We start from the raw sequence: 107749 nt of genomic DNA on the forward strand, positions 1-107749 counted from the left end.
TGAAAAGACAAAACAGAGCTAATTTGAATATTGCAGGACAGGTAGGATGCTGGCCATACTGCTAGACTTTCATGTTAGAAGCTTCCCACAGGCTTTATCACACAGCTCTGTGGGATGAATGCCAAGTGCTGAGGTGTAAAACCTGCTCAGCTGAGGAGAGGGAGGCAGCTTTAACAACAGTTGCTTATGTAAACATGTAAAAGAGACAGACAGATGGACTTACATCCAGCAGCAGACGCACCACCTCTGTCTTCCCACAGAGGGCTGCCTGATGTAGCGCTGTGCCAGACTCAGACTGTCTGTTGATATCTATTCCAGCCTGGATCAGCAACCTGCAGCACAGAATAATAGTAATGTTAACCGTTATTTGTAAAGCATCTTTTATAACATCATTCCATCCAAGTGCTTATGAAGTGGCTAGTCTTAGGCCTTTACTCCTCTAAGCCATCTGAGGTTACTCATTTCCAAAAAGCACACACAGAGATGCTTAGCATGATCGAAAAAAATGACTTATTGAACAATGAAATTCAGTTGACTTTCTGAAAATAATATCCAAAATCCGAATAAAACGTGCCCTGATATTGTGAACTTGTGTGAAAGATAATGTTTACTGAAAATTGTTGCTCCTCCACCATCAAACCAGCAAACACAGGTTGTCTTGCAATTCTGTCATTCAAAAAAACGATCAGTTCTTGATTATATGAAAAATGGTTTATAGATAATACATTAACATGTCTAAAATAATATATTAAATTAATCATACTTTTAACCAAAACTCAAAATACATCTGTTAGATATTCTCTTTATAAAACCAAAAGCTCAAAATGGCTCCAACAGCGTATGGCAAATAACAGCAGTAAAGTAAAATCAATATCTATACAAAAAACACTTCAAGGTCAAAGAAACCTTAAAACAACTTTCATTATGTGGAACTATACAGAATGTGCTTTAGACTGTAACACAATCCTGACCCTGAAGTTAGGGTCATGTTAGATGAGTGAGTGAAGCGGGCAGACTAACTGACAGGCAGAGTATTATGAAGACAGACACACACTGATATTAAAGGGACAGGTTTTCAGACCGTATGACATCGATGTGTCCGTTCTTGGCAGCCAGATGAAGAGGTGACACTCCGTTTGGGTCGGTGGGCTTTGGTTCCAGCATGGCTGCACACATGTTACTGCTGAGCAAGAGCTGGACCACCTTAAAACAGATAAACACATAATATGAACATTATATATACATATAATATAAAGTCATTTCGTACAGTCTGCAGTGAATTACATAAACAAGATTGTATATAATAATAATATATTTTATTTCTATAGCGCTTTTCTTGAACCCAAAGACGCTTTACATTTGGGAGGGAGGGTAGACAAATAAAACAAAAACAAAGACAAAGCCAAAAAGAAACAAAACAAAACAGAAAAGCAGTCAGGAGGAAGTTGATTGAGAGGGGGGGGGCTTATGGATACAGAGTTGAAGAGGTGGGTTTTGAGGCGGGACTGGAACAGGGTGAGGGACTCAGACTCACGGAGGTATTGGGGGAGGGAATATATGTATATGTATACTGATCACACCTTCTGAAAATGTGTGAAAAAATCTGATCAAAACTTTGATTTCTCTATTTCTATTAATAATAATATACTATTGTTGTCAGGCATTTGTGTTTGATTTGAAAGCTACAGTTAATGTGTCTTTGAGTCTGTAAGTCATAGGTTGAGTTTGTGTCTCTAATTTATGTTGCTTTTGTATTTGGTTGCGTCATGCACTATTCTATATATTGTTTTGTCAAATTGATGAAGATCTCTTCTAAACGTACAACACAGTTGTAAGAGAGGCTTTCCTGGTCAAATAAAGGTTTAATAAAATGTAAAAAGTAATTTAATGTCTCTTTCTTTTTTCCTACTCACTGTGACACGTCCAAATTCACAGGCGAGGTCCAGTGGTGTTTTTGCAGCTGAGTCCGAGATACACGGGTTGGACTGGTGTTGCAGCAACATCTCCGACTGTAACACACACACACACACACACACACACACACACACACACACACACACACACACACACACACACACACACACACACACACACACACACACACACACACACACACACACACACACACACACACACACACACACACACACACACACACACACACACACACACACACACACACACACACACAGAGAAACACACAGAGAAACACACACACAAATCTCAGTGGCGGTTCTCAAATGCCTTGCTTGTAACAACCACAAATCATGCAATCATCATCAGACACACATAACACACAACCCCTTACAAAACACACACACATGGCCACTATACACACATCACACAAACACGGTTACCCCATCGTAGTGTCCGTGCTGGGATGACAGGTGGAGAGGGATCTGTCCTTCATCTGACTGTCCGTTGACTGACGATCCTGACTTCAGCAGCATTTTCATTGGTTCAGTCTTCCCCTGCCATGCAGCGTAATGCAGAGGACGCATCCCTACACAAAAACACACACACACACACACACACACACACACACACACACACACACACACACACACACACACACACACACACACACACACACACACACACACACACACACACACACACACACACACACACACACACACACACACACACACACACACACACACACACACACACAGGACATCACACAAAAAAACAGACATACAAGACCACACAAGGACATGCACACAGATATACACAAGAAAATTAGAATATAAGGAGACATGAATGCATGCAAATACACACACACTGTTATAGTTATTAGACCAGTTTGTCAGTGAGCAGTTTATAAAAACCTAATACAGTAGTATTACTAGACTCAAATAAACACCATTGTAGCAACTGATATTGAAAATATAATAATAATAATAAATGGAATTTATAAAGCGCCTTTCACCGGACCCAAGGTCACTGTACATGGTGGACAGACAAAACAAAACAGACAATGAGGAGCGAACAAAACAAGAAAATAAATAAAAATAAATAAAGGAAGCCAGGGGACCAGGAAAGGACTAGGGTCCGAAGGCCATGGTGAACAGGTGCCTTTTTAGTGAGGATTTGAATATGTCCAGTGAGGCAGCGTTCCGGATCTCGGGAGGAAGTGCATTCCAGAGGGTGGGGGCCGCAACACTGAACGCCCTGTCATCCATAGTACGAAGGCGAGAGCGGGGGATGGAGAGCAGTCTGAGGACCGCAGATTATATTATATAGATTGTATAAATGTATAAATAATGTTTTGCATTGAAGATGAAACAATAAGTCAGAAATGGTTCAGCTATAATGATATTAGATGAGTTGTTTTGGTATTCTTTCAGCCTTAATTCACTGGTCCAGCTTTATTTATTTCTATGATAGTTTACTAAATATGTGGGACTTCTGTGTAGCAATGCAGTGGGAGTCACCGACTCAGGAAGGAGACACAGGGAGAGCTGGAGATGTCAAACACTGATGGTTTATTTAGGAGTCCAAGAGCCAGAGGTTCTGACTTCACGGTAGAGTTGCCACGTCAATTCTGAAGAACTCTACCCCAGACCCATGTATTTCGCTAGTTCAGAGAGAATAATCAACCTTTGTGCATAACAAGATAGAATGATAACACCTCTATCAGCTGACGCCAACAGGCAGGAACGGGGAGACAAAACACTGAGAGCACAGCAGCCAAGGTTAACTTACAGGTGCGTGTGCTCAGTCAGGACACTATGAACTGATAAACTGGGTCAAAGTTATGGGCCTTGGAAAATATTTCCCCAACAAAATATCTGATGGAAACTTTTGCATTTTTAATGAAATGGATGGGATAATCCAGATAGCTGAATTAACAATGACAGGAATCATTAGTTTCAGTCCTAATGTGAATGCAGTTTTCCAGACATACTGTACTCTCAGTTCAACAGGCGCAGACTGGCAGTGCCCCTCCTCTGCCATCTTATTGTGGCTGACATGCCATTGACCTTTTGTGACCGTACGAAAACTGTTTGTGCAAGCATCATACTCATGGGACGTTGCAGACAAACTGCTTTCAGAAAAAAGAGCAAGTCAAGAAATCCCCTATAAGTGGCTGAAGAGACCCTAGAGGAGCTTGCAGGAAACTGGACATTGCAGCCCATGCAGGAAATGCAAGGTAATGCAAAGACCAGCTGAGCACTGCACAAAACGGCACAACAGAGTCATTACTCGTGCCTCTCACCAGAAGACATTAAGCCGCACTTTGTAGCAGTGACTGCAAGAAGCAGAGAGCAGGTTTCTCATGGTAGCAATCCAAGACCCCCAGTCTTAATGCCCGCAATAAGCCACATCATCGGGCTGAAAAAAGAGGCCCTCCAGGCCTGGCTGGCATGAAGGAGTCCTGACTCAGAAGAGTAGTGCTGGCAGAATGAACAGAAACAGCAGCTGTACGAGCTAGTAGCTAAACCCTGATTATATGAAGAGATGTGGAGGGAAATGACTCTCAGGCAGCCTTAAACAGCTTTTAGATAGCGAGCAAAGAGGTAGCTTCACTCAGACAAAGAAAGAGGGACAGTAAACTTGACTGGTTTGAAGTTGAGAGGACTCAGGAACTCATTTAGTCAGCAAACTCACTGGTATACTGCCCCCCCATCCACCTACATGTGTCACCTCATCCTTGACCTGCAAAGCACTCACAATTACACATGACCCATATCATCCACTCTGCCAGCACTTCACTCCTCTTACTTCAGGTTCAGACTGCCCACGTCAAGAGAGGCCCGTTAAAGCAAGAGCTGTGCCCCCACAGACATACAAGCTTTAAATAAGTAACCTCCTCTAAACAGGGGTCCTACTACTTAAGGCAAGTTAGATTTAAGACTTCTTAAGACTTTTCTAAAGCCACTTGGAATGACATTTGAGACCAACATTATCCGGATTTGTGTGATGTTAATGCGGGAGGCATTTATTTCTAGCAAATAGATGTTACCAACTATTTGGGGATTTTACAATTCAATTCAAAAGATTGATTAAGGACAATCTAATGCCAGATGAGGCACTAGATATTTCTAGATAACACATTCATTGCTTATGGAGGAACCCTGCATTAAGCTACAAGCAATCCAGTCTGTGGTGAGTAATGTAGTACGTCTGTGTCTTTTGTATAGTGTACGTCTCAAAGCCTCTACACAGGACGAATGAAGGACACAATCATGTGAAATACTTGCATCGAAATTGGATCATCACAACCAAATCAGTTTTTCTGATGTTGGAAATACCCTAAGCTGTATTCCCAGGAGTATCCTGGAAGAGTTCCTGAATACATAGTTGTTTGACTTCTTTTTTGTTTATGATTTCTTTTTGGACAGGATATCAAGCCCAGAGGGCCGGGATTGCAGGATGTCCGTGTCAGTGACCCTAAGCTGGCATCTCAACACGAACATTTAGGAGATGATTTCCATGCCAGTTTCCATTACAAGATTTATTTGGGGCAGCGGCAACAAGCCAAGATACAACGTTGAAATATACAAGTTCAACTGGAGTCGTATTTCTGACTTCATGATCCATTCACTTTCCTTTCAGCTCTCTTTTGGTCTCCACCAATTTCTGAGGGAAATCACGGCACGATTTCCAGTGCTTTCCATTATGGATGCCACCGAGAATGATGATTTTGAATTATTAAACTTGTGACGAGAGCGGTGTAACCACTCACATCAAACATTTTATAAGAAAATATTGTCGAGCACCTTAAATACGAAATTAACAGCAAAAAGGTTCTTTGCTTTTCGCTTTCACACCAAATCCTCCACCAGTTTTCACTTGTCACAAGACAAGTGAAAACTGATTCCTGCTCCTCTGTGCTGTGACTTTACTTTTATTTATTTGATAAGAAGTAGCAAAACCAAGGTGGGGGTAGTGTGCAAGGAATGTAGTTGGTGCATAATCTGTCTATACGTGAACACTGTGTAACACTGGTACAACCAACTTCCTCTGCAAACTGTGATTTAATAATGATTTATTGTTTCTCTAGCAACTCCACCGAGATGGTTGAGGACCACCTGGTTAGGATGCCTACCAGCTGTAAACATGTATTTAGAGACACACTGGAGAAGACTGAGAGGACTGTAAATGAGGAGACAGTAGTCCTACAGCCTGCAGGGATTACATCTCCCATCTGCGCTGAGATTTCTTCTTCTTCTCCCTTCTCCTGGAATCTGCCAGTTTGAGATGGAGATATTTGCTTCCCTGCTCCCTCTTGGCTCTCAGCCCTGCAGCCATGAAGCTCCTCCATTGTTTATTGTTTGCTTTGCACACAAATCTGTCACCTCTCATAAATACCGCATCCTACACAGACAGCATTTTTATTACATTTCAAACAAGCTCACCTTTTATCACACAAGAGGGTATTATTACCAGCCACGTAGTCAGAGCCAGAAGACATGTGTTTATTTTCCTGTTTTTTAATGATTGTTTCATGGTCAAATGTCAGGACATTCTGTGAAGATCTGTGTGTTTTTACCTTTATTGTCTTTAATATCCACTGCTGCCTGGGCCTCCAACAGCAGAGAGATGAGCTCCTTGTTACCACTCAGAGCGGCATGGTGCAGCGGTGCCAACCTTCACACACACAGAAATAACGTTTAAAAATACACATATTCAAATTTTTAGTGTGAAACCAGAGCATAACTTGCTGAAATCATCTTAAGCGTAGAGCAGCTCCGCCCCCCAGCTCTGTGTGAGCGACAGGAGGGGGCAAATGACCTACTTCCATTAATAAGCAATCTCTCTACCCCAGAGCAAAAGCGTGCACATAGCGTGTCTGTGTGTGAGTGTCTAATGGATCCCTGGTGCATTCAAGGGCCCCAGAGTCAAATCAGCAAATCATCAGTCATTACTAGCAGTTGAGTCCAATTATCTGATTCCAATCATTATAATACAAATATCTTTGTTATCTGATGGAGCCAAATTAAACACAATCACAAACCAAGCATGTGCACACAAAAAGCTTAACCGCTTATGAGTCTAAATATAGCGAACATTCATACATTCAGAGTTGATAAGGAACCATGTCTGAACAAATTAAGAGCTGAGAAATGTTGACTTATCTTCAAGGTTATTAAAGTCTTCAGCCGGCTGCATGTTTTAGTGATAGATTTAAACTGGAGTAATGTGTAAAATGATATGGATGATAGTATATTGATCCCAGAAGAAGATTATGTAATGTGTGCCTGCACCAGTCAGTACAGCTCCGGTCAGTCAGCTGCAGATGTATGTGGGTGTTAGGTGTTTTGTAATAATAATAATAATAATAATAATAACAATAATACATTACATTTATAAAACGCTTTTCCTGGTGCTCAAAGCGCTTACAAGCAAGTGAAAGAAAATAACAACAAAAGTAGAAAGTGCTAAGCTAGGAGGAATAAGGGCAAGGGGTTAGTTGATTAGGAGTTGAAGGCAAGAGTGAAAAGGTGAGTTTTGAGGGATTGTTTGAATGATGTGAGAGTGTTGGCGGATCTGACGTGGCTGGGGAGAGAGTTCCAGAGTGTGGGGGAGGCTGCTGCGAAGGCCCTGTCACCCCAGGTCCGGAGCTTTGTCCTGATTGTAGTACACCTGTACGCAACTTTATCAATGTAAAAAGTTAAACAAAATGTTCAGGGGCTGGTTAACATCTCTCCATGTTGGGGAAGCTGCTTTATTATCTACCAATAGCTTCACACTGAAATACGTTACACTATAGCAAAGATACCCAATATCTAGTTTGGTTAACTAAAGCTTCTTTAGAACTAACAAGCACTAATAGATTAGACAATTTATGTGCATACATCTACATCATTATACACTCACGCAACCTGCATGCCAAATTGCAGCCTCCCATTGCAAAGGCTGTGGCTGCCTACATGAGGAGAAATCAGTGTGGCACGACCAACCAACAACGCAAGCTATAGAGCTGCTGGTTGCAGCTAAAAGCTAAAACAAATATTCAATATATTTGCCCCTTCTTGGACCGTCTTACTGCTTTGAGCAGTGGTCCTAATAATAGGCCTGTTGTCTTACTCATCAGAGCAGAACAGAAGAGGTTCAATTGCATTAGAAGAAAAATGGCTAAATAAAATAAAATAAATCACTCTGTTTAGCTCTGTCTGTTCTGGTTTGTCTGTTTGGTGTTGAGCAGGAAGTGTACAGAAGGGTCTTAAGAGCTTTTGTTTCTTTTAAACAGCTGCCTGCTGCGGCTGAAAATGTTGCTATTTTTGCAGTGAGAGTCAATTAAAACAGTTAAGTTGTGGATCCTACAGATACAAAATGAGCTGAACTCACTATAAAGCTACTTAAAGCTGAGGAACGCTGCATATCTGGGTGGTATTCTCTGTCGGTTCACCAATACGGGTGACCCCTTTTCACGTTGTCATTTAGTACACATTGTATCAAAAATATTGATTATAGGCACATTTTGTTGTCCCTCGGGGGTCTGACCTTCAAGTTAGGGACCACTGCCCTCAATATTATGTTGTTTTTGCAGCGGGTCGTAGGTCATAACATATTTATATTATGTACTGTTGAATATATCAATATCCAATGTGATTCAATTCAGGTTTTCAACTCTGTAGCTACGATGCAATGTAAGGAGGTTAAATCTGATGACAAGAAGACTTAAAGAAAGCAAAGAAAGAACAGATAATGAAGTAAAGAGGGGAATAAACTATTGAGATAGAATGATTTCAATGAGGAAAAACGAGCTGTATGGCCTCACCCATCAGCATCCTGGATGTTGACGTTCACTCGCTTTGCAGCTCCGAGGAGCTCTGAAACAAACAGAGAGAAGAGACAAGATGAGACAGCAAAATAGTAGAATAACAAATTCATTACAAAAACCGTGAAATTCAATTATATTCGGAAATCAGTGATTAACGTATTCTCTCCCCTTGCACATATTCTAATTATTCATTCCCTGCAGGTAGAGTTGACAGCTACACGCTTATACCTGCGCCTCTAAAACAACAGATTCCTCACTTCAACAGCAGCGGCCAAGGTCGAGGAGAAGTGACAAGGTAATGAAGACAAAGAGTCTCTGGGAAACTCATCCACAAAAGAATTAAAGTAATATTCACAAAATGTGTCTGTCATATGAGTTGCATAAAACAAATTGAAAGAATTCGATAAGAATTGTATTATTCCATTGTGTTCACAGTAGCTTTTTATTAAAACTTCACTATATCCAGTGATATCGCTGTGAGGCAGTTTCTCATCAGTAGTGCATGGCTAATGTGAACAAACCGGTTCCATCTAGTAACATGAATAACTCTGATTTCATTGTTTAGTGTTTATCCTTTTATCAAAAGAAATTGAAGATTGTATTCAAATGTTCCAGTTTACTTTCCAGGTCTATTTGAATTGTTGTGTAATCAAATACATTCTCTCACCAGATGCTGTTATCTTTGACAAATAAAGCATTTAGTAGAGCATGGTTTATTTTGCCCTTCAGATAAAATCAACCTGAGGGAATAGTTCAACCTTTTGGGAAAGAAAAATCCTTTTTATGTCTTGGATGAAAGATTGATACCACTCCTGTCTGTATGATAAGTATGTCTGGGTTCTTTTGTATATGTATGCGCTTGTTATAATGTGAATATGCAAACATGTATGTGATACCATGATCTCTGACTGGAGCATTAGAAAGATGGAGACACTAGCAGACAGCAGGTAGTAGCACGCAGACAAAAACCAACACACTCTGACAAGGACACAGAAAAAGCGGCTTGTTTGTCTCTCTGCCTCTACTTTTTTTTGACCAACCCACATAATCCACGGCAGTAATCTGGAGCTGTTCTGTAATCTGGGGGAAAAGCTTCTCCTTCTCTCTGCAGCTATATCTGCAATTCATCCCTTCATCCTGCTCTCACACTCTAATTTCCCCTGTAATTTGCTAAAGAGCGCGTGCTGATTGGTAGTTCTGCTGTTACTGTTTACACTCTGCAGCTGACATCAGTCTCCTATATGTGTGTGTATGTGTGTGTGTGTGTAGGCTTCCTCCTTGGATTACAAATACGAATCCTCCCTCCCTCCCCCCAGCGGATGAATCAATGAGTGCAGATATCTGTGTCACATCAAACCCCCCCCCCCCCTCAGACTATGAACGAAAGGCAGCACCACAACATGCATCACCCACAATTATTCTCAAAACAGATTTCATCTAGGAACTCACACTTATTTTATTCATAACCTCCTGCCTAATTATTTCAGCTACTTAAATTCATGAGCCTTAAATGTAATATTTATTTATTTCCCACTCTTGTAACAATTATGTATTTTCCTCCTTTGAAACAAACTGTTTAAATCATTACCATAATATCTCACTGATGGTGTCCTTGGACCGGGTCTAATTTACTTCTTTTTTTATGATAATTTCAGGCAAAACACTGCAACTGAGCCCCGGTTACCATAGTAACAACTCAATGTGCAATTCTCACTGACTGTCAATCGCTTGGCAGGGATTACTATCATATTATTTCAGTCAGACAACTCACTAGTTTCTTTAACATGTTTATTAGAAGCAGCATATAGTTGAGTTTGGCGTCTAGGCTCGGGCCTCATCACTCCACAGATATACATAGCACGGTGAGTGATGATTAAATAACTAACCCCCAGAACCTACAGGTGGAAGCTGGGGTGGTGGTGGGGCAGGCAAGCAGCGACGTAGAAGTAGCTGCAGCAATAGCAGCAGCAAGCAAAGCATGGAGAGAGATCTGGCAGGTTAAATAGAGCGGCGTATTAAGGAGACTCTGTTTGGTTGGTTGTAGAGTGGCAAGGGGCGTTATGTATGAATGCAGCATAAGTGCTCGAGTTGACAGCCTGAACTAGCTCGCAGGATTCACCCCATTTTTGCCACATCTCGCTCAAATTGTAGCTATTCAAGAGTTTATTACATTACATTACATGTTTATGTGATGTGATGTGATTTTATTGGAAACACTTCAATCTTAATAAAGAGTGCCAATGAGCTTCTGGCAGAGCGACATGCAGAGTAACAGTGGTGTGTTTTCCAGAACCTCAGGAGGGTTTTCTCAGGGGTTCTCATTACCAGAAATGTTCTGAAGTCCAGTTTTCATCCCCTTCTGCCTGTCATCATGTATCTAGAGTTTCAGCCTCACATGTGGCCTAAAACAAACGCTGACACATCTGTTCTCGCTCTGCTTCCAGGCGATCGCACACACATATGTTAGTGACCGGACTCAGGGCGTAGCATGCTAATACTCGTGCAGAAGCTATATCACATTTATATCAAAGATATAAAATGTTATGTGAGTGATGCAGGGGCCATTATCAGAAAATCAATATGCAGATATATGTTACAGACTTTTTTAAATCCTAAATAGTGGTTTGTATTATTATGTGTTTAGAAAAGTGAAATGTCACAAATGTCGAAGATGTTTTAGTTTTTTTAGATGCTCCTTTACTGATGGGGTCATGACCAGCAGCTCTCAGTTTATTCCTCAAAAGGGCAAGAAGATTTCTGACCGAGTCAACACATTTTTCACACTTTCAAGTTTTAATTTAACCTGTTAAGCCCCGAGCCTGTTTTTCAGGTGTCAGGCAAATGACCATATCTTCCCTTCTAAAAGGGTTACATTAATAATCTTTTTTCTCAAAGCAAGGTTACACCTGTGAGTTGAATGTAGAAGTGTCAGAATCAATATAGATGTTTTTATTTTAAAGTAAATTCAGATTGAACACAGTGAAAAAATGTAAATGATTGTGTCCATCCAAAAAAAAAAAATTACTTATAGTGAAAACCACCCTTGAATGATGGGATGGTAGATTAAAAGCATGTGGGAGTTAACCCTAACTCCCACATACTCCTTATTTGGTATTGTGTGTGTGTGTGAGACTGACGCATAGCCAAAACCGGAAGCTGCGATAACTCTGGTGGCTACCATTAGCAGCTAACTTTTACTCTCCGATTTTTACATAAAAATGGAATTATGGATTATAAGTAATTTTTTCAAATCTACAGAAACATTATCAACCTATGGATTAACCGATTCAGCCGCGTTTTTTCTCGTTTTAATGCCATTGAACACGTCTTTTGATCAGATTGACAGCTACGGTGAGACGATCTCCCGTAAAAGCTCCATAAAGGTACGTGTTGTGATGTCTGTGTTTGCTTCCCCTGCCGCGAGTTCGGATCACTCAGTGATGATACTATACCTAAATAATCTGTGGAACCTCAGCTTTAATTGGATATCTTATATGTGCAGCTACGATAAGTAATAAGGGTATCTTTTATCTTGAGTTCTGTGCCAAAGTGCGTTAGCATTTTTCGCTCAGGGGTCATTTAGATGTTTCTTATGAGACTTGTGTTTTGTTTTGGTAAAGATGGTTTGTATCGTCAGTTAGCTGAGATTATTCCCGTTAATCTGGTATAACACATTAATAGGTTATTAAATATTAAGATGCCCTGAGACACAGTGTCATGAAAAAAAAGAAAATCCCCCGCCGAGGGGGGCTTTGGGGCTTAACAGGTACATTTAGAAATGTAGGTTAACAGTTAGCACAAAAGATACATAATTATTATGCGCATTGCTTTTTAACACTGACTTTAACTTTAACTGTAGTGGAATTCATGTTCCAAATATTCTGCTTTGTTCTGTTAAAACCCCCAAGAACTGTACTCTTCACTGTGGAGTATACTGTGCTTTTCTTTGCACCTTACACCGAATAGTAGACAACAGTCAGAGACATCTATAGTTCAGGTGAGTATCATGTGTTGTTCTCAAGCCAAAAGCATAAATAAAAAGAGATAATCTTTTCCATTAAGATTTATTCTGGTCTATCTACTGCTGAGTTTAGATCAGGGATTTTGATACAGACCTTTAGCTGCATCAAAGACTAGTGGCTGTGCAAAAAAAAGGTCATCGTTGTTGCACTTTCTTTATCGTGGATAGAGGCAGATACAATATACAAATTACTTTGTGCCCATTTCAGTTTCTTGATATAACATAAGAGAGATACAATTATGATAAGGATGTTCTCATATCTCTAAGATTAAGAGCTTTATTGCAACTGAGCCAAAGATAAGGAAAGCATTACCAAATGGTTTACAAATGAGCTTTATGTCTACATCTATTTTAAAGTGTACAGGAACTCGCTATGTTTCTGTCTGAATGGATTCATTATAACTTTTAAAAAGTTAATGATCCAATACACTGACAAATAATGTCATTAAACAGTGAGTATAATGATTGCAGCAAGACTTTTAACTTAAACTCTGGGGGACATTTTATTTTCCTGTCAACAAATCCTATTATAAAAACAAAACGATTGATCTATAGGACAGGAACCTCGGTATTAAGGCTGAGTCCTTACTCTGGCCATTTACAGTCTATCTTAAACTCCAATAAAAACCCTTCTTCTAGCTCCATGTTGGTTCAAATATTTTAGGACCAAATACATTTTCAAGTAATGAAATATTGATGGATATGGACATTATCTTGAGGCGTTTCTTGCATATTTTGAAAGGCATTTTTTTGGTTAGTTATACTGTATGCACTGACAATATTTTTGCAAGATATTTCCTGTATTTTTTACAGTCTTATTTTCATTTTTCTTTCTTCAAAAGACAGATGGTTTGTTACACAGAACCATCTGAGAAGAACTAGTTTTGAAACTGTTTGGAAAAGGCAATGTAAAAAAGAGTTGGCAGGTGATTGGATGAACCATCTGTCATACAAACTCTTTCCAAAGCTTTCAATGTTGAAACACCTTCAGTGCCGCTGTTTGATTCTCTTTGGAATGAAGATATATACGAGCCAGGCCTGATGTAGCAGATGCCAAACAATGCTCATAGCTGAGTAGCTCCTCTCCGCTGGAGTTGATTGGTCCGACCATTGGTGTTTCTGACAAACACATTACTTGAAGCCTGACAAAATATATTTTCACTTGATCTTGTGATATCCTAAGGATCAGTATGCCGTGTAGAAAATAGTGGGGGAAATTTAGGAAGTAATCCTGGAAATAAAGCCCCTAAAAATGTGTTTGAAGCTTTATGCTGTGTAGTTGTTGTTAGTAGTTTTGGCTAACCCGCTGCTAGCTAGCTACTTGTTGACCATTCATTCAGACATGAGAATAGTATCGATGCCCTTATCTAATCTGAATGAATAATTTCAAACTATGTATTTAATCGGTTAGAGAAGAAGTGTTTCTGTCTGGCAGTGACCAAGAAGGGCTGTGAAATGAAATGGCCTCATACAGTCCTTCACCACTTGAACTGATAAATCCATCTTTCATCAAACTGTGACATTTTGACAAAGCAAACAACTCCCTCTCACCTGCTGCACTGAACTTCATTAGCATACAGTTAATAATGAAAACGCTGTCAGGCACATGACTAACACCTGACGTGTCGAGTGTGTACATCTGCACACCAATTCCCTGTAACTGTGTGTGTGTGTGTTAGGTGTTAGCGGTGTTTGTGTGTGTGATTCTCCCGCAGAGAAACCCTGCTTCCTGTTTAATTATTCAAACATAAACCTGGATTCACACAGTGTCTCACACACACACACACACACACACACACACACACACACACACACACACACACACACACACACACACACACACACACACACACACACACACACACACACACACACACACACACACACACACACACACACACACACACACACACACACACACACACACACACACACACACACCTCCCATAACTCACCCTTTAACCTCTCTCCGTCACTTCCTGTCTCTTTGCATCCCTGCATTCATGAATTGTCATTTCCCTCTTTCTGTTTTGCAGTCTCACTCTTTTTCTCTCCCATTCTAGCCTTCCTCCTCTCCCCTCATCTCCATCACCCTCCACCCACCTCCCCCTTTCTCTTTGTCAGTGTGCAACGGACTGAGCACTCAGAGCTGATCTGTTCTGGCATTTGAGGAGAAGCATTTTTCTTTTCCATGGCACTGCCTGAATGTCCACAGACAAACACACGAGAGGAGAGAAGAGAGGAAGAAAGGAGGGGAGAAGGGAGGTGACAAGGATAGAGGACAGAAGAGGAGAGGAGATGGGAGGTTACAGGGAGAGAGGAGAGAGATGAGACAAGAAGAGAGGACAAGACATGAGAGGAGAAGTAAGCTGACAAAGATGGAAGGGAAGGGTTGGATAGAGGAGAGGATAGGATACAGGGATAGAGTAGAGGACAAGAGACAATGATAAAGGAGAGGATAGGATACAAGAATAGAGTAAGGGATAAGAGACAAGGATAGAGAAGAGGAGAAAAGTATAGAGGAGAAGAGAGGGGAGGAGATAAGGATAGAGGAGATAAACCAAGAGATGGGTAAACAAGGATAGAGGACAAGAGAGGAGATAAGAGATGAGGCAATGATAGAGAACACAAGGATGAGAGGAAAGAGGAAACAAGAGGAGAAAGAAAGGAACTGAACAGGGAGTAAAACCAGAGAGAGGAAAGGAGACAACATGGGAAAGGAAGGAGGAAATTAGAGTAGTGAGGAGGAGACAAACTTAGAGTTGAGAGGAGCTTGGTGATAAAATGGGAGAGGAGGAGAGCAGTTTCAAGGCTGTAATTGAAATCTAATTATCACCTCAAGTCTCAGCTGACAAACACCCATGAGCGCCACATTCACTATGTGCACATGTCTGCACGTGAACACATTATTACCACTAACATCTGGCATCTTCACACACCAATAATCCCTGTCCCGAGAGGAGTGTAGGACCTCCATGTCTTCAGCCTCACACGCACATACACACACACTCACACGCGCACACAGAAAAACGATCAATGGAGGAAAATGGGGTGACAAGCATCTTCCTGATTTCTAATTTAATTCTGACACATGTGCAACGTCATCACTATCACACACTCAACGTCATAGCAAAGGCACACACACACACGCACGCACGCACGCACGCACGCACGCACGCACGCACACACACACACACACACACACACACACACACACACACACACACACACACACACACACACACACACACACACACACACACACACACACACACAGTGCACCATTTAGGCTAAATGTCATCCCATTAGATTTAGCCTACAACGTTATGACAAGGTATGACTGGTTGTGTGTGTGTGCGTGTGTGTGCGTGTGTGCGTGTGTGTGTGTGTGTGTGTGTGTGTGTGTGTGTGTGTGTGTGTGTGTGTGTGTGTGTGTGTGTGTGTGTGTGTGTGTGTGTGTGTGTGTGTGTGTGTGGCAGGAAGATTAAGGAATACTGACTGGCTTTCCCCGGCCGAGGTCTCTGTAGAAGCCGCTGAGCTGTCAGCAGGTCCTCGGTCTTCACGGCCTGGAGCAGCTCCTGATCCTTCCCCATGTCCCCTCCGTCCCGCCGCCTTGGTCCTCTCGGTCCCGCTCTCTTCCTCTGAGCGCCCTCTCTCCTCCGTTAATCCGCCGCTACATCCTGACGCTGCTCCGGGCCTCCCGCTTGAGCTGAGGCGCGGAGGGATGTATGCTGCCGGTAGTGGGATGCTCCGAATCGGCCAGGAGTCCACCGCACACCCTGCTCTGCCGCCCCTCTCTGCGCGGTGCTGCAGACGCACACCGACCACCGATCGACCCACTGGACCTGGCTCTCCACCGGTATGCCACGCAGGAACCCACTCGCGACAGATTCCACTGATTCAATCCGCGTGACGATTTCACCGGGTTTACGTGCGTGCCGTGCGTGAAAACCGTGGAGCTCGAGCGCCCTCCTATATGCTGGGTCAAATCCGCACCCCTGAAATCTCACGAGCCCTCAGACCGCAGAAGCACGCACGGGTCGTTGATGTTTAAACGTGTGACCGCTGTCGCCGTCGCGGTGACCAGCTCGCGCCAGCTCCAGCGCGCATACGCACACACATTCACAGTCACATATGGCATTACATAAACACGAGCGACTTGTGTGCGCGCCACTCCAGTTGTTGTAATCCGAGTCCGCGTGTCTGCGCGCGTGCGAGTGGACAAGTCAGGAGAGGTCGTTTGACATCGTATAATGTGTACTCAGTCGCGTGCAGAGCGAGCGCGGGACAGTGGGAGGCAAAGTCCGGGAGTGCGCGGAGACGCTCAGCACTGTCGCTCAAAGAGAGAGAGATGGATACATCTGATTTTACAACACACTGTCTTTCATCTACTAAATCTGACATTAGTCATTCATGTATTGCACTATGGCCTTATTTTTTCTCTGAATATATTTTGCATATTTCTATTTATCGTTAGGTTACCTCTCAACAAATCTGCAAAGCCCTAAAATATGCTGCAGTTTGTCCCAATGTATATTGTCCTATATTCATTGTACGTTATTTTAAATATAGGCCTATATATATATATTCTATTTTATAATCAATAGATTTTGACCTTTTCTTACAACTTATTGTTTATGTTGTTTATGTTTGCACAAAAACAAAGCAAATTATTTGTATTTTTAAACGTTCCTGGCAATAAACTCAATTTTGATACTTATTCTCCCTTTTATTTTGTTTTTATTCAAGTTATATTTATCATTTCAATTGTTTCTTACATTTACATTTCATACTTGATACGCTGAACAAATAAACTGGGCCTCTATATATGTGTCACATGGTGATGGTTTCCCGTCAACATTGCAAAAGGTTAATGAGCAGGGCCGGCCCTAGACTTTTGGGGGCCCCCCAAAGTCCCCCTCACTCTAGCACGTTCTCACTCCACACAACACGGAACCAACTTTTGTCTTATGATGTTAGCATAAGCACACATATTGTATAAATAAGCATGTAGACACCGTGGACCTAACCTCCTAGGGGGGTCCTCACCTCCTCTAGGGGGGTCCGGGGGCATGCTCCTGCAGGAAGATTTTTTTTTTTTTAAATATTGAAGTTAAAAGCATCAATCTGGTGCACTTTGAGAGCAAAATTAAGAGATCTATGGATACATCTCTCAACACCCATATGAAACAGAACTGTAAACAGATTTTTATTTATGGATATTTTACAAATAACTTAAACTGTATTCTTGTTTTGTCATATAGTATTTCATAACTGTTTTTCATTTATTCTCTCTGGCTGTCCATCTCTAATATTCACATATAAACTAGCTGTCAATAGAAATATCATTCAGAAGAACCAAAGCCAAACAGCCACATTTACTGCTGCAAATACGTTCAAACATGCTGTAGACACGTAAAGCAGTGGCAACTATGCCACCATTTCAGCTGACTTTTTCTCAGAAATACTTTCACATAACATCCATATATTTCAGTGCTAGGTTGATGCTTAGCTAAGCTAACTATGAAACACTTTAACTGACAGGACTCAGGATCAACTGTGTACTGTAAGGTAGCTTCTAGTTTCATGTCGAACAGTAAGTCAACATTTCCCAGAGAGCTTTCTTTGAAATCACCAGATAACGCTAAAAAACATTACATTTCGATTGTATAAGTGTTTATTTAATATATCTGGCTAGCTATAGCTACTTGCTAACGGTTTAGCTTACCTCCGCGATTCAAAGTAACGTCAACGTAGCTGTAATTTATGCTTTGCTTACATGTTCGCATAACTTGGAAGTTTACTGACATTTACATACCTTGTTTACCTGGCTCAGGTGGTGGCTCTGGGGTTGTTGTGTGAGCCACTGCTTGAGAATTGTCGTTTAAAAAAAAAAAAAAGTTCTGATGTCCATCTTCATTTCACTTCAAACCTTTATTTATCCAGGTGTATCCCATTGAGATAATTGATCTCTTTTTCAAGGGAGACCTGCTCAAGTAGGTTCCATTTGAAACATAAAAATATAAACAGAACAATAAAAAGGACATCATACAGCATCATTACAGGGTTTACAATTGACATAACTATCCACATGTGCAGGTACCAACAGCTTCCGATTGAGTAGCATCCAACCGAGCTTTAAAGACATTTAGTGGCACCAGATTGCTCAGTTTCCATTTCATTTGCAGACTATTCCATGACAGTGGAGCTGTGCATCTAAATGCTATCTTCCCTAAGACAGTCCTAGCAGTTGGCACATTTAATAAAACTACAGCATGCGATCTCAGGCAGTAGCCACTTACAATTCGCCGTGAGATCAGGGAGCAGATGTAGGATGGAAGTTTCCCTAACATGGCACAAAAACTCTGAGTCCGACTGACAGTTTATTTTAAACATTGTCACAGCTCACAGGATAGGTACCTGTCAGCCAATAAGACAGATGTTTATTTCTATTCAACTCTCTGGTTGGTCTGGTGTCTTGCCTCTGTTGCATTCACTGAACACGGGAAATTACATTCCTACCGTCCTCTCTGTCATGATGAGGTTCAGATAAAGCACGGTTAATGTATTATATTATTGACTCAATAATATAATACATAACTTTGAGAGTAAGCAATCTAGGCATATTAACAAAATTAGTTAAATATACTTATCACGGCGACGGTGTACTGAGATTTTTGTTTTGTTTTCATTTTTTGTTGTTGCTAGGGGGCCCCTTAGTGGCTGCGGGGCCCTAAGCGGCCGCTTATGTTGCTTAATGGGTCGGGCCGGCTCTGTTAATGAGGCAGGGATAATTTGAGGACAGGAAAAGTGTGTATGTGTGTGTGTGTGTGTGTGAGAGAGAGTGTGTGCAGTGCACGTGTCCCTGGTGCAGGGCTAATTTCGACTAAAGGGGCCACTGCCAGTCAGATTTAGGACAGGATGTGGAACACATGACAGAAGACTGCTATTCAATCAAAACTGTGTGCATGCTGTGGATACTATTGACACAAAGTGTATCTGATTGCAGTGACAGATTTCAGTTTAGAGGCATTTTCTTACATGGCAGGGTAACTAACCCCACTATGTGGTGACTCAGCACTCAAGTGAGCTGCTGTTAAACAGGAATGTGTGAGTCTAATGAAAAAGTGTTGTTACCCTATGCCATTCTCCAAACCAATTTTGTGTTGTTGTTTTTTAGTGTATGATTTGTGTTTACACTGTATAAATGATAAAGTAAGGAAAAGCTTTTGATTTATAGTGTGCTGCAATCAAGTGTCAACCTCCTTGGCTGAGCAGTGGAGCAATGTACGAAGTGTCAAACATTTGCAGTTCATTGATTGACCACTGGAGGCAGGCTGCACACGCGAGTCCAACAACAAAATTCCAAGATCTTGCACAAAAGAACAGACACTTTTGTTGAAGTTTAATAGGCATGCAGCGGCCTTTATTGACTTAAAATCATGGCCCTCGGTTTCCTGTTAATTTAAAACAATTACATATGTTTATTTCTTGTGCACAAACTACAAAAACATTTTACAAAGCGTCACACACCATTTTTGTTGTTCCACTGAAAATACTAAGTAGGGATGTCAAATTATTTCAAGAGCGTTTGAATAGACGGTTAGAGTTGAGACTTTGAAAGTGCATTAATCAATACCGTGACCTACGTTTTACCTAAATGAAATGGCTGCTATAATGTGAAAGGAGTTACTCTTATTCACAAAAGCACAGATTATATTCACCAACCCTGCACAGTTGAACCTTCCAGCCTCTTATAGAAGATTGTTTCTGTTTTACTTACTTTCTTATTGAGTCTCTGGTGCTCTCATTAACACCAACTTAGAAGCCAGTAACTCACTAGCTAGTAAAAAGTTAGCAAAAACACCGATACTATTTAGGAGTTGCTGGATACTAAATGGGATCAAAAAGTTGCCTGTAATAACATGTACAATGATATTCAGAAGACGTAACCCAGCTGATATTGTTTACTGTCTACTATATTAAACGTGAAAATTAGCCCGCTTAGAAGATATGTAGGCTACATTATATACTTTAATTTTGTGATTCATCCATAACTTCCAAAAAAACTCTATTGCTTCCTGATAAAAGTTAAGTATGTGTCCAATTATCGAGAGAAACCTACTTGTTATTTTCCTAAGATAATGAGATAATTAACACATTATGAAAAGAAAAATACTCCTTTGTCCTGACATAACGAGATAATTGACTCACAACTGCGAGATAACAGGATTAAAAAGGATAATTGCAATCATGGCAGCTCATGGCTTCTGTTCAAATCAAGTTGAAAAAGAGAAGTTGTTAACATCTTAGTCCTCAGGAGGCTGTTAGCAAATAACGGTTTGCTAATTGTTCAGTCATAACATATTACGATGGTAACATGTTGGCTTCTATTGATGTTTTTTGCCCCCAAGTGACCAAACATCAATTAATGTAGCTTTAAACAGAAGCACTTGTACATTTTTATGGATGTTAGAAACTGGTGTATCATTGAAGCAGTTTAGGCCAGCCACAACAACAACCACAACTACAACTATAAAACAACGATGCGAGCATCTGCACTGATCAACGATAACATTCTCATAACAGTAGCGCAAAGCACTCCACTTCGAGCGATAGAACTATTAACAAAGCACTTATATACTAATAGAGGACTGGCTTATCTAAAGCCAGTTGAGTAGCACTTGAAATGTTTTTGCTCTATGAAGCCTGATGTACTTATATGATTCTGTTTTCTTCAAGCTTGTATTTTGTTGGTCGAACGCACAATAAGTAAGTCTCTTTGGATAAAAGTGTCAGCTAAATGCAATGTAATGTAAAAAGCACACACGCTTCTTCTTTGGGGTAAAAAAGCATGCCATACAAGATATATGAGGCCTACTTATTCACAAATAACCTGCATACATAATGAGCTATTTATGTAAAAATCCCAAGGAGGCTACATAATCATAAAATCTTCAGTTTCATTTTCCTGTTCAGAAATGACAGATTCAAGTACTTGAATTTCCTTCTGGCCCTTGTTAAATACAAAATAAATAATACATTTTAAGTTATGTTTGAGACACACATGCGTTGATAAGTGAATTGGTCTTTGAACCTGGGTCCTCCACAGGGGGCCAACTCTACAAACTAAGCTATGCGGCGGCACAGTGTTTGATTTTTAATACAGGATATAAATAGTTATTGTAATAGATATTGTTCTTTGCACAGGATTTGTGGAATGTAAATGAGGAAAAACTTGAAAATATATGAACTACTAGTACCTTCTAAAATCCATGAATGAAAATGTGTGCAAATAACCATTTAACAATTTGCAGATAAAATGCTTAGGCTGTATTTGTCTTATTTATCAAATTGAAAATAACACAAATACAGAATATTTGTTTACCTTACAACATAAACATCATCTATATACAACAGGGGTACGACAGAACATAGTTTTTAAGTTGTGGACTGAGTCCCGGTAAGGTGCTTAAATGTTCAGCTCCATATAAGCCTATCACAGCCCTCCTGCACATCTGCGTCAGGTGCTCCGGACGCTGCTTACGATAAGGAGAGGTCAGTTTACAGGATGAGCCGGTGTAAAAAGTGAGCAGAGCAAAGAGTGAATCAAAAGTCCTGGTGCTGCCGTAGAGACTGAACAGCAGGTTGTTCAGCTGGACACGGACACTCGTCGGGCCGTCGTCACTTTGGTAGCTGAGAGTAAAGAAAACATCCGTCTGGCCGCTGTCTCTGCAACACAGCAGCATACATACAGTCACTTTGTGGGCACTTAATGCCGTTTACCCTTACCGTGTTGTTATGTGACATGAAGTACAGGAAATCACAGGATGACAGTATATCAAAATGCATGTCTAATTTTGTTCTTCTAAGAATTTTGAACTTCTATATCGAAACAGAGATATGTCAAGTGAACACAATTGTTAATGTTAAAATAAGACTGAACTGGATATATCAAAAGTTATGATAAATGCAGCTGCAATCAAAATATAATATATACATTTAACATAATATACAGGCTAAATTTGCTTTAAATTAATCCTTATTTAAACTAACTAAATCCCATTTAGATGTAAATCCACTTGTTAAACTAACACCTGAGCAACACAACGGCATACAAAGTTGCAGAAAAACAATGTACGCTGAACTGATGAAACTGTCAGATGTAAGAGGTAGGCTACCTGATGAGGAAGGTACCGGGTGGGGCCCGTGTGAGTATTGCGTGTGCCTCCTCCATGGGCATTGATCCCCAGTAGTAGCCGCTGTGTTGGAGCTGCTGGTAGGTGTGTTTGACTAATCTGTACTCTGCTGCGCTGCTGAATGGACGGAGGTGTGTGGGCAAGCTCTCGGCATCCACTCCAGGGAATGGCTACAGAAGTAGACATGTTTGAAGTCAATGCCAAAATTGTTTTTAGTCACAGACGAAAGACAATAAAGCAGAAAACTCTTTGCGGTGTTTCAGAAAGAAACTAAAATGGATTTGAAGTAGTTTGTGTATTAACAGTACAATCAGTGATAGGTTAACTAGGTTTATCAGTTTGTGCCATCCTATCAAAGTTTACTAATGGACATACTTTAATATTTATTTTTGAAAGATGCTATATTTTAAGAATAATCATACTTGTGTTATAATAATATATATACTAAAAACAATAAATTACAGTGCAGTATTTTAGACGGATGGTAACTGAAAACATGTAGATTAGAGGTCCTGTTTTTAGACAGCGCTGTAAAGCGACAAAAAAGAGGCTGAAAAGTTTCCATATCAACATTCAAAGTCCAAAGACGAACTCCGGTTGAAAATAATTCCAGACGATGACGTAGCAAAAACATCAGAGAGTTTGTGTGTTTGTTTTCTAACTCCTGATTATCAAATGCCAATTCAATGCAACAGCTCCATGTGTGTGAAACAAAGTAGAAACATCAGGTTTTGATTTTCCAGCAGTATACTGTATCGTTTTTACCATTGTTTCATAGTCTTTGACTGGAACTAATCTTAGCTTGCATACCGCCATAATATCAGCTGTATTCACTTTCAGTTCAGTTGATAAATAGTTCATATAAGAAATGAGATTTATCATAAAAAAATAATAACATTTAGCCACCAGGAGTTAAAACCTGCTTCTTCTTTACCAGCTGAACAATTATAGTGATGAATGTATTATATACATTCATCACTGTATTATACTGTTCATGCTCACTGCTTGTAGCACTTCGGGATTTGAAGTAAAATATAAAGTGCTTTACAAATTAAACCCATTATTATTATTATTATTAATTCATCACAATAAAAAAAACTAAATTATAATATATATAATTCTGAAGTCATTTTGCTAAATTAGTCATTTGACTTATTTCTTTATACTTGTGCTTTTGCCCTAATACTACAGACAAATCTGTATTCTTTCCCCTCTTTGATGTTACCTTTAATAATGAAATCCTGCTATTTGATTTTGGACTTTATCTCTCTCCAGCCATCTGTGCACTGTTTAAAAATCATTATCCCAGAGCGGTAAAGCCACAGTGAGCAAACGTTGAGTACTAACCTGGCACAAGCTTCCTGGTTCTCCATTTGAGTTGAGTTTTTGCCAGAGCAGTAAATCGAGCTGCCTCTCGGTCGGCTCTTGGCTCTCGGGTTGAACTCTCTCGGGGCTCCGGGCTCGTTCTGGGGCTGCAGATTCCTCGGGGGGTTGGCTTTGGTTCTGCGTGTCTGCTGCGTGGTTCTGTTTTCTGCTCTGTACTACTTTCCTATCAAGATTGTCTCTGACCATCCTACAAAGGAGAATCCTCCTTTTGACCACCTGTTGCACGAGTTTCTCTTTTCGTAACTGGCAGATCCTCCATCCCTGACTCCTTTCTGGTCGGTCATCTGCCTCTCCGTTCTCTCTCAGACTCCCTGTTGCTTTAATCCAGATTTAAAAACATTGTCTCAAAGTTTTACAGGGGAGCAGAGGCACAGCCATCTGTCATCGAATAACTTGATTAGCTGAAACACAAAAAGGTGAACAATCACAGACTAAATGTTTCATTTTATTGCACTTTCACCTCCTCTTAAACCTAAAATTAAAGGACACCAGTTGTGAACACAACATTGACACATCATCACAGTTTAAAGCTGGAGTGTGGGACTTTCACATATAAATGAATGTCTGTTACATGCAAGCCCTTGCCAGATAAGTTCACACAATGAGGATTATTTAATATATATATTTCTTTGCAGTTTAATCTTCCCATGCAACTTTTTAAAGTCTTTAATCCTTGTCTGAATGCTTATTTTTTCTAAGCATCTACTCCAGATAGCTGCTGTTCCTTCACTTTGCTCCTTCCCATTTTAACAACTCCCACTGCCACACTGGGGTGACACAAGCTTTAAAAAGATATGATAAACTTATCAGGAAACAGCTGCATATTTACACGTCCAGCAGTAACAGAGCCAAACGATCGTTTATTTGGAGTCTTGCTTGTTACAGCCTAAATAATATGAATCATAAACTACGTTTCAGTGCGTTGTGGTGCAAGCAGTGTAGAGTAAGTTTAAGAGATATAAAATAGCTGTCTGTTGCAATCGGAAATGATATTACAAAAGTGGTGAGAGTGAAGTTGTGGTCCTGAGGTGAAACTCACTACAAACTAAGCTGAGTAAAGCTGGAGAGTCTGGTTAAAATGTTCTCTAGGATCATGACTCAGAGCAACCCCTTTAACGTTAGATACAGTGTTACTATAACATTATCATTAACTGCATACTATTGCAAAACTTGCATTCCACTATGTCTGTGTGCAGAATCAGTGTTATGTGATAGACCATAAACCTGATTATCATCAATCACTGGGACAGAGAATATACTTTCACTTTCAAGCAAATGAAAAAAAAAAGTGTATTTCCCCATATCACTAAACAAGTTAATACAATATGTATACAAAATAATTTAACATAGTGGTTTGTTATTAAAAGTAAATACATGTAAAATACAAATTTGTGTCGTCTCTTTTTCAGTTTTCTGAAAAAATGCTCTTGTAATATATTGCTTTTATGTTTTAAAGCACTTCACTTTTATTTAGGGGAACAGCAGTTAAATACATTTTAATATTCCTATAACTTAGATTATAGGGCTTTAAAATACATTAAACAACGTACACAAACTCCCAGCCAGGCTGCGGGTGTGTGTGTGCTCGGGCTGGTTTCGGGCTGGGTTTCGCTGTCTCGCAGGCGGCCACTGGGCTCACACAACCAATATGAGTTTGGAAAATTGCACAATATAAATCTATTTTAGTATAACAATACTACTCAACAATGGAATTATGATCCGTATAAATGGCCATGACATGGGACCTTTAACTCCCCGAAGTTAAAGCTGTCTGTCAGCACTCCAGCTTCAGTGAGCTGTACCAAAGGCACAATGTGAAATAGTGTGTCCAAAATCAATACTGATGCAAGAGCTTCAAGAGTTCAGAACAAATAGAGGACACAAGAAAGTGCAAAAAAGAAACTAAAAAATAATGTTGTGTTTCCACCTTATGACATTTTAATGAGGTGACATGAGATGTAAATTACAATGGTAGAGGATGTCTAGCTTTCCATAACTAACGGAAATGTAAACTGGTTAATTTGCCTCTTTATATCAACCACTAAAATCTCAGTTATAGTTGTATACAGTAGCCTACAGAAAGAGCCTCCAATTCAGATGAATGAGTCTGTTTCGGGATTATTGTTTTGATGAGTTTAGATGAATGAAGGACTATCATTTGTCATTAATGGCACACAGGACATTTTAAAATTAAACATGCATGAATGGAGCACAAAGCTTACCTTCCTGCAGTGACTGAGCGTCAGAGCCGTGTGGAGTCCGGGCAGCAGTGAGCTTCAATCGGCATCTCCCTGCCGAGAGGTCGCTGCTCTTTGAGGAGAAACAGTTTTACTTTCGGTTTGAAATGTGGGGGCGGGGCTGCTCTCTAAAACCGCAGGATGGTCATCCTTTAGACTGTAACACACTTAACTACTTGTTGTTACATGCTCCACAATGATAGTTTCATTGACAGGCGCCCGCACAAAAGCCGAACACATGGATACGCACGTTCACGGGCACACGCACGCACTCAGGTGCTGGTGCTTTTGGATTTCTTTTAAATCACGTGATTGTCAGTACTGTGTGTGCGTTTTTGGCCCAATCCCAAACCACTCCCTCGACCATACCCCTCCGTGATGGAGTGAACTCCGTCTGTAGCCACACTCGCAGCTCAACGAGGCTCCCTCCTGTCAGATGGAGGGAGTAAATACAGCAGCAAGCTTTGGGACGGCCTCACCTCTCTCCGGCAGAAACAGGAAATGCCGTAACTGTATGTAACAACGGTTTCAAATCAGCATCTCTTAGACAAAAAGTGTAAATGAATAACTCAAATAAAACTCCAAATATCTTTCATTGTGTTTCAAAGCTCTTTTAGTTTTAAACCTGATGTTTATAAGCTTCTTAGTTTTTGCAACGGTCTGTAAATATACACAACTTTATAATAAAATGCACACATTTACCTTTTTCTAGACTAAACACAGGTATGATCCTAAGTTAAAAACATATGAGGTTATCATGAAGTTGTTAACATCGCAGTTTATCAGTGGATGTTTGCTGGAACTACTTGTAAACAGCGTGTTTCCTGACGGACACACACAGCGGTCTCAAGCGGGTCTCAAGTCAGCATCGCTGCAGACTCGCTGTTTGAGGGATTGATAGCCCACTCCCCCTCCACACTCGTTGCTTTGGAACAGCCCTCAATATGGCGGACCCTCCGCGTGAACGCACAAATGGAGGGGTAGGGTGTAGGGGGCGGTTTGGGAATGGGCCTATGCAGGGCCGGACTGGGACAATAAGTCAGGCCGGGAATTATACACCCAGCCAGGCCACTACCAGTTTTTTGTGCCATTTTGCTGGATTTATTTGTCAATATTTACAGCATTGCTGCCCGTAGTGATAGCCCTCTAAATCTACTTCCAAAAAATAAACATGCAGATGGGTTACTATTTAAACAAATGTGCAAATCTATTTAGGAACCTATTCATGTGAACATATTTTAAGTGGGAGTGGACCTCAAATCCTATAGGGGGGTCCGGGGGCATTCTCCCCCGGTAAGATTTTTTTTTTTAAATGTTGGACTTAAAGTTGGGGTAGGTCATTTTGGAGAAACCAGCTGGAGTGCACTAGAATTTGAAAATATACAACCGGAACAAATCTGCCACTTCCTCACAGAGCCCCTCCTCCAACACACACGAACGCTCACATGACCAATGAGGGCACGAGATAAGTGTGCACAGATGGAAGGCTGACAGGCAGGTAGGCCATCCAGTTACTTTAGCCGGGCCGGCTCAGATGATTTGTCGTGCTTTTTACAGCGCCACGGCTTCCACAGATGATATTTTTTAATGGATTTGTTGTCAAAGCACTTCAGATATTCATTGCTATCGAGATGTTAAGAGCATTCCATGGAATATAACAACAAGTGTATCTTGAGCCGGTTTCTCAAACTTACCTACCCCACCTTTAAATGCATCAATCTGGTTCACTTTGAGGGGGAAATAAAGAGAGAAACTACACCCACATGAAACAGAACTGTATACATTTAAATAATCATAAAATCATAATAACATGGCCATAACCAATAACATACCATATCCAATATAGTTGTGAGTGTGTCTGGGCTCCTGAACCAGCCTCACCTGTCTCCCCCCTTCTCCTCTTTGAGGCAGCAGCGAAGGCTAGTTTTAGCTCTCAACAAGTTTTTAAAGTTTATCTTACATTTGTTCACCTAGTTAACGTTTTTTTTATTATTATTCATGCATATTTTACTAATCACTCTCCCTTCAAATGGAAATATGTGTTTACATGAATGGTGACCAAACCGTGAGACCCACTGAGAACTAAGTTAACTATCGAAACACTCAGCAGAGTCCTTTACCTCACCTGAGCTGTAGTTATCAGCCTCTCAGTCTGACAGGAGAGGACTCTCCTCCACCTTGTTGTTGAAACAGCTCCTTATATCCGTTAGCGCAGCTAGCTAGCACCAGATGCTAACAACAACAATAGCCTACACGTAACCGATGCGCGCGCTTTCTCTCTCTTGCTCACTTGCGCCACACGTACACACCTTTATATATACAGTCTATGGTACACACACACCCTCCCGAGCTTGAATGACACACAGAGACCAATCGAGGGCATTAGTGTATGGTCTGTATGAAAGTGGCCATGTGGGCAGGCCACATCATGTAGACAGCCAGTCACCCTCTGTGAGGCAGAGTCAGACCCACATTTACGCAGCGTTGCGTTCACAATACATACATAGCAAAAATCCTCAGGCCAGCAGGCCACTTAGCAGGCCAGGCCATCGGGAAACCTCCCGGTGCTCCCGATGGCCAGTCCGGGCCTGGGCCTATGTGTGTGTTTCTGTGTTAAAATGTAATTGATAACACGTGCAATATTAGCCTATACATTCGATGTCTGATAAATTCACAAAAATGTACAGGGTTGGGTTGTAACGGAATACATGTAACGGCGTTACGTAATCAGAATACAAAAATCAAGTAACTGTATTCAGCTCGCGTTACATTTGAAAAACGAGTAATCTGATTACAGTTACTTTGGTAAACCTGAAGTGAATACATTTTGGATTACTTATTGGAATTATTGGTGGAAAGATTTCCTCACAACATTTAATATTCATTACTAGAGGTACAGCGGAATCATCACAGCGCACAAAACCTATTACCGCCGCAGATGGGCCAAAAAAGCGTTTGAAAAAAAATCGCGGGTCCGTTCGCTCAGTGAAACAATAACAACGAAACATGGAGGAACACAAGTCTGCGTTTAAATCGCGTGTGTGTGTGTGTGTGTGTGTGTGTGTGTGTGTGTGTGTGTGTGTGTGTGTGTGTGTGTGTGTGTGTGTGTGTGTGTGGTTAAAACACATCAGCCTGCGGTCGCTCTTTAGCCTTACTAATGATTATTTCTGAAGGTAAACACAGTGAAGGCGGTGCGTGAAAGGCACTGCGAGCTCCTCTTCTCAGAGGCTGAGTTAACTCTCCCGCTGCCTCCTGGTGCAGTGAAGGAGGTGTTCCTTCTATAAAACAGCTGTGGGCAGCAGATACTGTGAGAGTCACGGATATGAATACATAGATCAAGGCAGACTGGTGCACACACTCTCCTGTTTTGCCGATCCGGTGCTTAAACAAATATAGCTCTACACCTCTGGCCGAAATGTCCTTAAAATGAAGTCCGAGTTCGACATTTTAATTAATGTCCTGCCAACACTGGCAGGACAGAAGGCGACACGCCCGTTCTAAGCCGTGTCCCTCACTCCTCACATCCCAAGCTGCATCCCCAAAACGTGTATTATGTTGTTGCATCGTTTCAGAGGTTATGTTTCAGTTGTGCTCTTGATAAGCCATTAAAACAGTAAAAACACGTTCAGTTTCCTTTTGCTTTTTGTGTCTCCTGTTCACCAAAACATACCATCTGTGATGGAAAAAGAAAGTAATCCAAAAGTAATCTAAAAGTAATCTGATTACGTTACCTTTTAAAGACACGTAACTGTAACTGTATTCGGATTACTTTCAGAGCCATGTAATCAGTAATCAGTAACTGATTACATTTACAAAGTAACCCTCCCAACCCTGAAAATGTATAATGAAATGAATAAGAAATTGACGGAATTTACAATCTGAACACTCAAAGTGAATGTGAAAGATTAAAACGATGTTTGGCATATTTCTAATTACTCGCATTCTAATCTACTTTTCTAGAAAGGAGGTCAAAAGGAAAGCGTTGAGCCCCACCCAAACAAACCTACATTACATGCAGTTTATAAGCCATTTATTTATCTAAACACTTGGTTTGAATATTTAAATGCATTAATTGAGTGTAAAGGTTTTTCCAGCACATAACTTTCGAATGATAATATTTTATCTAGTAATTAATTATGTTTGTTACCAAAAAGACCAATAAAAGTAGGTATTATTTAGTCTCCAAAATGAATGATTTCGGAGTCATCGGAGTAATTCTTAGTTTAAACTGGGTGAATAAAACATTATATATAAATAAATAAATGTTGGTTTAGCTTCTTCAGCAGCACACACACACACACACACACACACACACACACACACACACACACACACACACACACACACACACACACACACACACACACACACACACACACACACACACACACACACACACACACACACACACACACACACACACACACACACACACACACACACACACACACACACACACACACACACACACACACACACAACACACACACACACACACACACACACACACACACACACACACACACACACACACACACACACACACACACACACACACACACACACACACACACACACACACACACACACACACACACACACACACACACACACACACACACACACACACTGTTAGAGCAAAGACCCCATAAGTAGCCAAGACATACTGCAAGAGAGAGGAGAAGGACACATTTCTGACTGAGGGACTTGATATGCAAAAACTTAAAAAAGTTCATATTGAATGCAGCCTGTGCATTTGTGTGTATTACGTACATTTCTGCAACCCTGCAGAGTGTAGCTATTAAAGTATTTCCTCAAACCAGTCAGTTCCGAAGAAGCAGGGGCTTCAATACCAAACAGCTGCTTCTGAAACGCACACACAAAAGAAAAAAGACAATAAGAGAAAGCCCTGCAGCCAGAATACTTGATGTGTTTACACATTTGTCAGGATAATGATACAAATGTCATTTTGAAAAGATTAAAGACATAGTGAAGTAGTTTGCAAACAACATTTCATTGCAAGTTGGCTCAATGTACATTGAAATACATAAATAATATAGTAAAGAGTAACCCACAAGTCAAAATGAAGGAAAAAGCAGTTAAACCCACAAAACCAAACATCAATAAACCCTGGGTTGCATGTGGCTCAGGAGAAATAACAGGTCGTCCATTAAACACGTAGTTTGTAGTTTTATGATCACAAGACTGAACCCCAAGTCACCATCAATGTGCAAATGTTTTTGTTGCCGGGTGACAATGCAAACTATTGTTCAATAAGGAAGAAAAGTGCTTAATGAATGCGGTTTGTTTATAACGCCATGCCAGCCCATCAGATAGTGTGAGAGCTGTGCAGAGTCAAAACGAATGTGAAACAATTCTCTATTAAGTGTCAGTGACATTTGAGACGCTGACACAAATACTTTTGCATGTTGAAACAAGCGGTTTTTTGAGTGGCATGGTGAAAAAGGACTGAAAAACTGGTTTATGTTCTTTCAAGTCACATTCAACAAACACATAAACTGAATTATTCATCAACCGGAGCTCCAGCTAATCTTTTGGACTTGCTGGCAGCACAGAGCTCCTTCTCCAGACCCACCACAGCCATTTCCTTTGGTTGAAGATTTTTGTAGTTTTTTTCTTTGATTGCAAATGCTGAGTTGATATATTTATTTATTAATTCAATATCTCAATTCTCAAATAGATGCAACAAAAACACAATAAAGCTTGACTTTTTTGACGAACACATGTTCATCTTAAGCATGGCAATCATGTGAACATTAAAGGTGACCTATCGTGAAAAATCCACTTTTTCATGTCTTTTATACATCAACATGTGTCCCCTCTGTGTAAAGAGATTCTGAAAGTTTCAGGAGAAAAGATTTGCTTACTTTTTGTCCTGATCCATTTATATAAAACCTGTCTGAAAATGAGCTGATCATTTTATCACCCAAATCTCCTCCTATGCGGCTTTCACACCAGCGCTTTTCATATTCTAGCTCCGAGCGGGAGCTTTTCTGGTTCAGCTCCGGTTTCCCTTTTCAGCTCCCGCTCTGTTCACACCGCCCACTGGCGCCCCAGAGCTGCGTCATGACGTCACCGTTTACATCGCTGATTTGCTCCCCAACGGCACACATTACGGCGCTCACAACAACAACAACAACAACTGCGTCGGGTCGATGATCGTGTTGCTTTTAATCACACGAAGCCAGAATAAATTAAATAACGACTTCTCCAACCTTATGCTTTTCTCCAGAGTGCCGTGGTTCATTGTTTATTAATGTGTTTCTGCAGCATTTACCGACCGCTGCAGTGCTGCTCTTCCACATGAGTTTATTCTCCCGTTAGCTCCCGGTTAGCTCACACTGCAGCGGCCGCTCTAAAGTATTCACTGTCCGACTCACACAAGCAGCTGATGCATATCCCCAGTTCCCCTTAGCCTAAGTGAATGTGTGTCAGTCTGAATTGACACTGTTTGGTATCACAACGCTGTTATGAAAGTTTCTCTGGTATAAAACGGGTGATGTTGGCATAGCAACCGAAGCTAAACTGACTACTTGCATCCGATAGCTGCAATAATACAAAACAACACGTCTGCCTCTCTCCACAATGATCAATAACAGCGAACGGATGGTCAAAGTAAGGCACAAATAAACAGAATCACACGAAGCCTGGTTAGTGTTGCCTGACTTTATAAAGTGTGTTTATAGGCACTACTGCTTGTAGGCAGGCATAACAGTCGACCCATGTTCAGGGGAGGTGGGTTTAGTTTCCTGCACGCCTCGACGTAGCGGCCCGTCTACACTACAGCGTCGACAGCGTCGAAAGCTCCAAGCTGCTCCAAGCTGCCCATTCACTTTCATTGGGGTGACGTCACGTAGCCGCGCTTTTTCGCCGAACTGAATTGTGGGTAGCAGAGCGAGGCGTCTCAGGCGTCCCAGGCGACCAGAAGTTGAACATTGTTCAACTTCTGGTCGCCTGGACGCCGGAGTAGCCAGCGCCAGCCAATCAAATCCCGTTTCCCAAAATCTGACAGCTGAAGCGCTAGCCAATCAAACCGCGTCTAAGCTGGGAGAGATATCCCGCCGTTCATTTCTATATTTCAAAAAAAGTCGGAGGAGAAACTAACTATCGCCGTAGCGAATCACCCGGTTTTGTATGACCAGACCCTCTTCACCTACCGGGATACAAACCGGAGGAACCAGGCATGGAGGGAGGTGGCAGAGACAGTGGGGGAAACTGGTAGGTTTTCGCTTGTTTGGGGAGTTTATATATATATATTGCTCGCATAAAATCCCCGGGGTTTTTTGCTTTGTATGTCGGGGGCGGGAGATTCATGTGATTGGTTGTTGGCCGTGTTGCTTGAATAAAATCCCCAAGCTCCAGACACGCCCAGCTCCAAGCTATTTTTGGAGCTGTAGTGTGGACGCTCCGTAAGAGAGACGTAAGCGACGTCGCCTCTTAGCTCCAAAGCTCTTGCCTCTGGACTGACAATTTTTTGGAGCTGGAAATGAAGCGGATTCCGGAGCTAAGAGCCGGCGCAGCTCCGGTGTGAACAGGAAAACCCGGCGCTTTTCAGGCTCTAGCTCCGAGCCGGAGCTGAAAAGGCGCTGGTGTGAAAGGGGCACTAGAGCACCATTGTGGTTTTTTAAACAAATATCTCCCAGAGGGGTGTGGGGAGGGGCTCCTTATTTTTCATCTAAAGTAACAGACAGAGAATCAGCACTTTTGAAACAGGGCTGAAACAGAGGGGATTATGGGATGCTACAATGATCCGTTTGGTGTTTGGAGCCAAACAATTCAGAGACATGTTTTGTATATGTCTGAGACCTATAATATATTGATGTAAAACAGTATAATAGGGGACCTTTAATGTGTTTAAAGTGTATTCCTCTTTCAAGCTAGCATTTAAAATGGACTTGGTACTCATGGATGTTGGCCTGACATTTGCAGGAAAATGCCTATTATCTTGCAAAATGGATTACTTTCTCATGTCCTTACAGTAAATATTAAGCTGCAACAGGAGACCTTTAGCTTAGCATAAGCCAAACCAGCAGCACCCCTAAAGCTGACTCTTTAGCATGTCAAGTAACTTTGTTGAATACATATATAAAAAAGGTGTGTTTTATACAGAGGATTACCCTGCTTTAGAGGATATCTATGTTTGCTACACCACAATAAACAATATTAAATAAAAACTAAAAAAATAGCCTCTGTAAAAATGTAGTTTATGCTTGTCATCTTGTAACATTGTCTTACACTTCACTGAATCAATGCAGTGAAGTGTTCATCTGGAACAAGTGAATCACAGCACACGAGGGGGAGAATGCAGGCTATAAGGACTCATGTGAAAAGAGGAATCATTTCCATTATGAACATTACACTTGCATGAAGTGTGCCAGGGGCGCCAGCAGAGTGCTGATGAGGCGGCTCTGCTCAGTAACGCTGAATTATTCTGCAGTGGGTATTATCAGAACAGAGAGGAAAAAGATTCAACTATTTAAAACTACGTTGTTGACTGGAGCATGCTGAGTTGGAAGATGGCTGTTCAAATCATTTAGAAAACAGCAGCTGTACTCTTTTTTTATTGTGAATTTAAATTGAAATCAATTTACAACTATAGCAGACAAATGCAGAAGACACACATTGAGTGAAAGTTAGAGTCTTGATCAAGGCAATTTCTTACAGAAGAACTAGATGTTTAAACATAATCACATCATTGTTTGCTGGTTTAGGATGTAAATACAGAATATGTTTGCAATAATATACAAAATTAGATAAGCTTAGCATTATGTAGGTTGGAGGTGATAAGAGTGCTGCATTACCGGTTCTGTCCAAATGTTAAGAAGTGTTCCACCTACCAGAGCCTCTCACACGTATCTGCTGGGAGCGTTAGTGAGCCTGACACACGTTTGCAGAAGGACAACGTGATACTTAAAAAAATCTGTTGATATGATGCTAAAAATACACATATGATAATATCATGTAATAAGTGCCTCTTAAATCACTTTTGTTTCTTTCCTTTCTTTCCCTCCCTCAGCAATCCCTCTGCACAAAAATGAGTGAAATTATGTTCCAAAAAAAGACACCAAACATACAATAAAAAAGGGTAAGAGGAATCTGACATATATCATTTTTTTTTAGCAAATCTTCTAGAGACATCACGCTAATATACAGTATTAACAATTACTTTTGTCACAGTAATCATGTAGACAGAAATTAGTTTTTTATGACTTCCTTGCATTCCTGAAATAAATACAATCTTCCCAGGCAGGGCGAACAGACTGATGCTGGTCTCAACTAGAACTTCAATGTGTAAGTCTACTAAATCCAAGTTTTAATTAATTTTTTAATACAATATTTATAGGCTACTACCTGTATTAAAGTGTGCATATAACACTTTATAATGCCATGTCCTTCTTTTAAACGTTTTTAAAGTCCACACTCTCGAACAACCATTTGTTTTATTATAGCCTACTTTATATATGTCTACCTTTAGACTGTTTCAATGTCGTTTCTGGAGATCAAAAGGCCTTTATCTTATCTAAAATGTTATGATCAAGCTAAATATAATCTAAAAGGATAATTCTCTTTCAGGTAGTGAAAGTGGCTTCACCTGTGTTTTAAAAATCAGAGGAAAATAAAAAATACAATGCAAGAGCAAATGGCAACACACAGGTATTTACGATAAGAGGGGAATGCAAATAACTCAATGTTTGCCAAGTCAATCGAGTTGTCAATCTTAACAGAAGCATTTTCGTTCCATTACTTCACAGCCCGTGTTTGATTTCATCCCAACACTGCAGGCTGAACATGCAAAAGTCAAACCCTCTGCTTACCTTCACCTCTGTTATGAGATGACCCAAACTGGTGAGGGGGATGCGCGTTTTAACAGGAGACACCGGCATATCTGGAGACAGTTTGAATGCAAATGTTACGTATCATTGAAATTCCTTCCTCAAGCACTCACTCAACAGTCTCAGACTTCTTTTAAATAAACATTTAGAGGTACTTACTGAACTATTTAGATGAAGACAGGACACTTACACAATGTTTTCATTAGTTCCGGGAACTGTGACGAACAGCCCATGCTGTCCAATCAGGTATGTATATGGAGAAGTATTGACCAATAGAACACGGCCAGGTGGGCGGGGCTTGCAGCTGGTTATACAAAACTGCAGTACCTGACATTCATCTGTTCCGCCACAAGAGGGCGCAATGTTAAAGTTCATATAAGATACCTTTACTTGTATCATTTATTTTGTCCAGACTGCTGATAGATGTGTATATAACTGACTGTTTGCACTCTGGTTGGACCCTCTTAATTTCGTTACACTCTGCTTGCATTATGTAATGACAATAAAGTAATCTTATCTAATTACATTTTAAGGAGAAGGTATGGCCCCCAGTCAATTAGAAGCAGAACTACATTATTAACATCGACGCTATGTTTTATGATTCAAAAAGGTTTCTTATAATTTCTTTAAAATTGTTCTTAATATTTATGTTAGAGGAAAGTAACTTTTTCATTTGGCAAACCTCCTAAAGGACATATGCAATTTGTAGCATTGAGATCCTTTACATAACTGTAATGCAGCACTAAAGACATTTCTTGACTTAGAAATGTTTTAACTTGATGATCATTTTGGGTTGTGTTGATGCATGTGACATATATTTTGGCAAGGTCATAAATTATGCAATGTATTACATTAGTTTTTCAATCTTGAGCCCTTGCTTCAAAACTGTAGTTTTATCTATTTTCCACTAGATTGAGCTATTTTCTCAAGTTTGCCATGATGGGGCAAAAATGTAAAAAATGCATCAACATCAATAATGTTTCTAATGAATTACATATCTGGTGAACACAAAATATGTTCTCCCATAGTATTTATTAGTTAGAACATATGTTCATTTTTTGTCAGCAGTCCATACTTTACTTTATAATATGATTTTGGTCTGAGAGTAATTCACAAAACATAGTGCATAAGTCTGAGAGAAGTTTATTGTAGTTTGCATAACATTTCTAAAAGCACATTTTAAAAGGCAGTAAAGTTGCATTTACTGGCACACTACAGTACAGTCACATGGCAACAAATCCACTTGAGGAAGTTCATTCATGAAAACATGATCTTAACCCCTCCTCTTCTCTTAGTTTAGGAGAAGTTTCTCACAGCTTTTAAAACACATCTTAGTAAGGATCTCTTAGTCCTGACAGTGGTACAATAAGATGATAAGATTTTTGAATAAAAATATTTTTGAATAAAAAGGTTCAATGACCAACTTTGGCTAACTTAGTTCAACTCAGCCTTGTTTTTAAACTTGAGAAGTCAATTAAATATAAATAGCTCAACATCGGTAATGATCCATTTGATGGTTTGGTCAGCAAAGAGCATTCAGAGTCTTTCTTTCTGTTCATTATCTTCAGTAACTCTGTCATTTGTTAAGTTTATATTGCGTTTTATTTCAAACTGTTCAAAAATGTTTATACTTTTCAATAAATCAGTTATCAGTCAAATATCCCAAAGAAAAATTAGTAAAATATCAGATCAGAAAACTGTCAAACTATATAAAAAAAAATACATTTGCAAGAATATCCCAGAAATATTTGTAAAATGTTTGTGAAGATTAAGATAGAAACGTAATACAGTAGCCTATATTTTAATATATTTTAGTATAGTATATTTAACACAAATCTGTTGTAAATGTTGTATAATGATCACCTGACCTCAGAACAAATGTTTTCAAATGATTTGAAACATACAAACAGATTTATGAATACAAAAATTGGTCAGAAATTCAGTTTATATAAAATAAGGTTTATAGTAGTCTGATAGTCAGTGATAAATGTTTTTATAGTCACATCATTGATTGAAGGAGTACAAGTGGGTCTGATATACCAATTAAAACGTTTGCATATGATTTTTATATGCATATAATGTTACCATTATATGTGTAATGTCAATTAATTTCACTAAAATGCACATGTGCAGTTAAACACTATGAATGCTGAATGCTTGGTGTTGTGGGCAGGTGAGAGATGAACACCTTTTTCGTACATTAAACCTGCAACATATCAGGTTCAGATCATTCACACACAACCCCATACGTACACATACAGCACCTGGATCGGCAGAGCTTTTAATAAAACAAAGCGATAGTCTAGAAGTGGGATTGAGGCACAGATCTAGTGTATTACCAACAGCAGATGGCAGTTGTCATTCATGCCCACTGTTTGGAGAAACAGACCAGAGTTATGGCATGGCAAAGCTACTGCTTTGGTGGGCACCAAATTATATTTAAACCACTTAAAAGAAACATTATCGGTATACATGTACACTTTACTGACATCCTTATATACTTTCTTCAAAGCCACCAAAAACAGGTCCACAAAAAGATAATAATTAAGAACATGTATCCTTAAACAATTTGCAATTAGTTAAATTACCAATTGAACCTGGGGATTTGGTGGATCCTGAGTCTGGGGCCCCAAATCAGAGCCATTTCAGGTTAGTGATCCAGCCCTGTGGGTGTGTGCACGTCCCCTAAAGTCATACTCCACTGAAAGTATGCAGCACTTGTGGTTTGACTTGGTTAACAACGATTGCTTTAATAGTTTGTAAGAAAAAACATCTGCTCACTCATGTGACAATTCTAACAAAATATTCCCCCTGAGTTTGACCATGACAAACATCCACAACATTCCAATCTGTTAGGAGAGCCCACAGAGAGCTGCAGTCTGGCAATATGTTCTTACCTGCCACAATCTCTGGGCCAGAGGACATTACTTCACATTGACTGAGGTTGATTTCCTGGAGATTCACACTTTCTTTGATTTTTAATGACATGTTATTGTTGGTAAGTGTTTAATGTTTTGCTGTTGTGCCACATGTATCGTGTTCTTATTTTTCTATTCATTTTGTTGTGTAACACCTTGTGGAACATTATTTGGCAAAACAAGGTTTCTGATATGGCCATGCCAATATTAAAGGCAAGGCAAGTTTATTTATATAGCACTTTTCAACACAAGACAATTAAAGCTCCTTTGAATTTCAGAAAGAGAGAGAGAGGGATGAGAGAGGGGAAGAGAGAGAGAGAGAGAGAGAGAGAGAGAGAGAGAGAGAGAGAGAGAGAGAGAGAGAGAGAGAGAGAGTTGGTTGTGAGCAGAAACACACTGGTGAGAACCATATACTGGTTGGAACAGGGAAGCAGGCGCGCGGCACGGGGACCCGCCGGAAGAAGCAGCAGCAGCAGCTATAGCGCGCACTGGACGCACACCGACCATCCACCGGCAGCACGAGCGACACGGAGGCGCACAGCGGGGCGGAGAGGAGGAGGAGGAGGCACCTGCACGGCGACTCGTTGGTCTCTCCCTCTCTCTCGCCGCTCCCCTCACCTCTCGTTCCTCTCGGACCGTCGCCGCTTCCTCGTTAAGATGGCTGACCCCGGCAGCGACGGAGAGGTACCGGAGAGCGCGCGCGGCTTCGCCCGGCAGGGAGCCCTCCGCCAGAAGAATGTGCACGAGGTGAAGAACCACAAGTTCATCGCGCGCTTCTTCAAGCAGCCCACCTTCTGCAGCCACTGCACGGACTTCATCTGGTGAGTGTGAGAGAGGTGGGAGAGGACACAGGTGATTCACTTGCTGCTGCTGCGGCTCTGCTCGGCCTCCTTCCACACTGACAGTGTTCAGACAACGCAGTGTTTCATTCATTGTCATTGTCACAAACACTGCGATGCGCCATTCCCCCATTTTCCACAATGCGACAGCACCACGGGCTTTCAGGGGGGATGTGTTTTCGGCAGCCGCAGAGCAGTCACTGCTGCTCGGCGGCGTTTACCGCATCGACCCATCTCTGAAACTGGAGGTCTGGTGGAGGAATGCAGCTGGAGACACAGAGACACAGGGCCCCACTGTTGCGGCTGCAGCTGTGTGTGTGTTAATGTGTCTGTGTTGATGTGTGTGTCCATGTGTGATTCGATATCTGCATGTGTGTGTGCATACGTCATTGTCTGTGCATCTCTTGTGCATTCCCTGAATTTCACATCCCTGTCTTCTGTCCACAGGGGCTTTGGGAAGCAGGGATTCCAGTGCCAAGGTAAGAGCAGTGGCTCATTCACAAATCCCTCTGCTGCATATGGCTGTGGGTGTGTGGACGGATGTTCCCTGTCTGAAGGAGTGTTGCTATATGTGTGTGTGTGTGTCTTTTGTTGTGTTCAGGGCTTCAGGTCTGCACACTGTTTAGAATGACCTGTTGTGCTTTTTCGTTGACGGCATGCTGTGTTGGCAGGCAGGTGTCAAACTCAAAGCAGGTGCTTGCCAACAGTGAGACAGGCAGTGTGAGATGTAAGAGTAGAAGAGTCGGCGGAGTACTGAAAGCTGAGATGTCTGGTGTTGGCCGAGGAGAAATGGGAGGAAGACAGACCAGGAAGTTAGTTTTCTCAAGCTTTTTACATCGAGCCTGACATCTGATTGGAATTGTAAGATGGTGGGTTTGTGTGTGTGTGGGTGGGATGTGATGTGTTTGAGTGTGTGTGGGTGGGCGGCTGGTTGTTGTAACGGGTGGGAGTATAGACACGGACCTCTACACAAAATGGTTTCATAAACAGCCCCCTTGCAGCAACATAGTGACCCCCCCTCAACCACATGCATGTTGCAATAATGCAGTAAATGTTGGTATCACTTCCCCCTCTTCACTCATCCATCTCAGACACCGACCCCAACTCATCTGGCTGCAGTCATGTGACCCAGCATGTGAGGTCAGGAACAGAATTACCACAGTTTCCACATTGTGCTCTTTGTTAAAGAAATACTCCACCAACTAAATGATCGATTATATATAATTTCTTTACCCGTGTAAGTTGAATTCTTTAAGAATACTGTTTTAGTTGCATGCCTCCATGGTAAATGGAGAGTCAGAAAATCAGAGAAACGCCTTTTAGGAAATAGGTGCTGCAATTACAACAACAAAGCTATATCCAACTATCTTTATACAAACAGTCTCACAACAACTGCAGTGCTATCCAAGTCTCATTTATGTATTGCTTCTCTCCAAACACATGCTTTTTGCTAAAAAGGTACTATTTATAACACTCCTTTGAGAAATCTCATGTTTGCGCAGGTGTTGGATCTCATGCATGGACAAGACTTGGATTATTCTGCAGGAGTTGTTTGAGAGTTTGTACATGGATGTTAAGATCTAGTTTTACCATTAAACTGTTACTGTTTTTAGTCCTCATACAGCAATGCAAAGTCATTGATATTATAATGGTCATTTTGTTTGCGAAGTATTCCTTTAAGAAGAAAACGACCACAAGTTTCAACATGTTGCTCTTCAGACAGCATTGACTGGGAAGAGTTGTGTAATTTAAAAGCGATACAAAGTCCCCTATTCTCACGGGGCTAAAGGCTTGTCAGTAACTCTGGTGGTTTCACAGGAAATGCATTGGGAGTAGAAAAGATGACCATCTTATGTGCTTGAGTGAGTGCACACACAGCCTCTGAGTCTGTAGTGAACTAGTGTGTGGTAAATGAACCTGAGCAGATAACACAGAACAATCTGAGCCCTGCACAGGTAGAGCTGCTGTCGGCTCGGGTTTCATAGTGAGTTTCCAACAGTTAAGTGATAACTCTTAAATTCATAGACAACATCTTAAGCAACAACGGTTGTTTGTGAGTCAGTGATCATTGATCACATTGCAAATATAGAAAGGAGCTTATCAGGGATTGAATGATTCAATCAATCAAAAAGGTCAACTCAGAAACCACTGACTTTTCAGAACTTTCAAACACTTCTATAGAATTTGATTTCTGTCATTAGGATGAATTGGAGAATAATTCATAAAAGTTTGGTTACATTTTTTTAGACCTTGGTCATACTGCAGGATGGAAGCAGTCTTGTATTCGGATAGCAGCAAAACAAAAATCAGGTTTTACATATACTCCAAACATGCCCGCTAGAAAACATAATGTTGGCAACTTTCTGACGGCAAGAAAAAGAGCTCCGTTGTTCGTTGTATTTGACTAAATATCATCAGTAAGTAAAAAAACCGGTGTGTGTGTGCAAAGGCTTAACAGTAATAGGACCATTGATGACGAGTACACAATGCCTCCAGTTTACTTCCAGTGCATGAACAGTTCACGTAAATGGACCATGCAGCAACCTCTGAAAAAAATGGAGGCCCAACTATTTCATTATAATGTGTTAATTATAACACTGATAAAACTATTTGTTTTATTAGCAGATTAATCGAAAACACAACGTTGCAATTTGGCTAACTTAGTTCAATCAAAATGGTTGAATTGTGAGTTTGTTTACACATTTCATTTGAATGGCTACTGCAGTGTCTATCTCAAAGTGTTGTTTGAGCTTTTTTTTCTCACAATTATATAATTTATTGGACCTTTCCTAAGAAAATAGTTGGAAATAAGTCAATGGGAGAATGGTGAGAAAAAAGGTTGTTTGTTGTAAATTAGTCATCACTGGTTTCATTGAAGCTACAAGAAGTAAAAAGATAATGTACCAGATTTGAGGATTTTGTGAATGGGTCTTGTTATGTTCAGTGTTATTATTAAAGACAACTCTAAATCTGAATGATAGATAAAGCTATAGTTAAAAATAATCATTAGTTGCAGCCCTACTTTACATATTAACCCTTAAATGCTGTTGAGGCAGCATTTAAATAAAAGACTTTGACCCCACTGGGGCGACGAATAGAAAACAGTGTTATTGGGTTTTCTTTTCTTTAATTTTTCCTAATTGATTCAGGTAAAGACACAAGTGAACTATAAATAATAATGATTATGTTGGTAAAACAGTGTTACTTCAAGGTCCATTAGAAGCTGATCTGGAGCTTTAAATGATCACAACTGCTGTTTGTCCTGAATGCTTTACACTTTTATACTCAATGGCGAGGTTTGTTTGAACATGTTTGCAGAAAGACTTGGTTTGTTAACTTTCAGGTCAGAACACGATTAAACTGGGTAGATGTTGTCTGCATAGGCGTTGTTTAAACGGCATTTGATAACTGTATTTCAGCTTGTTAAGACTTACTTCACAGTTCAATCGGTTAAGAGTTGTTTTTAACTTAACAAATCTCCACTTTTTAACACACATGAATATGTCTCGATGCAGTTTGTTGATTTTCTTGTCCTTATTTTACCTAGGGAGGGAGAAAAGTTTGATAGTTGTGTGAACAGCGGTGTCTAAAAGAGAGCTAGAGTAACAGGAAGGGTGTCAATGCACTTCGGCATGAATGGAGGTGCAATACTCTCAAACTCTCAAGTACAAATCATCAGCTCACACATCTCGGTCAGGAGGAATTTCAGACATGTGGTTTAGACTTGTTCTGATGTGGAAGGAAGATGGTGTGTTGTAGATTTGTATGTGTCTCTATGTGACAAAGGTATCTTCTGTTGAATTGTGGGTGTGTTTTTGAATACCTGTTCTGCAGGTAAAGATATTTTTTCTTCTCCTGCTTTCAGCTCTTCTTTTTATTGGTGTTCATTTCTGTGTAATGTGTTCACACCTGTGTGCGCTGACAGCAAAAAGAGGAAGTTGATCTTGTGTAATTGATCCAGATGTGGGATCATCATGGGCGGCTGTGGCTAAGTGGATAGAGTGCTGGACTTCGAATCAGGGGGTAGCAAGTTCGAGTCCCACTGCAGTCAGCATGTCGTTGTGTCCCTGGGCAAGACACTTCACCCCATCCGATCACGTGATCGGATCGGGACATCACGAGTTATCAGGTTCATTTTGTCATAGTTGTCATAACAGATGAGTTGAAAATCTGTGCTGAACAAAATTATATAATCAAGGAATCAGATTTTAGTGGTGTGTTGTTTGTCTACATTTCTACAAAGGACAATGTTTCACAACACACATTTAACCAGCATTGTTGGAAAACCGCACACGTCACAGGGCTGAGGATGTCACTAGCTTTTTATTAGCAACCTCCCACTTTAAATGTTTTTTTAGTCTTTATTATTTACTTAACTTTATATTGTTTTATTTCTTTTATAGGTCTTAATCTTTCTATTTCTGTTTTACCTATATGTTCACTGTTTTATGGGGTTTTATATAATTTATATTGTTGCACCGACTCAGTTGTCTTGTGTCTAATCTGTCAGAGAAAAACCATTAATTATTTTAATTATCATACATTTTCTATTAACCTGATCAAATGTTATATTTTGCTGCATGTACCTTTTTAAAGGTCTTAACAAATAATCTGACGGGAATTCTTTGTTTGTTTTTAACTTGTGATGTGTCCTTTTGTAAAGCACTTTGAGCAGCACGTGTTGTATGAAAAGTGCTATATAAATAAAGCTTTATTATTATTACTATACCACTAATTAGGTATTAAACAATTATAGTGTAGTTCAATGAAATAACTATCTATTCTTAATATGATAATAAATGATCTTGCTGACTGGAACCACAATGAAGATGATGCTGAGAAGAAAAAAAATCGGAGGATCACCAAACTCAGAAGTATTAATCCTATGGAGACTATGACTTTCTTAACCACATGTCATGGTTTTCCATCCTATAATTGTTGAGATATTTCAGAACTGACCAAAGACATTTCAGAAAACAGATCGACAGGACAGTCAAGAGATTTGTAAAATAGGGTCAGGGGAATAACGGAAAACCATTGTGTTTTATCACCCAGTATGTTCTGTTGTGTTGCAGGGTGTCACTTCTGACTTGTGTTGTGATTCCACCATGAGTTGACTAAAGCAAAACATGTCTATGTCTCATGGAGGAAGCTAGTGATTTTTTCTCGGATTTTTTTCCACTTCTCCCTCCACTGGCCTCTAGTCATTGGCAGCTGAGGAAATATATATCAACAGAAATAAGAATCAAGTGAAAGATCAAATGTGCACATATTTAATGAGTTTATGTTGCTTCTGGTCCTACAACTGAAAGGTCTCAAAAACAGGAATAAGGCCAAAATGTTTAAACAAATACTGCTTGTTTTCCAATCTTGAACTGTCATTGTTATTGATTGGATCAAATCAAATCAAGTTTTATTTATATAGCACATTTTTAAAATGATTTTTGGTCGAGCCAAAGTGCTGTACATACAATAAAAATACTTTACAATAAAAAGACTTTACAACAAATACAACAGCAAAAATAAAAGAATCAAACACAGGGAAATGTCAGGAGTCGTGCTCCGCTAGAAGGCCAGAGAGAAGAAGTGAGTTTTAAGTGTAGATTTAAAAACCCCTAGGGTCTGGGCCGACCTCACACGGAGGCAGAGTGTTCCAGAGCCTTGGGCCAGCTGCTGCGAAGGCTCGGTGCCCTCGCGTTTTGAGACATCAAGGCTTTTAATCCTGATTATTGACTGATCAGGGGTTGAAGGGTTAGGGCCAGCCAGTCTAGAGATATTGATTACAAGATGTGTCTGAGAAAACAAATACATATTTCAGAGTACGCCTGTCCACACCACAGAGCCTACTTGTCAGTATCAATGTATTCACAAGGAATTTTTATAATTGACAGATCTTTGCAGCGTCAGTGCTCTGAAAATGGCAGATGTCAGGATGGCTGATACTATGTGATGAAAACTACACAGAATGTGGCGAGATGAACATGAAATTAACAAATCACAGCAAATTACAACAGAATGATGATCGACATGAACCAGTTTTTGAGGCTCAGTACGTAAATTAGGGATAGAGGCGTTATCAGAAGACTGATATTTATCTATTTCTCTCCTATTTTCTTGATGTGCCTAACAAACAGTCATAAAGTATCACATATAAAAGGATACAGTACAACACAGAAAGCTTGAACAATTATAATTATAATTTACTAATGATCTTTCTGACATTTTTAAGTAGTTTGAGCTGTACCATAAACAGGCAGATATTCAATAGTGATTCACTTGATGTAACTGTCAAAATTACAAGCGCTCTGCATGTTTTATACCATAGAGTTAGCAAGTGCTTCCCATTAATACTGAATACTGTTCAGAGAAAATTTGGCAAGCTTTAAAAGCCAGAATATGCTTGAAGGGATGCACAATGTGACTGTAGAGCCAAGTGAAGGTCTGTGCTCTACTAACTCGGAGCCTCCGGTCCTGACAGTGCACAGCTGTTTGGAATAACCTTTTATTTTTTGAAATATGCATAACAATGACAGCTTTGTTTGTTCATTTGTTCATGGAGGTATTTTATTATTCTCAACTGTGCTGTACAGGTAGTCCTCAAAAGCATGATTTAAAAACACACTTTTGGTCAAACAAAAAGGGCATTTTGTTCTTTGGCTGCATCGCAAATCCTGGGGTCAAAGGCTGGGTTACTTCACAGATTGGGAGCGAGGGTCCATTCACACAGTCGGCAGAACAGGAACATAAGAAAAACCTCCAATTTGGAAGAGTTAACACATTGTACAAGATTGTTACCCACACTTAACATTGTTGCTGCTGATATATTCAAGCGTGTGTGTGTGTGTGTGTGTGTGTGTGTTGGGTGCGATGCCCTTTCCCACTAAGAAGTGAATGTCCAACTAGTGAACATAATTGATTGTTATAAAAATCCAAGTATTTCACTCGCAGCCAACAAAAGGTAAATATTGTGGCCATTTGTTAAGAGGTTAAACCAAATGCAAACAAACCTTTTTATAAGGCCGCTTAAATTAGCTGAGTCTATTATTTAGTGGGAATGCTGATACAGCATTCTAACTATCTGTTATGCTATGCACACAATTCTTTATTATTCCGCGGGGTTATTTTGCACCTCTTCTTCTCCCACATTCCACATTGCAGAAACTCCGTTCAAACATCAAAACGTTCAGCTCGGTCGGGAATCGATGGCTATTACTTTTCTTATTAATAACTTTCATAATTCCAGAGATACATCCCATAATTCATCAAATTTTTTACATGGAAGTCAATGGAGAAACTCTTCATACTTGAACAATCTTCATGCAACTTCAACTGCTAACTGCTCCTTCATACTTTCACTCAGAAACCTCATTCCAACTTTAAAATTGTACACATCTTTCTGACATTATTCGTCTAACACAACTTTTAAATCTGATTCGTACTTTTAGAGATATTAAACATTGTTCAGACCTTGGTAAAGAAGCCTTCTTCAGATATTAGAGTGCGTGATGTCACAGCTAGAGTGGAGGATAGATTTCATTTTGCCTTCATATTTTCTTTTAAACCTGCCATAATTACCAAATCCTACATTCCTGAGACAACATTTTTCATGAGAAACGTAGGAAAACAGCTCGTAGCTTGGAAAAATTAAACAAAATGCCTCTTGAGGGCATGAAGTGACAAACGTTCAACATGTCTCCATTAAACCCCATTGTAAATTCTGCCTCATCTCTCCCCACCACAGCAGCCACACACCTTTAGTTAATCTGCCAAAAAGGCCACATTATTAACCCGAAAGTACACAAAAAGTACACTTCAGATGCTCAAGTTCCTTGACATGCTTCACGCTTTGAAATGTCACCGATATCTGTTACGGTTCTTCAAGAAAACATTCACATGTAAGAGGTTTATCTCTCATTCAGAACAATGAAAATGCTCTCCTCTCACTGATTACTGCACATCACCATGGAAACCTTTGATCTCTGGACACGTCGTTAGCTCAAATATAAACACCTGTGTCATGGAACACGATGATGTCAGAACTCCAACTGACACGCTCAGAGCAGCAGACTTCAGATAATGGTTAACACAGCTCTACATCAAATCTGATGTTACGTAATGTGGTGTTACCCCTCACCATAAGACCTCGCAGCAGACTTCAGATAATGGTTAATGGACTGCCCTCAACAGCTCTACGTCAATTATGGGGCGTCATCATATGCCGTTTCCATGGAAACGCATCCCTCGCCATGAAACACGATGTCGCTGTAACTCCAATGGACACGCTCCGATCGTCCCCAAACTTCACTTGCATATCAGCGGTCCATGCCTCAACAGCTCTACGCCAGATCTGAGATCTCGCCATAGGCCGTTTCCATGGAAACGCATCCCTCACCAAAAAACACCATGTTGTCGTGACTGATATGAAAATGGTCAAAACACCACCAGACTTCAGATGACAGTTAATGGTCCAGTCCTCAACATGTCTGTGCCATTAGTGAGTTTCCCTCAAAAGCTGTTGCTATGGCAACACATCCCTTGCAATAAAACACGATATGGCTATAACTCCTATGAAAATTGTCAAAAAGTGCTAAAACTTCACATGTGTGCTAACAGTCTAGCCGTGAAGACATCTACGGGACAGTTTTGAGATTTCTTAAAATGCCGTTGCCATGGCAACACAATGCTCGCCATGAAACATGGTTATCTCATAACTTCAGTGAAAATGCTGCAAACAGCCCAACAGTTCACAGGTTTGGTAACGATGCAGCCATCAACATATCTAAGCATATTATGGGGTGTCATCAAATACCGTTGCCATGGCGACCGATCATCAAGTTAGTTCAATAGTTTGCAGTTAAAATATTCTGCTGCTTTTCCAAGCTATTTTACTTTATTTTCTTCTCTTATCACACATTCAAGCCCCCAGTGTACATGTATAATTTCAATCTAAATTCTTCACTTTCTTCTTACACATTACATTTCAGCATAGCAATTCAGCGTCAGCTTTTCGGCATAAAGCATTCCCACTAGCAATTTATTCAGGAATTGCATTCTCTAGTTTTACTATTGTAATTGCATTTTTCTTTAAAGGGGACCTATCATGCAAAATGCACTTTTGTCCGTCTTTTACACATGAATATGTGTCCCCGGTGTTCCAAGGAACTCACCAAGTGTCAGAAAACACAACCCTCTCTATTTTCCTCCATACCCAAATCTCCAAAAAATGGGCTGCAACGGATCTGATACAGACTGATCCAGATTTGAACACTGTCCTGACGTCAGGACGGTGGCGCAACGGCTATTGGTCAATTCCCCACCTATCAGGGGAATGAGAGGTTGGGCCACGGCCGACCATTGCTACTCGAAAGCGCTGGAGGCGCTGTAGTACATATGCCAGGCCTGTAAGTGGCGCTGTAGTCTGCCATAAAATCAGCGAAGAAGACTTCCCTTGCATGGTTGCCATGGTTGCCCTTCTGTTTATTCTCCGCTGTGGCTCTTTTTCTCCCTCCCCGAGGCAAGCGTTTGCGCCTCCTGCTTTAAAACAAATGAATAATGACTCTATATAATCATATGTAAGGGATAATGTGCAGTGATGCGGTCATTATGGGGAAAAGAACACCGACAGGCTGATCAGGAGCCCGACGCAAAACGGAGGGATCTAGATCGGCATGAAGGTGTTCTTTTCCCCATAATGACCGCGTTGCTGCACATTATCCCACTTATTACATGGCCACATTCTCAACAAAGTAACAACATGACTCCCAATATTAATTGAAATGCTTTTATGGATTTAGAAAATGATTTTATTGATTTAAAAAATAGTTGTATTGATTTAAATTGACATGCATCCGTTAAGAAAAATAGTCCGTTGTTACTGTTTGAACTAACGTAGCAACGACAGGAACTGCTTCGATAGTGTTTGTGAGGAGCTTTTTCATTACAGATTTGAAAACATTGTTGCTTGCTTTAAAAGTAGCACAATTTATTATGTCAAACCTTGGAAAGTATCTAGATATCCCTGTCCTAATGCCAAAGTAACTGCCAACTCCCCTCTCCTGCAGGGGGGCGTGGTCAGTTGCAGCTCACAGAATCAGCCCCCTGCAAAAACAGGGCTGGGAAGAGCAAATGGAGCGAAATGAGGCATGGCTAAAATGCAGGATCTGTTTGGTATTTTGAAAAAATATATATATTTATATAGGTATGGCCCTACAATATATGTTTCAAATATAGCATGATAGGTCCACTCTAATTTAGATGTAAGCGATGGCGGTTTTTGAGGCATTTTGTCAACCGTTAGTTTACCTTTCTGTTGTTCTTGTCAACCAGTTGGAGATATCGTTGCTGACGGTCTAAACTAAATAAAAGTGAATGTTAAAATCAGAGTCTTCTGGGACTCAGTAGCAGGATCTTTCTGGTTCAGGTTGTTCAGGCAAGCTGAGGCCTGAATGTTGATCTGAAGAGTCACTGTCTGTGGTTTGTGGGCTGGTTCTCATCCAAGATGGAGGAACTTCCTGATGGTCCTGTTGATGTGAAACTGTCGGCCCGCTGTCATCCTGGTGTGTGTGTGGTTGCTAGGCAACAGAGCAAAGACCTTCGCGGCAGGTCACTAGGCCTGTCTTTCCGTAGTGTGGGTGCACCTGTGTAAGTGACAGGGCAGATTTATGAACAGAAAGCTATAAAGTGTGCTGCATCCTTCACTGTGCTCTCTGTTGCTCCACTTCTCTGTTTCTGTCTTTCTCACACACTGCAAACACACACAAATGAATCCTCCATCCCCTCACATCGCCTCAATCCCCAGCTGTGCCCCATCCCTTCCTACACACACACACACACACACACACACACACACACACACACACACACACACACACACACACACACACACACACACACACACACACACACACACACACACACACACACACACACACACACACACACACACACACACACACACACACACACACACACACACACACACACACACACACACACACACACACACACACACACACACACACACACACACACACCACTCTCTGTTTGACTTTATTTCTCTTTCAGTCTTTCTTTTCCTCATCTTATTCTTAGCATTTCTCTTTTTACAGCCTCATGCCTCACAGTATGTCCGTTCATTGTTGTTATACAGTTCTCAGTTGCTGTTGAATATCGGTTATTTTGACACCTCACTTTGCACGTTCAGAGCTAATACTTAAAAATTGAGTGCAGGTCCAGGTGTCCATTGACGTGACACAGCCACTTTCCTGCACAAATAAACACGCATGAACACACATAAGCACTCTGTTGCATAACGGCTAGAAAGCCGTGGAAAGTCAGTTGCCACAGTGCCTCATGAAAATGTAACGACAATGTGAATAATTAAGATCAAACCAGAGCGTAATGTCACTGTGTGTGTGAGTGTGTTGTTCTCGCTATGGCTGTTGTTGTAACATGTGTGGTGATATCTTCATAATGTTGAAATGTAAACCGTATTGATGTGTTAATTCTATTTTTTGGTCAATACTGCAAGTCATAGTATTGTGGAAGTGGTTTGAACAGAAGTTCATGAGAATTGTATGTAAAAATACACCAGCAGTGATATGAGGCTGAACCACAGAGTCTGGCTACAGTACAGAAGACTGATCTGCCCTATTTATCTAAATGGAGTTATGCTGTTGGTCATATTCATGTCTTCAGCTCTGGGAAGGGACTGATCAAAATGTAAAGGGATGAATTGCGCTTTATTTCCATCCCACCCAAAGTATGCAGTTTGAAGGTTTACTGACTGATGATCAGCTTAATGCTCAGTATTAAGCATACTTTCTCCACCTCTGAAGGTTTAATACTCAGCACTCATTTGTGAAACTAACAAAGTTTTTGTTTAATATTCCGTTATATTTTTAGACTGCTGGTTGGACATGTAGGCAACTAATAGAGAACATAATCGGCAGAACAATCGGTGAAATTCTTTAAAAAAGGAGCTGTTTTGGCTGTTTTTTTTTATTGGTAAAGACTACTAAAGAATATCATTATATATTACCAAATAATTAATCATCTTTTTATTTATTTATTAGTATGTAGTGTCAAATTGATATTTTTATATATCAATTTGACACTGCTTATTTTTTGTATTGTATATTAATTCTCATGTTACATTTTTGTATTATTGTTTTACACATTCGAAATAAATCTAATCAAATCAAAAAATCTTATATTTTCAGCCCTTCTTTTTGACACACATTTTTTAAAAACCTTAATAGTTACGTATACATTGGAATGGTTTCTTCTGTGGCTGTTTTTATACAGTAAACGTGGATCAAGCAAATGATTTAGTCTTATTCTTTTGTTATTCGTTAAATAATATGCTGATGCCAAGTACATCTATATTGGTTACTGATGCCTTTCCATCTTTCCATTGTACCTGTAACTATGAAAAACAGCCTGCAACCTTTTATCATACATACAAGCATATATAAACATAAAATGGCAACACATTTTAACAGTTAATAAAAAACATGCACACAACTAACTGATTTAACTTCTGAAATGTAATATGTTGCATGTTTTTAATTTGGTGTGGGATTGTTTGTTGGACAAAAGGAGCTGTGTAAGCGTGTCAGCTTGAACATTTGTTAGATGCAGCGATGGATCAGACCAGCTTGTCAATCTCTCCTACTCAACTCCTGTCAACATGTTGAATGAGAAATTCAGATCTCTGCTTGCAGCAGATAAAAGTCTATTCATTATCACAATTCTGAAATGTTCATATGTGCCTTTTAAATATCCGCTCTTCACTTAAATGTATACTTTGTGTTGCAACTAATACACACATTGCAAAGGAGAGAAGGTTTGATTACTTTCTGAATTCACTGTTTACAGTATGTATTATATGTAAAACGCTTATTCACGTAAAGTCAATGCAGGAAACTGAATACGACAAATCTTCATTTTTTTATATGAACATACTTGGAAAATGTTGGATACCGTATTATATAACAATATATTCTAATGTATTAATTGAAAAACGAACTATTAAATGTAGTTTTGTAAAAAAGTTAACACAAGAACAATATTGTGTGTTGGATAACCCAAGTAAAGTACTTCAAAAAAGTACTTACTCACATTACTCAAGTGAATGTTGGCTCCCCGTTAAGCAGCGCATAGACTTCAAAGTGCTGCTCCTCACCTTCAAGGCCCTTCACACTCTTGCACCTCCATATCTCTCTGAGCTCCTTCACATCTACACTCCCTCTCGTACTCTCCGATCCTCCTCTGCCTTCCAACTCATTGTACCTTCTGCCCGCCTGATCACCATGGGGTCACGAGCCTTCAGCCACTCTGCCCCCCGTCTCTGGAACTCTCTCCCACAAGACATCCGCAATATGGACTCACTCCCAACCTTCAAATCCAGCCTGAAAACACACCTTTTTAAACTGGCATATTCAATTTCTTAATCTCTGCTAAACTGATTGTTGTTTTTAATTTTTTAAGTCTTGTATTACTGTGTGCTCTTCTTTAATTATGCTCTGTAAGGTGTCCTTGAGAGTTTTGAAAGGCGCCCATAAATAAAATGCAGTATTATTATTATTATTATTATTTATTGTACTTAGACCGACCATCCCACTTCTTCAATGTCATTACTTACTTTTGAGCAGACCTGCTACTTCATTGTACTATGAAAGTGATAAAGTGAACTTTGTCCAACATGTTCTTGAAAAGTGCTTGCAGTCAAATCAAAACTATTCTTTGTGTGTGTCTTGCTGTCTTAACAGCCACCCAAAGATATTAAGCACAGTCCATTTATCTTCCAGCATACAAACTGAATACAAAGGGAATGAGGATCAGAAACCATGTGCTATATTCGGCTCAAAGTATGCAGGGTGCTCTTTTTTTTTTGTCTGTCACTTCAATTAATACATTTAGCACAACTTGAGGCAGAAAGCAGGAACATGCAGTCACCAGGTGTGTGCAGCCTGCTGCCTGCCACACGTTTCCTGCAGCCGCATTAATGAAATGCGGCGCGATTATTACAGATGTCCCACCATGCTGCGATTTATTTAATATTATCTTCAACTGAAGCAATAAATCTATAAATAGATGTGCACAGAGCAAGGAAGGAACAAATGGGAACTGCTGAAATATGAGCAGCATATTGTGCAATGACTAATGCCACATAATTGACATTATTGATTCATCTCTTTGTTGATATTATGTTGTCTTTTTTGGCGTCGCAAAGAAGCCTGAGTTTGACATTCACTTTTTATTCTCTCTCTCTCCCTCCACCAGTGTGCTGTTTTGTGGTCCATAAGCGCTGTCATGAATTTGTCACCTTCTCCTGTCCGGGGGCCGACAAGGGACCAGCATCCGATGTGAGTAAAGAAAATAGGAGGTCATTTTCATATCATGTGCTCAAGTTAGATATTTATTAAACACACAGTTAGTGATTTCTTTCCTGTTAAGTTATGTTTATTATTAACATTACCAAGGTCAGCACTGTGTGTGTGTGTGTGTGTGTGTGTGTGTGTGTGTGTGTGTGTGTGTGTGTGTGTGTGTGTGTGTGTGTGTGTGTGTGTGTGTGTGTGTGTGTGTGTGTGTGTGTGTGTGTGTGTGTGTGTGTGTGTGTGTGTGTGTGTGTGTGTGTGTGTGTGTGTGTGTGTGTGTGTGTGTGTGTGTGTGTGTGTGTGTGTTTCCTGTATTTTCTGCAATATATATATACGCACACGCACACACAGGGATGTTACCTCTTGCACTCTGCTGAGCTGTCAGCCCCAAATCACACTGAGAAATGTCAATAAGGACAGAATGTGCTGCCTGGCTGCCTCGGGTTAATGAGCTGAAATCTTTCATTCACTTACTCCCTAACACACACACACACACACACACACACACACACACACACACACACACACACACACACACACACACACACACACACACACACACACACACACACACACACACACACACACACACACACACACACACACACACACACACACACACACACACACACACACACACACACACACACACACACACACACACACACACACAAGTCAGCACACATTTTGTGAGTCAGCGAGGATTTTAAAGCCATGTAACTGATGTTTATTCATCCCTAACTCCTTGGTCTTTCTTTGTTTTTGTTATATCCCCACAGCTGATTTGTTTCCTCCTATTTTTAGGCATTCTCCAAATTCGAATGAGTGATGCATTCTCTCTTCTAATAAGTTCTCTTTAGCCCTCTGTCATGAGGAAAGCAATGTTCAAATGAATGGTTTGCCCCAGATATACTTAATGGTTAAAAGTAAAATGCACTTTGGTTGCAGGGTGTTGACAGGTTGTATGCCCGGCCCTGTAGTAAATAAGTGTTTACCCCTGTCTGGTGACAAAGAGCTTGACTGACATATGCAGAGCTCTGACCTCAACCCCATCTTCAACAACTTTTGGGATGAGTTTGAGACTTATCGTTCAACGTAGCCGACCTCTCTGATCTCCTCCAATACAATGGGAGCCCGTCCCTGCATGTGGCTCTAAAATGTTGTGATAAGTCTCCCCATAAGAGTGTAAGAGTGTACGTTATATGGTTTATAATTGACATAGTTTAAAAATAATGCTCACATACGGCTGAAATGTTCTGGTGTCCACATACTTTTGGATATAAAGTGTATCTTATTACATGTGTGACTAAGACCAAAGTTCTCTGCATGGTTGGATAACACTTCGAGGTAAATGACAATGTATTTTTGGGGTGAACCGCCCCTTTAAATACAGCCTTACAAGACAACCGAGAACAACTGAACTTGTTTTTGAATCTTTTAAAGGAGTCTGAGCTAACTGCAGATGCAGGGCCTAGCCTGAAGTGACCTGGATTACTCTTTAATATTGAATTCACATATCTTCTCTCGCCTCTCTGTGTTTGTGCCTTTGCAGGATCCTCGTAGTAAACACAAGTTTAAGGTCCATACCTACTCCAGCCCGACCTTCTGTGACCACTGCGGCTCGCTCCTCTACGGGCTGTTACACCAGGGCATGAAATGCGACCGTAAGTGTGTGTGTGTGTGTGTGTGTGTGTGTGTGTGTGTGTGTGTGTGTGTGTGTGTGTGTGTGTGTGTGTGTGTGTGTGTGTGTGTGTGTGTGTGTGTGTGTGTGTGTGTGTGTGTGTGTGTGTGTGTGTGTGTGTGTGTGTGTGTGTGTGTGTGTGTGTGTGTGTGTGTGTGTGTGTGTGTGTGTGTGTGTGTGTGTGTGTGTGTGTGTGTGTGTGTGTGTGTGTGTGTGTGTGTGTGTGTGTGTGTGTGTGTGTGTGTGTGTGTGTGTGTGTGTGTGTGTGTGTGTGTGTGTGTGTGTGTGTGTGTGTGTGTGTGTGTGTGTGTGTGTGTGTGTGTGTGTGTGTGTGTGTGATCACACCATTTGAGCATGAGGCTCAAAGGAATGCTCTCGAGGCCATAAGCAGAACATTTCAACTGCACATTTCAGTTTATTCAAAGTGAACATTTTCATCGTTAACAAATGTGGCCCACATTATATTTTTGTTCTCCTGTCCATTGTTAGCTGGGACCCATTTCTGCTTCGATTCATTTGGCCAACTGGGAGGCCATTAGTCAGAATTGTAGGAAATGACTGCTTAACATTTATTTTCTGTCAATCCAACTAAAATTGTTTTTACTCTAGGTAAATGTGTGGATTGTGAACTGTAGTTCAATGAAAACACATTAATATTGCATGCACAGCATTTGCAAATATTGAGCTACTCATTATGATGAGACTGACAGCTTATTAGATTGTATCAGCTTAAATTCAGACAGTTGGAGAGATATTATCAGCTTCTCATAACAATGAGTGAATCGTTTTTACATTCCTGCTGTTGTGTCATATTATTGCTGACCATTTGGCTGTTGTTGGCAACAAAGACTCAAACAGGAAGTGGGTTACATCTCTGCTGTCTCCAGCCATCACTAGCATGCAGTGGGTAGACAGTTCCTCATTGTACCTGTGTGCAGTCCACGCTGTTTGATGAACTTGGCCTTTAAACTTGTTTTCATACATTTTGATGTAATCATTAGATGTTCACATAAAAGAAACGAAACACGGTTGATGCTAAAAATACATTGGCAGCTTATAAAAACAACACAGTTCACAAAGAGGTTATTGTGGTTTATTCATTTATGTAAACAAACAACATTTGACTAGGAGCTCTTGCAAATTGTATTCAAATGAATAAATGAGTTTGTATTGGACTACACAGGACATAGTGGACATTCACAAACACATACAGAGAAACATTTCTATGGTTAAATTAATAACTTTTTCAATATTCTTCTGGTAAGACAATCTGATAAGTACATCACTGTTTAGATATGAGAACAGTTTGGTTATAACCTCTTGATTTGGCTGTTTTTCTAATTAGCAAAACAAAGAAAAATGCTTTGGTCAAATTGTAAAAAGAATGAAGACTAATTTATTTTCCAAACACCTTTTTTATGACTATTGGAAAACAACATGAGGTCAAGAATGTATTTTAAGGGAAATTCACAAAAAGAAAAACGCAGTGCTAAGAGTTAATGACTGCACTAACGATTGGCAATTAAGTGATGTTATTGATGTGGGTCTTCATTATCTTATTTTCTTTGGCAAAGGATGGTCCAGTTGGGAAGCGAAACTTGGTTCCGAGTAAGAACATATAACAATTGTCCGGTACCGGGATTAATAAGAATTGTGAGCTAGCTCTCTCTCTCTCTCTCTCTCTCTCTCTCTCTCTCTCTCTCTCTCTCTCTCTCCCTCGCTCCCTCGCTTAAACACCTTCATCTCTATCAACCCATCATATGTTCTTTCTCTAACAAATAATGAAGGTTATTAAGCATATTAGCTCTTCTGTTGTTAATAATATTATGGACTGCCAATTTACTCTATGAAGTAAACAGGCCTCCTTTTCTCTGTTCTCACGTGACCAGATAGTGAGACAGACTCGGGGAGAGGGAAGTCGTATGTTGTTTGTGAAGCAGGGTATGAAAAGTAAACCATTTAAAATAAAATAAGTTTTATATGGTCGGACTCTGTGTCACACAGGCCGGTTGCAGTGTAACAGAGGAGGAGACTGGGGGGGATTGTACATTCTCAAACCATTTGGAACTAACTAGTGAATGCAAAAACAATGCAGGGATGATTAGTAAATTATTTAATTCAATAACAGCAACCAAATGAGTGATTTGTAAACATTTATAGATACAAAAATGGTCCCGCTGAAATTGGCATGTGACTTATTTTTACCCTCTCAAAGAATCAAAATCAAGAACCGAAAAGAACCGGAATCGAAAAGCAGAACCGGAATCTTTAAAATCCAAATGATACCAAACCCACTTGTATTGTTCTTGGTCATCCCCATATATGGTTTTCATCAACAGTTGATGTGAGTGGAGCCAGATAGAATACGTCAAAGATACAGATATAATAGGACGTATATCAGAAGAAATAGAGTAATCATAAAATGTGTTATCATGGACAGAAAAATATGAGATTACCTAATCAATCTCCATCCTCCACCTCATTTAAGGAGTGTGAAACGTGGAGCTTTGTACATCAGAGCAGTCTGACATCTGGTGGACAGACGGAGAAGTTACACAATTGTGTTTGGCTATTTCTTATCTGTAATATAACTGAAGAGATGCACTATTATTGGTTATATTTACATGTCTTGCTGTACTCAATGAATCTAAAACAATCTAATCTGGGTTTAGAGAGCAGGGAGGGTCTAATTAAAGATGCTGTTGACTTGCATTAGTGGAAGTGTAGGATCCAGTTTGGGGCTTATATTTCAGATGACTCTGTGTTTGTTGCTTTGTTATTGCCCAATAATATATTTCAATCTCTCTCCTGTGAGTTACCAAACAACACTGAATCACTTAAAAGTCTATAATTTAGCAATACCAGCAGCATGGCGATAATGGCTTTTAAAAATCGACTCGACTCTGTTTACTTTGTGGTTTTGGAATATAATTAAGTTGTGCATGTTTGTGTGTCTGTGTTCAGACTGTTTGATGAACATCCACAAGCGGTGTGTGGCCAACGTCCCGAGCCTGTGTGGGACAGATCACACGGAGAGGAGAGGACGCCTTCAGATCACTGCCCAGATCGCTGACGAAACTCTCACCGTCACCAGTGAGTGCACTCTGGTCTCTTAATTCTCACACACACATACACACACACAAATGCACACATTGAGCGCCTCTCAAAGCTCTGAATCAGCCCAAGACTAAAACGTGAAAGTCCATTAGTTGATCAATGATCCAACGATTGCCCCACATCGCCACTGGGACACACATCCCCGTGCCAGCGCTCCTTCTCTCAGACGGCCGTACATTGATTATGGAACACAAACTAAACTGTTGGTAAGTGTTGTGAAATGTAGCAAGAGTTATTTAGGGCAGGACTCACAGCCACACTTAGAGCTTCACATCCCGCTGTCCTCTGCCAAGGACAATTTCCAAACGTCTAAAAGTGTCTATTCATGGTATGTTTTTGTTCTCCTTCTAAAACTTGTTTTGTAACCATGTCCTCCTCCCCAACCCCTCGCAGTCAGAGAGGCGAGGAACCTGGTGCCCATGGACCCCAACGGCCTGTCAGACCCCTATGTCAAACTCAAGCTGATCCCAGATCCCAAGAGTGAGAGCAAGCAGAAGACCAAGACCATCAAATGTTGCCTCAACCCCACCTGGAATGAGACCTTCACTTTGTGAGTAATTCTGCACCGAGTAGGTCGATAAGTTAAAAATAACAACCGGCCACCGTGTGTCAAGAAAGGGATTTTTTCTTAGACATTTATTATTTAACATTTATTATTTAACAGAAAATACAACTATAAACTGTCACTTAGTTAAGACTTATTTAATTGGCTTGTTAATCCATTGTCAATCAAATTACATTAAAGAAAAACCTAAACTAAATTAAACTCACTAAAACCGTCTAGCTTATCTTCCCACTGTTGCCACAATAACCAACGTAATATTTGGTCAAAATACACCCATAATTCACAGAGTAAGATGTTAAAATATGCATTTTGTAAACTGTGTCTTACCACTGTCTCTTTTAGCTGCCCTCACTCATTTGTCAGATGCAGACCATTACATTTCCAAATTAAAACAACAAATATTGCCCCATTATATCAACCTAAACCCAAACTCTCAACCCTATTCTGTACCAACATTTGGCAGATTTTTGAGGCTTCAACAAACTTATTTTTGCCGTTATTGGCATACTCTCTTGGCCCCATTTGCCATTTGTCACCAAAGCACAAAGCCCTGTCCCCATTCTTCTTCCTGTTCTTGCTTGTTGTTGTTCTGGGTTGCTGTGTGACTGCTACGAAAGGCACAGGCATTAAAACCTGTCACACGCTGCGGTGTTCACCGGTTTAAACAGAGAGAGATGTGAGGACTGTGGCTTTGAAGGCAAATTCTGAACTCGGTTTTTCATCTTTACCTATTTTTAGAGCGCCATTCATCTTACTGTCCTCCCTTTTTTCTCTAATTTCTAAGCAAACTAAAAGACAGCGACAAAGACCGCCGTCTGTCAGTGGAGATCTGGGACTGGGACCTGACCAGCAGGAACGACTTCATGGGATCCCTGTCCTTCGGGATCTCAGAGCTACAGAAACAAGGGGTAGATGGGTGGTAAGAGATGGTGGATAATTGGGGAAATTACACAGTTGGAGTTATAAAAATAACAAAGGCAGGGGAACAGGGGTCTTCATATTTAAGGGACTTATTGTCATAGTCTGGTGATAATCCTGGATTTAATGTTTTTATCCCGGGGTTTAGGTTCAAGATGCTGTCCCAGGAGGAAGGAGAGTATTTTAATGTTCCCGTCCAGCCAGACGGAGAAGACGGTAACGAGGAGCTACGCCAAAAGTTTGAGGTGAGTTGCACAAAATGACAAAAGGTTTTTAGTTGTGCTGTCCTTGTTTTATTAATAGGGTCTTTTTACTCTTCCCTTATAATCTTGTTCTTCTCCTGTTATTGCTTCTCTTCAGAGGGCGAGGGTGGGTCCAGGGAAGTCCACAGACTCTTCTTCCTCCTCCTCGGTGTGCAAGTACGACAGCAATGGCAACCAGGACCGAGTCAAGCTCTCAGACTTCAACTTCATCATGGTTTTGGGCAAGGGCAGCTTTGGCAAGGTGATGCACATTAGTGGTGTTTTAATGTACCAATCGACCAGCCAGCATTTAAAATAGGCCAGTTGGCAGCTGGTGGACTGGGACTGACAATTTAGTCTCACATATCCATTTTTTCCCCATTAATGTTGACATTGATGTGCTGCATAATATTTTTACATTGTACACACAGAGGCACATAGTTAAAATACAGCCACACGCACATCGTGTTGTCGATATATTGCATCTGTTTTCTTCTGGGAAAGTAAAATATTAAAGTATATATTATTAAAAAGACATTTTCAGTCCGATATTATTTGTCCAGTAAATTGGAGCACTTGCCTCTATTTGAGTGAGTGAGAGAAAGTATTTTCTATCTTCTACCTTAGTGTAGTTTTGAAGAAAATGTAGATGATTTCTTAGTCAATGTTATAAAAGGAACATACAATCCGATGTCTTATGTATGCTGCCATTACTATGAAGCTAATGTATTACCTTTTATTTCGATGACTCTGTACAGGTGATGCTGGCTGAGAGGAAGGGCACAGATGAGTTGTACGCCGTCAAAATCCTGAAGAAGGACGTGGTGATCCAGGACGACGATGTGGAGTGCACCATGGTGGAAAAGAGAGTCCTCGCTCTGGCTGGAAAACCTCCTTTCCTCACTCAGCTGCACTCCTGTTTCCAGACGATGGTAAAGATACACAACATCTTGAATTCACTAAGATGAGCACATGCAGAAACTTGGAGTATTTATTCTCCTCCTCTTTGTTTTTCAGGACCGATTGTATTTTGTCATGGAGTATATCAATGGAGGAGACCTTATGTACCAGATCCAACAGGTCGGCAAATTCAAGGAGCCGCATGCTGTGTGAGTACACACACACACACACACACACAAAAAGTACAAAATACTCTAACATGTATTTGTGAGTGTGAATGTTCAGTCAGTGAGGCAGAGGCTGTCTATTTGCATGTATTAGTTCATAAACGTAATGCTTTGCGTTTAACTGTACTCATATTTAAATGGCGAAGCTGTAGGAAGTCCTTAAAAGGCTTATTGGGCAGAATAAGTATCGTTATTCATGCTTTTAGTTTCAATTTAGCTGAAATTTAAAGTGTTCACAATAACATAACCTCAAATTACTTCATTTTATCAACATCAAGCGTTGTTATGCAATTGTGACATTATAAATGTCAAATATTTTATTCATATCATCGCTCACAATGTCCCGAAATATTAGTTTTTCTCACATGCTTTGCTTTTACACTTTGGTCTCTTATATCATTTATCCTATTTTACTTTTATTATCAAATAGTTCTGTCGTTTATTGGACCTGTTTTTACCCTTGATCGTTTTCTCTTAGTTTGAAGAACTTAGACATTTCATCGAGTGAGCTATATAAATTAATTTAATTATTATTAAATAATCAATGAAAACAGAAACTCAAATTTGTTTAGAAACTGGTATTTGTCTGTGTTTTAGGTTCTATGCCGCAGAGATTGCCATTGGACTTTTCTTCCTCCACTCCAAAGGCATCGTGTATCGGTGAGTCAGTCTGTGAACCTGTATATGCAGTTACCACTCATTTCAGAATACAGGGGGGACTAATGTGTGTGTGTGTGTGTGTGTGTGTGTGTGTGTGTGTGTGTGTGTGTGTGTGTGTGTGTGTGTGTGTGTGTGTGTGTGTGTGTGTGTGTGTGTGTGTGTGTGTGTGTGTGTGTGTGTGTGTGTGTGTGTGTGTGTGTGTGTGTGTGTGTGTGTGTGTGTGTGTGTGTGTGTGTGTGTGTGTGTGTGTGTGTGTGTGTGTGTGTGTGTGTGTGTGTGTGTGTGTGTGTGTCAGGGATCTGAAGCTGGACAACGTTATGCTGGACGCTGAAGGCCATATAAAGATAGCCGACTTTGGCATGTGCAAAGAGAACATGTACGATGGAATAACCACAAAGACCTTTTGCGGGACACCAGACTACATCGCTCCAGAGGTGTGTTCACATGCTCTTTTTGTATATGACATCGTATAAGTTATGAAAAAGCCTCACATCTCAACTGGTGTGTCTTACAGATCATAGCTTATCAGCCTTACGGAAGGTCTGTGGACTGGTGGGCTTTCGGAGTACTACTTTATGAAATGCTTGCTGGACAGGTGTGTATCCATTTGCAGCTGTTATTTTACTTTTTTAAGAACAATTGTGACAAGAATAATGATGATGTATATTTGTGCCCATCCAGCCGCCTTTTGACGGGGAAGATGAAGATGAGCTATTCCAGTCCATCATGGAGCATCACGTCTCCTACCCTAAATCCATGTCCAAAGAAGCTGTTGCTATCTGCAAGGGGGTGAGGGCACACGCTCGAATGCACATAAACACTCAGTCTGGGTCTATCAGAATAAGAATTCCTCTAGTAGTCCCACAGAGGGGAGTTTACATTGTTACACAAAGATACAATACTGATAAAAAAGGATTGAGTAAAGTGGCAAGCACACACTAATACAAATTTAAAATCAAATAATAATTACACATTCCAAGGATAAACACCTAAGTAGCATTAAACAAAAATGAGTGAAACAAGGAGAAAGTAAACGAGTAGCTGCAGGATGACTGTAGTGACACTTATACAAGTTAATATTGCACAATGTTGTATTATAACATTTATGGCCTATTCATATCACTCAAGTCTTTTTTGCAGCTATACCAGAGCTGACTTACTGTATCTAGCAATAGTAAAAGTGTAGGTTGCGTGAATAGAGGAAACACTTAAATCTAACAATAAGTTTATGGGCTGGTAGTTTTTGGCAGTTAACATACATTTATTGAAGATTTTGACTATGATTCAAGTATAGGAATGTAACACAGTAATATTTTTTGTAACTAAATACTACAGTTTACCTGCTTTATTAACCCCTCCCATTTAATGCCGGTTCCTGCATTTAACGGATGCTAGTGTGAAGGTATTTGTCACAGAATTCGCAACCATTTTCCAGCCCTTCTCACCTTTTTTGTCTGGGTTTGATTCCAGCTGATGACAAAGCACCCAGGTAAGCGTCTGGGCTGCGGTCCAGAGGGCGAGAGAGACATCAAGGAGCACGCCTTCTTCCGCTATATAGACTGGGAAAAACTGGAGAATATGGAGGTCCAGCCGCCTTTCAAACCAAAAGCTGTGAGTATAGTACACACACATCTTTTTCAGCTGTTGTATATTACCTGAATGTCACTGCTTACTTTAGAAATTAGTCACAGTAAGGAAGGGAATAGCAGACTTAGACAAACTTTCAAGGTAAGTAATAGTTTAGATCGCTCATCCCACAAACCCCACCATCACCTGCCATTGGTCACTACTCGGACAAATGCTGAGCTAAGATTTGTGAGTGTAGTCACCAATGATGAAGCTGAGATTTCAGTGGCTCACATGCAGACCAATTGAAATCCACAGTTTTGGCTGTGAGCGATTTGATTGGTTGATGCCATGTTTTAGTTGTATTTCTCTTTTTTCTCTTTGTTTGTTGTTGTCTCTTTTTTTCTTCACATCCCTCATCCAACTCACTCCACCCTCCCCATCTCTCTCTCTATCTCCACCTCTCTCCTCTCCACGGCAGTGTGGGCGTGATGCGGAGAACTTTGATCGCTTTTTCACGCGCCACCCCCCTGAGCTGACCCCCCCAGATTCGGAACTTATAGCCAACCTGGACCAGGAAGAATTCCAAGGCTTCTCATTTGTTAACCCTGAGTACCCCGACAGCACTCAATGACCATGCCACACATCACTGGGCTGCACAAGGCAACCCCCCACACCTCAACACACATAATAAAAACAAACAAAAAAAATACCATGATGTCATATCCAGGTGAAACATGAAAGAAATAGTTCAGCATTTTGGGAAATACGCTTTTTTCCCCCTGAGACGTAGGAGAGATTATTTGTATCAATCTCATGTCTGTAAGAATGAGCTGGAGTCGGGAGGTGATTAGCCTAGCGTAGCATAAAGACTGGAAGCAGGTGGAAAGCATTAAAGAATATATAGTCTTACTAGTTCATCTAAATGAGTTTGATAAATACAGAAGCAAGATTGCAAACAAAGAGTTTACATGCAGTCTCATGTATGGAAATGAGATGAAATGTATTCAATTGGTAAATGTCGGTTATGTATTTGAGCTGTATTTTTATGGTAATACATTTCACCTCTGGCTTCCACCATCTTTTTATGCCAAGCTAAGCCAATTTGCCTCCTAGCTCCAGCCCCGTACACTAGAGTACAGACATAAGAGTGGTGGAAATCCTCTCATCTAATGCTCTGAAAGAAGTCAAACAAGCGTACATCCCAACATTTACATTCCTCTGCAAAATGTTCGGATTGAAATGCAGACAGGTGCTCAAACGCTCACAATCAGGAGAAATAATCACATATTCACGTGTCAAGTTGCCAGTGGGAGACGAGCGGTGACACTGTTTTCAATTGACTGTGGTTTAGTTTAGCACGTCATGTGACACTTGCTGCTCTCATTTCAGCTCTACTGGCTGTATTTCTATCTTTAGTGTAGAAATGTTTGCTCGCTCCTGAACGCCGACCGGCTGCTCTCTGTGTCGCCCTCCCTGTGATTGCATATTGACAACCTAACAGTAATATTGATGAGTGTACTATGATCACATTATTTGGTAATATTCATACAGTGTAAGTGAAAACTGACCAACTGCTTTGCTATGATTGTTTGAGTGCTAAATCAGTTTCCTAATGTTACATTTATTTTGTCTATAGGACCAAATACTTCTGTTCAGTCGGTGTTGTGGTGAGCTTAAGATTTTTGCTGATAATTTTAAACCAGAGGATATAATACTTTATACGTGCATTCAGAGTGTCTGCGTCAAAATAGTGATTTTTGACTGAAGTCTCATCACCTTTCTCCTGAGTCATTACCGAAAGCATTAGGCACATTACACTGTTTTTAACGACATATCTCTTAGCTTGTAAACAACCTTTTTTTGAGGGGATTATTTCACATATGACGAGTCTTGTGAAGCTTGTAGTTTGTTAGGATGTCCAAAAGTGCCAACATTGTGTTCAGAATCATGAGGATGTGGAAACGTATTGTCCTCAACTACTGTGATGAAGGGCAGCCATCTAGTGCCATTTTGCAGTACATGTATAAATATTAGAATATGCATAATAGCTCATCTGTTCTCCAACAAAACAATACTCTCGGAAAGTCATTTTCATATATGAAGTGAATGAAGACGTGTGTTTCATTGTGAGGCAGGTTGTATTATCTTTTTGTAACTGTGTAACGATGCAGGGTTGTAACAAATGTGTCAAATCTTGTTCTTTGAGCTCGTATCAAAAAGGGAGGCGGCATGAAGTTGACATCATAGATACAGAAAGATGCTCGCTGATAACAAGACGTTTGATTCTGCCAGGTGGACAGACCATAAATCAATGGTCACATAAGGAGCGATATGACAGAGAAACATATATATATATATATATATATATATATATATTTGGAGTTCTTTATTAAGAAGGATATATGGATAAATAGTTTGGGATTGTATAATTGTCCTGTATGACTGGAAACTGATAATATACTCACTGGTGCCTACCAGACTACTTCTGCTGTGTCCGACTTGTTACTGCCGCTGCACCCAGAACGTGGACACATGATTATTGGTTCCTTGTCGACAATTCCACTTTAATAACTGGAAGCTAAGCTATATAGCTGTGAGAGAACTGGCTGTTATTTAAAACGGGAAACGGGAGGAAAACATTACGCGTTAAGTTTAGCTAGTTACATGACATAGCTTAAAAACTACCATTTCCAATCAAAACTGAGGTTCAAATATATTTACCCTGAGACTAATCTCTAATCAAGTGGAGCTCCTCTTTTAGGTTTTTTAAATGTTCTCTTTACAAGCTATTTACAGGCAGTTTTAAAACTGATTATAAATGTAATAAAACCTTAAAAAAGCTTGACCAATTCATCAATCAACATATAGTGTCTTATCCACCATTTATGAATAGCTAAATCCTGCATATAAAAGTTATATAATAGGGCTAGAATAAAATGTCATAAAGAAAACAATCACACATTACAGAGAAAATAAAATATGCAGCTTTCTAAATTCCTTTATTAAAACAATGAGCTCAATGAGTGGGCTGTTCTTGGTCCTGTGAGAGGTGGGAACAGTTTCCATCCGTTCCTCACATCAGCTGGAAGCCCTGTGATGAGACAGAAGGAGGAGGTAGGAGACCAAACACTTTGTGTGTGTGTGTGATTCATGTGTCTTGCCTGGGGCTCACTGCTTCACTTCCCTGTGTGAAATCCTCTGGTCGTGGTTTGGTCTGCAGCTGGTCTGTTTTATCGATCCTTGTTTGGTCTGTACCAGAACGTTTTCCTCTCTCCGGCTTTGGAAGTTTGTCTTGGACTTTTCTGCATTTGTGCTGTTGAAATGTTTCGGTGGGTCTTTTTTCTTTCGACTGTGTCTCTGGGTTTTGTCTAAAAGGTGTGTTTTTTTGTTTTTTGTTGACTTGCTCCCCCTGTCCTGTACAGAAACAGTAGTGTGTTTGGCTGAGTCTAAACTTTTTGTGGTGCCACCATTTACAGATGATCAGAGGTGCGGACTAGACTGTATTCAGAGTCAACAATACAATAATAAATGCGACTCAAATTACAATTTAACACCAATGACACAACTCCTATTAAGGAAGAAATTATTAAAAATATTGATGATATGCATGTATCCTATGATTTGGTCAAACCCCCAAGATGTACCTGATCATTTTACTTTGAAATATAGGAAGACACGTTCTGCTTTAATGAAAAGAGACATTAAAAAGACAGTGCAGAAGGGCACATAATGAATTGTTTAGGACCCTTAACTCTACATTTAAGACGTTGACTTGGGACGTTAGTCTACACTTCATGGACTTGTGACTTGTAAATCAATGACCTTGTCCCACCTCTGCAGAGTATTGTCTTTCCATGTGTTGAATCCATTAAACCTCTCATGCCTCATTCTCTACCATCCATCTTTGTGCTTCTATGGGATAGTTGTTATTTTGCTTGTTGCCAAACTTCTTTCTAAACTGCCTTTTTAACGCTGTGCTAATTCACTTGTAATTCTTTTTTTTAACACATTCTCTTTTCCTCTCTTTCCGTTTGACAGAAATCTCGCCGCGATGTTGGCAACTTCGATAAGGAGTTCACTAAAATGGCGGTGGAGCTGACACCCACAGACAAGCTCTTCATTATGAATCTAGACCAGATGGAGTTTCAAGGCTTCTCCTACACCAACCCCGAATTCATCATTCAAGTCTGATGACTTCCTGTTGGTTAGACGCAGCCAGAACATGACTTTACTCCAACCCGTACAGCTCAGTTAAATCCATCAAGGACTCATCCTGCATCTCTTCCCACTGAAGTCTCATTTACATCGTCAAACCTACCAGCATCTAAACCAGACAATAATGATAAACCACCACACTGGCTTTATCTGCTGGTGGCTCACACTTACTGGGACTACGTTTGACCAGTCACCATGTGGTCCAACAGGCCAGTGTGCGGAAAACTTCAGGCATGTGTAGTATTCACAGGAGCCAGTGGTGAGCAGGTCAATACAAATATCATAGAGTGAATGTGTAACTGTGTGAACATGCTCTTATCGATCAACTACTGTGTGTGTTTGTTTACTTGATTTCTTCTACGACCTGTAAAAGTTATGTCATAAACATTCCATGATCAATATGCCATGTATGTGCGCGCACACACACACACACACACACACACACACACACACACACACACACACACACACACACACACACACACACACACACACACACACACACACTTATTACACACATCTGCAGGCTGTGCTTTGGAGGGAAGGAAGGTCTTTGAAAGTCCTGACTTATGACCTCATGTCTAAGTTAGTCCTGAACTTAGTCTTAAGTACGTCTCGTCTTCCGAATCGATGCAAAAAAACTAAAAATAAGAAACCCTCCCGATGCCTGTTTGGCAAAGATATTTAAAAGTGACTTTTCTCTTGCTTAATCCCTCTCTTTTCTCGATGGCACTGTGTGCACAGTGGGTTAGTGCTGTGTCGGCCTATACAGTCTTTGTGGTGCTGCTCCTCTATGCATGCCATATTTGTTGGTGCAGTAGTTCCCTTAAATTTATGTTAGACATCAACGAGGAAGCGAATACCTCTGGTGTCTTGAATTTATCGATGCAAGTCAGTTTTGAAGTACCCATGCTCAAATGTGAGTTTCCTCTCAGAATGCTGTTTCTCTAATAATGTTGACATGCTAAAGAGTTTGCTTTACAAAGCAGCAGACATTGTTTTGCTGTCCTTGACAAGAAAATATGAGATTATGTGAAATGAATATATAAAGTAGATGTAATTATTCTGTATGACTTGTGTTTCAGTGTATGTGTAAATAAGAATGGATATATGGCTAGAAAAGGTTTTCATGTTCTAAAACACTTCTATACTATTCTTCATATCTCCCTTTCTCTCTGCTCTTCCTCCCTGCCAACACTCAGCTGTCACTTTTACTTTCCCTATTTTTATATCTCCCCTTCTCCTCCTCTCTTGTCCCCAACTCACGTTTTTATCAGTGCAATTTGAAGGAACTGGAGAATTAGGGAAATAAGACAAGAGGGAGAGGGGGAACAGAGGGGAGAATAAAGTGTTTACTATGCAAAAGGCAGGCGAAGAAGAAGAAGTAGAGAAGGAGAAGAGGGCAACTTTTATAAAGTAACCTGAAGAAATTGTGTAACCGCAGGACAGTATACATGTGTTGCATGCGCCGTCTTAACCCTACGTGTGAGAGACGCGTAAAGTATGATACCTACATTAAAGTGAACTATCATAATAACATTTCAGTAACTCTTGCTCTTGTGTTTTACTCTGTTATCAGATCGCATATTACTACAGAAACTGCATTTTTCATATAGGACAGAATGACATATTAAATGTGTATTAAAATACCTTTAAAGGCATTAGACTTTGGTCAGTTCAGAAATATTTGTGGTAAACTATTTTCATTTTGAGCAGTGTTTAACATATTTTACGATAAAATGAATATACAGTATGTAAGTAGTTCAAAGATTGATTGTTTGTTTGTAGCCTTTATTTAACCAGGTGAAAGCCCCTTGAGATCAAAAGATCTCTTTTTCAAGGGTGACCTGCAGGACATTAGTTACACATGTAACATAAAAACAACAGAACAACAATAAGGATGACATACAACATAATGTACAGTTTACAAAACTCTATTTACAGTGACAGGTTAGGTACCATGAGTATCAAACAGCATGTCACCCAGCCGAGTTTTAAAATGATGCAGGGGAACCAAAGTGCTCAGTTTTAAACAGGTTTGCAGACTGTTCCAATTTAGTGGAGCTGCACATCTAAAATCTTTCTTCCCTAAGACAGTCCTAGCACTTGGCACATTTAATAAAACAACATCATGAGATCTCAGGCAATACGTACTTTCAATTCGTCGAGAGATCAGAGAGCAGATATAAAAAGGTAGTTTACCCAACATGGCTTTATAAATGAACATGTACCAATGACTGAGCCTCCGTACAGTTAGTGAAGGCAGACCCGCCTTGGCATACAGGGTACAGTGATGAGTAAGTGCTTTACAGTTAGTAACAAATCTCAGAGCACTGTGATACGCAGCATCTAACTTTTCCAGGCAATGGGCAGTTGCATTCATATATATCAAATCACCATAGTCCAGCACAGGTAAAAAGATCACAGTGACTAGCCTTTTCCTGGCTTCAAATGAGAAACAGGACTTGTTCCTGTAGAAGAAACCTAGCCTAACCTAAGCTTTTTAAGCATATTAGTGACCTGAAGTTTAAAAGTAAGACAATCATCAAGCCAGATACCAAGGTAAGGGCGGTGGTGGCGTAGTCGATAGGGGACTTGTCTTGGGAACTGGAAGGTCACCAGTTCAAGTCCCGGCAAGACCAAGTGCTACCGAGGTGTCCCTGAGCAAGGCACCGTTCCCCACTCTGCTCCCCGGGCGCCGTTCAAAATGGCAGCACACTGCTCCTAATACTAGGATGGGTCAAATGCAGAGAAACAATTTCCCCACGAGGGATTAATAAAAGTCCATCTTATTTGTAACAGGCAACAATTTCAAGTTTTGTTCCTTGCGTAGTTACAATATCAAAAACAGGCTCTGGTGTCTTTTTTGCTTTTGAAAAGAGCATTACCTTGGTTTTATCCACATTTAAAAGAAGCTTTAATTCAGAGAGCTGAGTCTGAATAGTGTTAAAAACAGCCTGTAATTTAACAACAGTCTCTTTAATGGAGGGACCTGCACAATACATTACAGTATCATCCGCATAAAAATGTAAAGTAGCTTCATCCACATTATCACCTAAACTGTTAATATATATGGAGAATAAAAGTGGTCCTAAAACAGAACCTTGTGGTACACCATTAGAAATGTTTAACCACTCAGAAGACAGTCCATAAAAATGAACACATTGGGACCTTTCAGAGAGGTAGTTCACAAACCACCCCACTGCAAGGCTGGATATGCCAATACTAAGTAGCCTCTGCTTTAAAATGCGATGTCAAACGCTTTGGAAAAGTCAATAAACAGAGCTGCACAACTCTGCTTATTATCTAAAATACTAGTAATGTCATTTACCACTTTCATTGTCGCAGTGATGGTGCTGTGTTTCTTTCTGAATCCTGACTGATGTTTAGACAGGATGTCATTTGTACATAAAAACTCCTTTACCTGTTCACTCACAAGTCGTTCGAGGACCTTAGCCAGAACTGATAATTTAGAGATTGGCCTATAGTTATTTAAAATAGTTGCCTCCCCTCCTTTCAGTAAAGGCAAGACATAAGCAGACTTCCATACTTTTGGAATTGTATTTGTGCTGAGAGATCTATCTTTAAAAAGAAAGGTTCTAAGTTGTCCGGGCCGGCCGGTTTCCTAGGATCTAGCTTAGATAAGGCTTCATGAACAACATTGACAGTAAAACTGAAAGGGTTTTCCAGACCACATTGTTCAGAGTCACGGATTGGGGTGTTCACAGAAGCAGAGTTAGTCACAGAATCAAACATAGAACCGCAGGACACAAAATGCTCATTAAAGCAATTTAGCATAGTAGCCCTGTCCGATATAGTGCCAGATGCTGTGGTAAGGCACGGAGGTAGCTCATTACGGATCTCACCGGTGGATATCGATTTTATTGCTTTCCAAAATTTCCTAGGATTATTTAGGTTTTCTGTGGTAACTGACAAGGCAAGGCAAGGAAAGTTTATTTATATAGCACTTTTCAACACAAGGCAATTCAAAGTGCTTTACAAAAAATGAAAGACATTAAGCATTAAAAAAGAAAAGCTAATAAAATAAACATTAAAAGAAAAAATACATGGTTAAAAGTTACAGTGCAGTTTAAGATATGAATAGTTCAATTAAAAGCAGCGACAAAAAGAAAAGTCTTCAGCCTGGATTTAAAAGTAGTAAGAGTTGCAGCGGACCTGCAGGTTTCTGGGAGTTTGTTCCAGATATTTGGAGCATAATAACTGAACGCTGCTTTACCATGTTTAGTTCTGACTCTGGGGACAGAAAGCAGACCAGTCCCTGAAGACCTGAGAGATCTGGATGGTTCATAATTTAGCAGGAGGTCAGTAATGTATTTTGGGCCTAAACCATTCAGTGCTTTATAAACCAGCAGCAGTATTTGGAAATCTATTCTTTGACACACAGGAAGCCAGTGTAAAGACTTCAGAATTGGAGTGATGTGATCCACTTTCTTAGTGTTAGTGAGGACTCGAGCAGCGGCGTTCTGAATCAGCTGCAGCTTTCTAATAGATTTTGTAGTGATACCTGTGAAGACACCATTGCAGTAGTCGAGTCTACTGAAGATAAAGGCATGGACAAGTTTTTCCAAATCCTGCTGTGACATTAGTCTTTTAATCCTAGATATATTCTTTAGGTGATAGTAGGCTGATTTAGTAACTGTTTTAATGTGACTGTTGAAACTCAGGTCAGAGTCCATGACTACACCTATATTTCTGGATTTATCTGTTGGTTTGAACATTGCACATTGAAGCTCAGCGCTAACTTTTATACGTTCTGACTTGGCTCCAAAAACCATTACCTCAGTTTTATCTTTGTTTAATTGGAGAAAGTTCTGACACATCCAGTCATTGATTTGTTCAATGCACTTACTCAGTGTTTGAATTGGAGCATAGTCTCCTCGTGAAATTGTTACGTCAATTTGTGTGTCATCTGCATAGCTATGGTAACTTATTTTGTTGTTCTTCATTATCTGAGCCAGTGGTAGCATGTAGATGTTAAAGAGAAGAGGCCCCAAGATGGAGCCTTGAGGAACCCCACATGTCATATTTGTCAACTCAGATGTGTATTTACCTATAGAAACAAAGTTGTTTCTGTCCTTTAAGTAGGATTCAAACCAATTTAGAACTGTTTCCGAAAGTCCCACCCAGTTTTCCAGTCGGTCTAGTAATATGCTGTGGTCAACAGTGTCAAACGCAGCACTGAGATCTAATAATACTAACACTGAAGTTCTGCCACTGTCTGTGTTTAAGTGGATGTCATTAAAGACCTTTACAAGAGCAGTCTCAGTGCTGTGGTTTGGACGAAAGCCTGACTGGAACACATCAAAACAGTTATTTAAATGCCAGAAATTACTCAACTGTTGAAAAACAACTTTTTCAATGATTTTACCTAGAAATGGGAGGTTTGATATGGGCCTGTAATTGTTCATTACTGAAGCATCTAGATTATTCTTTTTTAAGAGCGGTTTAATGACTGCAGTTTTCAGGGCCTGTGGAAAAATACCTGAGTGAAGAGATTTGTTTACTATATGAAGTAGTTCTGAGGCCATGCAAGGCAAAACATCTTTGAAAAATCCTGTTGGAATAATATCGAGGCAGTAGGAGGAGGATTTCAGAAGTTGTATAATGTCCTCTAGGTTTTTATCATTAATCTGATGGAATTGTGTCATGGTGTTTGAATTGATGTTAAGTGGACACAGAGACAACACATTTGCTGTTCCTGATGCAGAGGCACTGACTGCTTGTCTGATTTTCTGAATTTTGTCAGTGAAAAAGGAGGCAAAATCATTGCACCCCCTGGTGGATAGAAATTCAGAGGCGACTGACACTGGGGGGTTAGTTAGTCTGTCGACGGTAGCAAACAAGGCACGTGCGTTGTTTTTGTTTTTGGTAATGATGTCAGAGAAGAACGATTGTCGTGCGTTTTTCAATTCCAAATTATAAAGGCCAAGTCTCTCTTTATAAATGTCAGTGAACCTGGAGATTTGTTTTTCGCCACCTGCGTTCAGCTTTTCGACATTCTCTTTTTTCTGTTTTCACGGTCATGGCCTTTCTCCATGGAGATATTTTCTTCCCAGTCACTTCCTTTACCTTAATTGGAGCAATGACATCTATAACATTTTTAATTTTTGAATTAAAATGATCTACTAGCTCATTTACTGAGGTGTTAGCAGGGGCAAGTGTGGTAGAAAAATTCTGAGTAAACATTTCCCTAGTATTTTCAGTTAAATATCGCTTTGTGGTTACCTCTTTTTGAACATTTGTGTGAACAGAAATAGAGCTCTCAAAGAAAACACAGGAATGGTCAGACAGTGCAACATCAGTCACCACAACCTTAGAGATATTCAGACCCTTTGAGATAATTAAGTCCAGAGTGTGCCCCTTATTGTGCGTGGGCTCCATCACATGCTGAGTCAGTCCATAGCTATCAAGAACACAAAACAGTTCTTTAGCCCCTCTGTCCTGGGGGTTGTCAACATGGATGTTAAAATCACCAACAATGACTAGACGGTCAAATTCAATACACACTATAGACAGCAGTTCAGTAAGGTCATCAAAAAAGCTTGCACAGTATTTGGGCGGTCTATAGATATTTAGGAACAGAGCTCGAGAGGAGCATTTCAGCTGAAGGGCCACATATTCAAAAGAATCAAAGTTTCCATACGATGTCTTCCTGCATTGAAGGGAATCATTGAACAGAATAGCAACTCCACCCCCTTTCTTATGCATTCTTTCCTGACTCATAAAACTAAAGTTGGGAGGGGTTGATTCGATAAGAACAGCTTCACTGTTATTTTGTTCAATCCAAGTTTCTGTTAAAAACATAAAATCGAGATTGTGCTCAGTGATAAAATCATTGATTAAAAATGTTTTTCCTGCCATAGACCTGGCATTTAATAAAGCTAGTTTAAGTTCGTTAAACACACTATCAGTCATGTTTTTTGTAACAAGCTGTGGCTGATATGGAATCACTGCTAAATTAGATAAACTCACACAAACGACAAATAGTACTTCGACTTTGCACTTTTGACATTTGAAGTGAAGCTATTCCTTAGCTGCCTAAAACGCAGCCACTCTATCTCTGAGCCTGATTGCCTAGCCTTTGCCCAGGCCTTGCTTCTCTCATGAAGGAGACTAGACAGCTCAGCAGAAAACCAAGGATTGTCTCGTCCCTTTACTCTAAATTTACGCAGGGGTGCATGTCTATCAATGATCTCCATAAAACCAAGATAAAAATAAGACCATGCGGTTTCCACATCAGCCCACAGATCGATTTTACCCCAATCAAAATCAAACAGATCATGCACAAAACCCTGCTCCACAAAATGTTTTATGTCTCTCTTGATGATAATGCGAGGTTTAACCTTTTGGACCTTAGTGTCCCTAATTGTGGCTACAACACAGTGATCGCTCAGATCATTTGCAAATACTCCCACAGATGAATATTTATGGTGAACATTAGTTAAAATGAGATCAATTAGGGAGGATTTATTAGGGGACTTAATATTTGGGCGAGTAGGACTGTCAACAATCTGAGTAACATTCAATGAGATACAAAGGTTTTTAAAATCCTCTGACACTGCAGTTAACCAGTCCCAGTTAAAATCTCCAAGTAGGACTATTTCCTTGTAGTCTAGTTGTGATAAAAGATTTGCTAGTGAAGACAAGGAGTCTTTGACAGCTGAGGGGGGTCTGTAACAACCCACCACCATGACCTGTTGACCCTTTGCAACTTCTATATTTATGGCTAAAAATTCAAATTGCTTACTGATCGATTTGGAAACTAATGTGGTTACACTGAACTTATTCTTAACATAAATGGCAACGCCACCACCTTGATTAGGCCGGTCGGTACGATACACATTAAAACCATTTAAGGCAATGTCAGAGGCCAAAATAGACTTGTTTAGCCATGTTTCTGATAAGACAATGACGTCAGCGTCAGTCGATTTTGCCCAGATACGGACAAAATCTAGTTTACCTAACAGACTGCGCACATTCAAGTGGATGAAACCCAACCCAGACCTAGCTTTAAAATCAGCAGGAGTAGCGATCTGACTATTACTACTGGGCGGACCAGGGTTAGGTTGTACATTTCCTGACAGTAATAACAACAACAAAACCAGGCATCTTTTCCTCTTAAATGACACAAATACATTGTCATATAATTTAGAAACACCGGAAAAGTCTGCGAGAGTGTGATAAGCTATTTTCAAATATTATACAGTATATTTCACAAATATTGAAGTTGATGAACTGTATTTCAATAGCTTTGTTTTTCATCCAAATGTTCTGTTGGCATTGATTGCTTTGTTTTCTTTAGATATGCTCACTCACTTCATATTTAGAGCCTTAAATATTCATATTTTCATTTACTTCTATATTCACTGAGGGGGGAAAGCTTCTCTTCCATTTGGTTGATATGACCCTGATAAGCATATGAACCACATTTGAGTAAACAGCCAAAAGGAAAATCTTCAGAAATATAAAGGAAAAGGGTTTAAAAATGAACTAATGACTTTTTTAATGAAATTCTAAGGTGGGTATTTATAGGTTATAGCAAGTAATGTGGCATGCATGTTATAACAACTCATACTGACATTAGTATGGAAGCAAGGTAAATAATAACCTACACTTTTAATGTTCACTCAGATTATAACTACTTTGCCGCTGTCCATGGTGCTGAAGGGCTACAGATTCAACACGTTCTCACTCCCAACCCGTCACATATTGACGGACGGTCAGGGCCCCTCCCCGTCACTCTAATTAATTAATTCCTTGCATTTATTATAGCGCTTTTTCCAGTGCTCAAAGCGCTTTACAGATACACATTACACATCTTTTTTATACATGCAATGGTCACTGTGGACAATACCCACAGGAGCAAGTTCAGGTAAAGTGTCTTGCCCAAGGACACAACGGCTTTACAGACACAGCAGCGGCGGGTTTCACCCCTTGTTCTGATGATCATTGCACAGCGCCACACCGTCCATCTTCACACCTCAAAGTCATCAAGGCGCTTTTTACAAGGACACATTGATATTATACATGTGGACAATACCCACAGGAGCAAATCCGGGTGAATTGTCGCAGTGGCGGCAGGAGCGGGTTTCGAACTGGAGTTCCCCAGCACTCCCCTTGATCGGATGATCAGATGCACAGACCACTGCGCCACCTGTCCCAACCGTACGGACAGGGTACCCCTTGGAAGTCAGTTTTCAACGGGCAGGGCGTCCCATTGACTTGCATAGAGCTCCCTGAACGTTGGTAATAGAGGATCTCCGCAGATCCATTCTCACAGCGTTTATCAACCTTTTTCTTACTCAATATCAAGCCACACTTTGTTTTTACTTCTTTATTTTAATTGAATAATGTAGAACCTTTGTTGCCGTCAGTTATGGGGAGAGTAGGGGCTCAGAATACTGAAATCTGTATTGTTTCATCGTTTTTTCCTTCTAATTTTGTATTCTTTTCTAAACCACACACTGTTATTTACTCAACAATAACACATACTTATCCTTGTGTTTATTTATTTGTTTGATTAATAAACACAAGTTGGAGTCCGTCAGGACCGAGGGTCGGAGCAGCTCATAGTAGTTGCTTTAGAGAATTTTACACCCGGTAGTAAGTATTCTCTCCGCTTCGCTTGACAAACCCCGTGATAGTCAAGCTCTGTGATTGGATGTTTGAGTGTGTGCTGAAGGTTACGCCGAGTGTCGAACAACACTTTGAAATGGGATGGAACCACAGCAGACTGTCCAAAACTGGATTTGAACGGGTCCAACAATACCCCAACCCATAGATCCGCGGGTGAATAATAATCACCACATTACACACATCCCTTCACATTTACATTTAAATTTACATTAAAGTATTTCGTGAGGCCTTCTAAAATGTTTTTAAATATAATTAGGGTTGTAGTTGAAGAGTTTGTAAATGATTGCGTTGCGCAATCGCACAACGGCACGTCCATTAATTCCACAACCACACACATGGATTAACATCGATTTAATACATTAATGTAGCCTTTGTTTCTGCTAAAAGAGGTGTCGACCAGCTGGGGCAACAAGAAAATCGGCGAAATCAAGTGTGACTAAATAAATTATTATTATATTAATATTGACAATAACAACCGACCATCGGGGTAGCATTTGCCGGGGAGCGTTCTCATGGCGTCTATTATCAACGCTATGGGAGGTCTATGAAGGTCTATGGGACGCCAAGGGGTACCTTGTACGTAATAGAGTGACGGGGAGGGGCCCAGACCGTCCGTCAATGTGACGGGTTGGTAGTGAGAACGTGTTGACAGGTTTCGGTGCACACACACACACACACACACACACACACACACACACACACACACACACACACACACACACACACACACACACACACACACACACACACACACACACACACACACACACACACACACACACACACACACACACACACACACACACACACACACACACACACACACACACACACACACACACACACACACACACACACACACACACACACACACACACACACACACCGGAGGGGTGGGATCATCGTGCAGTTATGTAGTGCCACACAGAGGAGAGCTTCAACAAACTAGAATGTGCCAAAAGGAGCTCCTGCTGTTGTTTATCGCTTCTTCCACTTTTCCTGGTTTTTTTCTGATTCTGACAACACATGGAAACACCTTAACTCAGTGCACAGAGTCTTTTGCGTATAGCTTAGAGTAAAAAGCTGCAGAGTTAACCAACTATACGAGCAGGTTGATTCAGGCTGAAGAAAATGTGCACCAAAACTGAGTTTCCTTCGGCAAACTGGATCTACACGAAGATAAAACACCGGGGGAAAGTTTCTAAGCGGATATAAAGCCTGTATTATCGCTGGAGGACTCTTCGGTGAGGAGGAGGCTGGGCCGACATGAGGCTGTTTGACCGGGGGATGATGATGCTGCTGACCACAGCCGGAGCTTTCTGCGCCTTCAGCCTCATGACCATCGCGGTGGGCACGGACTACTGGCTGTACTCCCGTGGGGTGTGCCGCTCCAAGAACCTGAACGACAACGAGACGGTCCGCAAGAACGAGGAGGTGCTGACCCACTCCGGCCTGTGGAGGACCTGCTGCACCGAGGGTAGGAAACTAACTCAACACAAGTTCACATTTATCAGAATCAGATTCAGAAACAGGTTTATTACGAGGTAGGTTGACACGTAGCCTACGAGGAATTTGACTTGGCGTCGTGGTGCGTGCATAAAAGTAAAAAAAAAGTTAAAACACAGATAGAAAACTATATTAAGAAAACTATAATAACATTACAAAATATAGCAGTATTTACATTTAAATGGAATTGGATTATATACAACCATACGCATTCGCAAGTATATTCAAACTCTTAGGATTATTTTCAGTACATCAATTCATATCAGATGACAACATAATAATACAAAAACATAGTAGCCTACATGATCAGTTGTAGTGGATGTATTGATATTTAGTAAGCAATACACTACGATATTTAAACTACATGAAAGTAAAAGTACATCATATCTGTGATTTAGTATCAAAAGTATGGCCAATGTAAATGTTATATTACTATTTTCAGTTTTGACTAGGATTTGGAGAAGTTGTTCACTGTTTTATTTAATGAGTCAATTACATGTAAAATCCTTATCTGTGAAGTGACCAGTTTCAGGTAAAAATGTATATATATATATTTTGCAGTGGAGTATATGAAATAGCATGTGAAAGGCAAACACTCAAATGAAGTAAAAATGCATGAAAGTGTACTGAAGAACAGCAGCCTACTTGAGTAACTGTGAACCTATCTCTTGAGTTTGAGTGCCGTTCAGCATTTAGCTCACAAACAGTGGTGAATAAGATCCTTTTTTTTGTTTTACAAGCAAAATACAGGATAAACAATAAATAAATTAAAGTATACCAAGTTATTAATAAAAATGTGTCACTGTACATCTTTTATCAGTCAGCAAGTAAAATGCATTCCTTTAAAGAAATGTCAAAACTAGAGTTCAAAGTAAGTTTCACACCATTGAATAAAATGTGGCTGATATTGAGAGCAAAAAAACAACAGATTTTCAAAAGCAGTGATAGTGAAGGTACGTCTGTTCCAAAGTATGTAATCTGAAACCTGACCCTAACTATTCTTTATCAACCACCTTTTTGAACAAAAAGCACATTAAAGAAGCAACATCAAAAACATATTTTAGGCTATTTCATTGTTTCTCTTCATGTCGAATAAGCATGGGAGGTCTTCAGAGTTAGAGTTTAGCTCAGATAAATTTATTGTTCGATTTAGATTGCTGTTCACATCTTGGTGAGGGAGAGGAGTTTAAGTCTTGGATGATGTATGGAAATTACATTTTCAATTATTCATTGCTAGGTCCCCTCTTTCTCTTATCCTCGCTTGGCTTTGCTAACTTTCTGAATGAAACGTAAATGTAAAGCTCTCTCCCAACCTCTGCTGCTGCCTCACTATCTCTAAGCCCCAAAATAGTTTAATGGGAATACAATTAAAGCAGGCAGAGGACATAAATGCCTCAGCTGTGTGTGTGTGTGTGTGTGTGTGTGTGTGTGTGTGTGTGTGTGTGTGTGTGTGTGTGTGTGTGTGTGTGTGTGTGTGTGTGTGTGTGTGTGTGTGTGTGTGTGTGTGTGTGTGTGTGTGTGTGTGTGTCCATCAGTCTGTGTCCCACAAAGCACAACAAATATGCAACCTAATTTGTTTTGACGATCATTTGAATAAAGTCTTTGTGTCTTCTCTCTTTGACATGTTCACCGTGAACGAGTTATGGCCTGCTGAATGAGTTTTGTTTTGGTTACCAAGGCAACAGAGTTCCATCATCAATACTGGTCAATCACTGCAGCACACAGGGACACATTTATCAATACACCCCAGTTTGTGCAAATGTTAAAAGCCATCACTGGGCCAGAGGTTACTGAGAGCAGGAAACCAGCATGCAGGCAGATGAATTCAAGTTCACTTTAAAATACATCAAAGCCTACACAGTTAAAGTAGTGGTATAGTGCTATGATGTGTTGGACTATTGACTATCTCTGTTTTATGGTTTGTGTTCCTGCCAATATATAGTGCCAGTCTTGGTTTACATAGTGCATAATACACACAGTTAAAAGAGATCAAAAGTAAGAAAAAACCACCTAAAAACAATTGAAACTACTATACGTTAAGATATAGAAAAGGATTGACTTGAAATCTGGATATACCAAAAAACTATGTGTAAATAATCAAATCAAATATGTGCAGTGTTGTTATGGAAGTTATTTGATAACATTCATACGTTATCTTATGTGAGTTTCTATATAGAAAACCCTCACTTTTTTTTTTTAAAGCAACATATTTAGTCTTAATTGTGTGCTACTGTAGGTCAGAGACTCTGTGACTCCTGTTCATTTTGCAGTTTGAATGTGATGTTATAATACATTACAGAGCAGAGTGACACAGAGACGTATAGTTATCACATGAATGTAATGCATTTCTTTTTCTACAGGGTCTTTTCGGGGCGTTTGCAAAGACATTGATCACTTTGCTGAGGATGGAGACTATCAGCAGGATGCTACAGAATATTTACTACGTAGGTAACACATGCACACATGACTACTTCTAACAAATATATTAACTGAGGTGTTCAAATGTAAAAATATATCCTATTCTCTCAACTTTTTCTCAGGAGTAGTTCGAGCCTCCAGCCTCTTCCCTATCCTCAGTGTGGGATTATTATTTCTCGGAGGTGTGTGTGTAGCGGCCAGCGAGTTCTACAAGTCACGGTACAACGTCATCCTCTGCGCGGGTTTACTCTTTGTCTCTGCAGGTCAGAAACACACGCACATCTAATACATACCAAGAGAGTTACACGAATACACACATGCACATCCACAGACAATTACACACAAATACATACACAAAGACACATACTTAAAAATCATATACAAAATGACATACACAATGATACATACAAATACAAACAATCATAAAGAGGCATTAAAACACAGATATACAAATACATATTTACAAATACATGCACACAAAAATAGGTCCAAAAAATTACGTTCACAAATAGATACAAAATATACAAAATACAGGTTTGTCTACAGGGGTAATAGATGTTAAAACAATGTTGTTTTAGTCTTAGCCATTGTCTGATACCCAAAATACAAACATTCAAATTGTGTTACATTTTCAACTAAGTTTAACATATTTACAGTCTTTCAAATATTAACAGCATTTACTATCCGTCTGACCCTCTCCATCTCTCTAAACTCTTCCAGGTCTCAGTAACATTATTGGCATTATTGTGTACATATCAGCCAACTCAGGGGACCCCAGCCAGAGCGACAACAAGAAGAGCTACTCCTACGGCTGGTCTTTTTATTTTGGGGCTCTGTCCTTCGTGCTGGCTGAGGTGGTGGGCGTCCTTGCAGTGCACGTGTTCATAGAAAAACACAGACAACTGCGCACCAAAGGCCGGCCGTCCATCAAGAAGCCGCCCATTTCTCGCAGCTCGTCTTACCTCCGCAACCGTTACTACCAGAGACGCTCCAGCAGATACAGCTGCAGGAGCGCCCAGGGTGCACGGGACTCCATCTCACACTCCTTCAGAGCGTCCTTAATGCGAGACCGGGAGCTGTCCATCTGTGCTGAATCCAAATCCATGGCAGGTTTACCCATAGTGGACTCAGAGTTCTTGATCTACTCCTTAAACTCGTCTCTCAAGGACGATAAGATGGACATGGCTGCGGAGGATTTGACTTCTCTGGCTTCCCTCAACAACACAGAGATGCTGCCTGAAAACTGTGCTTCCAATAGAAGGACAACTCCTGTGTGAGAGGAGAGGAAGTGAAGGATGTACAGAGATAAAACACAAGAGGAACTTTCCTGGGACGAGAACATTAAGAGAAAGTCCTCTCACTTTTCTTTTGAGGAAACAGGAAAGGCTTTAGAGACCAAAATAGGCCGGCATAGACTTATCTGTCAGAAAATTGTGAAATCACAGTTCTCAGAGCCCAGCATCCACAAAATGTCCTGTCTTACTAGTTGAAAACAACTTATATTCATTTTACAAAATGTTCTTTGTCTATGCTATTACAGTAGCTATATCCACAGTGTATAGGCTATGTAGTGTGTGTGCTAATAAATGGGTGTAATATTATGAACGTATGTATGTGACAGACAGTCATGCAGAGAGAGACGAAGAGAAGGAGCTGTTTTTGAAATAAGAAACTATCAGATAGAAATGACAGGACACATACATCTGCGAATGACATACTAAGTCCTGTTCCTGTCCTGCTTTTTGTGGACCTTAGATCAAAAGAGAAAACGTAATCAAATACATTCAACGCAAAGATCTCTCTCTAGCTGTCTCTCACGGTTTGTAGGTTTGAGTGTATTGTGTCTCCTGTCAGCAAAACGTGTTGCCCTTATTACAGTTTTGTCATCAAGTCTTTGTTTACATTAAATTAAGCTTATAAATTAAGACAAAATGTCCGTGGGAAGGAAGTAAGTATGGTTCAGGTTGTTTTGTTGTTGCTTTGATGCATGGTCGTCACTTTGTACGAAAAAGTGGTGTGGACAACTTATCCAGATCATCATAGCAGAAAACTAAATATGTCCCTCCCCTGGGTGTTGAACCTTGAGCACCTGCATGTGTTTTTAAAACCACAAACGGGTGGAACGCCCAAATATAGGTCTTGCTGTGATGCAATTTGAGTGAATTTGTACCTTTTATACACAAAGAGCAGCAGGTATGGAGTACAGAACTTGACACAAGTAACAAATAAATAAATAGATGCATAAATACAGAATACAGAGTAAATACAGGACTGAAAAAATGCAAGAATAAATAAATATGAAAAGTAAATAAATGCATAAATAACAAATTATAAATTGAGAATAAAACAGAACACACATTATTATATATCTTTAATGTATTTCTACATTTATTTTCTCTTAAATGTATGTATTTATTAATTTCTGTGTCTGTGCGTGTTTCGCACAATGTTGTTTTGCTTGGTAGCCTTGCATTTTATGGATACGACAACATTTAAACCAAATGTACTTTCAAGTTCTCTGAAAGTTTCAACAAACGCACGTGTCTTTAACAATATCTTTGAGTTGCTATCATATTTGATTTGACTTCCTCTGACCAGTCCCACTTTTAATTGGACGCTCCATGAGAAACACAGTGACTCTCCTCTCTTCAATAAATATTTGAAAAGCTTATAACACCGGGAATTTCCAGTGTATTCATGTTCTGTATAAACTGTAAAGCCTCCTGAGATAAAAGTACAATTTGTGATATTGGGCTAAATAGATAAACTCTGATTGAGTTTGATTGATGGATTTGGCGCAAGAAGTACACTTCACTTCAGAGCCCTAATAAACATAAATGTTTATTAGTGTAAAAAATGGTGTTGCTATTAAAGGTTTTGCTACTATCTAAAACTCAGTAACAGGAATGTAAGGGATAGGATTTCAATCAGGTTTGAGATCTTTGATTTATGCATGCTTTTATGCAGTAGGCACATCTAAACTGGGAAAGGGGAGAATATTAAATAGTCTGCCCTTGCATAAATAAATACAGAAGCCAATAGGAGAAGAAAAAAACTAGTTATCAAAGATAATTGATCCCTCTGTGCTGAAAGACATGCAGGCCTTCTTGTATGTGGACATGCAAGCTGTGTTGGAGACGATGGTGGTAAAGCGTAAACAAATTAAAGAAATCTACAACAGCAGGCAGGGTGATGGGTTACCATGGCAGCAGCTGCATCACGCATAAACAGTACCATCATGTAAGAACACCAGTACAAGACAACCCACAATTTAGTAAATATTCTCTGGAATTGGGCATACTTCCTTTAGACAGTGTGAATGATTTTCAACCAAGGTTGATTTGTGTTCAAATCCTGGCAGTGGTTAGATTTGAACCCATGTCTCTGAAGGGACAGGTACTTTGACCAAGCAAATAGTACCATTCTGCCATCCTACCCGTTTTTAAACAGTAGGCCGCCTTTTTACTAGCTTGTTTAATATAAAACAAAATGTTGCACTCACACTTGTCATCTATTACAGTGCATATTCAATTTACACGGATGATCTAATTTATATTTTTGAATCCTGGTAGTGTTGCCAGTCTGTTATTGCAATTTCATGACAAAACCTTGGCAGCGGTGGGATTTGAACCCACGCCTCCGAAGAGACTGGAGCCTTAATCCAGCGCCTTAGACCGCTCGGCCACGCTACCTGTAAGAGGCCATTTTGAGAAGGTTGATTACGTAGTTTTCCGTACGTATGTAGAGAAAATTGGCCAATGAGAGTGCGTACTCCAAAATGTGTCGGCCAATGACAGTTCGAGCTCCAACATTCGTTGGCCAATTACGTTCGTTGCTCCAACATTTGACCAATCACGGCGGAGAAATGTTGTATAGATGGCAATGTCAAAGATCAACAGGAAACAAGATAGCTCGTATCCTTTTTTTCTTCATGTGACTTTAGGATGAACGCACATTATGGATAGATTGATTCATGAAATGAATACATATTAATAAAACAGTAGTGGACTCGCATGCTTGATTAAAGCCAAAAATAAATCTAACACAAAATAAATTAATCTATTAATAGTTTGGATATTTCTCAAAGTGTACAATTCTATGTGTACGCTAATTTCAGAACATTTTAAACAAATGATCCAAATGCAAAGTGTTGGGGACATGTCCCCAGCGTCCCCAGTATAAATGGCACCTATGGGTAGGTGCGACCATAGCTATAAACACTAGATGACTCACCCGCGCTGCTGGCCAATGGAGACCGACGTTGCCACTTGGCCGCCATCTTGCTACAGGCAGTGCTCTCATTCATAACATTATGGTTTACTATTTAAATAACCATAGCTTGCTCAATTTTCAAACGGTTTGGTTTTTTAGAAACATCAAAGATGTAGTTATGATACTGCATACTTATAATCATGGACTTTCATATGAAAATAACATTAATCAGATAAAGCAATAGCTATACACACACACACACAAGGTATTTATATTAAATATTTGCCGGTGTATATATTTCCATTAATTTTATTATATTGTTAATATTTAAAATAAATTATAAATAAATTATAAAATTAAAATACATTTATATTTTATATATAAAAATCGGTCTCATGTTACCACTCTGTAAGCCAAGAGTTGTTAATTTAGCAATGCCTTAGCTTGAAGAACAGGGACACAACTAATGACAATAGCATATGTTGGTATATTATTTAGATATTCACACCTTTATCAGAAGAACCAAACCAACATAAAATGTGCTCACAGACAGGCCAGTTCTGTCTAATTTATCACAATTATTTTTGACATGAGATCTGCTGCTCAGTCATCACATCAGCTAGGGCCCCCCAGCTGCTGGAGGAAATGTGGTTCTCAGTTAGCACATCACTACCATTTGTTTTGGATTTGCCCTTTAATAGTAACTTTTTGGCAAAAGATCCATGTAGAAATTGAAATAATACTACAGGAAAAAATCCCTTTAAACTGGGACGAATTTCTATTTGGGCTCGTACATGCAATCCCCTCAAATTTAAAAACAAAACAATTATTTGGAATTCTTACTGTTGCAGCAAAAAAAGCAATAACTAGAAAATGGCTCAAAGCAGACATCCCCTCTCTTGACAACTGGTACGACAAAATCCATGAAATCTATATCATGGAAAGAATCACATTCTCAATGAGGCTACAGGAAAACACATTTGAGGAAATATGGAAAAAGTGGAGAATTTACATATCCCAAAGACGACCATCCCTTGTTTGACTGTTCCTATACACCGATTGAATGTATATAGATGTGTATGTATGGACACATGTATGTGTGGGTTTATTGTATGCATATATGTATGTTGATATGAATGCATATGTACATGTGTAGACATTTGCTATTTCAAACAACCCCTGTGTACTTTTTCGTTTTTATTTTATTTTGACTAATTTTGTTTGCTATTTCATTTGTCACTGTCGGGTCTCTAAAAATAGATGATTTGAAAAACTGTACTTGTATTATAATGTGACTCCAAATAAATAAAGAATTAAAAAAAAAAAAAAAATCGGTCTCATGTTACCACTCTGTAAGCCAAGAGTTGTTAATTTAGCAATGCCTTAGCTTGAAGAACAGGGACACAACTAATGACAATAGCATATGTTGGTATATTATTTAGATATTCACACCTTTATCAGAAGAACCAAACCAACATAAAATGTGCTCACAGACAGGCCAGTTCTGTCTAATTTATCACAATTATTGTTGACATGAGATCTTCATATCGTCCTAGTTTTGTATTTAGTTTCTAGATTTGTAAACAAATCCAGAACCTTTGAAATATGTTATTGAAAAAAGACCAAGAATAATATAAACTGTACCATGTGTCCTTTTGTGTCCTTCTCTAGTCCATTTGTTGTTTGTCTTGTCTCACCCCGGCTGATATATCACAAAATCCACTGTTTAAATTGTTCCCTATATTGTCCCTATGCCCCTGTAAGGTGTCCTTGGGTGTTATGAAAGGCGGCCCCCCAACATAAATGTATTATTTTATTATTACTAAGAAGAACAACTTGGTGTGGTGTGGAGGGGATGTAGGAAGCAGGAGCAGGTGGGGAGAGATGGGGCTTCAAGGTTCAAGGTTATTTGTTTTAAATGTGTCTTGGAGATAAGGACCAGCTGCACACAATAAAATACAGTATAACACAAAACCAATAAGACACACATGGCACACCAACAATCAATCATCGTCCAGCCTCAGCTTTGGTATTCTTTCACAACCATGTTATGGGTTTATTAGACTGAGCAAACATAAACATATGTGGTGATCCACGGGTTCTTGTTTGCAGACAGCGGCGATTGGAGCATCCGTAGGCTGCACAAAAGTCCGGCATAGTCAGGTACTTCTGTAAACACAAAGCCAGCAAATTCCTGTATCATAATGCAAGATGTTTTTAACAAGCCAAACCACTTGGAAGAAATAATGTGTAACTTAAGTTATGTTGAAAAGAAAGAGCAGTTCTGCCTCTCCCACTGCTGTAAAGTTGCTGGGTCAACTTTGTAATACTAGGTCTCACTCACAGCCTCTTGTTATTAGCCAGCTAATAGATACAACCATATACACAAAGAAAAGCTGCAATTTCAACATGTCCAAGCATCCTGTATCATAGCCATGCTAATAATGTTTAGTAAACCAAACCGTTTGTAAATCAGTCAAGATTTCAGCGAGTTAAGAGTATTTTTGTGCAGATCACTCACCTTACAACAGCTACCATAACGCGAATCAGAGTAACTGTTGACTGTAGCAAGATGGCGGCCGGTCAGCTACGCTGGAAAATCTCCCATGAGCCATCTAGTAGTGATGTTTCGGAGCGTGTGTCGAGTAATCCCCGAAGCTTTTTGTGAAGCATGTATCGAGGATTGTATCGTTTTGGGCCAGTGACGTCATTGATGACAAACGAAGCCTCGCTGCCTGTCGACACCACGTGACTGCTTCACGAAGCGATTCAGATCGGTTGAACCCAGGGTTGCCAACTTTGGGTACCTGGCTGGAGTGAGATTTTGATATCATGGGTTTAATTACACATATGCGCACTAAATTACTGCTATCGTGTCAGTAGCGGGACCTTAGCATATAGGATATATACAATATACAAATACACAATATTGGACATAGACTATAAAGGGCACAACGTTTCATTCAGTAATGAAAGTCAAACACATGTTTGTTTCCACTGTTTTATTGTGTGCATAGGCCTGTAATAAGCAATTAATTAAATTATCGTACGATAAATAAAAAAGAACTCAATAACTTTTCTGACCTCGATAAATTGCCATTTACATGAGGATGTGACTAGCAGTTTGAAAGGATGTACTTGAATTATTATTATATATTATCATTATGTCAGTGGTCTAAAATGGTCATACAACGGTGCCGACAATATTATCGTTTATTGCAATAATTTCCGGGAAAATGTATCCAACAAAATATCGTGAGAGGCCTATACATGAAACACACACACACACATCTACAGACTTACTCCAAACCGCCAAATATATTAATTAACACACTCTCACTCTCATATACTCTTTGACTCTATTTTTGGCCTAGTAGAACAATAAGCAGCAGACTTTTACTTTTTTATCATTTCTACTGGATCTTAGATATGCGCATGCGCAATACGTGTCGGCTCCCACTGCTCTGCTGTCTGTTGACGTTGTTAAGAGTGGTGGGGGCGGGGAGGAAGCGGATCGACAGCTCGAGCAGCTGTCAACTCAACATTGTAAATAACCTACCAAAAACGATCGCCCGGTTCATCTTGTTTTTGGCGTGAGAATAGTTTGGGCAGCGTGAGAGCGTGAGACTATTACGGCCCGTCTACACTACAGCGTCGAAAGCTCCAAGCAGCTCCAAGCTGCCCATTCACTTTCAATGGGGTGACGTCACGTAGCCGCGCTTTTTCGCCGAACTGAATTGTGGGTAGCAGAGCGAGGCGTCTCAGGCGACCCAGGCGACCAGAAGTTGAACATTGTTCAACTTCTGGTCGCCTGGACGCCGGAGTAGCCAGCGCCAGCCAATCAAATCCCGTTTCCCAAAATCTGACAGCTGAAGCGCCAGCCAATCAAACCGCGTCTAAGCTGGGAGAGATATCCCGCCGTTCATTTCTATATTTCAAAAAAAGTCGGAGGAGAAACTAACTATCACCGTAGCAATCACCCGGTTTTGTATGACCAGACCCTCTTCACCTACCGGGACACAAACCGGAGGAACCAGGCATGGAGGGAGGTGGCAGAGGCAGTGGGGGGAACTGGTAGGTTTTCGCCTGTTTGGGGAGTTTATATATATATTGCTCGCATAAAATCCCCGGGGGTTTTTGCTTTGTATGTCGGGGGCGGGAGATTCATGTGATTGGTTGTTGGTCGTGTTGCTTGAATAAAATCCCCAAGCTCCAGACACGCCCAGCTCCAAGCTATTTTTGGAGCTGTAGTGTGGACGCTGTAGAGTGAAAGCGTGTGTCACACGCCAGATGCGTGAGAGTTGGCAACCCTGTTGAACCGTTGAACCCATACAGTCTATGGTTGAACCACAACGCTCATAATACCCATGGATGTATAACAATCAATCAATCAATCAATCAATCAATCAATCAATCAATGTTTATTTATATAGCCCAATATCACAAATGTTACATTTGTCTCAGTGGTCTTCACAGTGTGTACAGAATATCAGTATGACAATACGACACCCTCTGTCCAGACCTCACATCGTACAAGGAAAAACTTCCGAAGAAAACCCAGTTTAAAGGGGAAAATGGGAGAAACCTCAGGGAGAGCAACAGAGGAGGGATCCCTCTCCCAGGACGGACAGACGTGCAATAGATGCCGTGTGTAAATTGAAAAGATAATACATTTGCAACATAGGTAGTCCAAATGTTTGGAAATGCATGTGTGTATAATAGGAAGATGAATCCACAAGGATATCCATCCAGGACCGATGATCCAGGACCACAGCCACGACTCGCGATCCAGGGCTCGCGATCCAGGACACAGGACCGCAGGATCATCCATGACTCCGGATCCCGGCATATATAACAAGAACCATATTACCCCTCCTGTACCCGGGCCCGGTGACACGATGGAATTAAGAGAGCTCAGACCCTCACTTATATAGAGGTCGGAACATGTCATAAGTATAAATGGATGCAAGCATAAATAAATGTAGGAATAAAAACATCAATAAAAACATCAATAAATACAGGAATACATATCTTCCAGTGTTTTCAGGGAGCTTTAGTGTGTGTGTGCTGTGGCTCAGCTGGAAAGCAGTTGACTCATGACCGCAGGGTCCCTGGTTCAACGACTGAACAATACGTATTTTGTTGTTGTTTATAAAAGCTACAGCTAAATGAGACAATGTAGTTAATAAATGTATTCTTTGATATGGTTTAGCCTTTCTCAGGCTACAACAAGTTTATGAAAATTATTAAGGAATACAAATCCCTCTTTGCAATGTATACCAGCCTCCTTAGGCTTTTCAATCACAATCATTAAACTGGAATAAATACAATATTGTTAACATGAAAATATGATTTAATGTTCGTTGTTTAGAGTTATTCTAAGGCTTTACTCATTGGGGACTCGGTATGAGATGAGCACACTGTTGAGATGTCCAATCTGCCTGTTTTACACACTTTGACCAACAGGGGGTTTGTGTTCAAATGAAGCCCATGATGAAGCCTCATGAGATGAACCCTTTTGCGAACCAATTGGCTCGAAAGCTTCATAAGGCTTCATCTCGCCATCACTACCATCTAGTGTTTCTATATATCTATGGGTGCGACCATAAACAAATATGTATACACCTAAATATGTGATGTCATCCACTGAGGAAAGTGTGCTTCCATTTTGACATAAACCGAAGCTTCGTCTCTGACGGAAGTTCAACCTCTTGCCTTCATGTGTACTCTTTGGAATAACCCTCTATGCATCCGGTTCCGACCTGCGCCATTTTGATGAAACAGCGAGGGTAGAAGCAGTTTGGAACATAGAAATGGATTTTATGGATTTAAACTGAAGATTCATCCGGATACACAACTTTCAACTTTTCGTGATGGATCATAACCGCGCACTGAAGAGGAACCCTTGCATCATGATTGCCTAACTGGTGGATTTGTTAGATTATTCGATAGCTAATTTGGGCAACATTGTTAGCATAGCAACGTTAGCTTTTGTTAGGCATGTTACATGTTGTGGTACCGTTAGCTAATCTCGAGGTGTAGCATGTTAGCCTTGTCATTAGCTAACTAGCTAACTTCGCTTTTCAACGGTAGATTTCGATTTCAGAATACTCTCTTCAAGGTCTCACGTCGATAACGTAACATTTGTGGACTCGTTGCGGAAGCTTTTGTGGACTTTTTTTGTGGAGCTCGGTGGGATTTGTCTTGACTTGACAAATAAGAACTGTTTCAACAAGGCAAAAAACACTTAAGGACTGATGCTCTGGAAACCCCAGGCCCGCTGTTAGCTACACCAGCGTCCTGTAGCGCGGCGGCCCGGGCTTTCCACCAAAGACAATTCACGGCGGACCTGGCCCCATTCACACCCTGTTATAGATTCACGTTGTGCTGCATGGACGCTCTTGGATTTGGTGGCACTTGTTATGTTTGATCGGACTCTAAAGAACTGAACAGGCACACGGGGCCGCTCAATGGCACTCTGGCCTCACATCTCAATTATTTTTCTTTTGCAATAACAAAGACTCTTTCGTAATTTGCGAGCTGAACCCTCCCCCCCCCCATTTTACTACTTTATTTGTCTGCAGTGTTTCAGCGAATATAAAGAAGGTTTATCAATTAAAGTCACCAGTTTAGCTGTGTTCAGTGTTGACGCTGTTTTATTTTATCATACCAGGCCTGTGTTTTTTTTCTTGTGCTTGATTGACTTAAGTGCTTAGATCTGTTAAAATGTCGTGTGTTCACTATAAGTTTTCTTCCAAACTGGACTACAACACAGTCACTTTCGATGGACTGCATATCACTCTCAACGAGCTTAAAAAGCAGATTATGGGCCGAGAGCGCCTCAAGGCCACAGACTGCGACCTGCAGATCACCAATGCGCAGACTCGAGAAGGTATGTTATCAGCTGACACATTACAACACTTGGCACGAAAATGTCATCCAGTATTTTTGGAATTTACGGTATAAGAAACATTTACATTTTAGGACATTTACATTTTAGGACCGTAGTATTGTGATACACCAGCTAAGGGCAATCATAACAAACGTATTCGATTACATCACACCAAACAAAAATAACCAAAACAATGATTGAATCGATGAACGTCTATGATTCTTCTTTTCTAAATTAGTATTAATAATGATGAAGAAAGTTGCAAACACATTTTTTGTCAATCTATAGTTTTAACTCTTAATTGCATATATTAAATTAATGTATACATCAATTATAATACCCATAATATTATGGCTATCAACTTCCTAATTCATACAAAAAAACAGGTTTGTATCCATTTCTATGATCTTATTGTAATGCAATATGTTACCACTTAAAGTTAAATTGTGAGATGATTCAAGCCATTGTAAACGCCCTAAACTCTTCTAATATGATAACATAACTTATGTATTGCTTTAGCAGTATATGTTAAGACACTAATGAACATAACTTATTTACTTCATCTGTTTTGATGTTTGGACTGAAGTTACTAAACTTTTTATTGTGCCGAACAATGTTCTATGTTTTCTTATAATTTGTGTCATGTTTTGCAGAATACACAGATGATGAAATCCACATCCCGAAGCACTCGTCCGTGATCGTTCGCCGTACTCCGCTTGGTGGAGTAAAACCTGCTGGCAGGACGTTCATTGTGTAAGTGTACATACGACTATTACTCGAGTCACGATTGAGCAGTATGGTTGCTTATAATTTGAAGTCATGAACAGATTTGTTCGATTTCCTGATTCATTTTAAAGCAGCGATACAAGGTGTTCTATTAACTAATTATAGCTGTATGTCCTGTAGTCAGTCACAGGTTGCCTTTTGAGTCAACAACTGATGTTTTTATTCGTTTTGTTTCTGCAGAGATCGTTCTGACACAGCTGTGGTGGGATCTTCTAGACCCGTATGTAAAACAAACCCCAATTCAACACTCTCTCCTCTCACCTCTCTCTCCCCCCTTTTTCTTGCTTTAGTCACCTTTCTTGAGAACATTCTGTCAGCAATGATTAAGTTGTGTGTATCCTCTGTTCACTGTGTGTTGGCTACATTTGTGTTGAGATCTCAACCTCTATGTGTTATTTGATGTCTTTGTGGGAGGGTTTCTTGGAGTCAACACAGCTAAAAAAATAGTTTGTTGTTTCTCTAAAAACCCTGGGTTGTTGTTTTGAAGTAAGCAGATTAAAGTTTACAATTACTGGAAGAGATGAGGTTAAGATGAGAAACAACAGACTAGCCACCATTGTTTTTCTTATGCTCTGAACCTAACGATTGTTGAACTGTTGACAATTTTTTAACTGACTGAAGAAATCATTTAATCTGTTAATGACTGTATTTCATAATGAAATGGTTTTGTAGCCTGCTTCAGGCTAGACACATGTATTTTAAAGGGGTTTGTAAAGGGAAAATATCATATTTTTGTATTGATAATTGTCATTTTATTTTCTGTGAAAATATTTAATCCTTATGTGGTTAAGAACCCAATGAAGTACAGTGTGGCTGGGATTGATTGATTGTAATTAACTTTGATTACAAGACTAAAGTTGTGTGGGTCGAAAAGACTCGCCAGTGGTTTTTGTTTTGAACGCTCATCCTGCTAAACTTTAATACCTAAATCTGTTGTTCAGTAACATTTGCCAATGTCAATTGTTTTGTCCTGTACAATTTCACCGTTAAGATGTTCTATTCTGCATTGAATATGGACTGCACATAACCCTTAGAGGCACACATATTTCATCCTGATGAGTTCAATGCTTTGAATTAATTCAGATAACTAAGTGTCTGTTTTTACAAAGAACCAGGTATGGGTTAAAAGCTAGTTTTGATACGTGAGATGCTGTGCCTTAGCCACTGGCGTATAATGTTGTGCCATTATCACAAAGTACTTTGACACATCATCAGTAAATATCTTGTCAATCTCTGGAGGCTTTCCAAGGTTGCTGCAGTGAGAAGTATACTGGTGTAGTGTGTCCTGTAAGCTGTAAGCTGCAGAACCTGTCAATAAAGTTCTTCAGTGGTTCCGTGTCAGAACCGCGTGCACCAGATCCCTGTGTGTTCCCTCCACAGCATTCTGCAATACCCAGTCTTTCCTCTGAGCCCTGCATATCATGATGGACAACCCATCCCGTCTACTTTTATTTACTTGTTTGCAAGTATGAGGCAGAGCAGCCATTTTGTTTATTGATACAAAATTAAGTTTTATTTTGTCCATGCGTGAGACTTAATTCTCATCGCTCATTGACTCCTGACCTGTATTTGAAACATCCCTTCAGTTGGATTTTAGCCTTCACTCTGTAGTGGTTTAATGGGTTATTTAAGGGTAACTTCTGAAGGAACACTTGACTTGTAAATGTCTTCTTCTTCCAGACCTTTCGTTTAAAAGAAGCATTTCTACATTTGTGTCTCGTCAGCTCGAAATATTTGACACTTAACAGAGTCTGCCGCTCTCATTAAACATCTTGGCACCAATCCCCGCATGCTCATTAAGTTACAGAGGAAGTCTTGAGCTGGTTTTAATGAAATCTCTTACAACTATGACAAGTCGGTGCAAAAAGTTAAATCGCTGTGTGCCGGTTAAGGGAAAAGGCATGCTAAGATTAAATGTCAAGTTTTCCTTTGAGAAAATTGCCCTCTACTTCTGCATCAGAAGAAGCTTTACTGTCTCAAACGGAGGGATGTGACAGTACTTTATATTTAGAATATGCTGATTTGGCTCAAACCGTGAAGACACTTTGAAGTGATGAAGAAGCGGTTCGACATAATAACCATAGTTATAACTTAAAGACTCAGCAGGTCTATCATTTCAATTTTTCAGGATAGTAAATTGCAAGAGTGAGATCGCTGTCATACTTTTATATTGCCTGGTAAACATTTTCTAAAAGTCAGTTTGCATAAAGGACAAACTGTTAATTGTTAAAAGTCTGTTTTTTTGTAGACCCTTATATTTTGGTTAATATCCAAACTATTTTAATATTTTAATTTAAAAGTGGCTGTGAATAAACCAAACCCTCAATGAGACTTTCACAAGATCAGTTTTATTTAAATTGTCTTTGAATGGATTATGACTCGATGCTTTCAGTAGAGGGGAAAAGCCATATATATTTTTTTTTAATGCTCACTCGTATACCTGCATTATCTCAACGAGTACTCAACAAAGACTTAGATGGACGCTCTAAGGGACTGGACACAGATGTGGTGGGGAACTATCTGGGCTCTTCCAGTGTTTATATATTGTATATGATGTTATAACCTTTAATATCTGTACTCTGATTCTCCTGCAGACTGATTCTTCTCCGTCTATGTCACTTGCCCAACTCGCCAAGGTACTGTTCTTGTACATGCTGGCTGTAATTCTTGAACAAGTTTTGTAGTGAGTACATGTTTCCTCTTATCTTGTGAGGTCGACAACCTCCTTTTATCTTTTGCTTTCCCATTTGGTATTTTAGACGGCTAACCTGGTTGACGCTAATGCATCAGAGGACGACAAGATTAAAGCCATGATGTCTCAGTCCAATCATGAATATGACCCAATACAGTTAGTACACACATTGTGTTCTTGTACTTGATTAAAGTCACCATTTCTGTGTTTTTCTTTGAAGCTCATAGCAGTGTACTAAACATTCTGAAGCTGTATCTAGTTTTTAATAAATGTATTGAACTTGTCTCTATAGTTACTCCAAGAAGGCAGTTGGACCTCCGCCTGCTCACTATACCTGCTTTCGTTGTGGAAAGGCTGGCCACTATATTCGACAATGCCCCTTGCTCCTGGTAATTATTGATTATTCATAGTATATAGGGTTAATCTCTACTTTGTGACAGTTGGATGATTGGATGATCATTTTGATTTTTAGATCCAGGATAAGAGCGTGGAGGGTCCTAAGCCAGTAAGGATCAGTAAAGGCATTCCTCAGAGCTTCATGGTGAAAGCAGAGCCAGGCACTAAGGGAGCCATGTTAACCAGCACTGGAGAATACGCCATACCTGCAATAGATGCGTATGTCAGCCCACAAATACACACTGTATAATATACTTTTAAAGCACGTTGAGTGGAGTCACATGTGTCTTTTCCCATTTTGTAGTTGCTTCAATAAAAACATGTTAATTACTGTTTTTGTGTTTTTGCTAGTGACATGTTGACCTCAAAACTCAAAAACACATTTCTGTTGATACAGGGAGGCATACGCACAAGGAAAGAAGGAGCGGCCTCCGTTTGTTCCGCACGACCAGTCATCATCTGAGGACGACACAGACCCAATCCCCGACGAACTGCTGTGTCCGATCTGCAACGACCTCATGACGGATGCCGTAGTGATACCCTGCTGTGGAAACAGTTACTGTGATGATTGTGAGTCCTTACTCATAACGGGCATTAATAATACAGAATTAAAGTATATATTTGATTGTCTGTTTTAAGGTCCCGCTACATAATCATATGCCCGCACTGTGTGGACGTTTAAGGGAAAGTGGAAGTAATACTCATTTAATCGACAGTAGCCCATAGAGTCCGCAGCACAGCGACATGTCATTGTGTCGTTTTTTTAACTCATTTTAATGCAAGTGTATTTGGAATTATTTTACAATCAATGTCTGGGAATTTTTAAATCTCCTTGAAAGTCTAATTATGCTCTAATTGTCTAATTGTAGGGAACATATTTTCTCAAAAATGGCACCCTATCATAAATGTGAAAAGAATGTGTAAACAAGATTTGTATTTGTTGTTTATATTTTTATTTCTAATAAAGAACTGTTTGGTTTCAGGTATCAGAACAACCTTATTGGACTCCGAGGAGCACATCTGCTTCACATGCAAACAGTCCGACGTTTCACCGGATAATCTTATCGCCAACAAGTTTCTTAGACAGGTACCCCCCCCCCCCTGAAAATGCAAGCGTTTGGCTGTGTGCATTTCAATTGAACTAATAGCAAAACTAGAAAAACTGTATACTTTTAACAATATGTATAATCTGTTTTCTTCATGCAGGCTGTCAATAACTTTAAGAATGAGACGGGATACACCAAACAATTGCGCAAGCAGGTCCAAAATTCAGCCCCGCCTCCACCGCGCCTCCAGCTGCTCCGGCAGTCCAGGCAGCAGGACCCACTGATGGCTCACATCCCTCAGCCCCCTCCTCCTACGATCACCCCCCCCACTGCCCCCCCAGTAAGGGTCCCGTCTCCCGCAGCTGCTCCTTCACCTGCTGCTCCTGCTCCTGCATCTCCTTCTGCTCCTACCCCTCCTCATGCTGACTCTGTTGAAGAACTGTTGAAGGAGGTTGATTCTCCAGCCCCCGAACCTGTTGTTGACCACCACTCTCCTATGCACTCCACCAGCCACAGCGAACCACCCCCACGCGGGTAAGTTTACCTCTTTGATTAAATTATTTCACCTACGCCAACCTACTCAAAAGGTTGACTTTTTGAAGTGTATAATAATTGTAACTTATCATAATGTGTCTGTTATGTTTTAGTGAGGTGGATCCTGAAACTTATGTGAGACCAGACTCATCAGGACCCTCTGAAAGTGGACCACCGGTGAGTCTGCCTTGAACACCTGAATGAATCCTGTCACTGCCTTTAAACGCATTCGCTGCAACACGAGATTCAACATGTGCAGATTATTTACCATCATATTATAAACATAAAAAAAGTATATGTGTTATTGTAAGATTACCAGCAAACATTGAATTTAAGAGCTGATGACTAATGATTATCTCGCAAAAGAAATGAAGCATTACTTGCATTTGCATCCATGATTGTGAGGATTGGTAACTTCCCATGGTGGTAACAACATTTCTCTCTCTTCTTTTCCCCAGCAGAACTACCGTTTACCTGTAATGGGCCACCCGCCACCTTTAAGGCCACCTCCTCATCCTCCTCATCCTCCTCCTCACCCTCCTCATCTTCCCGGTAAGAACATCAATTTAGGCCATATAAGGAGATGAAGTAACCTTGAAATCAACATTTTTACCTGGAAATAACACATTCTTGTCACTTCTTTATCAGGTCACCAGTCCCGGCCACACCACCAATCTCACAGGGGGGGAGGAAGGCCCTGGGAGAGGTAAGACCCCATAGATCTGATCTGTTTCAAGTATGTTTTGTAATATGTCGGCCTCACAATGATTTGTGTCCATCTCTTTGTGCCAGGTTTAACAGAGGCAGACCGGAGCACCCCCCCCCTTACCTCCAGACAGGCCCACCCCCTGCACCTATTCCTCCAATGTACCCAGCACCCTCCATGTACCCTCCCCCACCACAGTCCTACCCACCTCCGTACTCCTCTGGCCCTGGCCTTCTCCCTCCTGTCATGGGTTACCCACCCCAGCCTGTGTATGTCCCCGGACCACCACGGTTGAACCCCCCCTGGGTTCCCCCTGGTGTCCAGCCCCCTCTCATGCCACTGCCCCCCATGCCTCAGCCCCCCCTCTCAAAAGAAGATTTCTACAGACAGCGACACCACAGACAAGACAAGTAAGTGGTTTCTTTTTCATGTTGGGTCCTCAAACTTGTTATGTCACTTCTAAAAACTACAAAGCTCTTACATTTTGATTTATGTTTATAGCACACATTTAGAATTCTGTATTTTCTTCAGATTCTTTTTATGTTATGTACCAATACCCAAAGCAAATGTCTTATGTGAAGACCTACTTGACATTTACCTTTTTCTGTGTTCATTTCACATAAACAATTTGCATTCAGAAAGAATATTACACTCACTCGGGGTTGGAATCTTGAATTAGTAATTGCAGATTTTCAACAAGTGTTTTTGTCTTTGTATCCTCAGTGTCACATCCAAACTAGATGAATTTACTAAAGACTTCCACAAAGAGCTTATGAAGTACAGAAATGCACCAAAGAGAAGAAAACCATCTTATTCAAGGTAACTTCATCAAGCGAGCATATCACAAATTGTTTATAGCTCCTATAACTCATCCCAGATGAATATTCCTTAAAGCCATTTGTTACAATGTGTTCCTGATCTCCTTTCTGTCTCCCCTTGTGTTCTTCTGGTTTCTTAACTTTCTTTTTAGATCCCGGTCCTACAGTCGCTCTCCGTTCAGCCGCTCTCCTTACTCTCGCTCCAGATCAAGATCCAGGTCCTACTCTTATTCCGCGAGTCGATCCCGCTCACGCTCCCATGGCCGGTCCTATCCCCGCTCCCCTTATTCAAGACGTAATGGACGTAGTTATGGACGCTCACGTTCAAGGTCCCGCTCTCGCTCAAGGTCTTATGGATATCGGCGCTCTGGCTCCCCACGGTCCCCTCCCCCTTTCCGCCCAGGAGGCTGGGAGGGAGCAGAAGGAGCCGGACCCGGTCCCGGTCCCGTACCCTACAGGTCACGCACTCGCTCCCCTGGCCCTGGTCCTGGTCCTGGTCCTGGCCCTGCTGGTTTCCGTCCCCGCAGCCCTGGAGGACGAAAGCCGCCCCCCCGGGAGCTCCCACCGTATGAAATGAAGGGTCCGAGTCCTGGTGGCAATGACCGCTGGGAAAAAGAAAGGTATCGACAGTGGGAGAAGGAATATGCAGAGTGGTACAACAAGTACTACAAAGGCTATGACAACCAACATCCCTCAATGCACCACAAAGGTCGTGGCAGCAGAGACAGGGAGAAGGACAGAATGTCCCCATTAAATAGAGACTACTCCCCCCAAGGGAGAGGAAGAAGAGGGCGTGAAGAGAGAGGTGCTCCCCCTCATCATCCTCAGTCTTCCTCCTCCTCAGCCGCCAAGTCCAGTTCCAAACTCTTAAAGACAAAGAAAGTAAAGAAGAAGAGGACTGGGGACGAATCGGAGTCATCCCATCAGTCAGTGGACAGAGGGGACGCTACTCCTGTCAGAGACGAACCAATGGACGATGTGCCTTCACTCCTTAAATCTCCTCCTTCTTCCTCAAAGGCTTCAGCCGCATCCTCTAAAGCTCCATCCTCTAAAGGCGCAGCCAGCAAACCCTCAACCAAGTCAACATCGAAGACTCAGTCCGATAAGACGAAGAAAGACAAGGCTCTGAAGGTCAAAGCTAAAGTCAAGATGGAGGGCGTGAGGGTTAAGACGGAGAAGGTGAAGAAAAAGACTGTGGAGGCAGTTGTTACCAAAAAGAAAGACTCTTCCTCCTCTTCCTCTTCCTCCGCCACTAAGCCGCTAAAGACCGTTAAACCTAAACAAGAAGATACCCCAAACCCAACTACCCCTAAAAAGGAAAAGAGTAAAAGCTCAGCAGTGAGGCCCCCCCTGCTAAAGACCCCTCCACTGTCCTCTCTACACCATCCCTCTCTTCACGACGGGCTTCGCCAGGGCCACGACATCCACGGGAGAAGGGATCTCCCCCAGGGCGGTGGTCTCCTCCCCCTCCCTCACCAACACGGACTCCCTCTCCTCCTCCACCGCCCTCCCTCCCCTGACAGTCGGAGGAGAATGGGTGAGGAGGGCCGCTCTATTCTCGGACCACCTCCTGGAAAGCTGAGGAGAATTGATGGGCTTGGGGGTGGAGTTGATATCATGTCCCATTCCCACATGTCTCACCAGCCCCCCATGTCTCACCAGCCCCCCCTCCACCGACTCTCCCACTCAGACAGACCTGGTCTTCTTCCCATACCAGGGAGCCGCGAGATGGGCCGGGGAGAAGCAGAGCGAGGGTCCATCCGACCGCTCATGGACCTTCAGGTGGGTTTGTCAGAAACACCAGGGTACAAAGATTTGTTTTAAAATTGTTTTATTATAATACAATCTTTTCTCTTCGCTTGTTAAGTTTGTTACAACTCTAATTCTACATTTAAAGTGTATTTTTTTTTTTCATTAGTTACATAATAATGTATAAAATGGAACAAAACTAAAACATTTAAATAAGAAAAATCACATTGTCCAGCGCTACGTCCCTCAAAGTTCCAATTTCCCTTCTACTCCGTAACCCAAAATGTAAACTGCTCTCATTAATCGACTTATAATTCTCTTGTAACATTTTTGTATGTGTTTTCATCCACATCCAGGTGAAGCCCCTGACCCAGAGGAGGATCAAGTTGAACAGAGATCTGGGGAGAAAAGGCAGCACTGAGACCCCACCCTCAGACAGAGCCCCGTCGGGTCCCGAGAAGACGCCCTCCACCTCGGACCGATCAGCTGCGGCTAACGTGTCCGAAGGAGACCGAGCCAGCAGTGCAGCAGAAGGTGCCGGACGGAAGGAGCGGTCTGCATCTGCTGAGAGGGGGGTCTCCAGAGAGAGACCAGGAAGTGCTGGAGACAGACCTCAGGGATCGGACAGGGAGCAGAGCAGAACCTCGGGACAGGACAGAGAGCGAGACAGAGGGTCTGACAGAGACAGAGAGAGAGGCACTGCGTCTGAGAGGGACAGAGAGAGAGGCACGCCGTCCGACAGAGACCGAGAGAGAGACAGGGGATCACAGAAGATCGCAGTCACGGTGGAGAGAGACCCTGAAGCTGAGAGGTCGGTGAGGACGGAGCGAAAGAACTCCGGTTCAGGAGGGCGGTCTGTCTCTCTGGATAAAATGACCATCGCAGAGAAGTCGTCCACCTCCAGGAGCTCCACAGAGCCTCAGGAGAAGCCGAGCACATCCTCCAAGGAGAAAGGCGAAGGGTCAGAACGATCGGCTAAATCTCACAGGTTTGTACTTGTGCTACTCTGCTACTCATCAAACCACTATTCATACCATTAACGAAAGGAAACATGATCCAGTGGCTCTTTAAACACAGCTGTTAATGTGTCATTTTATCTCATTTCCCAGGAGTGTGTCGAAGGACAGAGCTGAGAGGAGTGTCCCTGTAGGAGAGAAGCCAGCTGCTGCTGCTGCTGCTCCTCCTCCTCCTCCTCACAGAGAAGGTCATCTTTGTTCTTAAAGAGAGGATCACTTTAGTTTTATATCTATTTATGCATTTATTGAACCTGTGCTTCCTCCCATTTTCTCTTGCAGCAGTTAAAGACAGTGAGGTGCCAGTTGCTAAAAGCAAACCGAAGATCAGCAGGAAGGTCCTGACCAGCTCCACAAAGTGAGTCTGATTTTTCTCTGTTAAAGGTGGGGTAGGTAAGTTTGAGAAACCGGCTCGAGATACACTTTGTTATATTCCATGGAGTGCTCTTAACATCCCGATAGCAATGAATATCTGAAGTGCTTTGACAAAAAATCCATAAAAACATGTCATCAGTGGAACCGTAGCGCTGTAAAAAGCACGACCAATCATTTTAGCCGGCTAAAGTAACTGGATGGCCTGTGTGCGTTCGTGTGTGTTGGAGGAGGGGCTCTGTAAGGAAGTGGCACATTTTCTCCGGTCGTGTATTTTCAAATTCTAGCGCACTCGAGCTGGTTTCTCAAACTTACATACCCCACGTTTTAATCAGGAACAATTTCATTTTTTTTATAGGTTTCATAATTTGTTGTTGTATAATTCCTTAGTGTTTTGTTGTTCATTGTCATTGGTTCAACCTATAAATCAAATTTCCTTGGACATTTTTACAAAGGTTATTTGAAATTGTCGATAGTTTATTTTGTTATCAGGGATGGGTACTATCGTGTTTTACTTTATGGATACTTGGTATCAATCCTCTCCAAGTCTATAATGTAAAATTAAATTTCTCAATATGTTGAGCCATTTATTTTAAGAAGTTTCCATCTTCAAATAAAAAGCAATGGAGCTGGGAAAATAAACTGGCATCTTTGACGATCGATAACATTCCAAAGATTGACTGGTTCCATTTTCTCAGTTATGGCCAATTGCTGCTTTTCAAATATCTTGAAGATGGCAGCCAATTATTTAATTATAAAACAATATATTTTCCTTGCCGCCTCAGGAAAAAGTGTTTTGATTACACAGCGTTGTTGATGTGTGTAAAGAGTGAGCCAGATAGTGATGACACTTGAGTCTGCGTCTGTTTGGGGGTCAAGACTTCTTCCCAGGCGCATGTAGCCCCCCGGGAGGCTAGCGGCCAGACTCTACATTAGCTGCTATTAGCTCAAACTGCCAAAGCTCCGACCAAACCGTCAGCGGCCGTGTTGATTTATCTGTAAAGTAGGCGGCATGTTTTCACAAGAAAGAAGAATGCATGGAATACAAAAGGTTGATTTGGTTTAGTTTGTAAACCGTCGATCGTAAATCCGACATTCTTGTACCAATGAAATGCTACATTTGTGAAAGACCCTTTTTAAACATTGGCTGTTTTTCCCTCAACACCAGGTCAACTCAAGAAACAAAGCGAGAGTCAGACAAAGATCAGAAGAGTGCCTCCTCCAAACCTGCAGAGCAGCCTCCCTCCAGCCCTGTGGGCGCCCGCAGCCCGAGCCTCAGCCCGGCAGCGAGCCCCGCCAGGGAGGAGCCGGTCATCCAGCCCCCCCCTCGCTCCAAGTGGGAGAGAGAAGAGGACGAAGAAGGCCAGGAAAACGGACTTACTGCGCCCAAGGAGCCCTCACCAGCACCACAGAAGAGCCGAGGCAGGGAGGGGCAGAGCGAAGCACCCAAACCCGTCAGGGGGGAGGGGCCGGATGCAACCAGGGAGGAGAGGAGAGGAGTCGCAAGGGAAGAGAAGAAGGCGAGGGCACCCAGGGAAGAGGGTAAAGGTGTGCGGACGACACAGACAAATTCTGACAAACCAACCAAAATCAAACTTGGGAGGGAGGAGGGGAGAGGGGGGAGAGAGGAAGGCAGAGCTGCAAAGAGAGATGAGGGGCGAGGAGTGACAGGGAAGGAGGAGAGGGCTGCAGAAGGCAGAGGGGGAGGGGGACCAGAGCCCAGGAGACAGCGCCTGTGCTCGGACCTCGGTCGGGAGACAGACGAGGCCGCCTTTGTGCCCGACTACAGCGAAGGAGAGGGGTCAGAGGCGGAGAGAGGGAGGAGCGGCAGCGTCTCCAACAGCCAACCCTCCACCCCCACCCCCACCCCTAGCAACCACAGCGGCACGGCAACATCCACCACCGGGGACAAGAAGAAGAAGAAACACAAGAAACATAAGAAACACAAGAAGCACAAGAAGCACAGCGTCCAGGAGAAAGAAGGAGAGCAGAAGGAGCACAAGCACAAACACAAGAAAAAGAAACACAAAAAGAGCAAGGACAAAGATGTGGAGGAGGAAGACGAGGAGAAGATGGAGAAAGCAGAGGAAGTGGCTTCTTGCTAACAGGGGCTAGGCTAATACTGCCGCCCACATTCTGTGACCTTCCTTGTTACCGAGGAGATAATGATGCATCTAGAAATATCCGCTAACACTGGCTTGCTGCTCCTCGTGCCACTCTGAAGGAAACGGGTGAAACACGTCTTCGTCCCTGACGCCGGCTGTCTTTCACTTCATGTGATAACGGCAGCGTTATGATCCCTTCCTTTAATGTTCAACGTCAGCCTCTTCTTTGTGACTTTGGGTCAAAACTCTGGAGTGAAACTGAGCTGCACGATTGTGATCAAACTAGCGCCCTCCAGAAAGGACTTAATGGAGATCACACAGCAATGAATAGGAATAACAAACACTGTACTCAGGGATGTGATTGCTTCTCTGCAGACGAGGAATCGCTCGGTCTCCGCCTCTGATGAATTTGTAAATAGAGATGAACTATTGCTTCTCATAATAATCATTTCTGTGCTGTTCAAGGTTAACTTACTGAATGACTTCATTGTAATGAGGCCCGTTGTAAGCTCTTTGTTTAGGGACTGTACTTTGGTTTTGTCTTTTTTAAGTTCAAAATCGTTTATGCTTTTCATGACTGCTAACCATTTTCAGGCCTTATCTCATTTTCAGGCAGCCGTTGGTTTCAATCATTGTAGTAGTTTTTTTTTTGGTACTTAACAGATGTAAAAGGGAGGCAACAAAGCATTCTTGCAAGGTTAACATTTCTTACCAAACTTAATAAGAAAGAAATCCAGTAATTCTTTGGAAATGGTTAGCATTTATTTGTTATTGATGTGCGAAAGCCGGCAGAATCGCCGGTATGGTCCTTTTAAAGTGAAAACAAACCGTTCTGTGGCCATGCTACAGTGGATTGTTTGGATCTAGGATGTGTTTATTAATAATGTCAAATCGGTCGGCATGTTTTTGTTCCAAAGGTGCAGTAGCTGTACATTATTCGTCTGAGTGAGTGAATGTGTCGGTGTGAAAGTGAAATGTGACAGAAGTGAGGCGAAGTGGAGGACCGGTGTTCCTACAGACGAGTTGTTACTTTTCTTTTTTTATTAAAATGTTTTGACCTCAAGAAAATGTGTCTGTGGTATTTTATCAATCATTGAACCCCTTTCGTGTGATGACCACACAGATGGAGGTTACTTGTTCTTTGTTGTCCGACCACAACGTTTGAACTATTAGGAACACCAACTGAATATTTTAGGTGTTTAAAAAAAAAAGAAGGTTTCGGTTAGAATGATAAGGTACAAGGAGGTTTTATCAATTTCTTATTAAAAAGTGCAAAAACCACAATAATATAAATGAATTCAGTAAAAAAACGTATAAAGCTAACCATGTGCTTAAACGTAAACATTGCACAGTACAGTATAGTGCTGTTGGTGTCAATGAATGAATAATGTGGAATTACTCTTACCGAAATAAATAACAAACATTTTAAATGGACAACATTTTATATAGCGGATGGCGTTGAGATCAGACCCACTTTACAAGGTCTCTAAATACAGTAGATATAACACAAGTAAACGGGTTACCGTATACATCCACGAGTCATACAACAAACGGCCACAGCAGTTCAATCGGGACAAGCATTGCACTGATCTATTTAAAATGTAATATCTATTTACTTGGGTTCATTAAGAAGTCAAATATTCAAAAGAAGGCTTCTAGAAACTCCATGAAATAATAAAATAGTTTTTATATGTTTAACTTTTCTCTTGATTTCCCATGCAGTTTAAGCCCCACGGACATACCGACCAGTCCTTATTGTCAGACCAAGTCTTACATTTATATTGCATCTCTGGAGCCTTAGTTTCAACACCAAAAATAAACATAAGAAACAAAGACACACAAATACTGAAAACCCCCAACAACACATACAATCACTGTTTATTCAAGACCCTTCAATGGCTCATATCTATTTTAAGATTGATTGGTGCACAAAGAGTGCTTCAGTCTAACTCTGTTAAATTGAAGAACCATGTTTCTCTGATTTGACGATGTGATGTTGTATTCACTGTTCAGGACACGGTTGGGGTCAGTGGAAATGTCTTATCCAGCCTTTATAAATGCTATTATGTAAGGCTGATTCATGGAGTTTCTTAATATAGGCAATACAAAGACGTACTGCAGCACATGGATATCAGATATATTTGGAAATAAGTAGATTTTGCAGAGAGGATGAAGTATGTCCTC

The 107749-nt window shown here is 40.6% G+C and overlaps 6 protein-coding genes, 1 long non-coding RNA gene and 1 other non-coding gene across 14 annotated transcripts in view; 4 read left to right on the forward strand and 4 right to left on the reverse strand.

Moving 5' to 3' along the window:
• Positions 1–17043, reverse strand: part of LOC117447888 (caskin-1) — a 33532-nt gene extending 16489 nt beyond the window's left edge. For all 5 annotated transcript variants that reach the window (XM_034084874.2, XM_071203367.1, XM_071203365.1 and 2 more), the window contains exons 1-7: positions 16255–17043; positions 8732–8783; positions 6500–6597; positions 2358–2503; positions 1914–2009; positions 1082–1203; positions 224–332 (exon numbers count right to left, since the gene is read on the reverse strand). In XM_034084874.2, coding sequence (XP_033940765.1) covers positions 224–332; positions 1082–1203; positions 1914–2009; positions 2358–2503; positions 6500–6597; positions 8732–8783; positions 16255–16348 — 717 coding nt within the window. In that variant the 5' untranslated portion in view covers positions 16349–17043. The remainder of the gene's footprint in view (positions 1–223; positions 333–1081; positions 1204–1913; positions 2010–2357; positions 2504–6499; positions 6598–8731; positions 8784–16254) is intronic.
• Positions 17044–19756: 2713 nt separating this feature from the next.
• LOC117448082 (uncharacterized) lies at positions 19757–36647 on the reverse strand. 2 transcript variants are annotated; one of them, XM_034085198.2, is made up of 7 exons: positions 36622–36638; positions 36414–36484; positions 31351–31443; positions 26563–26650; positions 24302–24657; positions 22937–23124; positions 19757–22487 (listed from the first exon to the last, which is right to left on the reverse strand). In XM_034085198.2, exons 1-7 carry the CDS (start codon positions 36632–36634, stop codon positions 22163–22165), a joined length of 1134 nt encoding a protein of 377 aa, XP_033941089.2. In that variant the 5' UTR covers positions 36635–36638; the 3' UTR covers positions 19757–22162. The 2 variants fall into 2 exon arrangements, with proteins under 2 accessions (XP_033941089.2, XP_033941079.1); XM_034085188.2 differs by having other exon boundaries at positions 19759–22487; positions 36591–36647.
• Positions 36648–39718: 3071 nt separating this feature from the next.
• On the forward strand, positions 39719–70276 carry LOC117447993 (protein kinase C beta type). 2 transcript variants are annotated; one of them, XM_034085047.2, is made up of 17 exons: positions 39719–40170; positions 40636–40667; positions 54475–54557; positions 56122–56233; positions 59215–59343; positions 59761–59917; positions 60717–60851; positions 60999–61095; positions 61211–61354; positions 61851–62024; positions 62110–62201; positions 62817–62879; positions 63175–63313; positions 63394–63474; positions 63561–63668; positions 64350–64490; positions 68487–70276. In XM_034085047.2, exons 1-17 carry the CDS (start codon positions 40007–40009, stop codon positions 68637–68639), a joined length of 2004 nt encoding a protein of 667 aa, XP_033940938.1. In that variant the 5' UTR covers positions 39719–40006; the 3' UTR covers positions 68640–70276. The 2 variants fall into 2 exon arrangements, with proteins under 2 accessions (XP_033940938.1, XP_033940928.1); XM_034085037.2 differs by lacking the exon at positions 68487–70276 and adding an exon at positions 64927–66934 and having other exon boundaries at positions 39720–40170.
• Positions 70277–79586: 9310 nt separating this feature from the next.
• On the forward strand, positions 79587–83960 carry cacng3a (calcium channel, voltage-dependent, gamma subunit 3a). Its single transcript, XM_034085219.1, has 4 exons — positions 79587–79797; positions 82187–82270; positions 82367–82507; positions 82965–83960. The coding sequence occupies exons 1-4, from the start codon at positions 79587–79589 to the stop codon at positions 83519–83521; spliced, it is 993 nt and encodes a 330-aa protein (XP_033941110.1). The 3' UTR covers positions 83522–83960.
• Positions 83961–85854: 1894 nt separating this feature from the next.
• On the reverse strand, positions 85855–85936 carry trnal-aag (transfer RNA leucine (anticodon AAG)). Its single transcript has one exon. It is a non-coding gene; the product is annotated as a tRNA-Leu (tRNA).
• A 2584-nt stretch (positions 85937–88520) lies between these two features.
• Positions 88521–90112, reverse strand: LOC139433968 (uncharacterized). The gene is made up of 3 exons (XR_011643363.1): positions 90016–90112; positions 88978–89267; positions 88521–88625 (listed from the first exon to the last, which is right to left on the reverse strand). It is a non-coding gene; the product is annotated as an uncharacterized lncRNA (long non-coding RNA).
• A 151-nt stretch (positions 90113–90263) lies between these two features.
• Positions 90264–106227, forward strand: LOC117447833 (E3 ubiquitin-protein ligase RBBP6-like). The gene is made up of 18 exons (XM_071203374.1): positions 90264–90530; positions 96729–96770; positions 96894–96982; positions 97119–97215; positions 97299–97441; positions 97620–97792; positions 98206–98309; positions 98429–98802; positions 98916–98979; positions 99261–99354; positions 99451–99508; positions 99595–99918; positions 100232–100327; positions 100479–102108; positions 102432–103063; positions 103185–103279; positions 103371–103446; positions 104629–106227. The coding sequence occupies exons 1-18, from the start codon at positions 90447–90449 to the stop codon at positions 105563–105565; spliced, it is 5112 nt and encodes a 1703-aa protein (XP_071059475.1). The 5' UTR covers positions 90264–90446; the 3' UTR covers positions 105566–106227.
• Positions 92162–95492, forward strand: LOC139432837 (E3 ubiquitin-protein ligase RBBP6-like). The gene is made up of 3 exons (XM_034084775.2): positions 92162–93348; positions 94002–94101; positions 94315–95492. Exons 1-3 carry the CDS (start codon positions 93183–93185, stop codon positions 94532–94534), a joined length of 486 nt encoding a protein of 161 aa, XP_033940666.1. The 5' UTR covers positions 92162–93182; the 3' UTR covers positions 94535–95492.
• Positions 106228–107749: the final 1522 nt, after the last annotated feature.

Source organism: Pseudochaenichthys georgianus, chromosome 1 (assembly GCF_902827115.2).
Source record: "Pseudochaenichthys georgianus chromosome 1, fPseGeo1.2, whole genome shotgun sequence".
NCBI lineage: Eukaryota > Metazoa > Chordata > Actinopteri > Perciformes > Channichthyidae > Pseudochaenichthys > Pseudochaenichthys georgianus.

Bases quoted from the DNA above. Each gene is read 5' to 3' on its own strand.
- LOC117448082 (XM_034085198.2), bottom strand. The intron at 26,651-31,350 runs GTACGTAATACA...TTCTCCTCAAAG, and splicing joins CTCTGCAGGGTTGCAGAAAT to AGCAGCGACCTCTCGGCAGG. The intron at 22,488-22,936 runs GTAGCCTACCTC...GCTGTGTTGCAG, and splicing joins CCCGGTACCTTCCTCATCAG to AGACAGCGGCCAGACGGATG.
- LOC117447993 (XM_034085047.2), top strand. From the start codon at position 40,007: ATGGCTGACCCCGGCAGCGACGGAGAGGTACCGGAGAGCGCGCGCGGC. The intron at 56,234-59,214 runs GTAAGTGTGTGT...GTCTGTGTTCAG, and splicing joins CCAGGGCATGAAATGCGACC to ACTGTTTGATGAACATCCAC. The intron at 59,918-60,716 runs GTGAGTAATTCT...CTAATTTCTAAG, and splicing joins TGGAATGAGACCTTCACTTT to CAAACTAAAAGACAGCGACA.
- LOC117447833 (XM_071203374.1), top strand. From the start codon at position 90,447: ATGACCAGACCCTCTTCACCTACCGGGACACAAACCGGAGGAACCAGG. The intron at 97,216-97,298 runs GTAATTATTGAT...TTTGATTTTTAG, and splicing joins GACAATGCCCCTTGCTCCTG to ATCCAGGATAAGAGCGTGGA. The intron at 98,803-98,915 runs GTAAGTTTACCT...GTTATGTTTTAG, and splicing joins AGCGAACCACCCCCACGCGG to TGAGGTGGATCCTGAAACTT.
- cacng3a (XM_034085219.1), top strand. From the start codon at position 79,587: ATGAGGCTGTTTGACCGGGGGATGATGATGCTGCTGACCACAGCCGGA. The intron at 79,798-82,186 runs GTAGGAAACTAA...CTTTTTCTACAG, and splicing joins GAGGACCTGCTGCACCGAGG to GGTCTTTTCGGGGCGTTTGC. The intron at 82,508-82,964 runs GTCAGAAACACA...AAACTCTTCCAG, and splicing joins TTTACTCTTTGTCTCTGCAG to GTCTCAGTAACATTATTGGC.
- LOC139432837 (XM_034084775.2), top strand. From the start codon at position 93,183: ATGTCGTGTGTTCACTATAAGTTTTCTTCCAAACTGGACTACAACACA. The intron at 93,349-94,001 runs GTATGTTATCAG...CATGTTTTGCAG, and splicing joins CAATGCGCAGACTCGAGAAG to AATACACAGATGATGAAATC. The intron at 94,102-94,314 runs GTAAGTGTACAT...TTGTTTCTGCAG, and splicing joins GCTGGCAGGACGTTCATTGT to AGATCGTTCTGACACAGCTG.